The sequence below is a fragment of the Ammodytes marinus genome (assembly GCF_949987685.1).
Source record: "Ammodytes marinus genome assembly, chromosome: 23".
NCBI lineage: Eukaryota > Metazoa > Chordata > Actinopteri > Uranoscopiformes > Ammodytidae > Ammodytes > Ammodytes marinus.
The window spans coordinates 13,841,283-13,985,100 of NC_137227.1; the positions used below are offsets into that span (position 1 = coordinate 13,841,283).

At 39.9% G+C, this 143,818-nt stretch overlaps 13 protein-coding genes across 14 annotated transcripts in view; 5 read left to right on the forward strand and 8 right to left on the reverse strand.

The window, feature by feature from the left end:
• Positions 1 to 3,373: 3,373 nt before the first annotated feature.
• slc7a7 (solute carrier family 7 member 7) lies at positions 3,374 to 15,516 on the forward strand. 2 transcript variants are annotated; one of them, XM_080051892.1, is made up of 11 exons: positions 3,374 to 3,450; positions 4,255 to 4,301; positions 5,626 to 6,291; positions 9,402 to 9,527; positions 9,665 to 9,809; positions 10,710 to 10,833; positions 11,399 to 11,502; positions 11,630 to 11,726; positions 11,825 to 11,974; positions 14,294 to 14,477; positions 14,867 to 15,516. In XM_080051892.1, the coding sequence occupies exons 3-11, from the start codon at positions 5,799 to 5,801 to the stop codon at positions 14,935 to 14,937; spliced, it is 1,494 nt and encodes a 497-aa protein (XP_079908018.1). In that variant the 5' UTR covers positions 3,374 to 3,450; positions 4,255 to 4,301; positions 5,626 to 5,798; the 3' UTR covers positions 14,938 to 15,516. The 2 variants fall into 2 exon arrangements, with proteins under 2 accessions (XP_079908018.1, XP_079908019.1); XM_080051893.1 differs by lacking the exon at positions 4,255 to 4,301 and having other exon boundaries at positions 3,385 to 3,450.
• Positions 15,517 to 15,704: 188 nt separating this feature from the next.
• Positions 15,705 to 21,180, reverse strand: oxa1l (OXA1L mitochondrial inner membrane protein; the record flags this gene model as incomplete). Its single annotated transcript, XM_080052289.1, has 11 exons — positions 15,705 to 15,921; positions 17,027 to 17,107; positions 17,253 to 17,415; positions 17,550 to 17,654; positions 17,837 to 18,001; positions 18,385 to 18,470; positions 18,617 to 18,760; positions 19,216 to 19,498; positions 19,592 to 19,690; positions 19,958 to 20,092; positions 21,070 to 21,180. 11 exons carry the CDS (start codon positions 21,178 to 21,180, stop codon positions 15,806 to 15,808), a joined length of 1,488 nt encoding a protein of 495 aa, XP_079908415.1. The 3' UTR covers positions 15,705 to 15,805.
• Positions 21,181 to 26,532: 5,352 nt separating this feature from the next.
• Positions 26,533 to 29,310, reverse strand: LOC307269506 (transmembrane 4 L6 family member 5-like; the record flags this gene model as incomplete). Its single annotated transcript, XM_080052481.1, has 4 exons — positions 26,533 to 26,731; positions 27,433 to 27,575; positions 27,765 to 27,830; positions 29,137 to 29,310. 4 exons carry the CDS (start codon positions 29,308 to 29,310, stop codon positions 26,533 to 26,535), a joined length of 582 nt encoding a protein of 193 aa, XP_079908607.1.
• Positions 29,311 to 31,979: 2,669 nt separating this feature from the next.
• On the reverse strand, positions 31,980 to 42,394 carry LOC307269507 (transmembrane 4 L6 family member 5-like; the record flags this gene model as incomplete). Its single annotated transcript, XM_080052482.1, has 6 exons — positions 31,980 to 32,083; positions 36,806 to 37,030; positions 38,079 to 38,269; positions 38,404 to 38,546; positions 39,237 to 39,317; positions 42,221 to 42,394. The coding sequence occupies 6 exons, from the start codon at positions 42,392 to 42,394 to the stop codon at positions 31,980 to 31,982; spliced, it is 918 nt and encodes a 305-aa protein (XP_079908608.1).
• Positions 42,395 to 43,081: 687 nt separating this feature from the next.
• Positions 43,082 to 44,190, forward strand: LOC307269508 (uncharacterized protein; the record flags this gene model as incomplete). The annotated part of the gene is made up of 3 exons (XM_080052483.1): positions 43,082 to 43,154; positions 43,307 to 43,407; positions 43,744 to 44,190. The coding sequence occupies 3 exons, from the start codon at positions 43,082 to 43,084 to the stop codon at positions 44,188 to 44,190; spliced, it is 621 nt and encodes a 206-aa protein (XP_079908609.1).
• A 2,901-nt stretch (positions 44,191 to 47,091) lies between these two features.
• LOC307269301 (uncharacterized protein) lies at positions 47,092 to 61,580 on the reverse strand. The gene is made up of 12 exons (XM_080052233.1): positions 61,449 to 61,580; positions 61,279 to 61,356; positions 61,074 to 61,176; positions 60,833 to 60,954; positions 53,978 to 54,048; positions 53,768 to 53,893; positions 53,255 to 53,350; positions 53,012 to 53,143; positions 49,880 to 50,008; positions 49,742 to 49,779; positions 49,288 to 49,328; positions 47,092 to 49,190 (listed from the first exon to the last, which is right to left on the reverse strand). The coding sequence occupies exons 2-12, from the start codon at positions 61,301 to 61,303 to the stop codon at positions 47,776 to 47,778; spliced, it is 2,298 nt and encodes a 765-aa protein (XP_079908359.1). The 5' UTR covers positions 61,304 to 61,356; positions 61,449 to 61,580; the 3' UTR covers positions 47,092 to 47,775.
• A 215-nt stretch (positions 61,581 to 61,795) lies between these two features.
• Positions 61,796 to 63,435, reverse strand: LOC307269306 (uncharacterized protein). The gene is made up of 2 exons (XM_080052238.1): positions 63,185 to 63,435; positions 61,796 to 62,563 (listed from the first exon to the last, which is right to left on the reverse strand). Exons 1-2 carry the CDS (start codon positions 63,327 to 63,329, stop codon positions 62,430 to 62,432), a joined length of 279 nt encoding a protein of 92 aa, XP_079908364.1. The 5' UTR covers positions 63,330 to 63,435; the 3' UTR covers positions 61,796 to 62,429.
• Positions 63,436 to 63,998: 563 nt separating this feature from the next.
• On the forward strand, positions 63,999 to 66,253 carry LOC307269305 (E3 ubiquitin-protein ligase RNF19A-like). Its single transcript, XM_080052237.1, has 4 exons — positions 63,999 to 64,234; positions 64,513 to 64,610; positions 64,967 to 65,140; positions 65,590 to 66,253. Exons 1-4 carry the CDS (start codon positions 64,144 to 64,146, stop codon positions 66,043 to 66,045), a joined length of 819 nt encoding a protein of 272 aa, XP_079908363.1. The 5' UTR covers positions 63,999 to 64,143; the 3' UTR covers positions 66,046 to 66,253.
• A 9,635-nt stretch (positions 66,254 to 75,888) lies between these two features.
• LOC307269303 (ubiquitin carboxyl-terminal hydrolase 47-like) lies at positions 75,889 to 81,429 on the reverse strand. The gene is made up of 11 exons (XM_080052235.1): positions 81,377 to 81,429; positions 80,467 to 80,577; positions 80,278 to 80,374; positions 79,503 to 79,618; positions 79,332 to 79,402; positions 78,602 to 78,727; positions 78,419 to 78,514; positions 77,865 to 77,993; positions 77,646 to 77,774; positions 77,488 to 77,563; positions 75,889 to 77,157 (listed from the first exon to the last, which is right to left on the reverse strand). The coding sequence occupies exons 2-11, from the start codon at positions 80,516 to 80,518 to the stop codon at positions 76,322 to 76,324; spliced, it is 1,728 nt and encodes a 575-aa protein (XP_079908361.1). The 5' UTR covers positions 80,519 to 80,577; positions 81,377 to 81,429; the 3' UTR covers positions 75,889 to 76,321.
• LOC307269304 (E3 ubiquitin-protein ligase RNF19A-like) lies at positions 81,425 to 85,222 on the forward strand. Its single transcript, XM_080052236.1, has 5 exons — positions 81,425 to 81,631; positions 82,537 to 82,643; positions 82,893 to 82,999; positions 83,938 to 84,105; positions 84,235 to 85,222. The coding sequence occupies exons 2-5, from the start codon at positions 82,547 to 82,549 to the stop codon at positions 84,688 to 84,690; spliced, it is 828 nt and encodes a 275-aa protein (XP_079908362.1). The 5' UTR covers positions 81,425 to 81,631; positions 82,537 to 82,546; the 3' UTR covers positions 84,691 to 85,222.
• A 5,626-nt stretch (positions 85,223 to 90,848) lies between these two features.
• On the reverse strand, positions 90,849 to 92,753 carry LOC307269509 (E3 ubiquitin-protein ligase ARIH2-like; the record flags this gene model as incomplete). Its single annotated transcript, XM_080052484.1, has 4 exons — positions 90,849 to 91,304; positions 91,407 to 91,559; positions 91,742 to 91,842; positions 92,618 to 92,753. The coding sequence occupies 4 exons, from the start codon at positions 92,751 to 92,753 to the stop codon at positions 90,849 to 90,851; spliced, it is 846 nt and encodes a 281-aa protein (XP_079908610.1).
• Positions 92,754 to 111,075: 18,322 nt separating this feature from the next.
• LOC307269510 (uncharacterized protein) lies at positions 111,076 to 132,301 on the reverse strand (the record flags this gene model as incomplete). Its single annotated transcript, XM_080052485.1, has 4 exons — positions 111,076 to 114,601; positions 114,701 to 114,856; positions 123,222 to 123,322; positions 132,136 to 132,301. The coding sequence occupies 4 exons, from the start codon at positions 132,299 to 132,301 to the stop codon at positions 114,140 to 114,142; spliced, it is 885 nt and encodes a 294-aa protein (XP_079908611.1). The 3' UTR covers positions 111,076 to 114,139.
• A 3,527-nt stretch (positions 132,302 to 135,828) lies between these two features.
• The window catches only part of LOC307268848 (uncharacterized protein), a 21,139-nt gene continuing 13,149 nt past the window's right edge, over positions 135,829 to 143,818 (forward strand). The window contains exon 1 of the mRNA XM_080051618.1: positions 135,829 to 135,855. The gene's annotated coding sequence lies outside the window, so the exon portion shown is untranslated. The remainder of the gene's footprint in view (positions 135,856 to 143,818) is intronic.

Here is a 143,818-nt window from a genome sequence, read left to right on the forward strand (position 1 = left end):
AGCCGGTTAGCTGCTAAAATAGTAGAACAATGACTAAGCCGACAGGCAGACCATTAAAAAGTTAGTTAAGCATATAAGTTAACATACCCCAAGGCTCCACGTCCATGAATTGTCTCATCAGATGAGCACCGAAACAATCCCCCAGTCGAAGTGTGTCGTCCAGAAGTCCTGTTAATGCCTAGTTCCTCTGAATTCAAAATGTACTGAACTCATCCACTGAGCATGCGCAAGATTGCAAGCTTACATACTATATTTGTATACTATCTATGCCTATTATCTAAGTAAAGTTTACTTGCTTATGTCAGGCTGTACGGTCAATACAGTTGTTATGTTAATATTACTTGGAAGGATGGATAATATTTACATATAAAAATGAGGATACATAATTACAAATAAAAATCAAGTAACACATTAAATAAAGGGTGACATTTTGAAGTAGAAGCACTGAAATCATATTTCCTTGTAAAATGTAATCAAATAATCAAGTAATAATTACAAGCCCAAAAAATCATTTTTTTCAGTGTAGTTACTCCATTGTAGTGGGTTTACAACTCCTCACATTTAATTCATACCCGACCTCATTAATTTTTGTAGTCTTTTATTTATTATATCATATCATATATCATAATAGTAGGGGAGACCCGGTACAGTTGTAACACGGGACGGTTGTAACACCTTGAATTCCTCCAATCATAAACAAGCTAGAGTGATGACACTCACTGTGCTCGTGCTCCATCAGTTTCCCTCCTTTCTTTCAAAAGGAGAGCCACATCTGATACTTCAAGAAGAAGTTATCAACAAAAGTCTGTTTTTGAGGTAAAAAATCTACTTTTCTTTCAGACGTACTTTTTTGGATTCTGTGTTCTTATATCAAATGTCTATGAATCCAAACAAGTATTATTGGAATCACTGTTTTGTAAAAGTAAAAATGGCTAACAAGTGTCAAACTAATATTCAAGCTAGCTCACATGAGATGAAAACATGGTTGGTGATACTGGGACAGTTGTAACACTCTATTACAATTAACACACACAATTAAATAATTTCATCATATACCTGTTTGAGGTAGTGAGTCTTGGCCTTGATCTCATGTTTGAGGTTGTGTGTTATAATCATTAAATCAATCTCATGTTTGAGGATGTATGAGATCTATACTTATTAAAACATTTCTTACATTGTAATTTGATGGCTTCTTTTTTGTCATGCAGTATGAAAAAAGGTAATGATTACTTAAAAACAAGAAATTAATAGTCACAATAATATGACTGATCAATAATATATTTCATTTTGAGTATATGATTGATTAATTCTGAATATTTTAGACATGTTACAACTGTCCCTGACATGCGTTACAACTGTCCCTGCATACTGGGACAGTTGTAACAGTAGAGAGTCTGTATTATAATTCATTTAGCAACCTTTACACATTTCATAAAACCACTTAAATAGCCTACATTGTTTCAGTGGCTAACAGATTGAAGTTTATAATATAACAAATTGGTTACTCTAGTTTAAATAGTTTTGGATTTATCGCCAAAATTGCAAAAAGTTTTACAACTGTACCTGGTCTCCCCTAGGCTATAGCTTAATATCATCATCATACGAATAAATGTAATAGTATTATTAGTAGTAGTAGGCCTAGTAGTAGTATTATCATAATATTACAACTCATCACATTTAATCATTACAATATAGGCTAGCACAATACAAATTCCCAGAATTCGTTGCTTGATTATTAGCCTATTAGTTAGGCTATGTCACATTTATCGAACGGCTTACGGTAATAGTTCAGGGGCCTCATTTATCAAACTTTGCGTAGGATTTGCGTTAGAAGGTTGCTTTCGTAGGATTTAGGGCAGTGCGTGCGAAAGATATTTTCCGATTTATGAAGCAGTGCGCACTCACGTCCTACGCCTATTTCCCTTTATAAATCACAATCAACTCTAAATGTGGCGCAGCCTTTGCGGGCTTCACGTACCGCCCATATTTACCCATACATAGTCATCGACACGCCCGAATGAATATCATTTACTGAGTGCATGAAGGCGGTAGTGGCAATCGCCGACTGAAAGGGAAATGGAAAAATAAACTCCACACGGTGTGGATCACTGCGGTCACCCCGAAGTAGCCGTTGGAGAAGTGGCGAACAGGGAAAATATAGTTTGGTGGCAGTGTGAGCGTAAAGGCGATAGAGTGCAGCCTGTGGCGATCTCTGTGAACGCTGTGGCCGAAATAAAAATAAGTGATCCGACATAAAAGTGGACGCAAACAAGTGCATATCCTCACTCACACAACAGTGTTTGTGCCACGAGCGGGGGGCACTGAGACCCCCCATGAGATACAGATTCGGAGAATTCATCCAGGGGCAGTGACGGGCGGCGGAGGGTTAATAATAAACTTCACAGTCCCTTTCAAAACACAATTGCGACGTGCTTAAACACAAAGAAAAACACATAAATAAAACGGACTAAAAGCCGTGAAAAAAATCACAGTAGCCTATGTGATGTACAGTAGGCTTATCATTAGTGTATGAAAAGGTGCACTCCTGTCTGCCTGACTGAGGCATCGAGAACAGCGTCAGTGTAAAAGTAATAGGCTGTATTCCACCTCAATATTATCAGAATTAATTCCACAACATGCAGATAGGTTATTCTTTAATAACTGCAGAGTTTATTCGAACGTTGCTATTTTGTTTTTATTTGCACTCATATGTCTCCGTTTGTAGGCTATTTAAGATCCTAATTCGTTTTGTTTTTGTTGGTATCACTCCATGGAAAAATCGGTCGAGGCATATTAATTGTAAGAATGGCTTTATCCGTTTTGCAAAGGAACTCCCGATGTATGACATGCATGCATGGCTTAATACGATTAATTTTACACAGACACATTCGTTCTCGTACTTCATTCATCTGCCGACTGGAGTCGCCAGTTCTCCTTTCTCCACTTTTTGTCCGTACGCATGGGTTATATTGTGCGTGGAACACCGCACTTCTTCCCGTCAAGTATACTTTTGATAAATCGCAAATGTTGCTTAGTGAGCCACGTACGCACTCTATTGTGCGTACGCACCGTTGATAAATGAGGCCCCTGGTCCCCTACGCTACAGATGATGGTTGGTCACACACCTGTTTGATTTTCGCCGTAATTGAATTAAAACCGCTCCATCTCACAGCGAAGCTCACTCAGGAGGAAACACACTAGCCCGCCCCAATCGTGTGACTCATTTCCTCGGTAGTAAATCGTTAGAAACCCCAAGTATAAAAGCGACAAGAACCGTGGAGGAGCGCAGAGGTGCGTGAAGTGCAACGCCAAAAACGAAGAGGCAGTCAGCAGCCATTAGGAAGCAAGTCTGTGATAGTTACGTGAAGACAGAGAAAACCATGAGAGGGCGAGCAAGATAAAAAAAAATCCACATTTATTCGTTGGGTACATACAGAAGGAACTGAGAAGGTGAGTCTCTTTAATCCACTGGGATATTTGTTTTATTATTATTTTTTACAGCTGCTTCCACCACTCAACACGACTTTTGCTAATAATTCATGTAGATGTGTGAACCCCTCAAACACACACACACACACACACACACACACACACACACACACACACACACACACACACACACACACACACACACACACACACACACACACACACACACACACACACACATACACACACACACACACACACACACGATAATCACCTTTACAACACATTTATCAATGATTAACCTGTAATGGATGGGTGCCTTTTTTGTCAGTCAGCACTGTGTGTAAATGCTGCATCCTTGTAGTCAAATCAAGTGAGTGCACTGTAAAACCAGTGATGTGACCATAATAGTTTTTTTTTCTTTTTTTGAGTGTGGTCTGTGAGTTTAAGCCAGTTTATCATTTAAATTGTAAGATGTCCACTATCTATAGCATAGGTCTATAGACAGGGGATGGACATGCAAACTCCCATAAACAAAACTGGGCCCCGTGTTGACAGCAGTATGTGGGTTTCAGTGAACAACACTTTAAAGAGAAGACGCTGAATCGTTTCATTGACGCCACACAATCGAGTAGAGGGGATTGTTTTGATCTAGGATGTAACCTTGAGTAACTCAAGAAAGGATACTTATCAGTGGCTCCTGGACTTTGCTCTCGCGTTCTTTATTTTTTTCTGTTATGGGGCCTCGCCTCTCAGTGTCTTGGGCACGCGGCGTTTGATCACATGCAGGAAGCCTCAATCTACTGTCCTTCCTCCCACATACAGTCACTCTTTCGTGATCCCGCCTGCTACTGATCTGCTGCTGCCTGAAGGTATCTGAACCTCTTCTCCTTATGAGCCTCAAGCTGTCATATTGGATTTGTCTCAAATACTCCTTCTTCATTTCTGCTTAGCTCTACGGTCAAAGGCTGTCCTTTGTGTTTTCTTGAAATCAGGTTTTTATCTTATCGCTTACTTTAATGACCTTTTCTATGCCTCACTCTCTTCCATATCTCCCCCTCTGAGCTACATATCCAGCCTGTTCTTTTTACTATATGGGATCAATTTTCTAAATCAATGCACCTCTTTGTTCTTCCTATCTAAATCTTAGGTTCAGTGTTTTTCTGAGGTTCATTTTTCCCTGCTGCGGTCACAGTCGCTCTACTGTGGTTGTTTGCTCAATCTATCTGGCTGTGCTCAGCAAGAAATGCCTTAACAGACATTTTTGATGACTTGAAGGTGATATGTCACCTGGGTTGTTGAAAAGTGACAGATTTCAGTTTTCAGGAAAAACATAGAAGAAAGGGAAAACGTACAGATATACCTTGAAGTCACCTTGAAAACAAGGGTTAAATACTAAATTAAAATTTTCAACCGAATACCTTCTATGCTTTTACCCTTAAATTACCCCTGAAAATGTGTGTTTTTAAAATTAAAACACATTTAAATTCATCCACATTTTTTGAAAATCCTAATGCAATATTGGCCTTGATGCAGCACTTGTATTATTCAAAACTCCATTCAATTGATTTAATCACCCTTAAAGGTGGTTAATGCAATTTTGGATATAAACGCAGATTGACTTAAACTTATTAAAGCCAGCTGTGTGCAAAAAAAAAGGTGGATGGAAATGCTGCTGTGTCCGTCTCACAGTCAAGGTCTATACAGGCCGAACGTGTTGAACTTTGGTACTCGACACGTGAGCAGCCGCTGAACTCACACCCTCACACTCTACGTGTCCGTGGGTGGATCGGTTGGCAGATTTAGGGGAAATGTGTACGTTTCAGTGGGTCAATTTTTTTTCCTCAGCTGACATTTGGTAACTAATGAAGAGCCGGTGTTTTCAGGCATGTGGCATGTTTGCTTGTCTCCCTCTCTCTCTCTCTCTGTCAATACACTCAACCTTAAAAGGCCATTTGCTTTGTGGCCTAATGGCTCCCCAATCCAGAAAAGGGCTCCCAAATCCAACACTGTGTAGACTAGTGTGCTATTACGTGATTTATTTTTTTGGTTCCCGCAGTAGCTCCTGTGGCATGTAAAATGTGTTTTTGTTTGACTAGATTCGGACAGGATTGAAACAACACAATTATTTGCTATGACAAAGCAGTCTCCATGGTAACAGCATCCCTGACATGACCTCGTGTGTTGCTTCCACAGATGGCAGGAGTTGATCAAAGATAACCCGGAGGATACCATTCTAGTCTTCAGTCTCTCGTCGGGGTGAAGGAATCCCCAAAACACATTTGTGACTGAAAACGTGTTAAAAAAAATAAAAAAATCTAATTTTCTTAATTTACCAATAAACTAACAAACCCCCAAAAACACGAACAATGGCATCGTACAGCCCCACTCCAACGCAAGAGGAGACCAATGGCGGGCCCCAGTCTGTCAAGTCCAAACCCGCCAATGAGTCCATGAAGCTGAAACAGGAGATCTCCCTGCTGAACGGGGTGTGCCTGATAGTGGGTAACATGATCGGTTCGGGGATCTTCGTGTCTCCCAAGGGCGTGCTGATCCACAGCGCCTCCTATGGCCTCTCCCTGGTGGTGTGGACCGTGGGGGGGATCTTCTCCGTCTTCGGGGCCCTGTGCTACGCCGAGCTGGGCACCACCATCACCAAGTCGGGCGCCTCCTACGCCTATATCCTGGAGGCCTTCGGGCCCTTCATGGCCTTCATCCGCCTGTGGACGTCACTGCTCATCATCGAGCCCACCAGCCAGGCCATCATAGCTATCACCTTCTCCAACTACATGGTGCAGCCCGTCTTCCCCACCTGCATAGCGCCGTACCTGGCCAACAGAATGTTGGCTGCTACCTGTATATGTAAGTACACACATTTGGAGTGTGAGTGTGAGTGTGTGACATTGAGAGAATGGGAGTCGAACAGAGATGAGTCAGTGTACAGGTGAGTAAGTGCTGTAAAGAGACAATAGTGATGTCCGTCCGTCCCAGCCAAAGCTAACTTCCTATCCAAGCATGTGAGCTTTATAGACTAGAGAAGTGAAAAATGATGACACCACTGCTGCAGTCAGCAGGTCAGAAGCAGAAAATCCACTGACGAAAGAGGAACTGAGCGGCAAAAAAGTCGGGCGTCATTTACAGACATTTTTACTCAATCCCAGTCAGGGCACTGATTTAGAAATCCCTGCGTGGTGTCTTTTCCTGGAATAACACTTTCTTTTTTTTTGTGGGAACATCAGCAGGAAACTATTCATAAATGTAGAGGTTACCTTTGTGTAAGGACACTAGTAACTACAACACAACAAAGGGTAAAGGGGCGCTGTAAAAGAGCAAAGCTTGACAAATTGAATTAATCAAACTCACAAGAGATCCACTAAAGTCTTCACCGGGGTAACGGCTTCAGGGGCGAAGAAATACCAGCGCTCAGGCAACCGGAAAGCGGCACAACAAGCCAAAGATAGAGAGCCTGTTGAGGTAATATTTAACAGATAAGCCACGGTTTTCCAGATTAATACTGTACATATTGTGCTCGTTTGCAATAAATATTACTCTGTCATCCACCCGCCTACCTGAAAGGAATGCACTAATACACACTTGTGCCATGCACCGATAAGCAGTGCTCGGAGGAGGAGGAGGGCTGGGAGTGCTGATAGCCTCTATCATAGTGAGTTAAAGTCCTGTAGTGAGACTCTGACCTGAGAGGGTAACAGGCTGCTGACAGCTCAGCAAAGGAGAAAAGCTTAAAAACAAAGTTTGTGAAGGGAACCAAGTGCCATTGCTTGCTTAGAAATGATGATTTAAAACCTGGTGTGTCAATCCCTCTTGTGTTAGTTTTGATCAGGATTAGCTTTTTGTCCATACATTTTATTGTTAAAAGTTTGTTTTTGTTTCCTATCTTTTCCATAGCTCTTGGTATGAAAACGTTTGTTAGCTCTTGCAGAAGTTGGTCGAGAATCTAAAATAAATATGTGAAGTTATGTATGAAAGTTTAAATACTCTTGGTAAATCCAAATGATCACGGCAAGTCAAAGTTACAAGACAGTGTTTGAAACTTTAACTAAATAAGTCTAATTTATTTAGTGAAAAATTAGTCAAAATTCAGAGTTCGTCTCTCCTAGTATTGACTTAAGTAAACTAAAATGTCTTATTTTTAATATCAAAGTAAAAATCTTGACTAAATGGGCTTCATTTAATCTTTATTATGACCTGCCCTAGCTTCTCCCCATGTACATGGAAGGAATAATTTACCCTCTGCTGATCCCATCAGATAATATGTGGATGCCTCACGTGAATGACATGCGCAGTCAAATGAAAGTCAAGGAAAGTTTTGCTCTTCAGGATTCTGAGTCATATGATCAAAATGCCCCACAAAACAAAAGTCTTCATGTGTATCATTAAGAAGTAAGAAGAGACCTCTCATATAAAAACCATCAGAAACCATAATCCCTATTATGATCTCCTTAACTGTTTTAAACACCGGTTCACCAGTAAAACAACATGTGAAATAAACACATTTTAAGCCATGGACATCTGGAGTCCTGGATGTCAAAGCTCCCCAACCGCACGTGAGTTCACAGCTAGTGATCTGAACTGAATTAGTTATTGAATATCTCCATTTCACCTCACATCTGGAGCATATTTGACCTTCACTACTTGTCTGCCTGGCTCCCTAAACCCGATCTCACACCTCCCACCCTTCTAAATTTTCACTGTCAACACAGCGAGGCCTCTACTTCTGTGTGGCACGGTCTACTTCTCCGTCGATCATCGCTGGCCGCCTCCGTCCGGGGCATTACGTTGTGTTGTGTTTGACCGGCCCTCCTGTTGAGAACCGACTCGTTATGATCCTCTAGCCGTCAATGCGATGGAAGATGATAATGTTATGATTCGTCCCCTCTCTGCGTTTTGAAGGTGTTTGTCCGTCAATGTGTCTGTGAGGGTGGGGAAGTAACCCTGATGTGGAGTGTAGTCTCGGATTGGGAGCTCTTTGACAAGGTGAACTTGACGCTATTGTAGATTTTAAAATATGTCCACTCAGCTGGTCTGCAGTTCAGTTTGTTTGATCAGTGCTTGTGAGACTTGTAGAGTCAAGAGGAATATTATCACAAGAACAAGAAATGCTCGTATCTCGAGGAAGAGAGAAATGAGAGATAGTAACCAACATGATTACAGGAAGTGAGTAAAACTCACTGTTGCTCCTTCAAGGTGCAGTCAGTGATTCTGGAGAATGCTTGTTGTCAAAATCACTCTTTGACAAAATCAGTGAACATCTCCAGAATGTGTGAACACTGAAAAAAATCCAGTGTTAATACACAGCCTAGGCTCTGTAAACGGCATATAGCTCGCTATGGTTGGCCACCTTTGTTAAGTTAAGTTACTTCATTAGTCAATGGTTACATTGAAATTTGTTTACTTACCTTTTGATTAAATACCAGTTTACAGAGCCTTTTAATGACTTGATCCTTCTTGACTTGACATCCCTCCTGTGCCTTACTATATCCATTTTTATTATTTTTTTTACAAACTGGGAGGGATCCAGGGCAGATAAGACTCCAGGAAGAGATAAGTGTTTCCCAAGACCATCGATGGTGCATAGAGTGAACGAGGGCAGCGAGGCAAAAGTAGCCTTCGAGACGGCTTCTCCTATCACTCTGGCTGTGGGTCATATAGTTACAAATCAGCAAACTCGAGCCAAAAAAATACAAGGTCGTCGGGTCTGTGGGTTTTAAAGAACACAAGTAGTATGTGCTTCACTCAGCTGTTTCCTCGTCTGAAAAACAACAGGCCGGTTTGCTGGAGTCAGCAGCAGCGTTTCCTTCAATCCGTCACAGAAACACGCTGTTTACAGGGCAAATGTCACCCACTGACACGGTTCAAAAATCTGTTACTGTGGTTGTGTGTGTGTGTGTGTTTGTGTGTGTGTGTAATATATCCCCTATTTATGCATGTGCTGTGGTTGCTTCCCCCCTTAGGTTTGCTGACCTTTGTGAACTGTGCCTACGTGAAGTGGGGAACCAGGGTCCAGGACTTCTTCACCTACGCCAAAGTCATCGCTCTCATCGCCGTCATCATCACTGGCCTGGTGAAGATCGGAGAAGGTATCTTCAGACTTTACCTAAGCCAATGCTTGGATGCTAAAATGTCATGACATCTGCTGTGTTTAGCACAATGTAAACGATGAGTTTAAGTTTGGTAAGTACATGATAACTAAATCATTGTGTTGTTTTTTTAACAGGTCGTACACAGAACTTTGATGGCATGTTTGAAGGCTCCTCTCAGGATCCCGGACACATTGCTCTGGCTCTGTACTCGGCTTTGTTCTCCTACTCTGGCTGGGACACCCTCAACTTTGTCACAGAGGAGATCAAGGACCCAGAGAGGTGAGGAGATAAAGCTGATATGCGTGTGGTGTGATAATGACAGTTGCTTCTTGAACTTGTGTTTAACTTGAGTGTTTAGGAATCTTTAACCACCACATCATCCAATTGAAAACTCCTCAGCTTTATTCTTCCAGATTCTAATTATGATTATCTTTTAACTAATTATGTTGAAGGAAAGCTGGGGTAAGGCTAGTCTAGTGCACACCTTCTTTTTACCGTCTTTTTGTCTTAATTTCCCTCCTTATGTAACTATCCCTCTCCTGCAGCTCAGTAGGGAAAGAAAACAAGACTGATTATTTTTCTTCTAAGAAGCCTATCTTTTGAAAATACCCCCCTTGACTTGTATAACTTTTCTTAGCTTCAGATAAACTTTGGAAAATGTGTCGCTGTTTGTCTTTTACTGTGTCCAAAGTGTTTCGTTGACCCAGGTGTGTTCTGTTTGTCCTTTTAAACATTTGTGTCTTTCGCCAGGCAATCTTTGGCATGCCTGGTGAAATAATAAATATTAATAAATAATAGGATGACACTGTCCTGTGAGAACTGAAAGGTCAAACTGAAGCTTTGAGAAGAATGTAGTGTAGTGAAAAGTGCAATATTTGCTTCTGACATAAAGCGGAGTATTGCAAAATCTCAAGTTAAGTACAAGTACCTTGACTATGTACTTGAGTCAATATATACCTAATCACATTCCACGACTGAAGACTTCACATGTGATTTGATCACAAGCCTCTCTCTCCACGAGTTCCCAGGCAGATTAAGTGACAAACACCCCCACCTCATCCCAATCCGCATCCTCCCCTCACCCACTACATTTCGGAGACTCCCTGAACCCTTCATGTTCTTTGACCCTGTGTCTCAACTCTTTTGCTTCCCTCTGCTGTCTGTTTGTGTGAACTACAGGAATCTGCCGCTGGCCATCGCCATCTCCATGCCCATAGTGACAGTGATCTACATCCTGACCAACGTGGCCTACTACACCGTCCTCCCAATGAACGCAATCCTGGACAGTGACGCTGTAGCTGTGGTAAGTGTCTGCAGGCCTTGGATAACTCATTCCTATTGGGCAGTGCAGCTATACACAGTTTCAAGGTGTATTGTGTAAAGGGACTAGGCCTTTTCTGAACAGACTTGGTAGAAATGGAATATAGTGTATGTCTAAGTATAATTTAATCATTGAAAATAAAAAAGTTGTCATTTTTTATAACTTTATAATGAACCTTTTAAATCTGCATAGGAGTGCCATGTTTCTATCGAAGTACAGAACGTACAAACTCAACGGTCTTACACGTTTTAGTATATGGTGGGTGTCTGCAAGAAATGCAACTGTTGGAAGAAGTAGTACTATAGAATAAATAACTAAGTACACCTCCACCTCATCCCTTGATATTGTGGAAAGACTTGAGGCAGTGGAGCATGATGCCATCTTTAGTAACTAGCTTCTTGTCCTTGAAGGCCACCGTAGCTTATGTACATACATTTTCCTAACAGGAGGTGTAAACAGGGAGAGTTGCTCTTGCATAGTAGATTTTTCACCACTATCATGATGCCAAAATACACTTTTAATATACACTGTAATCTCCTCTTTCCAGACGTTTGCAGACCAGGTGTTTGGTGTTATGAACTGGACCATTCCCCTGGCTGTGGCCCTCTCCTGCTTCGGGGGACTGAACGCTTCCATCCTGGCTTCCTCCAGGTCAGTATTAACCCCCTTCTGCATTACTCTCCCCTACTAATGGTCACATTGTCACAATGTCTCCATCAACATCACTCATTATCACTCATTACCGCTCTGTTACATAGCGTTTGTGTCTTTTTTAAAGGCTGTTCTTCGTGGGCTCCAGAGAGGGCCACCTGCCCGACTCGCTGTGCATGATCCATGTCCACCGCTACACCCCCGTCCCCGCACTGCTCTTCAACGTCAGTCATTTTACGAATGGTTTTATTCAGCTGTCGTGGATTCTGTTGCACCTTGAGGATAAATCCTAACTAACTTTGGCTCTTGTGCGTCTCCACAGGGCATCATGGCACTGATATATCTGTGTGTGGAGGACGTCTTCAGGCTCATCAACTACTACAGCTTCAGCTACTGGTTCTTTGTGGGTCTGTCCATTCTGGGGCAACTGTATCTGCGCTGGAAGGAGCCCAACAGAAAGAGACCGCTGAAGGTAACACAGCCACACCATTTACTGCAGTCGCTTGTTGGGGTTACAACAATGCTCAAAAGTACTAAAAAGAGTTCTGCATCGATTTAGCATCAGAATACTATAAAATAGTAGGGCAATTTAACTGAAAAAGATTTTAAAAAATCGGTCCAGCAGAATAAGAGATTCAATCTGTACACCAAATATCATGCTACACATACAGTTGTGTTCAAAATAATTGCCGTGTGTTTAAAAAATTGAGTAAAGATCAAAATCCTAATAATAGCTTTTATTTCCAAACACGCAAATGCATTGGGGACATTGCACATTCAATTCCAACTCCAAATATGAAGAAACTTTTGTCAAATGTTTCTTCATCTTTACAGAAAGTGAAGAAAAAGGAATATTAGACTGTTCAAAAAAATAGCAGTGTCTGCATTTTTCTTTACAACTCAAACATTTACTGTATCAACTGAAAAATGCATGAAGATTTAGCTTTCCTATGAATCACTGAACTAATATTTAGTTGTATAACCTCTGTTTCTGAGAACTGCTTCACATCTGTGTTGCATGGAGCCGACCAACTTATGGCACCTGTGAACAGGTGTTTCAGCCCAGGACGATTGGACTACAGTCTACAATTCCTCTGCATTTCTTGGTTTTGCCTCAAAAACAGCATTTTTGATGTCACCACATAGGTTTTCTATTGGATTAAGGTCCAAGGATTGGGCTGGCCACTCCATAACGTTAATCTTGTCGGTCTGAAACCAAGATCTTGTTCGCTTACTGGTGTGTTTGGGGTCGTTGACTTGTTGGAACACCCATTTCAAGGGCATTTCCTCTTCAGCATAAGGCAACATGACCTCTTCAAGTATTCTAATGTATCCAAACTGATCCATGATCCATGGTATGCGATAAATAGACCTGACACCATAGTATGAGAAACATCCCCATAATATGATGTCTGTGCCACCATGCTTTAATGTCTTCAAAGTGTACTGTGGCTTGAATAGGGGCCGCAGACAGTTTGTCAGACGACCCCCAAACACTGAATTCAAGCCACGGTACACTTTGAAGACAGTGAAGCATGGTGGCCCAAGCATCATGATATGGGGATGTTTCTCATACTATGGTGTCGGGTCTATTTATCGCATACCATGGATCATGGATCAGTTTGGTTACATTAGAATACTTGAAGAGGTCATGTTGCCTTATGCTGAAGAGGAAATGCCCTTGAAATGGGTGTTCCAACAAGTCAACGACCCCAAACACACCAGTAAGCGAACAAGATCTTGTTTCCAGACCAACAAGATTAACGTTATGGAGTGGCCAGGCCAATCCCTGGACCTTAATCCAATAGAAAACCTATGTGGTGACATCAAAAATGCTGTTTTTAAGGCAAAACCAAGAAATGCAGAGGAATTGTGGAATGTAGTCCAATCATCCTGGGCTGAAACACCTGTTCACAGGTGCCATAAGTTGGTCGGCTCCCTGCAACACAGATGTGAAGCAGTTCTCAGAAACAGAGGTTATATAACTTAATATTAGTTCAGTGATTCATAGGAAAGCTGAATCTTCATGCATTTTTCAGTTGATACAGTAAATGTTTGAGTTGTAAAGAAAAATGCAGACACTGCTATTTTTTTGAACATTCTAATATTCATTTTTCTTCACTTTCTGTAAAGATGAAGAAACATTTGACAAAAGTTTCTTTTGTGGAGTTGGAATTGAATGTGCAATGTCCCCAATGCATTTGCGTGTTTGGAAATAAAAGCTATGATAAGGATTTTGATCTTGCCTCACTTTTTTAAACACACTGCAATTATTTTGAACACAACTGTACTGCAGCTGTCCATCAAGAGTACATAGTTTGTATCCAGTGCAGTATTCATACCCTTGGGACAAACTTATTCTTGTATTTTCCGTCATAACATAACACTGCTCCTTGAAATTGACCCTTTTGCTTAAATATCTATGGCATTGCCGATTGTTATCACTTGGATGTTCCATAGAAGCGTTGGAACTGTAGCTGTACAGTGGATTGTGGGTCAAAAATGCAAAAAAAGCATGCTGGTTTGCACACTTAAAATTGCAACTGAATAAGACTTTTTTTGAAATTAATTTTTTTACGGCATACTGCATTTGACATCAGGTATTTCAAACCCCCTAAATGTTTTTTCTACCAGACTAAATAGCGGGGGAAGTTTGGGTTGTTGAATTGTCCTATAGTCTTTTTTCTATTCAACTCATTCTTCTACATTAGTCTACATTACCCACAATGCAACTCAACTTGGCATCTTTGACGGTGTGATCTCACCTCGTTTTTGCCTGTCCCTCTCTCAGCTCAGCCTCTTCTACCCCATCATCTTCTGCTTCCTGTCGCTCTTCCTGGTGGTGGTACCGCTCTACAGTGACACCATCAACTCCCTGATCGGCATCGGCATCGCCCTGTCCGGTGTGCCCGTCTACTTCCTCTGCTGCAAAACTCCAGCCAGCAAGAGGCCTATGTGGCTACAGAGACACATCGGTAAGAGAGCTGCCCGGATTCTCTCAACATTTCCATTCAACTGTCATTGTAAAAAAAACAATAAATTAACAGTGTATCGGTGTAATACTGTTCGAGTTAGTAGTATTATCAAAAAAATATCACTTACTTCTCCTTTAATTTTAAAAGTCTTTAAAACTACTGATACACTTCTTTCTCCATAAATCTACACTTCTAATTAAATGGTTGAGCATGATTTGAAGTTGGTAGATGAATACTTACTACGCATCGTGTATATTTGCATCACCGGTTTGATCCGAGTTGTCATAGTACGTCGAACAAAAGCTTTGCTGTTGGTTTTCTCCATTTCTTCAGGCTCCTTATAGACAAGCAGGTGGCGGTAACCTTTTTCTTGTCTCTGCCTTTTTCAGCTAAATTCGGCTTGCTGATTCAGAAGGTGTGCTACTCTGTTCTTACTGAAATGGACGACAAAGAAGAGTAATGTTTTGTTTTTTTAACACCTGCCGGAGACTGACGACGCACAAACAGCGGCTCAAGCAGGACTCATCCCGGCCAGTCGCTGCCGCCGCCACTATGCCTCAACGGAAGAAAAAAAATTGGGCTTGAGCTGGACATCAGCTCTCTGATGGACTGCCAATCATCACCCAGTGATAATGTTAATGAATGGTGGCGCCTGGGTGCATGTTGGCAAGATCTTACTAACTGACTGAGACTTCAAAGAGCACATATTTAATGCACAAACACCTGTTTCTATTGAACTGTATGTATTAGAGAATTATTTAATTAATGTCAAGTATTTTGTGTGAAATTATATACATTTAATACCGTTTTTGATCTGACAGCAAGGTGGCAAATTATAACAATTAAATTGTTTAAAGTGAAGGGGAAAACATCTTTGATACTAAAAACACTGCTTCTATAGAAGCAGCCATGAAATTAATACCATAAGAAAGAAAATCAAGCAGTAAAAAGAGATTAGAATGTTTCCACATTCACTAATGTGGAGGAAAAAGTTCATAAAAGGTTTTATACTGTAAGGTTTAGTGAAGGGCTATTTTTAAACATAAACTCCGGCTGTGAAATTTGAGCCAGTTGACCTGCAAAAAACATATTTATAATAAAATGACTTATTGACAACATATTGACTAATGTTTTTCATTCTCTGAAGATGTTTCAAAGGAAGTGGATTAACGTGTTGTGTAGCCAAAAACCACAACATTCACATCAAAATGTTTTTTTAAAGCAGATTTTATATTTTAGTTAGAATACATAATGACAACACTCTCCCCGCCCCCTCTCTTCCATTCATAAATATATACATAAATCATGATTCTGTCACATTGTCCGATCTATCCAATAGTGTCCTTCCAAGGCCTCGCCTTCTCAGCAGCTGGCTTGCTTTTAGTCGACACTGCCGGTGGGTTCTGCTGCAGGGGGTTGTGGGTAAAAGTCTGTCTCAGTGGACCTGCAGAGAGAAATGAAGAGGCACACAATTGAAGATACTGAAGTCAAAGTCCTGAAAACTAGAGACAATCATGCAAACAGCACCATTTAGTGTCCAGGATGTGTATTTAAAACTTGTTTAGTGACGGTGTGCTCTCCATCTCGAGAGTGAGGTTTCATGGGATCATTTGCAGGGATGCAAACAGGTGAGGGTCCAAAAAAGTTAGTAGATACCGGCGACTCGTTGGGCGTGCGCGTCACCGCGACGTATGTATCGTAACGTCTAGTGTCTTCACTGTAAAGACTAGTGCAGGGTGTCAAACTCATTTTCACAAAGGGCCACTCTTCGACATGAGAATCAAACTAAGGGAATCAAACTGGCATACCTTCTTTTTAAAAACAACATATCTAGGTATATAACCTGCGTACATAAAGGGCAGGGGCAAAGGCTAGGTTTTTTTCAACATTTTGGTGGAAAAATTATAGGCGGGGGGTATGGGGGTGCTCCCCCAGAAATTTTTGAGCATCAAACACTTAATTTCCTGCATTCTGGTAGACTTTTATCCACCAATCTGTGCCTTTTCTGAATAAATTTATGGTGGAAATGTCTATTTTTTCTGTGAAGGAAAAGGCAACATTCAGGTTCCTGGTGCAAACCTATCACATGTTACTGGTATTTTTTTGTTTTAGTCTCTGACCCCCCCCCCCCCCCCCACCCCTTTCCAAAAACAAAAAACTCTTTGGATTTGCATGAATCACCCAAGTGACCCATTTGGCCATCAAAAAAGTGAGTCTCACTCAAAAAGTGAGCTGTTTGCATCCCTGCATTGATGGTTAACAAAAGTCTGTTTCACACAGTGCTAATCTCATATGGTGACTTGGTGAGAGCCATTATCTTTCCAAGTGTTATTATTGCAGTAACTGACTGTGGCCACAAGGGAGGGCAACTTCCCCATCAACATCACAAAACTCTATATCAACAGGTTGTTTTGAAATTCAAGACTTTTTTCTTTCTTTCTGAAGTCATGGAGTTATTGTGTACTTTTTAATGTGATGCTAGGAGTGAAAAGCTATTGAGATACAACATCCTTAGTGATTACTTTAGCTAGTATAGTGGTGACACTGACCTTTAGCAGCGAGGTCCAAATGATTCTTGATTCTTTTTTCCCGCTCTTCCAGCTGATTGGCCAGCTGAGCGTTTTTCCAGCCTGGAGACCAAACCAGAGTCACGACATGGACAAAGCAAAATATTTATTGATGGAAACAAACAATGACTGTCACTATAACTACAAAAAAACACCAATGAAATGTCCTTCAATCCTAATCTATTGAGATGTGTGTTAAGACACTGACCCTTCTTCATGCTTTCGATGAAGCCCTCATTTTGGGGCATGTCAGCGGCCGCGTGTTTGATCCTCTCTGGGATGTTCAACTTATCTCTGACCAAGGGGTGTCTGAGCAGCGCCACTTGACCCAGGGAGAAGCAGTTGGAGGTCAGCCAGTAGGTGAACACCGCCTGAGGTTTGTGGAGAAGAGAAGGATTTTAGAAACTGAATGTGCAAAATCCGCAGCAGCAGTGGGTTTAAGATGCATTTGCTAGTACTTGTAATAGTGGTCCACCAATATGGGTTCAGTGAATGACAGACTGACCGTGGGGAAGTTGATAGTCATGGGGAGGATGACAAAGGGCATGATCCTGAACACGGTCTTCATGGTTCGCAGGTTGGGGTTGTCGACACCGGACTCAGCACCCAGCTAAAAAGAGAAAGAAATGCACAATTACAATCCACATTTAAGTTTTTTTATGCTCATAATAATTGTGCTCAATATTTGTTTGGGTAGCAATGAAAATATACAGTTAAATAGGGTTAAAATCAGTTTATAAGGTACTATGACTTTTCTTTTCAGTTTAGTTAGTTAGGTGAAAGCTAGCTGACCTCCAGAATGAAGAACATGGTTCCAGTTACACACAATGGCAGGATGTAAAAAGGATCGGCTGCGCTCAGATCTGTGAACCAGAGCATGCCTCCTGTCTGCAGGCTGGGAACGGGCAGGTAGGCCATCTTCCTCAGTGCAATGAAGAAAGAGATGAAGACCGGGGCCTGGGGGGAACATACAGATACATTGATTAGTAAAACCATGAAAGTTTGATCAATGCTAGGTCAGATTCAAAGAATGTGTGTACAAAAAGTACAAAAGTTTACATGGTTGCAATTAAAAAGGCAATGTCAAACAGATGTTCATATACAAAAGGAAATGGTAGAAATGTTAAAAGTGTTGCACAGAATAACTACAATCACAGCAAAAGGACAATTTATAGAAACATGGCCATGAAAGTTAATCCTGTTTAAGTAAATTTGACACATTCACCCTAACTTTTGGAAAGTTTAGATTGGTGATTAGTTTACAGCCATTAGTTTACAGCCAATGCTGTCATAGCACATTACAATATAACAGGGAAACAAGTATAAAGAGATCAACTGACCTGCACTACAGGAATCAGGAAGCCACGGAGAGGATTCACATCATGCTTCTTCTGGAACAAGTTGAGGTCAGAGTAGGCTTTGGCAACTGTAACAAGAAAAACAACAGCTCATGACAAGTTGATGAGGCTTAAATGATAGAAACACACACACACACACACACACACACACACACAAACACACTTTAGTGACTGAAAAGACAAACGCAATGAAGACAGAAGAGCAAACTCTTACAGTCAAATTTGTTCCCACTCTGTTTGGCCTCGTTCATCTTGTTGGTGAGTTTGGTCATCTCTGGCAGCACGTTGTTGAGCTTGGCTGCCTCCCTCTGGCCCTTCACTATGAAGGGAAACACCGCCATACGAGCCATCACCGTTCCTACATGACGGCCAGGGGTCAACACAAACAGGAAAGACGAAGAAAAGGATAAGAGAGAATCTTACCTAGTAGACACTAGCAATCTTTTTTTGATATGCTTGATAAATTGAAACAACAAAACATAATTCACACAACTAAAATAATAATACGGTTATTGTTGTTTTCACATCTTTATTAAATTTCCTTAGAATTATTTTGAGGCACCTGGAATCAAATGTAAGGCGGCAGTATGTTTAAACCAAACTGTGGGCCCTGCTGCTGTGAACAGTGAAACGGTTACTTTTAAAAGGTAGCTTTCAATCTTCAAACGGTGTTCCTGTGATCCAATTTTTCCCGCGAGAAAAGTTTGTTTATTCAGTTATGAGACTATACCTTCTATGTAATGCTCAATTCTCTGACACACCCAAATTTACATAGTACACCTTTAAGTTAACTTTTGCCATACATGCTCTTACCTATAACAATGGCCCCCCACCAGGGCAAACCCAGATCCACGTGCATGAACTCTAACAAGTTCTGGACGAGCCCCACTGGAGTGTAGCCGGCCAACCCTAGCTCTGCTAAACTGGTTTCTGTTGTGGCAGCCTGCAGGACCTCCACGGCCGTCGGTGCAAAGTCTGCAAACTGCTCCAGTCCCGGCTGTGATAAACCAGGGGTGGACACGAGCTCGAGGGACGATTCCAAGACTTGAGGAGGAGAGATGTCCACTACTGGTGCTGCCACGGTTTCAACTGGGCTCTAAAGAATATCAATAAATATGGAATCAAGTCATCCAAGTTAGAAGGTAAACAAACACCTTATACATTTTATTTCTATTGTAGTCTGAGCCACCTGTTCAGTGATTGGCTGTGCGATGATGGGAGCAGGGCCAGTGGGCAGAGACACTGGGAGGACGTTAGAAGCCGCCATGCTTCCATCATCAGGTGGCATCTGGCAACATCAAAACTAATATCAATATCAATAACACACAAACAGCAACGATTCAGTGAATCACAAAATCTGACGTAATTTTCAAATCATATCAGAACCTGGTGCATCCCCTCTTTCCTATAGGGCCTAGGTCATCCTACCACCCAATAGAAACATCCCAAAGCAAGTGGACTCAAGCCGAAACTGTTGGCAGTATATTCAATGTGTCACACTCACTACAGAGAATAGCTCATCCATTCTACGAGAGATTTCTGATGTCAAACTCACCTGTGAGCTGTTGTGTCTGACTGCCACAGCCTTCACCCAGAGGAACTTGCCTTGCTGTCTGCGGCCCAGCAGAGTCCTGGTGGCATGGCTGTGACATTCCAACACCGTGTGCAGATGGGACTTCTGGAGCAACCGCTGTTTGGGAATCGAAGGGAAAAGCAGTGTCAAGTAGGTCAGGACTTTACACAAGAAAATACTTCATCCTAATGGCGAGACTGTGGAGACTGCTGCTCAGTCAAAAACATTCGCTTAGATGCAGTAAAGAATGGGTTGAGGCAAAATGGGGTTTATGTTGAAGCTAGGTTTTAAATTGAACAAGAAACAATGACGCAATTTAGATAAATGATTGACAGAAAAATAGAACACTATTTTCCAAATGAACTCATGATTTATCAAGCAAAAAGGACACATTATTTGGTCAGTTTCTCAAATGAGTACATTGAATGCAAATTTGAATAATACAGTAGAACATTTTGCTCCAATACCTATAACCGATGCCTTAAAATGTGTTGCAGTATTATAACTCACTGCAGTTGCATCAGGAATCTGTCCTACAGTCGATCTGTGTTTATTATGTTTAAGGTGACTTATAACCTCAGGTATCAGTCACAGTATATGGGCCTGCCTACATTTATGACAGACCTAACTTGAAGTGGTGCAGTAGTTGAAACAATGTTTTTGCTTTTCAGTTTTAAAGATGGGTCTTTTAGGTGTGAAAAATGAATTAAATCATGTAATGCCTTCAAGGGATAAATACATGTCATGTTCGGTTTGTTTTCAAATGTATTTATTATGTTTACCCAGCCCTGGCTTATGCACAGATGAAAGGACACTTCAATAATGTAGAAAACTAATTCCTGATGGTGTTAAACATGCATTTCACTGTCTCGAACTAAACGATCCCGCGTGGTCCTCGTTTAGACACCTGTGGGATTAAATATCTTCGGACTGTTGTGGTTATGAGAGGCTGTGGCTGTCAAAGTCACACAGAAGGCATGTGTGGAGGATGCTATGTGGCTAGCTAGTTAGCAGCTGGAGCAAAGCTATTACTCTGTCCGCGTGTACTTTAGGAGCAAAGGGACACAACGAAGCACCGTAAACAAAACACCTACGTGGCTCCAGACGTCTGGGAGCGAGAGGCTGCCTCGGCTCGGTTTTCCACCCCGTCTCAGGAAACATCTCGCCAGGCAAACCGGAGTCACCCCGCTCCTGATAGCAGCCATGTTGGTAGAAATAACCTGCTACTACGGAAAGCGCGAGGAGACACACTTTTTCCTCCTCATACGTTGGCTACTTCGCCAAATTGGTGTTCGCGTTTGTTTTGGTTTGTTATTATGGCAAACAGTTTAGTGTCATTCTGTTTAAAAATAGATAGATAGATAGATAGATAGATAGATAGATAGATAGATAGATAGATAGATAGATAGATAGATAGATAGATAGATAGATAGATAGATAGATAGATAGATAGATAGATAGATAGATAGATAGATAGATAGATAGATAGATAGATAGATAGATAGATAGATAGATATATAGATAGATAGATACATGCTCTTTCAATAACAACACACTCAAAATCTATTTATTCTTAATGTAATGTTTTATTCCAGCAAATTGTACTTGTGTCACACAGTTTGCGTCTCATTCTCCTCTTGTGCATTTCCAATGACCTCTGCATCTGTTTTGGGATCATTTCCTTCATTATATTTTACCCAAATCTTAATGCAGTTTTGTTGGCTTCATTCTGCAGTTATTTGTATGTGTTTATTTGTCACACTGCTATTTTTAATACCAAGAGAGATTCACTTTATTTCTTCTTCAGTCATCTTCACAACATGTTCCTGTCTGCCTTCCACTATATCTTCCTTAAACCCAGCGTGTTGCATCACAATCCATCTTTGACCTGTCTGACATCATCTGTGTGTTTACTTTCACCCACATTTCACTTGTAGAGATCATATTTTGTCAAGAGCTATTCACTCCTGGATTCCATATCGCTTTGATGATCAATCACAGTTCTTCCATCTTTTCCTACTTTCACATCAACCTCCATCCACTCCTCACCTCCCTGTTCCCTGTCCCTGAGATGTTCACAGCTCTTCCTCTCTTTTCTGACTCTCCGTCACCTTCTGTCTTTACATCCTTGCTTCTATTTGCATTAAATTACCTCTCTTTCCTTATCTGTCTGTGTGTCCGAAGAAACATTACCTTGTCTTCCATTGTCATTGTCCTGGTTGTCAACAAACACTACAGGCTGTGTTTCTTTTGGATCACCCGTGATTATTTTCCCTTCACACACTACATCACAGCAGTGTTCAGTTAATAGCCCCACTCCACTAGCCCCAACACTGACTATGTCTTTAATTGTCTGTTTTTCCCTCGGAACAGCCTCCTCAGTGTCATTACCCGCTTCTTCTGCCTCCTGAACCTCCTCTCTCTCTCTCATCTTTACATCTTCACTCTGCTCATTGATAACACTGGTAGAGGTTGGGACGCCTCCAGGAGTTGACACCTCCTTGCAGTCCTGAGTAAAAATAGCTGAAGCATCCACTGGAAAGAAGTACAAGAATAAATTCAGACAAAGTATGATTTGATGCAGTTGTTCCCAGTAAATCTGGAAGCATAATGTCAATATTTGTTATTATTATTTTGACGATATTTCCACCTTACCATTCTTTTTCCTGTAAAAAAGTAGATATGCACTGTCGGATCTAGTGAGATAAATGTGAAAAAGGAATCAAATCATTTTCAAATTCAGGGAAATATATGGCTTGTGTTTAATGCAGGGGATTTGAGTTGTGCATGCAAAAGTTATTAGTTATTATCACGTAAAACCTTTATTGTTAAACTTTATGTTTCTGCAGACATGATAAATACTTAGAAAGGTAACTTGGTGGATGCATGTTTGTATTTATAAAGATACTATATAGAGTTTAGAAAATATGTAGGTATCAATTTATATATCTGTAAATTACAACTATTTACAGTTTGTTCAAGTGAACAGCTAAGAAATAATCATATTGTATGAATAAAACTTACGCCTCAAAGTCATCCACCTGCAACGGCTGCAAACCAAGCTGTTGATGAAAGGAATAATCAAATATAACTTAATTAATCATTATTTAGCTCAGTAATATCTACATCCAATAACATGGCGTTAAAGTGATCAGTCTTACCAATGTGACGCTGGAATCATTGAAGTTATACCATTTCTCATCACCCTGGGACTTGATTGTTGCGGTGTAATGTCCACCTCTAAGACCTCCGTAATGATCCACGATCCCATACAGTTCATAGGTCTGATTCTGAGCACCAATGTAAAAAAAATTACAGACATTAAGAATGAAAAAGGATTGTTATAATAAATCACTAAACAATACTGCATCGAGCATACCTCTGGTATCTTCAATGTGCTGGGAACAACCACAGTGCGGTTGTTTTTGACATGTGTCATGTAACGGTAGTCAAACTCAAATCTCTTCAGCAGCAGCATCAAAACCTCTGGATGATGCTTCATCACACGTTTCTGAATGAAAAACAGAGACCAGGTCCCATCATGTATGATTGTGTTGTTTCAATGCACCTCTGACATCATGAAGTATAAATATTGTCACTGCAAAGTTCGTAAACACATTTCGTCATTACTCACAATAGTAGCATCGGATTTTGCAAAACACCCGCGGCAGTACATCTGGTTTTCTCCGCTGAAAACTGAGGCTGTGAAATGCTCCTCAATGCCATCCACCTTATAAAAACCAAGTGAGAATAAAACAAGTTTTTGTTGAGCGATAGGGATACAATTTCAAAAATTTATGACAGTAAAGTGAGGGACATGGTACTGGACTGTAAACCTTTAGAAAACCACCGCATCTCTCTAACTATATATATATATATATATATATATATATATATATATATATATATATATATATATATACACGCATATATAGCTATATATTTTTTTTTATTTAACCAGAATAAAAACCTATTGAGATTAAAAAATCTCTTTTTCAAAGGTGACCTGGCCAAGACAGGCAGCAGCACAATGAACCACAGTTACAGACAAACAGTCACAGGCAAACAGTTACAGACAAACACATAGGGACCAAATGTGTGAGTGTCCAAGCTGTGTAGATGTTGAGCACCTATTGGGTCAAATAAAGAAAACTGACTTGAGTAAAGGATTAGATGGATTAGAGTCTGAGTTAAAGTGGAGCCAAGGGAATTTACAATTGTTGCATTAGAAAGTTCTTATTTGGAAGGATAAGGTTTTGTACGTATAATGTTAATAGTAATGACTGGACCAATGGACCTCATGGACCGCATGACTGAAAGCAAGAGCACTCAGCACCCACATCCTGTATTTCAGTTTTTAAAACTAATTTTATTGTTTGAGTTGACTGATGAAATCCTTGACCAAATTGCTAGTTTGCAAATTGCATATTTAGTTTCCTAGATATCTTGTGGGAACATATATGCTCCGAAGTTTGCAGGTTGTTCGGTCCTTACCACGCTATAGTTTGGATTGCCAGAATCCACCAAGACAAGAGGAAGATTCCAAAATGCCGCATCGGTGTCAGTCTCTTCACCACACGTAGAACATATGGTCTTGTGCGTCAGCTTTCCTTGGAATATCTGAAAGCACAAAAAACAGAGACTGGAAAACTTTGTATTTTTTCTTCCATTTTAACAGTTCTCCATTCTCTTCGATATTGATGAGGTTTTTACCTGTGATGCGTTAGGATTGGTCATATTTAAAATCTTCTCAAAGCACTCAGCTGCATCACGCTGTTCGTACACTGAGGTGCAGAGCAGAAATCAATGAGTATCTCTTCACAAAATAAGTGGCAAAATTACCATTATGACTTGTTTAGGTCTTATTTGACTTTTCTTCAAATCTAAACTCTAAAAGGAAAATGGTGTCTATTGTTGGGTCTTAAATCACTGTCTGTTTCCCTAGTAGACATAATGCAGATCCTGATTTTAAGATATTACTCCAAACTGATCAAATCTCCAAACCGGTAGCCATTTTCAAAGGCTCTGTTGTTCTGATACTGTACCTCTGTCGATGCCCAGCTTCCTTGTGATGTTACAGGTGGATGCTATACGTCCTTTTAAGTCTTTAAACAAGGCTCTAAGTTGACCATCAATAAACTTGTCAGGATTGCGTCTGGTGTTCCTAAACAGAGTTCATGATACATTAAAAAAAACAAAAAGGTGCACTGTATCCTCTTACTTAAATGAATCATAAGACATGAAGTTAACATTGTAACAAACCTCTCCACTGCTTCTCTGAAGTCTTCCGTCATGAACAGCACCTGCAGGACGCTGTTCAGGTAACATGTTGCCCCTTGGTTGTACAAACCATACTTCCTGGCTGTTGGGAGGAGATTTGAAGTAATGCATTTAAATTGCACAAGTATCTTCATGCCGTGACTTTGTATGATAAACAGATTTAACAGTGGTTTCATTTTGTGCAATTTTATATTTCTTATTTCTGACAATTTTACACACAAAACATATTATTAGTTTATAAGATATGTTAAATTTTAGTTATATGAGTCATCGGGTCTTTTGAATCTCTAAACTTCAGACAAACTCACGAGTCACGACAACAATTCCTGGCCTTTGTCCGAAAGACATCAGTACAGATGAGGCTCTGCCACTGGCTTTTCTTCTTTACGTGCAGTTTAACAACATAATAACAAGTAGTTTGATGGAGCCAGCTGTCTTAAAGTATGCCAGATGGCTGTGAGTTCAGTAATGGTCCCTACCTGCAGTCTTGGGTAGCCCTACAGTTGCCTCCTCCAGTTCTCCTCTGTCTTCAGCAGCAGACAGGCTTCTTCTCTCCTCCACAGCAACAGATTGGTCGCTTACTGACAGCTCATGGTCTCCTTCGGCTGCCTGCTCCGGTTCTCCTCTTGCTACAATCAGTGGTCCATCCTCACCAGAAGTAACATTAAAGACGTTGTCATCTCCTTGCAGCTGCTGATCGACATTGCTAGTACTAGTCTTACTTGTTAAAAAGTGTGTGACTTTGGCAAGGTTTTATATGCACTTCATTCTGTTTAATTTCAAAAATATATATTTTAGTTTTTGAGCACTGCTAGGATGTGAATGCTTCGCCTTTGCAATAGAACCTAAAAGGCTGAATGAATAGGCAGCTATCCTGAAATGTCTGATTTGACATTAAAAATGTTTATTATATTGAGCTCTACACTCTACCGTGCGGATCATAGCTAATATGCGAGCCCTCATACCCCGTCATGCTTATTGCTGGACTGAGTAATGTGCTAAATTAGTTATTTTATGTTCCAAAATCCAAGCGTTTCTCTTTCCTGTTTTCCACCAGTGGCAGACCTGATACTGTATCAATCCAGATTTCCAATACACAATGTAGGAAACTAGAAGGCCAAGTCATTCAATAAGCTGCTATGCATACCTGGCTCACCTCCAGCCATAAACAGTTTAAAAACATTGTTTTAAAATTGTATGACTTCACCCTTTCGGAACTCAGTTGGTCATTTCATTCAAGTTTTACATGCATCATTTCCTCCTCTCCTAAATATGTATTAGGATTTGTCACGTACATCTTTGCTGTCGCGACAGTCCCCGCAGATGCAGCCTATGCAGCCGTTGACCACCTGGATGCCGCAGAGCACCAGCTGTATCACGCCCATGGCCAGCAGTATGGAGAACAGAACCACGTGCCACATCACGGCGTTCTCAGGGAACTTGCAGACATCCCACAAAGTCTGGTTTACGAGGTAACTGGTTTTCCCCATGCAAGAAAGGATAAACGAGGAGTTATTGACTGATGTTGACAAAAAGTGATTTTGACAGCAAGTGTTCGCCACAAAAGTATTATTCACAGGTTACATGTCACAGTGGAAAATAAAATTAGTGGTTTGACTTTCACTTCCACCTTCTTGCCAAGAGTTACTGTAGATGAGATGATTGATGTCACTCAGATGTCTGTAGAGTCATTGTGTAGCTGAGGCAGAGGCTGGTTTATTGCTTAGATAAGCACTACGTCTGAAAATGGGGAAACTGCCTTTCTCTAAAGCGACAAGTTAAACGCTTGATGGTGTTTGGTCCTCCTAACTGAGCCTTGGAGGCAGCGTTGCCTGGAGCTGCCTGGTAGGCAGCAACTCTAACCATAACCAGAACCTTTACCCTAACCATAGCTGTTGTCCTCCCAATGCTGCCTTCCAGACAGCTGCCCCGGAGGCACCGTTGGGAGGACAAAACACCGAAGACCAAGTTAAACAGTTATTTTATCATTAAAGATATAAACATAATGTTTTTCATGTCTTTTTAGTATTCAAGCTGTGCATAGATACACAGCAGTCTACCTCAAGTAATGAGGAGGGGTTGAGCGACTGGAGATATTCTACAGCTTTACCAACATGCCTAGAAAAAATAGAATAAATCATTTGTATATGTGTCAGTGACTTGGGAGAAACACTCACGTGTCAAGGTTTTTAAAGGGGTATTTCCAATTCACATCGTCCACCCGACACTTTGGTCCAATAGCCAGACCAGCTGAGGCCACACTGGTGCAGTAGATCGCTCCGACCAGGCCGAAAGCAGAGGAGAACACTGAGTTCAGCATCTAGAGGAGAGATGGGAAATTCATTATTACACTATCTGACATGATTTGAGACAAACCAAACACACTCCCATGCAGCTTGGCAAGCTGGTGAGAAATGTTTTCGATAAATCACTGAGCTTTTACTGTGTGCTCCTGTCTAGTAGTTGCAAATGTAACCATAAAGTAAGTCTTTCAAGTGACCTCACTCACCCAGTTACAGTTTCTATAGCGATCCTCTCCTACAACCCTGATGGCCAAGAGGATTGGGCACAGCATCTGAAAAGTTGAAAATAGGAATGTTTTTTTCTCATTTATCAAGAGAGACTTATCCTGCAAAAGATAACTTACTTGAAGGATTTTTATCTTACTTGAAGTCTTAATGTGTCCCTGTAAATCAGCATGAAAGCGGGTTGATTAACCGTTATTCGCACACAGTCTGGCTTCGTAAAGGCTCGATATGCTTCAGATAATATTCTGAGGCTTCTGAATCTCATAATCATCCAGCCCTGGTAATATCACTGGATGCAGGTAAAGCATTTGAAAGGGTTGAGTGGTCATATCTGTTTTCTGTTTTGAAGAAGTTTAATTTTGGCAACAGGGTCAGTCCATGTATAACAACCCACAGCCTCCAATCTGCAGAAATGGTTCTCTTTCTGAAAGGCTGGTCTCTGAGGCTGTCCCCCGGGATGCCCATTAACTCCGTTTCTATTCAACTTGGGGATCGAACCCCGTATAGAAGTAAAAGCAAGAGGACTATATGGTGATGATATCACCTTAAAAGGTCTAGTACCTAGTAGTACCTGTTTCAGTACCTGCCCCGCCTGTCGCTCTCCTGTCCTCTAACCCAGGCCTTCCATCTTCAATTGCAATATCACTTGAAATGTGGAAAGAATTTTGTGCTCATCAGTTTCAGCACCTGTTCACTGAGGGCTCGCTTAAAACTTTATTGGATTCAAGATCAGAGTCTGGAATTCCAAAACAGGATTTTTACAAGAACCTGTTAATTTTCAGTTTGATTAATGCTCTGAGAAAAGAGAGATGGCTATTCGTAGGACTGTCTGAGTTAGAGGAAATCCTGCAGAGCTCTATACAACTGACATTTGTGTACACAAACTGAAGATTAAGAAAACTTATTTGGACATTAAACCAGCACCGTAACTCTTTGGCACAGAACTGGACAAGACTATGGACTACATATCGGTGAAAATGACTGGTATAATATCCCATGTGGCAGAGAAATGTATCTTGTTGAATTGGAACCACCAAAGGCAGCCAACATTAACTTTGTTTACACTTTTTCAAGATCATGAGATAGCTTAATCCTTTTTGTGACGAAATCGGCGTTAAAAATGTAATTGCAAGCACGACCCGTTTTGGCCACCATAAAAAAAAGTAAGGCAATATTGAAAAAGGAGAATACAGTTATTGTAAACGAAACCAAAACTACATTTTATTTAATCATTGGACAAAAAAATGTCATACTTATTTTGTACAAGTTTACACTAAGTTAAAAACAGGAAAAACACAAGAAAAACATAAAACCAGACTTTCTAGATGAAATAGATCATAATGCTTCACTCACAAAGAGGCCTCCTCCGATGAGCCCCCCCATGAGCCAGACCTGGAGGGAGATCTGATCATTATCCAACTGCTGCCCATCGGGGAAGAACAGCAGCAGGTTGGCGATCATGCAGATGAACACTGAAGGCAGTAGGATCAAGCCCACCAGACGGGCACACTTCCTTGTATGAAACATGGTTTAAATACTTTTTTTTTCACTCTTATTTGCTATTGCCTCTCCTTTTCTACACTCCCTCCATGTATTTTTACCTCTCTCAAAGTCAGAGAAAACAAGGTGTATTACGGCTCGCCAATGATAACACATACTGCGAGATTGAAACAAAGCCAGTCACAGTTTACAGCAGGAAGGAGAGAGGGGACAAAGGTCAAGTTAAAGCTTCCTGAAATCTGAGTTCATACCTGTGTGCTGGACATTTCTGTATTAAACTCAAATCTTACAAAGAAACGGATAGTGTTTCTGAGGTTTTATTACACAAGTTACAACAGGACACAAACTCTTGGGATGAATGAACAATTCTCCTTCAAGGCAGTATTTGAGGAGGAGAACAGATCTGTTGGAGCTTTTTCTATAATTTCTGACTTTTTGTCACCTTGCATCTTTCCATCTTTGTCTTTATTTACTTCCAATAAATGTATTTCCTCATCGTTCTGAACTTGTTGAGGATTGTCACATCCTGCATGCGTGCTGGTGTCTTCCTGTTTAAACTTCTGATCATAATATGATATGATGTAACCCTGTGAACTCATATGTCTTTATGCACTTTTCTGTCTGAACATTTCCATATAAAACTCTTTGGTATGATTTATCTTCTTGCACATTTAAAATAGGTATTTATAGAAGTATGTAAAATCCGAGAAAATACTCCTAGACCTCAGAGAACGATTTTCCACATGGGATAACTTATGTTTCTTATTTTATTGTAGACTGCTAGAGGGTGGACCCTGTTCATAACTGAACAAACCTGACACTCTAGAATCGACATTTTGAGTGTTATGGTCTGAACCAAGAGTATGTGTCACTTAGACTGATTACAGGAAAGAATCACTAGGAGTTGATACCTCTCTGATGTCATTAATAAAATGATCTGCTCCATGCGCAGGAAAGTAGTTCAAAACATATTGAAACACATTACGCCTAACTAATAATGAAAATGTTTCTCCTCTTAACATTGTTATTCCTGTAACAAAAGAGGCATTTAGGAACTGTGGGATCTAGTGAGAGAAATGTAAAAACAAACAAGGTATTTTTATTTTTTTTTACAAAATTGCTATATTGTGATTTTTCTGAAAAGTGTTGCATTTCGTCCAAAAATATGTGGACAAGACGATCAGTCCCACCTCAGCCCCCCTCCCTATCAATTTGTGCATAAATGTCTGTCGTCTTTGCTTTGGGAAGTGACTTTGAGTTTTTGAAAAGCGATATATGTTGAATCTATTTTTATTATTATGATTACGAAACTATTTGAAAAATAAAGTGGGCTTTTACTTTAAAGTTTTGGTATGTATAATTACTGTTTCTGGCTGACTACAGTCAGATTTAAGTCCAGTGTGAGAAAGATAGGTGTCAGGATTAACATGCTCGCAGATATTATACTATCTATGGTTCCAACACACACACACACACACACACACACACACACACACACACACACACACACACACACACACACACAGTAGGGGGCACAATAGGCGGCTGCATATATGGAAAAAAAACACCTAACCCTAAAAAAATTCTAACAAAAGGTTTTTCAGCTGTTTTATGTAGTACTAGGTGTCCTTAATAACATACTAAAAGTCTACCAAAATTTGACCACTAGAAAGGGGTAATTTTCAAGATGGGCAGTAAGAGGTAAGGTAATACACAATGCATCCTCTAAAGATGTTTTTGAGTATAAAAGTGGAATTATACTAAACCCAACAAACTAAATTCACAATTATTAGCAATTCAGAAGATGGTGGAAGATAATATTGACCTTTGATATTGCTTTTGGCTAAAGGGCCATCGCCAATTTTTCCTATGGCACCAGTTACGGCCATTTTAAAAATGGCCGCCGACAATCGTTATTTTATATGTAGCTTGGGTTCCAGACCACCTAGGATCTTGGTTCTGGTGGCTAATCCTACATTTTCAAGGATGAGGAAGACAGTGGCACTATTTAAAACATGCTGGAAACTACTTATGTACATATACCTGGCATTCAGGGAACAAAATTAAGGCAAAACCATTGAATATTAGCAGAATTTTACATATTTTCCAGTACCAGGCAAGGTAAATTGCCAACAGTAACTTTTACTCACATAAAGTTGTATGAAACACCCTAAATACATTTGCATAAACATCAATTGAAAATAAAAAATGGACCTAATCCTACTTTGACAGGAATGAGAAATGCAGAGGTACTATTGACAACATGCTACTAACTACATACGAACATATATCTGGCATTCAGGGAATTCAATAACTATACAATAATTAACACAAAAAACAGCCCACGACAGTGGTAGAGGGCATTGCACTGTCCACTGCACCCCTTTTGCATCCACAGCAGAGGAGTTCACAACAGGCCTTGATCGATCCTGGTATTGTAGCCCAGTGAACTTCCCATCCACCTGTGGTCTTCCACTTCCATCCCCGTTCACCTGATGACATGAGTTGAGGGGCTGCAAGCATCATCTGTCCCAAGCATTGGCCAGCTTGGTATGGCAGCCCCCTTCTGTGTTGCATCAGTGCTGCTTTTGTTGGGGGGGTCCCTTAATGGTTGTACCTTTCTGGGTGAAGAGCTGATTGTCCGCCTGATTAACTGATTCCTGGCTGCTAGTGCAGTGATACAGCAATAACACAAATCACTCTAGAGGCTCCATCCAGTTGTCTATGGAGTAAGCCAAGACACAGAAGGGTCTCTTGATGTCATCAAAGCTCCTCCATGTATCCCATGCTGTCTTAGTCCCTACCACCAAAAGATGACAGTGTCACAGCCAGTGAATGCTTTGAACACTGGTCAGGCTACACATTGATCTGGATCAAGTGCCCTCACCATCTCATGAGCATCTAAATACCAAAAACTCTTCCCAGAACACAGAACTAATTTATGTTAAGGGATTTGGCTGCTGTCACTGCCAGTAATGGCACATCCGTTTCAACTGTGCTTATTGACACCTTGGTATAAGGGTATACCAAGGTGTCCTTCTCATCATCTCCCACGTGCAGTAGGGTGTTTAGTGTTGAGGGCTGTCACACCAGTTGCAAGGAAGTTAACAGTTCAGTGCAAAACTTTGGCCAGTTTTCAAGAATGGAACAGGATGGCTCATCGCATTTACTAACTCCCTTCCCTCTCTTGCAAGCATTGCTGCAGGGTTGAGGCAATAATCTGCTTGTGGGCCTAGTAAATGGCATTGGCTGAGAAGAAGAGATTTAACATAGTTCATCAACTATTTCCAGCTGCAGTGTGATGGATCAGAAGTGAAACTTGGGACATCACACAGCTCTTTCAGTGCACCTGTCTAGGGATGTACGATGGTTCCCTCCTCCAGGTCATTGATGTACACAGTGTAGTTCTTCAGCAGGAGAATATATAGGAGGCTGGCTGTGACCTGATGAGCATGTCAGGTACGTGTCACTTTGGAGGCTTTCAGAAAGGGATCTATTGTCTCAGCAGTAGCAACTCCAGCTTGTACATGTGCTTCTGTCCCCCAGCTATCCTCAAAGGGGGCGCCAATTACCTTTAGTGCTGACATCTCAATGTCAAATCCCACAAACATCACAAGTAAGTGATCTGCACCTTGAATTACTGGCAAGCTCCACATTCACAAGTTCTGTAGAGATGTCTAGCACCGGATCATATGAAATGCACACAGTACCAGGTCAAAAAGGATGTCCACAAGGGCTCGTTTGCGGGTCTTCGAATTGGATCATGATGCCCAGGTATATGGGCTATGGTGTCTCCCGGTCTTGGCTGTGCCTGATGGAAGACCAACATGTGTTGGAAATCTCCCTCTGGCGTACCAAACTGTTGTACATGATAGGGTGAGAGGGTGAGGGGCTGGTTGAGGCATAAACATAGAGCTGTTTTGGGCTGTGATGTGTGTGCCATACAACACCATGGAAACTAGTGTTGAGAGTGAAACTGGCTCTGATTCATCCTAGCATCCTCCTCATTGTCAGCATCATGCTCACATGCTTTCCCCAATGCACCAAAATCCTAATTGCACATAAGGGCAACATCACAACCTTGCTTGTGAGCATTCATGTCTGGGATGTAACTCAGTATTCTATTTTTAAGGAGTGGACAGGCCCCTTCACATGCATTTCTAGTTATTCCAGCATGGTACTGTATAGATTCACCAGCTTGGTTACCCTGCACATTGGTGCTACAGGGGATTCTCAATGCACACCTAATTATAGGAGACAAGTACAGCGAATGCAATGGTTAACATTGTCTATGTTATATTTTGTGCTTTCTTGGATCTTACTCTATTGTACAGAGAGAGAAGACACCGAGTTTGGTACTTGGCCTCTCGGACAAAGAGGTCTACAAAGTTTGTTGAGTAGGGGTTTGTGCCAAAGCAAAATTAGATGAACATTTCGGCATAAAATGTGTGTCTTCCTGACACCGAACACATTTTTTCCAGGTCATTGGCAAGGCACTCTGATCTTTCTGGCTCATTAGGATCCACCACCTTGAATAGTTTGGCCATGGTCCCTCAATGCACTATGCTACTTGAGGACAATATGTACTAGTTCTAGCACCACCACTAGTTCTAGCAACACCACTCCACTATACGCTGAACCAGAAAAGTATGACAGATGTCACTACAGTCACATGGGAGAGCAGAGGTCACTGCATCAGGCAAGTCAATTCCTGTTTATGCAAATTTATTTTGGGTGTTATATATAACTTTATGTGAGTAAAAGTTTCTGCTTGAAACTTACCTTGCCTAGTACTTACTTTGTGGTTACAGTTTATACCACTAAGCTCTTTAGGAACCTAGAGCCGTTTACTCAGAGTGGGTTACCTGGTTACAATAGCAATTACACCGCTCAAACAGGTAAAACCAATGTACTGGTCAGGCTCTTGAATAGACATGTTAACATAAGAGGTCTATAAACAAATCATGGAATAATTCTGTAATTCAGGAAAATATGTAATATTCCGCTAATATTCAATGGTTTTACTATAATTTTGCTCCCTGAGTGCCAGGTATATGTACTTTAGTAGTTTCCAGCATGTTTTAAATAGTGCCACTGTCTTCCTCATCCTTGAAAATGTAGGATTAGCCACCAGAACCAAGATCCTAGGTGGTCTAGAAACTAAGCTACATGAAAAATAACGACCGTCGGCGGTCATTTTAAAAATGGCCGCCGACGGTGCCATAGGAAAAATTGGCGATGGCCTTTTAGCCAACAATTTTCCTTGGGGCATGCTCTAACAGTGTGCATCATCAAAACCACAATTCCTTCATATATTGCACCTATCTGCTGGACTTAAAGGAGTAATGGTCACTTTAAGGACCTAACGGCGGCCATTTTGAAAATGGGGCCTTTCTAGTGGTCAGATTTTGGTAGACTTTTAGTATGTTTTTAAGTACATCTGATACTACTGTAATCCACTGAAAAACCTTTTGTTAGAATTTTTTTGGGGTCAAGTCATATCTGCAGCTGACTAGAAAGCTAAATTCATTACATATGGTGAAACCGGAAGTGTCATCTGATTTTACTTTGTAATTTTTCGCTTCACTTCCTGTCTGACCGTGGAGGATGACTGATGGTGCGTTCCTTTGTACTCGGAACTCGGAAATTTCCGACTTCCGACATGGAAAAGTGCAATAAAACGGTTGTTCAACTGGGAATTCCGAGTCGGAACTCGGGCAGCGTCTGCCTCTCCCGACTTCACTGAGATGACGCAGATTACGTCACAACAACAATCTGAACTGTTAAACTGGCTAAAAAGAGTGATTTTGAAGTCCATATGTTGAGTCACGGCTGAATTGTAGTCTATTGGATCTACCAGTACCTGGCAACGGTTACTTGATGTAGCCTAACGTTTAATTATTTGGATGAGAAAGGAGGTCCATACTTTCCCGAGCAGATGCACTGGAACACCGACAGGTCGGAACTCGGAACTACCAAATCGGAAATTTCCGAGTTCCGAGTACAAAGGAACGCAGCATGAGCTCTGCTCTCTTGATTGGCTTTCCTCGTGACAACGAAAATATAAAACGTTCATAACTGTCACGGGAGCTGTAAGCAGGCGACTCTGTAGACGTCATCCCTCCTCTGTAATAAACATGTGTTTTTTAAATGAGAGAACAACAAATTAAGCATTTACAGCAAAGAAATAATAATAATTCAAACGCTTCCTGTTTCCGGTTTAAGGCAGCGCCAGGAGCGACAGCATAGCAACCAGTATATCGACCTGAAAGAAATGTTGTATTTCTACCTTTTCTTGGCGATGTCCAGAATAATATTCGTGATAACCATCAAACTACATCGTATACATTCACTGAGTGAAGATTGTGAGATAAGACACACATTTCTCACTAACAATGTTATCAAAAACCCATTTAATAGCTTATACATCTTAAAAATCTGCAGAATTAAAACTGGGGCAATGGCGGTCACAGCTTGGGTTTCGTTTCGGCCGAGAGGACTTGAAAGTCACGTGACATGTACGCTGTCCATTAGAAATGAATGGGGGAACAAATGTAGGTAATTCACAATTTCAAGGCCTGTATTGTGAAATCTCTACATTTTGCGCTGTGGACCAATGTAGGCCTACCTATTTTACATTTCACTGTGAGACTGGGTTGGTATTTGATGTCCTGCAGGCTTTAGTGTAGGCCTCCTTATATCTGCAAACTTAACCAAAGATGAAGCATTACAGAAAACATGTCTTTATGTGTTCAGAAGCAACAACAACATAATATCCCAAACATCTTCAGAGGCAACACGTGAATGTAAAATGATTAATGCAACAAAATACGGTGTCAGGAGTCCCTATGAGAAACGGTCGGTCCTCCATCAACCATCATCACCACCTGGATGACCGACATGTGCTGGATCCTATATGAAGAAAGCAGCTGCAAGTCTTCATCCAGTCGCCTTTGATTGAAGATCAGTCCCAGAGTATCCTCTCCTACACACACACACACACACACACACACACACACACACACACACACACACACACACACACACACACACACACACACACACCACACACACACACACACACACACACACACACACACACACACACACACACACACCACACACACACACACACACACACACACACACACACACACACACACACACACACACACACACACACACACACACACACACACACACACACACACACATTTCAAACAATTAATATAACTCTGTAAAGAAGCAATTCTGAATAATTGGTATTTTATTTTTGTTTCTTTCAGTAGTTTAGTCTCGATGCTTCTGTACTTTGTCTTGAGCCATTATTAATGCTTATTTATATAAAAGTATCCCAACGCCACCCTTGTTTCATGGAAGACATATTGGGATTGTGCTGCAAAACATGACGAGGAATTATTTTAAAGCTGTGCTCTTTGGTCGGGTATACATTATATAATCTCACTGGCTAGTGGCTACCTTAAATAAACCAGGTTGTTACAAGCTCAATTCTGTCTCCTACCTTCGCTCTCGGGAATCCTCTGCAGTATCTTTTTCTTCAGCTGCCGCACAGTCATGCTCTGCAACTGATACTCCGTGTTGCACAGGTCAATCATTATCCTCTCTCCTCTAGGTCCGTACACCACGACCTGGTAGGTTTCGGTGGTCGGGAAAGATTGTGATACAATGGTGCTACGGGCAGTCTGAGTGTCATAAATGGAAGATGCAGGTGTTTCCAACAATGGCCCTAAGGCAAGAACATGGAAAACAAATTACATAGCAAGAAAGTCATTATAGTACATTGCTTGAGAAAACAGTAGGACCTTTGGTTTATATTTGGCTTCAGAGCAAGATAATAAGATGGCAAAAAAGTTAGCTCTAAAACTTTGCATTGTGAGTCAGGTTTTGTATTCATAAATCTTGTTTTGGTAAGTAGTAAGCATCATAATTTTATCCACTTACCATGTTCATCTGGTCCCTCTTCTACATCTCTGTCTTCTTGCTCCTGGTGAACAGAAAGGTATGTCTGTTTCATTGTTGTGAGTATGATAGTAACAGGTAGCTAACTGACTGTCCTATAGTGGGATAAAGTTTCAGGGGGTTAATATTTTCGATAGGGTCTGTACACTGATGTGCCCCTTCAAACGCTACTGCTGAATTGAAAGGAGAGACAACTATATATGCTACCACTAGCCGATTTGTGATTCGATGAATAACTAAATTTGAAAATTGTTTTTTTTCTAAACTCCGCAGTGTTTCTAAACGGTATGCACTTCCCTGGCCAATATAATATATTGTATTATAATGTATTGACATTGCTCAGCTCAAAAACTGGGGGGAATGGCTAGCATGATTTTAAAGAGAGATTTTAAAAAGCCAGCAGCCAATAAATACAGCCAAGAGAAAGTATTGGAAACAGAAAGAAACAGAAAGCCTGTGTTTTCCCACCCTAACCCGTTTTTGATCAGTGGCCGCCTAATAGAAACCCAGGCAGGAATGCCATCAAAACCGTATTAAGGCAAACCAGTAGGAAACTGCGTTTGGGACGAGTTTTTCAATCAAGAATAGCGGTCTCACTTACAACAAACAGCTAGTAAGTATAGAAAAACGATGCTTAAGCTGGTTTGGTATTGCTTCTCGTATTAACCTGTTCAACTCATTGCGGCATTTCAAATATTTTTATGCTTCATCATCTTCTAACTCAGTTTTACTTTTTTAGGGTTTCAGAATTTGTTCACCTACTTCATTACAGCAGCACAAACAGCAACACAGACAGCATGCACAGATGCACCCACAGAGGTCGCAGAGCCAATCGCAGAGTCTTTCGCAAATCTTCATGAGTATCTTGCAGCCAATGCAGACCAACAGCTGTAGCAGCCCCATGGTCAGCAGTATGTAAAACAGAACCATGTGCCACGTCACTGCGTTCTTAGGGAACTCACAGACATCCCAGGCAGTCTGGTTTGAGGGGTAGCTGATATTACCCCTGCAAGTGAGAAGAGTGTTAGCATTGTCCCAGACACAGACAGCTTTAATAAACATGACAGAGGCTGAGTGAGTTGAGGAATGTTAATTGAACTAGAAAAAGAACATTTGATTGATTTTGGGGAAAACACTCACGTGTTGTGGTGTAAAAAGGGGTATTCCCAAATGCCACCGGCCACCCGACACTTTGGTCCAATAGCCAGACCGGCTGTGGCCACAATGATGCAGTAGATCGGTCCGAACTGTCCGAAAGCAGAGGAGAATACAAAGTTCAGCATCTGGAGGCGAAATGATGTAGGGGAGGCCTGGGAACGCCTCAGGATTCCCAAGTCAGAGTTGGCTAAAGTGGCTCGGTAAAGAGAAGTTTGGAGTCCCCTTCTGGAACAGTTGCCTCCTCGACCGAGCTCGTATAAGTGGATGACGATGGATGGATAGATAGATGGATTAAAGTACAATTATGATGCTTCTCTTTAAACTGTAAATGTTAACACAACTGATCAATTAGCAGTTTAGTTCCTGATCATTAAAAGTAAGTACTGTGTATTTTGTAATGGAGGAGATTCATTGCTGTACTTGAAAAAATATCGACTTTGAATAATAATTTAAAGTACAATAAAAAAAAGAATCCAAGTTACTGTAGATTTACAGTGAAATGAAGATCAGAAGGATTTTAAGATGTGTGTCAGTTTCTGATATGACATCAGTCGTGGGTTCGATTCCCCATCTCTCTGACACATAGAAGTGTCCCTGGGCAAGACACTGAGCCTCAAATTGCTCCCGATGGTGAGCTTGCACCCTGGGCGGTAGCTACTGCCATTGGTGTATGAATGTCTGAGTGAATGAGTGAAATAGGCAAAACAATGTAAAGCGCTTTTGTTCTGTGAAAAATCAGGGAACAGTGCTAAATAAATGGAGTCAGTTTACCATTTACAGCGGCACGTGTAAATCTTACAAGTGGCTTCACTCACCCAGCAAAGGTTGCAAAAATGACCTGTTCCATAGAAATCCTCTCCTTCAGCGCTGATAGCTGAGCAGCTGGGGCACAGCATCTGAAAAAGTTGAAAACAAGGAATATGAATCAAAATATTTGAATTACAGTTTTTGCCTAATGCTTACACACTAATAGTGGTTGCTAGGCCCAAAGCATCACAACCTCTAACTTTGGTGACCATGCCCTAAACACAAGCACTAACCCCACAAACACAAAATATGCTTTGCACTGTGTTTGAAATTCTCCAAAACACTTCTTGCAAAATACTACACACTGTTTTGCACATAAGACACATAGTTCAAAAATTAAATCTCCTCCAATCATTGGGAAAACACATCTATGTAAAATACAAAACACAACCAAACTTGGAAAATCACACAGACTCACACACATAAAATATACAAAATAAAACTAATTGAAAACCAATCAGTGTGCACTACAAATAGACCTCAGGTGAGCTCAGCTGCTTTGTGAGACAGTAAAAGTCAGGGGAAGAGGACAAGAGAGAGCGGTAGGAGGACGAAGACAAACAAGGCAACAGACGGAGACAGGGTCACTATGGTGGACCATGTTATAGATCATGGCCTATCAATATAGGAGCCTGGGCAGAAAGTCCAGCCCAACTACACAATGGCTCCATAATTAGGTAATTTAGATTGCATATCAGGAATATTTTTTGCTGTTGGTTCTCAAAGGATGACATTGCATGTGATGTCGATGAGGCGATGTGGCCAGACGCAAACAGGAGGCGGTATCCAAAGGGTTCATAATCCACCTGCCCCATTCCTTACAACACTGTTTTTTTTATTTTCTCGTAATTGTTTCAGAGTTTACAGTATAGTAGTGACACACTGAATTGCTTTTTGAACTGCATCCTACCTTTTGTTTTTTTTGTTTGCCAAAACCATGAGATAGCAAAATACACTTTTTTTTCAGACGCTTTTTTATTTTTATTTTCATTATGTCTAGATGAACTGTAGTGAATCAATCTTTCACAAAAAAAAATCTGTATGAGACTTTTACAGTTTTTGCCTAATGCTTACACACTAATAGTGGTTGCTAGGCCCAAAGCATCACAACCTCTAACTTTGGTGACCATGCCCTAAACACAAGCACCAACCCTACAAACACAATAAGTGCTTTGCACTGTGTTTGAAATTCTCCAACACACTTTTTGCAAAACACTACACACAGTGTTTTACATAAGACACATTGGTCAAAAAGGAAATCACCTGCAATCCTTTGGAAAACACATCTATTTAAAATACAAAACACAACTAAAATTGGAAAAGCAAACAGATTCACACACATGAAAAATAAAAAATAAAGCTAATATAATACCAATCAGTGTGAGCCTTAGCATTACAAATATACCTCAGGTGAGCTCAGCTGCTTTGTGAGACAGTAAGAGTCAGGGGAAGAGGACAAGAGAGAGCGGCAGGAGGACGATGACAAAGGAGACAACAGACGGAGACAGGGTCACTATAGTGGACCATGTTATAGATCATGGCCTAACAATATAGGAGGCTGGTCTGAGATTCCAGCCCAACAACACAATAGCTCCATAATTAGGACATTTAGACTGGATATCAGGAATATTTTTGCTGTTGCTTCTGAAAGGATGACATTGCATGTGATGTCGATGAGGCAATGTAGCCAGACACAAACGGGAGGCGGTATCCAAAGGATTCATAATCCACTCGCCCCATTCCTTACAACACATCTTTTTTTTACTGTAATTGTTTCAGAGTTCATAGTGACACACTGAATTGCTTGTTGAACTGCGATCCTACCTATTCGTTGTGTTTTTTTCTTTTGTTGGCCAAAACCATGCAATTGCAATATAAACTTGTTTTCTTTTCTAATTGAAAATATAGTGGATCAATCTTTCCAAAAAATTCTGCAAAAGGTTGGATACGGCACGCAAGGCGATATTTCCCCCGTTGCTTGGCAAGGGAGGACATTGCCTGTGACTTGGATGAGGTGATGTGGCCAGATGCCAACAGGAGGCAGGATTCATAGCCTAAATGTCTTCCAATCATTCCCTTAGAACACTATGTTTTGTAGAATATTCTAGTTGTACCATTTATTTTTTTACTTTTGCAAAAACCTGAAATGGCAAAATAAAAATAAAAATCTGAAGCGTTTACATTTTGTTTTCATGTGTCTAGATCAACTGTAGTGGATCAATCTTTCACAAAAAAAAATCTGTATGAGACTTTTGAAGTCAAAAACCATCCAAAGTACTGAATACAGATGTGTTTTGCATAAAGCACATCTGTGTGTTGTTGCTGCTAGGAAAGAGTAATTCAAAGGTGCATGTGTGTATTGTTTTGATGCTAAAAACAGTTTTGAAATGGGATTGTTAGGTTTTGTTTCAAGAGTTTCATTTTGTCGTATATGTTAGAAGTTTATCTCCATGTGCTTTGTCCTATTCGGCCTGTGTGTTAAGTTTTGACACAGTGGGCCAAAGTCTGCAACATGTGTGTAAGCATTCGGCAAAAACTGTAAAGTCAAAAACCATCCAAAGTAATGAATACAGCTGTGTTTTGCATAAAGCACATCTGTGTGTTGTTGCTGCTAGGAAAGAGTAATTCAAAAGTGGATGTGTGTATTGTTTTGATGCTAAAAACAGTTTTGAAATGGGATTGTTAGGTTTTGTTTCAAGAGATTCATTTTGCCGTATAAGTTAGAAGATTATCTCCCTGTGCTTTGTCTCATTCGGCCTGTGTGTTAAGTTTTGACTCATTGGGCCAAAGTCTGCAACATGTGTGTAAGCATTCGGCAAAAACTGTAAACCGAAATTAAAATAATTTAGTTAAAATTATGTTGTGCTTAGAAGGTGGTCATTATTACCCCCAAAACACCAGGCTACTAAAAAAACAAGAATTTAGATTTCGAAAGTTTACACTAAGATAGGTAAAAAACTGTCACAGTTCACTGTCACAATGTTATACTCACAAAGAGGCCCCCTCCAATGAGCCCCCCCATGAACCAGACCTGGAGGGAGATCTGATCATTTTCCAACTTGTGCCCATCGGGGAAGAACAGCAGCAGGTTGGCGATCATGCAGATAAAGGCTGAAGTCAGCAGGATCTGGCCCACCCGACGTGCACACTTTCCCGTAGAACACATGTTTTTTATATATTGTTTTTTCTTCTCAAATATTCTCTTTTCTACCCTCGCTCAGAGTTCATTCCTATCTCAGTGTCAGTGGGAAGTCAGTGAATAGATGGTGAAATAAGAACAAAACTGAAAGTCAAACACAAGTGGATAAGGTTTACTGCAGGAAGGAGAGTGGAACAAAGGCCAAGTATTTGTGAAATCACATGCAATTTGATTCTAGACCTGATCATTTCTAACATAAAGATAAATGTCCCTTTCGAAAGGACACAGGTGTGTGTGTGCGTGTGTGTGTGTGTGTGTGTTTGATACCAGCTCATAATTATGGCCTATTGTAAACACCAATGAGAGGGCTTGGTCCATGCTCAGCTTAAAGAAAATATTTCTTATTTTCAAAGCAACAGTTACAGTCCGAAGTGTAATTTACTGTAAGAACCTGGCTAGTGTTTGTCACTAGTTCACTTAAAGCACCACAAGGAATATACATACAGTTAAACCAAAACATTTTAAACTGCTATATAGTCTAATAGTCCACACACTTCTGTTTCTCTGTCAGAGCTTTACTTGTAAATCAATAACATCTGATAAGAGCCGCGTCACGTACAGTGCCCCATGCCTTCATGGAAATGTACCCAACCAGAAAACGCCTCAGAGCCTGGGTGTTCCGTTAGACTGAGCAACATATCACATTTCGTCAAGATGTCAAGAGAGAAGTGTTACAACCGGCGGGACACATCACTGACATTTGTCAATGGAGATGATGTTTTAGACTGTAAGTATTCAAATGTATCATTAACAACTATTAATCATAAAATAAATATGATAACAAACGGATATAATTTTCTGCTACCTATGATTTGTTTTTAAGTCTGTAGTTTATAATTACAGTTGGAATCTCTTGTATTTCTCGTGTCTGTCTCGTAGTTTTGTGCAGCGACTTCAAGTCTCTCAGAGCGAAGATGTCCTGTGGTCACGCGGTCACTCCGATGTCTCTCACTCACTGGTGTCGCAGGTTGTTGGACAAGGTACATTACCTTCACCATGAAACACAAAGTAGCGATTAAACTTTACAGTAAATAGTTGTGTAGTAGCAAAAAGTATAGTTTGAATAGTATGGAAAGATAAATATAATCAACTGAAACAAGTTTCATTTGGCAGTGTAAATCTTTTTTTTTGGTTGAGTTAAATCAGAAAACTTTATTCCTTAGGGAACATAATCTTAATTAGAATTTGATGTAAGTTTATAGAAGTGAACTGTACATGCAGATTGGCATATTCAAAATCTAAAATTTCCTCCATAATTGATTATTATCGTATTATAATTTAATGTTTTTCTTTTGGTTTTCTTTATGATACCAAAGGGTGAGTGCAGGTTTGTGTGTGGCCAAACTGGCTGTGATGTCGAATGGCCCTTTAAGGAGGTTTGCAAAATGGCTCTTCTGACACCCGAAGAAATCAAGTACTTTGAAAAGAAGATGTTCGACAATGCTACTAAGAATGATTTCAGAGTAAGTATCTCAGTTCCACTGGAAACACTGAGAAACTGTCCAGATATCGTGTTTGAGGACGTGAAGGGGGTCACCGGCTGTCCTTCTGTGCGAGCCTGTCCCACCTGTGGTGTGCTGCTGGGGCACAAGAAAAACCTATGTAAAAACACTGTATGTCCCCGATGTAAGAAGGAGTTCTGTTTTGTGTGTCTGAAGCTCACTGCAGAGTGCCAGAAGCTAAACCCATCCTCTTATTACAATGAGTGCTCCACCGGTGTAGCCCCCAGACAGACCTCCATACCTGTGTGGCGGAGGAAATAATTCTGTTGATTTAACACTGTAGTCGATGTCACTCATCCCATGAAAATATATGTATTTTCTTCACAATTCACAATATTCTGTCTGTGTAAGAGTAATGTCGCCGTATCTTGTTATAGAATGTAGTAATTTTGATCTCTATAATACTTTAGCTCTATTGGCTGAAATTAAAGATGTATAATGAATACATGTACAATGGTCACAAACTGTTTAAAACCTGCATAAAGTGTCACTACTCTGTGATGTATTCAATAAAAGTATCTGCACCATGCACTGCAAAGTATGTAGGCTAGGCTATAGGATAAATTAATTAGCCTACTAAATATATTGAAACCGTAATTACGCCTGACTGATAATGAAAATCTTTGTGCCTAATCATTGTTTTGTCTGGATCTAGTGAGTGAAATGTAAAAAAAAATAAACAAAGTTTTTTTTCAAAAAAGAAGCAGTGTCACTTTCCTGAAAAGTTTTGCATTTTGCAGACTATGTGTGGTCAAGACGGCCTACAAAGCTATATTGAAATAAAGTGTTTTTTTTACTTTAAACTTTTAATATTGTTTTTTTTTCTGGCTGACTACATTCAGATTACAGTTTTTCACAATTGTTTAAACACATTTTTTGGAACATCAGACACAATGTGCACAATCTGAAACTAATTTACCAACTGCTTAACCAATTCTGCTGAACTCCAAACACATTTCCTGCCTTAGACTCATATTATCATTCCAAAACACACATTTTTCACAACACTACACACAATTCTCTATATATTGCACACTCTTCCTGAATTCTCTCTCATGGTATTCACACAGAACACACTGCCAATCAAATTTCTAAACTCAAAAGGCTTTTGTGCAGTTAGCTATAGAAGGGTCAGAGATGAGCTCCTGTTTGCTGTGATTTACAGTAGACTGCACATTTTAGTACAAATACAGTTTTTGCCGAATACTGTAAACACTAAAAGTGACTGCTATGACCCCAGCATCACAACCTCTAACTTTTGTAAATATGCCCCAAAGCACCAACCCTACAAACACGATTTATGCTTTGCACTGTGTTTGAAATTCTCCAACACACTTCTTGAAAAAAATAAAAATAATTGAATACCAATCAGTCTAAACCTTAGCACTACAAATAGACCCCAGGTGAGCTCAGCTCCTTTCTGAGACGGTAAGAGTCAAGGAAAGAGGAGGAGAGAGAGCGGTAGGAGGACGAGGACAAAGAAGGCAACAGACAGAGACACATACAACAGGGACACTATAGTGGACCATGTTATAGATCATGGCCTATCAATGAGGGAGCCTGGACAGAGAGTGCAGCCCAACCTGAGTCGCTCCATAATTAGGAGATTTAGACTGGATATCAGGTGATCATTTCCCTGTTGCTTCTCAAAAGATGACATTGAGTGTGATGTTGATGAGGCGATGTGGCCAGACGCAAACAGGAGGCGGAATCCATAAAAGGATTCATAATCCAACCACCCAATTCCTTACAATGCTGTTTTTTTTTACCATTGTTCCCTAATTTTACTGTAATTGTTTTTTAATGTACAGTACAGTAGTTTATACTGACACACTGAAATGCTTGAACTGCAGTCCTACCTATTCATTGTGTTTGTTTGAAATGGCAAAATAAACTATTCTGCATAATGTGTGTTAGCATTTGGTAAAAACCGTAAAGTATTTGTTGTTACTGTAGGTGAAAGTGTATGAACATGCAAAGGCATAATTCTACTGATAAAGCATTCATATAGTGGTTTGCATTTATACTATAGTGTTTTCTATTCCGCACACCAGTGTTCAATGAGTGCTAGAAATGTCTAGTCATATGATGTATGTGTTTGTCATTTGAAAAGAAAACACCATTTAGTGAAGAGTTAACATTGTTTTGAGGGTAAAGTGTGCTTTTGCAAGAGAAGTGAAGGATTTTGCATTTTGTGTTTGAGTTTTGAAATTTGTGTTTAGGGTTTTGAAAAAGTGAGGTAGTCTATCAGGAAATGTGTTTAAGCAATTGTGAAAAACTGTAAAGTCCAGTGTGAAAAATATGGGTATCAGGAGCATCATGCTTGCAAGTTCCAACACACACAGTAGGGGACAGCACAGCAGCATTACTCTGGCGTGTGTGTGTGTGTGTGTGTGTGTGTGTGTGTGTGTGTGTGTGTGTGTGTGTGTGTGTGTGTGTGTGTGTGTGTGTGTGTGTGTGTGTGACCATTAAAGCTGTCTCTTGCACACAACACATGTCCTACTTAGATGGCAGACATCAAGAAGCATTTGGTGCTCAGCAAACTCAAGGGATAATAATGTTTTTTGCAGATTCATTGTGAAATGATACTATTCAGGTGATGTTTATTTCACGAGCCCTCAAGCTGTTGTTGTCAGAATTGTTGCATGTGCACATTGTCTATGTGTGGAAAGATTATAACAGTAAACGGGGAGAGGCAAACATGTCTGTATAGAAGTCATGTGAATTCCCGTAAATGTGTGTGAGATTGAAAGTGAAAATGATTCTTCACAGTCCATCAGTTTTATATTCATTGCTGCTTTGTTTATGGCAGGGTGAAGGCTTGATGCTCCAGATAATCTCACTCTCTCTCTGACTCAAAGGTGGCTGGGTTAAAGGCAGAGTGTATTGCTCAAAGATATGCAGAATGTTTTTCCTAAGCGTACATGATGTTATGTCAGACGAGGTGAAACCAATAGAACAAGGAAATGAATATACAAGAAAAAAAGCAGATTGTTTACTTATGAAACTCTTCCCCCAAAAGCAACATTTCCAGTGATTATTAAAGTGACATTCAACTGATCATACAATGACACAGTATTAAAATATACCATAAAGACTTCTGTTTTCCTTCCTGAAGTTTATTTCTAAACCTGTGATTTTGGGCAATTTAAGCAAGTGACATGACTAAAAACTTTAAAAAGTTTATAAATGATCTCTAATGACTTCCCACAAAAACAGTGTATCCAAGAATGTATGTTATTCTATTTTACCACCGTTGCACAAATTACACAAAAGTAAATGACAATACCTTAGTTTGGTTACTTAAACATACAATCTAAAGCATCCATGATATTACTCATGAACAAATAGTGTTCCTTTCTGTTAAACAACGCTGAGACCAAAAGCCCTAATTCATTCAAAATAATAAGTCGCAGAAAATGAAGAAAACACATTGAAATTTCAAATAGAATCGTATATTTACAAAGATTCAAGTTATCTTATCTGGCATCATGTGAGATGTTACATTTAGGATCATCTATTTATTATAGGCAAAATTCAACAAGAAAGTGATTTATATTGTTTAAATAAAATGTAATAGGTCTATGAGTCTTTTTGACTGAATGAATTGTACACAATAAAGAAAGCAAGAAGAGCAACAAAAGACAAAGACATAGTATGATCCTATAATTGTAATATATACAGTATGCCTGTGAATGGGATTTTAAATCAACAGAACATAAAGGTGATGTGACCCAGCCTAACTGTTCACTGAGCTTTGTAGCATCAACAAGGATGAATTCACAACTGGGATTACCACAATGACATTCACTACTTGTATTTGCCTGCACAAAGTATGTGTTCTGCTTAGTCTGAATCTCTAGTTTTCCCAAAAATACAAAAACAATTGCGATTTTTCTTCTGTTTCCCTTTTCTCTCTTTTTGTTTCTTGAGTGGGGAAGTGCGACGCCACCATCTCCTTTTCTTCACAGATTTACCTTTTTTACTTGCACGTTGCAGACTAGCTTGTTGTTGTGCATCGGGTTCTTTACTGCTTCTTGCCTGTGGCTTTGACATAGTTGACTCACCCAGTGTCAAACTGCAAACATTATGTGACAAAGTGACTTCATCGTCTCCTTTTGGGTCATTTCCTTCATTGTATTCTACCCAACTCTTAATTTTGCCTCTTGAGCTTCCTTCTGCAATGACTTTTCCTATGTTCTTGGTCTTACTGCTTCTCTTAATACCACTAGTGGTTTCTATTTCATCCTCAGTTAACTTCACTTGATATGTTTTTTTCGGCTGCTTTGGACCCTGTCTCCCTTCACCCTTGCAAAGGTCGTATTCTGGGTAGTGCTTTCCAGTTCCTGATGCCATTCCCCTTTCACCAAACTTGTCTTCCTTCACATCTACGTCCATCTTCTCCTCACCTCCCTGTCTGTCTACACTAACATCTTCATATGTTTTCATCTGTCCAACATTTACACCTTTACTAATGTAAGGGTTAGGGTTAGGTTTTTTCATGGACGTTTCTCTCTGCTCTCTTTGTTCATTTTTACCTGTTTTCTTTTGTTCCTTTTCTCTCTGAAAGTCCCTCTTCTCCTCCCTCTGTTGATCATGCTTTTCATACCTGCTACTGCTTCTCTGTTCACACCTCTGATCATCTTGTGACAGGTTATGTTCACTATCACCAACTCTTCCTTTGTAAAGGTCATATTTTGTCAAATACTTTTCATTCCCTGATGCCATCCCCCTTTCATGAGCTCCAGTCTTTCCATCCTTGTCTTTCTTAACATCTTCGGTCCTCTCCTCACCTCCCTGATTGTCGACAACAAAAGGCATACGGCCAACATCAACATCCCTGTCCATAAGGTATTCTGTTTGAGCTTTTTCTATCATTTCTGACTTTTTGTCACCTTGCATCATTACATCTTTGTCTTTATCTACCTCCAATAAAATTATTTCCTCATCTTTCTGAGCTTGTTGAGGATTGTCACATCCTGCATGTGTGCTGCTGTCTTCCTGTTTAAACTTCTGATCATAATATGATGTGTTGATGTGACCCTGTGAACTCAAATGTCTTGAATCATCTAGTCTTCCAGTGAAATTGTTCAGATCGTCAACACTCTTCTCACGTGGGGTGCCCACTTCTTCTCCTGGTCTCTGTCCATCCATCTTAACATTATCTTCACACTGGTCATTGATAACACTGGTAGCGGGTGGTAGGACTTCGGGGGATGACACCTCCCTGTTGTCTTGAGTACAAGTATCTGCAGCATGCACTGGAAAGAAGTTATAAAAATGTCAGGCAAAGTATAACTGACGTAGATATTCCGAGTAAACCTCAGTAACCCATAATGACAATGTTTTTCATCTTACCATTCTTTTTCCTGTAGAAGAGAAGATATGCACTGTCGGATCTAGTGAGAGAAATGTAAAAATTAGATAAGGTAATTTTTAAATTCATGTGGTTCATGAAATGTATTATAAGTGTTTAATGCTGTATTTGAGAATTATTCAAAAATGGTGTATAAAAAGAATAACTAAGCCCCACCCCACCCCCCCTTTTATTTTATTTAATTTTATTTAATTTTTGTGTGCTAATTGTTTTATTTGTACATGTTATTGTATTTTAAATATTATTATTATTATTATGATGATGATGATGTTTATTACAGCTTGATAATCCCTTCCTGTAATGTTTGTGAAAAAAGAAAAATCAGAAATATGGCATTTGTTTTGACTCGTCAAGTTTACATGTCTATGTATGCACTGTGCCATATTTTCAATAAAAATATTGAAAAAAAAAAAAAAGAGAATAACTAAAACTTACGTCTCAAACTCATCCACCTGGAACGGCTGGTAATTAGACTGTTGATAAGAATAATAACCAAACATAATGCATTAATCAGCATTTTGTCCTGTCATATCTAACCTCCAACAACAATTAAGTAAAAATTATCAGTCTTACCAATTGGACTCGGGAATCATCAAAATGATACCATTTCTCATCCTCCTGGGACTTGATTGTTGCAGTGTAATGTCCACCTCTAAGACCTCCGGAATGATTCACGACAGCGTACAGTTCATAGGTCTGATTCTGAGCACCAACAGAAAAAATGACAGGTCTACATTAAGGGTGTATTCACACATGCCGTCAGTGTTTCCCCCAGCGCTTTATAGCTAAGCGGCCGCCTTAGCAACGCCAGCCCCCCGCCTTGACTACCAACCACCCCTCCCCAAAAAGAAATATATATTTTTTATTTTTTATTTTTTTTTAGTGCTGCACAATTAATGTACTAGCAAGCACGATGTGTACTTAAAGCCACTACGAGTAACATGGCACGTTGGCGTCCCCTTTGGACAAAAGCGGTAGTATTTTTACGACGCCCGCTGTCGCAAAGCTGTTTCCTAGCGCGTGCCAGGCGCGCGAGTGTGAACTGAGAAGGGAGCAATATAGTGCATGTCCGTGTGTTGAAAGTGTGAGGACTCTTTTCGGCTCCGTGAGAGTGGTTTTGACACTGCATCAACTAATGCCAGTCACTGCCACACACACCTGATTGCAATGAGTTGATGGAGCAGTGTCACCTAACTACTCTCTCTCTCACGGAGCTGAAAGATTACGTGTCCGACTCCTCACAGAAAGCGAATGAACGAGAGACGGCAGTTAGTATGGATCACGATGAGGTAATGTGTTTATGTTGTTGTAAATAATGACTATTTCAGATAATGGTTATCTGATGATGATGAAGCAAAGCAAACTTTGTGTTAGTACCAACCGCTCATTCATTTAGGAGTAAACACTGCAGTCTAGTTTCGCTCTCGTGAAATTGTATACACGTTGCTTGGCAACGCCCTGGTCCCGCCGCCCGTAGCCTATATCACTCATATCACTCTCCCTTTTTTTCTTCATTGCATTTTTTCTTTGATGGTTCAGCCCCGTTATCAGTCATTATGACGACAAATAACTGTCTCAAACAAGGCTCCCGCTCCCCTTCCCTCACCTGGAGGGATAGGCTTCTCAATTCACGTTGGTGCGCCACACTGAAATCTGCGACCAATACGGATATGTGACCATAGAGCCTGCACGAGCGAACCGAAAATCGGACTGGGTGTGCGACCAGACCAAAAGCAGTAATAAAAACTATTTGAAAACGTCTTTCTTTGCACTGATGGTCTCGTTTGCTGTTAAAGGTAATTTATGATTATCAGAGGAAACATGAGGCTGTTTAAAAGATATTTAAATGTTACTCGTAGCCGCTTTAAACATGGTCATGACTGCGCGAAAGGCCGCGATTTGCGGTAAAAAGCATGTGTCTCCAAGCGTTTCTCTATCAGCTGCTCTGAGAGTGATGGCCCAGGCAAGTTTCAGTAAGTGTTTACAGAAGTGTCACACTGTTACTGTCTTTGACCTTTGGAGAAATGTATTTAGTCATTTTAAGGGGAAAACACATTGTATTTATTATTTCAACTATTGAGTTATTTTTCAAACAGCATGCTAGTGTAGGCCAAGATTTATTTTCTGAATTTTCAATGCTGCTTTATTTTTATGTTTTAAATTGGGAAATACATATTAGAAAATGACCAATAAACTCTGTATTTAAAAAGAAATCAAGCAAGTAGGCACAAAATAACCATTAATGAATTATGGGCTATCGCATCACAATAGGCCTATTGTCCACAATAATCGCACAACAGCCCCCCATCCAAAAAGGAACTTTAAAGTTGAATTTTCACTTTGATGTGCATACACATGTTGAGTGTATGGTCCATTATTTGTATTTAGTGTGTCTGTATAGTATTGCACCAAAACAGTACAATTTTTCTTTAATTGTGCTTTGTACTGCATGTTTGCACATCATTTGTACCTGCACATAGCAAACAAAATTGCACAACTGTAAGGTCAGTGTCTGTTGTATTTTTGTGTTCAAATTAACAGTTTATTTCTTTACTGCGCATTGGCATCTTTGAGCATAATACCCCCAAAATTTTCGTCGCGGCGCGCCTCCCATGACCCGGGGCAGTGACCACCTTGACTAAGGGTGTATTCACACATGCCGTGTTTAGTTCGGTTGAAACGAACTCAGATGCACTTCTGCCTTCGGTGCGCATCTTTCAGGCAGGTGTGAATACAGCAATCGCACTCGGGTGCGGACCAAACAAACGCTCCGAGACCCAGCTGAAGAGGTAGTCTCGATGGGTTTCCAAACGCACTCTGCTGCAGTTCGTTTGTGGTGTGAATTTGTTCGGACTCGATCCGACCCAAATGCAGGAGGCACTGTGCCTTTTCTTTCTTTTCTTTTTTAATAAATAGCCGTCAGCTTCACATTATGGGAAAGTGTTGTTGTCGCCATTGTTAGGAAGATTAGTTGTGGTTTGACCGGGAGCCCAGAACAATATAAATGCTGAATGTGTTCAGCGATCAGATGAAGGAGAGGGGAGCGTCTCTCGCACAGTGCCAACAGGTTCACGCTGCGCAAGAAGTGTGTGTTTTTATTTTGCTTCCCATGTACGGGACCGTCAATACTATCCCCGTGTCAGTTTGGAGCTGAACTGCGCCGACCCAGCTGATACACAGCTTAATCAGCTGAGTGTCAGCTTGAGCATATTCTTCTCGCGTGACGCGCATCCAGCACCAAAAATACAGTAAAAATGATGTTTCACATCGTAGGCTACAAGCCACATAACGTGGCATTGACATAAGGCTACACATTATGACCATATGAAACAACAATAATTTGATGTTTTTCCTCTTTATTTATAGGTTAGATGTAGGCCCTTTTATTATTTTTAGCCCTATATTATATCAATGATATATATTTCGCAGTTTAAACTTCGTGCTTCCTGTTTCTCTCCACCCCAGAATGTCTGTCCAATGAATGAATGACCTCAGATCACGTGTGGTTTTGCTTCGTAATGCTGGTTCACTTGCAAAAGGGGCAATATGAAAGTGGACCACACCAAACAAAAAAAATCTAAATTCTATTTGGTCTGGACCAAAGCAAGTGAACTAACGGACTTTCCATGTGTGAATACACCCTAAGAATGAAAAATAACTGTGAAATGATTATACTAAACTATGCTGCATATATACTGTACATACCTTTGGTATCTGTAGTGTGTAGGGAACAACCACAGCACGGCTGTTTTTTACATTTGTCATGTAATTGTAGTCAAACTGAAACCTCTTCAGCAGCAGCATCAAAACCTCTGGATGATGCTTCATCACACATTCCTGAATGAGAAAACGCAGGTCCCATCATGTAATATCCGGTCACCATGAACTCTTAATACCACCACTGCAAAATGAATAGACACAAATCAGACACATTTACTCATTACTCACAATAGTAGCATCAGATTTGGCATCACACCGTTCACAGTACATCTGGTTTTCTCCGCTGAAATATGTATCTCTGAAATGCTCCTCAATGCCATCCACCTTATGAAACCAAGTGACACAGAAACAAACATGTTGAATGATATGAGAATCGTTTAAAAATAACAATGGAAGGATAGTGAGGGACACAGGTGGACATGGAGAACACCATGTTCTCGGCATTACCTTCATTTCAAACAACATATTTGCAAAAAATAATTGCAATTGTCGATTTTAACTTGATATTCATCAAAATATTCCCAATTATCTTCAAATATATACAGTCTATATATATATTTAAGATTTTTAGCATTATTCATGCTTCTATTGACAGTTCAAAAAGACAGAGATGACATAGAATGGAATGACATGCAAAGAACGATGGGGCCGGATTAGAACCTGCGTCCACTGCGAAGAGGACTGAGCCTCTGGTATAGCTAGATATATTGTTGCGTACTATGCAGGTTGTTCGGTCCTTACCACCCTGTAGTTTTGACTGTAGGAATCCACCAACTCCAGAGGAAGATGCCAAAATGCCCCATCGGTGTCAGTCTCTTCACCACATGTAGAACATATGGTCTTGCGTGTCAACGATCCATGGAATATCTGAAACCACAAAATACAGAGTGGAAAACAAGTATTTTTTATTAAAAAATTCTCCATTCTCTTTGATATTGATGAAGTCTTTACCTCTGATGCTTCAGGACTGGTAATATTTAAAATATTCTCGAAGCACTCAGCTGCATCACGCTGTTCGTACACTGAGGGGCAGAGCAGAAATCAATGAGTATTTATTAGACAAAGAAATTGGTAAAATGACTCCTATGACTTTTGGTCAAACGTATCCCTTACTCTCAAATATTAAAGGGGTTACTAAAATGCTCTATCAATGGGGCTTGAAGACTGTATGTTAACACTAACACTTAATTCAAGATGCGACTAAGTCTTAATGCAAACTTTGCCAAAAAGCAGGTGTGATCCACACCAACCCTTTCTCATCAAAATTACGTTCCCAGAGGACTATTCGGCATTCTCAATTACGTTTGACCATTTACGTATTTTGTCCGTAATTACGTTTTTATGAACATATTTTGCATTCTCAATTACGTTTGACTGAAAAACGTATTTTGTCCGAAATTACGTTTTTATGAACATATCGCAAACAAGTTCGTTCTCAGCCTAGAGCTGTTCAGGATGCTCAATTACGTTTGGCTGCAAAACGTATTGATTACGTTTTAATAAACATATCGCATACATTCGTTCTCAGCCTATTTTTTGCCATTTATTTACCTCTAGGATTATGTTTGGTTGAAGTGTGCATTGTCTGGGCGGCTGCCTGAACTACAGCGCTGCAGGAAATTAATATGTTCCATAGATATGTTCACATGTTTCTTCATTCATTCATTCATTCATTCATTCATTCAAACAAACTGGTGAAGGCAATCGACGTTCCGACATGGCCACGCCCCCTTTGGGTGGAAAACAAAGCGATGTTGACTATAATGCAAAATTGCGGTCCAAAACAGCACAAAAAGAAAACGATCAGAGATAAATAAGTTACAATTTGACCGACAGACACAATGTTAAGATCCTTTATAACAACTCTGCCAGCTAGATAACGTTAAAGACACTTATAAATGATTAATTTGATCAATCTAAAACCATGTGTGTAGTCTCTCAGCATCAAGCTGGCGAAATGATCCGACCCATTGGCCAGAGATATCATGCCCTGATGTATATATTCACCTCACTGAGTCTCTATGTAAGCTGATTACACGTGAACTAATTGTTTGTTACGATAGCAAACTCCCACTGAATGCAGAGCGCAGCCGGGAGCTTCCTGCTGTCATACAGCCCTTCTTTAGGGGAATTTTTGGGGGCATGGCAAAGGAATAAAACCATGATGTTTGTTTTTTACTTTGTAAACCACAAAACAGCTCAGGACATTGCAGATTTGAGCTATAACGCTTATTTAGAATGATCGCGCTGTCTTTGAGTAGCCTACTGCCACGAGAGTTCCGTCTAGATGACGTATTGCCGACCTGAGGAAGGGTGACGTCAGACGCACGCCCCTCTACAAACCAATCAATGGCGAGGAATGTCACGTGACGCGAAACGAGCCTATAGCGGCAGCCCTGAGCTACGAAGAGCATAAATCGTTGTGAGATGATCATTGTTGTTTGTGAGAAATGCAACACAATCGTCACTCAGTAAATGTGCACGATGTAGTTTGATGGTTATCACGAATAAGGAGTTGTAGGCGGCCTTTACAGTTAAATAAGCAGGACAACTACAACCATATACCCACTTTGCTTGTCTTTTTACCTCTGCATAACCTTGTGGATTAAATTACTTCTATTTTCTTCAGTATTTTACATTAAATGATCTTTGAAGTAAGATATCATTCACAACTTTTATATATATATGTATATATATATATATATATATACATATATATATATATATATATATATATATACATATATATATATATATATATATATATATATATATATATATATATATATATATATATATATATATATATATATATATATATATATCTCACCTGCAAAATATGTTGCCTTTAAAAAAATGTTTTATATTTTATATTTCTGTGGCCAATGTTCTTTGTTGTTTTTATTGTGCAAATAAATTAAATCTAATCAAAAGCATGGTGGTGAATTGTAGGTGTGTTTAAAGGTAAAATTGTACAATCTTCACACTCTCAACATTAGCACCTTTCCAGCAATGTATTCAGTTGGTGTTCTTTACCGCAAGGTTGATTTTCTGATAAATTTGAAGGCCCAATATGGAAAATTAAGCTTTTTGTTTGCTCATTTGTTTTCTTGTGGAAATAGTACACCAAAAGGTGTGTCCTTCAGAGATTATAATACAGAACCCATATGCATAGGCGTTGTTTAAATATACCTGCATGGATGGATGGACTTATAGATGGATAATGTACTTTATTTATTGCCATAGGGAAAGTGTGGCATTGTAGCAGCAGTTATTGTGGATTGTATCAGGAATGACTTTCTGTAGTGGTCAAATAGCTGAAGGTGATGCTGTCCATCATCTTCAGCAGCTTGTGCATTATCATTCTCTCCACAACCAACTGGGCTTAAACAGGTTAACAAGGATTTGCTCATGAAGTAGAGTCTGCTCTGTCCCTCCATGCAGTTTGTTGTTTAATTAAATGCCCAGGTTTCTGTAGCCCTCCATCAACTCAACCTCTTCTCCCAGAATGGAGATTTAGCCTATCCTCCTGGTCCTCCCAAAATCCATATCAATCTCTCAACCTTGGTTACATTTAAGAGGTGTGTAGCTCCTACCATGCCCGAACACTACTGTCCACCTGTTCCCTGTCCCTGTAAACTGTCCTGTGAACTGCACACAGAACTGACACACCTTGCATCTGCTGAATCATCTGAATATTTAATTAAAATAGGCCCATGTGAAAGTGACAGGTGCTAATTGAGGGATGTGAAATACAAAGGCAGTTTGAACAAAATAGGCTAGAGTCATTGGAAAAACTGTTATAGAGAGATCTTAACCTTGCAGATTAAATCAGGGCGCTGTCAAGGCTTCCTCGCCCAATGCTACACCACAGGTCCAGCGCGATACACACGTGGAATGTCGCTGCCCGTATGAAAAGAACAAGAATAAATCTCTTATCAATACAGGTGAAACTCGAAAAATTAGAATATCGTGCAAAAGTTCATTTATTTCAGTAATTCAACCTAAATGGTGAAACTAATATATTATATAGACTCATTACATCCAAAGTGAGATATTTCAAGCCTTTATTTGTTATAATTGTGATTATTATGGCTTACAGCTTATGAAAACCCCAAATTCAAAATCTCAGAACATTTGAATATTACATAAAATCAATAAAAAAAGGATTTTAAATACAAAAATGTCGGCCCTCTATAAAGTATAATCATGCATATGTACTAAGTACTTGGTTTGGGCCCCCTTTGCACACATTATTGCCTAAATGCGGTGTGGCATGGATGTAAGTAAGTAAGTAAGTAAGCTTTTATTTATATAGCGCCCTTCACAGACCAGGGTCACAAGGCGCTTCACAATGCGCTTCCAAAGGATGCTATCTGTCTGTGGCACTGCTGAGGTGTTATGGAAGCCCAGGTTGCTTTGATAGTGGCCTTCAGCTCCTCTGTATTGTTGGGTCTGGTGTGTATCATCTTCCTCTTGACAATAGTCCATAGTTTCTCTATTGGGTTCAGGTCAGGAGAGTTGTCTGGCCAATCAACACAGTAATACCATGGTCAGTCAACCAGTTACGTGTGGTTTTGGCACTGTGGACAGGTGTCAAGTCTTGCTGGAAAAAGTAATTCAGCATCTCCATAAAGCTTGTCAACAGACAGAAGCATGAAGTGCTCTAAAATCTCCTGGTAGACAGCTGTGGTGACTTTGGACTTGATAACACAGTGGACCAACACCATCAGATGACATGGTGCCTCAAATCATCACTGACTGTTGAAACTTGACAGTGGTCTTCAAGCCCCTTGGATTTTGTGCCCCTCCACTCTTCCTCTAGACTGTGGAACCTTGATTTCCAAATGAAACGCAACATTTAATTTGGATCAGTGATGATTTGAGGTATCATGTCATCTGCTGCTGTTGGTCCACTGTGTTATCAAGTCCAAAGTCACCACTGCCGTCTACCGGAAGATTTTGGAGCACTTCATGCTTCTGTCTGTTGACAAGCTTTATGGAGATGACAATTTCCATTTCCAGCTAGACTTGGCACCTGCCCATGGTACCATAAACCACTGGTAACTGGTTGACTGACCATGCTCTGCATGAATGGCCAGACAACTCTCCTGACCTGAACTCAGAAACTATGGACTATTGTCAAGAGGAAGATGATACACACCAGACCCAACAATACAGACGAGCTGAAGGCCACATCAAAGCAACCTGGGCTTCCATAACACCTCAGCAGTGCCACAGGCTGATAGCATCCATGCCACGCCGCATTTAGGCAATAATTCATGCAAAAGGGGCCCAAACCAAGTACTTAGTACATATGCATGATTATACTTTCTAGAGGGCCGACATTGCTGTATTTAAAATCCTTTTTTTATTGATTTTATGTAATATTCTAATTTTCTGAGATTTTGAATTTGGGGTTTTTATAAACTGTAAGCCATAATAATCACAATTATAAAAAATAAAGGCTTCACATATCTCACTTTGTATGTAATGAGTCTGTATAAGATATTATTTTCACCTATAAAGTTGAATTACTGAAATAAATGAACTTTTGCACGATATTCAAATTTCACCTGTATATCATGCCAAGTGTGTGGTGGACAAACCGCCGTCAAGACCACTTACCATTAAGACAGGGGACAATATACTGAGTCAACTGCATATGCAGAAAATAATAAACACTGCCACACCACACCGCAAACACTGATTAAGCACTGTTCATAAGACTGCCTAAAATTCTACCTTTTTAAGGTCAAAATCATGAATAAAGCAATCTTTAAACTACTCCCATTTGAGTAACTGGCCTACTCCTTCCAAATACTTTCAGTTGCAGGATTCACATTCAATATGCACCTAGTTTTATATTATGTGTAGGCTATGCACAATTTATAGCAACATTTGATATCATTAACTAAAAGAAAACAACCAAATCCCTGTCAGGGTAGGCTACAAGATGTGACACACGCACGCACGCACGCACGCACGCACACACACACACACACACACACACACACACACACACGCATTGTAGAGTACTGCTTTAGTAAGTTCAAGAAGCCTATTCAATGACATTTTAAACTGTACATTTAATTGTTTTATAATTTCATGTATAATCCGCCACATATTTGATCAGAAACTTTAAATTATACAACCACAAAGGCTATAAAACACATTTTTCTTACAGAAATAGTTTCCCTAGAATAGTGGGTAGGCTACAATGAGCCTACATGCTTTAAGGTTTAGGGTAGGCCTATAAAGAATGTGTTCAATTCAAGTTATTTTATTAATTTTTTGGTAGTGCAGCATGTTTCTGTAAGTGGTTCCATTATTCCTAAGGGCCCTTATGATGTTTCTGTGTGGAAACGGGGACGTTTCGGAGGAGGGGAATAATGTAACCTACTTCCTGTTAAGTTTTTTTTTATTATGATGGGGCAGAACGGAAGTGTCAGCCGTGTGAACATGTCTGACTTGTGGTTTTACGGCGGAGGCCCTGAATTGTAAATGGAATGCGCCCTGAATCGGCAGACACTCTGATAGGAGTCCAACGGGTCCACCCAGCCCTAAAAAGGATGATGGGAAATGTAGGATTACATAGCAACGGTGGTAAATACGTCAGCAAACTAACCAAATAGAGATCAGATACTCCCAATTACCGAATATAATGATATTCTGATGTATTTCTCGCTAGATATGTTTTCAAAACATATGTTTATGCACTTACTAGCTGAAGTGTGACGTATTTGTGTCACCATGATAACCCTTGACTTCAAAAATTTGCTCTGGGAAAAAAAACTCGGCGGAGGGTGGAGGGAGGGAGGGAGCGCTCTTGTCAGCTGTGTGTGTGTGTGCTATCTTTGATTGTGTCCAGTTGATCAACAGCTTGGCACGTAGCCTATTTGTGTACCGAACATTTCTTGAGAATTAGCCTATCAGACTTCAGACAGATCATATGAATTCGCAATATCAAGATTATGAAAATAAAGTACATAGGTCTCGCTAGAAATCTTTTTAGCTCAGGGCTGCCGATAGGCTCGTTTAGCATTCCTCGATACTGATTGGTTTGTAGAGGGGCGTGCGTCTGACGTCACCCTATTTTCCCTGCAGCCCTGTGTAGTTCCGTAGTCTAGTTTAACGTTATCTAGCTGGCAGAGAAGTTGTAAAGGATCTTAACATTGTGTCTGTCGGTCAAATTGTAACTTATTTACCTCTGATCGTTTTCTTTTTGTGCTGTTTTGGACCGCAATTTTTTGCATTATAGTCAAAATCGCTTTGTTTTCCACCCAAAGGGGGCGTGGCCATGTCGGAACGTCAATTGCCTTCACCAGTTTGTTTGAATGAATGAATGAAGAAACATGTGAACATATCTATGGAACATATTAATTTCCTGCAGCGCTGTAGTTCAGGCAGCCGCCCAGACAATGCACACTTCAACCAAACATAATCCTAGAGGTAAATAAATGGCAAAAAATAGGCTGAGAACGAATGTATGCGATATGTTTATTAAAACGTAATCAATACGTTTTGTAGCCAAACGTAATTGAGCATCCTGAACAGCTCTAGGCTGAGAACGAACTTGTTTGCGATATGTTCATAAAAACGTAATTTCGGACAAAATACGTTTTTCAGTCAAACGTAATTGAGAATGCCGAATATGTTCATAAAAACGTAATCATGGACAAAATACGTAAATGGTCAAACGTAATTGAGAATGCCGAATAGTCCTCTGGGAACGTAATTTGATGAGACAGGGTTGTCCACACGTATTACCATTTTAAAAAGGCTCTGTTGTTCTGATACTTGTACCTTTATCGATGCCCAGCTTCCTTGTGATGTTATAGGTGTATGCCTCATGTCCTTTTAAGTCTTCAAACAAGTTTCTAAGTGGACCATCAATAACCTTGGGGTCAGGATTTCCACTGGTGTTCCTAAACAGAGTTAGGAAGTTGTGGTCATGATAGATAAAAACACGAAAAGCTGTACTGTATCCTCAATTAGATTTATATGCATTAGTCCTATAAGACATGAAGTTAACATTGTAACAAACCTCTCCACTGCTTCTCTGAAGTCTTCCGTCATGAACAGCACCTGCAGGACACTGTTCAGGTAACATGTTGCCCCTTGGTTTAACAAGCCATGGTACTCATTGGCTGTTGGGAGGATATTGTATAATGCATTTAAATTGAACAAATATCTTCATGCCATTACTGTGGATTAACCTAATAACCGATTTCACAACACAAATTACTTACCAGGGCCATATTTGTTGTAATTCATTTTAATTCTTGTTTGACGATTTAACAGTCCACATCAATACTGTTTGTTGCCAGCTGCAAAGGATTAGCAGTTGACAACTTGCAGATAACTATTCAAACATAAATGTTGTGAAAACGAACACAAATGGATAAAAATACGAGCTTACCTGAATGGTGTTAAATTAACACTCTCAAGACATTCCCGCAGATTGTTGGAAACAACTTCTCTCTGTGTATTAGTGACGCTTAAAGAACAATATCTCTTTCTCCCGTAATACACAACCCTCTGAACACTTTCTCTTTCATTTATGGCCGCACTTGCTGGAAGGCTGCATTCAGGGCGTATCGAAAACCGAATTTTACAGTCAAGATAACACAAGACATGACAGAGGAATGGAACAGGCTTTTGATGCACAAACGTCTTGACGGAGAGAGAGAAAATAATCCCAAACCGCAAAAAAAATTGTATCTGTATTTTAATTTTATTTATTTTTTACCGTTTTTTACAGTGGGTATTTGAACGCAGCATATGGATGAAACGAATGATCTCATAAGGTCTCTTTATCTGGATCATATAAAAGCATAAACCATAACTTATTATAACTCTTCACTTCATCCATGTGACAAAATACCAAAAAACATTTGTATGTAGTTAGACACCCTCATGTGGAAAGCTTTGTAGTCTGTGGCTTATGTAGAATTAACTAAACAACATTATACAATTGTAATAATTAGAAAGTTCTAGAGAACGATTTTCTACATGGGATAATTTATGTTTCTTATGTTATCGTAGACTGATAGAGCCCATACAGGGGCCCATGGTGGACTCTGTTCATCACTCAACGAACCTGACACTCTAGAATCAACATTTTGAGTGTTATAAATGGGACCTGCTGCCTGTATTTGATGCCCTGTTTCCGTGGCTTCAATGCAGGCCTTTGTTTCATGTTTGAAAACTTAACCAAAGATAAGGCATTAGAGAAAACGTGTCTTTATTATGTGCGACAACAGCATATTTTCCCCCAAAAAATTCAGAGACAGCATGGGTATTTCAAAGGATTATTGCAACAAATCACAGTGTTAGGAGTCTGTATGATTTTTAGTATGATGATGGTGGCAGTGGCAGCAGAAGGGGAGATGGGTGTTCATCAAATGGTCAATCCTCCAGGAACCTTCACCACCAACTGGATGACGGACATGTGCTGGATCCCATATGAAGAAAGCAACTTCAAGTCTTCATCCAGAGCCCTGTCTGTGAAGATCAGCCGCAAGGCATCCTCTCCTACACACACACACACACACACACACACACACACACACACACACACACACACACACACACACACACACACACACACACAATTATTATAATTTTTGAATATCTATATTGTAACAGCTGTTTAAGCACTAATACATTAATTTGGATTCAATTTAAAGTATGGAGAAAGGACATAACAGCACAGAACTACAGAGTATAGTATGTGTGAATGAGGCTTCAGAAATAGCCTACTCACACCGCCTAACATTCATTTGCAGTGACAGTACATTCTAGTAAAAAAACAACAAAACAACATTCCCATCCATGAAAATAATTGACCCAACTTTTCAGAGACTAATAGGCCTCTCCTGAGTACACACACCACAAGCAAAGCTACCTACCTACATTTTAAAATACTTTTGTACTTTTACAAAATGTAAATGTTTTATAGTAGGCTATAGATAAGTTACCTATATAATTCAAAGTATTACAAGGGCCACCTCGTTCGATGGAAGACAATTGGTGATATTCTGCTTGTAGAAAAATAAACAACAACTGTAACCGTAGCACTAATCGGCTCTTTGGTCGCGTAAACACATATAATCAACACAATGGCTAATTAACCAGACGACTTATGGCACGTACCTGCGCTCTCAGGAAGCCTCTGCGCTATTTTTTCTTTCAGCTGCTGCACCGTCATTTCTTTCATCTGTTCCTCCGTGTTGCACAGGTCGATGATCATCTTCTCCCCCCGCAGACCGTGCACTACGACCTGGTAGATTTTGCCCATTTTTCCGCTTCTTTCTCTGTGGGCGAGTCTCTCTGCGCTGCTTTCGCCTCTGGCTGAGTGTTAGCCTCTTCAGTGTTCAGCTGTTGTTCAGAATAAATCAACTGATTCTGACGCAAGGGACGGACTGAGAATACTTTCACTTTCATTTATTGTTATCGGTAGGCTATTATTATAACTGCTATAACTTCTATGCACATTTAACAGCTTAAAATGAAAATAAATGATTTCGTGTGCATGACTTTTGAACCCTTAATTTGTATTAGGCCTATTTGTGTTTTTACTGATTGCACTCAAACGCTTCATAAGCATCCACCTCTGCCAGCTTCACCACCACTTACACAAACCCAGACTGCTGATGTTTGTCAAGTATTATGCATCATAACTGCGGGGAAATCTCCTTACTGTAGGCTACAGTGTACACAACCCTTGCGTGACTGCATTTATATATTCGACTTCCTATTGTGCTGATATGATCGCTGGAAATCACCTTATCCTCCAGTAGAGTTTGGCATCTGACCAGAAGCATGTTTGACAAACATTGTTTGTGAACCAGCTGGTCCACTTTTCAAGGTGTTGTTTTATAAGAAGCGTCTGAACATATCTATCAAAAGTGCATCCTGCAGTCATGTGACTTCTTGTAAATCAGAGGTAAAACTGAAAGTAGTGGAAGAAAAATAATTCTTGGGAGAGACTCAGCTGCGTGGCTGTTGGGAGGAGATTGTAAATAATAGCCTACAGCGAGCAGTGTGTGTTCCTGAGAGCGGAGACAGAGACGGAGTTTGTCCACGGAGCTGAACAGAGGAGCTGAAACGAAATGACGACGCAGGGCCAGGACGAGAAGAGATACGACCCTAAGGACACGACTCTGAAGTTTGTCAACAGACCAGATGCTCTGGATCCGCTACGTAAGCGCCCTAAAGACATGGTTAAATAGGAAGTATATTGTGTTGGCGTTATTACTTCGATGCGCGCATTGGCAATCATGATTATGCAATTTAAGGGAATTGCATGCGTAACATGTAATCTCTGGACAGATGGAGTTGTGAGACTTTTTTTTTTTTTTGCTTTCTTTCTTTGAGTTCCATATAGTTTCTGTGGACGGCACTGCAGTAGCATACGACTTAAGTGATATACTGTGATGCTGAGTTCAATGTCATGCTCTTCTTCTTGTTGTGCACTGCAGCTGAGGAGGGAGACACACGTCTCCGAGCTGAGATGTCCTGCGGGCACGCTGTCACTCCAGAGTCTCTCACTGGGTGGTGTCGCAGTCTGCTGGACCAGGTACTTTCCATCACTTCATTTACAGGGTCTAAAGCTTGTGTTTCCATGTCAGTAGAGTTGTGCTCCAAAATGTCTTGCAGCTCCACTTCAACTTTCAGCTTGTTGTTCAGCGGTCCTTCTGTGAAATGTACTGTTTACTGTCTCATAGCTTTGTTTTCAGTTGAAGATCTGAAATCCCTTAATAAACTAACTGGTGAACAAAGTGGAGCATAGTATGGCTGGTTAAAGTTATGGCAGGTTTAAGGCTACATGATGGGGATGCTCAACTCACTCCAAGTCAACCTCAATTACACGCTCCCTGATTCACAGCTATATTGACTGGCAATGTAACATATTCTGTCCTTTTTTTATTTCAGGGCCACTACAAATTTAAGTGCCCTGCTTTAAAGAAAGGCACCGTGCAAAAGTGTGATGCCGTGTGGTCATATGAAGAGGTGCGCAGGCTGGCAGTGCTGACAGCTGAAGAGATGGAGTACTTTGAAGAGAACCTCGCCCGGCTTGCTGCCACAGAACACTGTGAATTCAAAACGGTAATTGTCCCGGTTGTTGCTTGTACCTTCAAAAAATCACAACCTGGTTGACTTATTAGTTCAGCAGAGATTGTATGCACCATCCAGCAATCATGCATGCCCCTTTTAAGCTGCTTTAAACAAGTTGTTAGGCAAATAAATAGTCTGTCATCTAAAATGGCAGAAAAAACAAAGCATTTTAGAACATAATGAGAAATATGACAGGGTTATTAAAAGTACGGTGTGTAATAAAGGTGTATTATGGCATTATTTCCAGCACTATTCAATAATTCAAACATTATGACTATTCTACTTAGTCTGTTCTGAAAAACTCCAATTCCCTTTACACACTGTACCTTTAATCCTCTGCAAGGTTGTCAATCTTCTCATGTAACTCTCGACCAGAAAGTCATAGAGAGCACCTTTACAAGAATTTTCTTTTATTGTTTCTCACTTTCTTTTCCCAACAGTGTCCTGGGTGCAAAACCTACGTGGAGAGAGAGGACCTGACAAACCTCGCCGTGTCTTGCACAATCTGCACAGCGGACAAGGGCAATGCTTCCGACTTTTGCTGGCAGTGTCTGAATCCGTGGAAGGGTCCGGCTCCACGCTCTGACCGCTGCGAAAACGACGGCTGCACCAACCACGACCTGGAGCTATTGAAGAACTGCAAGACCACCGCCCTCCCTCAGGTAGAGGGGGTCGACGCGTGCCCCTCCATCCGGGCCTGTCCCACATGCGGACAGAGGGTGGAGCACGACAAAACAGGCTGTAAGAACATCATCTGTCCTCGCTGCCAGGTGGAGTTCTGCTTTGTGTGTCTGAAGCTCACTCCACAGTGTCTGAAGACCAGCTCCTACTTCATCGCCTGCAGCGCTGGAGTCGCTCCCAGACAAACCTCCATACCTGTGTGGCGCAGGAACTAACAGGGCCATTCGCACACACATTCATTACACATGAAGTAGCTTTTAGCCTTCCTCTGTCACCCTAGAAGTTTCTTTCTCATTGCAACTTGATGCCAAACTGCTGATGCTTTATGAGTGTTATAGAGTATCGATAGTATTTTCTCATTATCTTGTACAATTCACTGTTTCTAAAAAATGCTACTGAAGGTTGCTGCCTTACAATTAATCTCTGCTCAATAATAGTTCATCATTAATCATGTAATAAAGTTTCCTTTCAAATTAATTTTATTGTCGATTTGATGCCTAATCAAACATGTCAATACATTTACTGATAAGATAGGAAGGAACTTTATCCCAGGGAAGTTGTTTATGCAGGCGTTGCAGTACAAAGTACAAGAGTGCAAATTTATGGAGTGAAAATATTAGTACAGATACAGAAAAGATATCCACATGCAATTATAAAATTCTAGGCATCAAATAGATATTTCAGCTGAAAAATGGTGATTTTGCATATCTGTCTTTTCATGCCAAAAAAAACACCTCAGAGTTAATTTTGCCCAGGAGGAGCTGTGGCACCCTCTATAGGTCAATCCTCAAATAACACGTTGAAGACAGTGATGAGGAATGGAAAATTGTTTATTTTTCAACAAATTCACACAAATACATGTTTTTTTATATTAAACAATATCTTTTTAGAATTTAACACTAGACCCTTTTTTATATACAATTCTTTAGGTCTTTCTGAGTCTGATGGTATTCTATGAGCCAATAGAAAATGCTTCAGGTTCATACTAAAGCCCACAAAGTCCAGTAAAGTTTGTTCACACACATTTCTCAACCTATACATCTTTTCAACACAGTTCTTTTTTCAACAATATTAATGATACACAATGGAAGGACTTGTGTTGATTATAGACACTTAATAGAACATTTTCAGGTTGTGAAACATTTTGATACCCACGCCCATCTTCAGTCTACTCCAATGAATAGATGGCCTACTGGGTAGCACTGCCAGATTAGGGGAGACCCAAGTTGAAACTCCCGATTGGAGCCCCATGCTATCTGCCAAACTCAATTTGGAAGATGCTTTGTCGTCAGCTAAATGGCATGTTGTGTCAACTCCTGCCTATAGCTGTCTTTTATTCACCCATATTAAGTTATGTTAAACAGGTTTAAGCAAACAGCCAGGGGCAAGAGGGGAGACAAGCCCAAAATCAAAGAGAAGTTGATTAAGTTCATAAAGAATGAAATGGAAATGTTTCATAATGAGGATGTCAGGCAACAGATGGCACACAGACAGCAGAGTTGGGGGCAGAGACAGGGAGTCACAGGTAAGAGCATTGAGATTTTGTTAAGGTACATCATGAAAGGGTGTTTCTTTTTAAACTTGTAAAATAGGTACAAAATCAGACATAACAGCAAAGATTTGTTTATGGCAATGGAATTGCTGTTGTGATTAATTGTGGAATTGAGTACCGGTAGATAGGAGTAAGGCAAACACAGTTTATTATATCTTGAAAAGAGACTGTGTCCCTACCAGGAATTGCTCTTGAGAACATTTCATGTAATTGTCTGTCCTCCCAAGGTTAATATCAGATTGTGGCCCCTGACTTGGGGTAGCCTACGAGATAAAAGACCGACATGTTTTTGACTCCGTAGTCAGCCAAGAGCACAGAGTCATCGAGCAAAGTGGCAGTGAAGATCAGCAGCAGGTCAACCTCTCCTACACGAAAACACACACACACACACACACACACACACACACACACACACACACATACACAGGGATCATTGTTGATAAAAAATAATTAAAGTATGATTTAAGAATTAGAACCATTCTTAATTGGGAAGTTATGGAAAGCCAAAAGCGCTTTGCTTTAACTAACTTTTATTTCAAATGTTAATACTATAGGATATTATGAGTATAGACAAATAAACAACCTGGGAATAAAGTGTTTTAAGTATACTCAGCTATTTGTGCATTAACACATCATATAATCTCACTGGCTAAATTCAATAAACCAGGTGCAAGTTCAATTCTGTTTTACCTATGCTCTCAGGAAGCTTCTGCGCTATCTTTTCCTTCAGCTGCAGCACTGTGGTGTTTTTAAACTGCTCCTCCGTGTCACCCAGACCAACGACCATCTCTTTCCTCGAGAGGCGACCATGGAGGCTACGCACCTTGACCTGGTAGACCTCGCGGGACGGCTGACTTGACTGCTGTCCCATTTTGCTGCTGATTTCTCTGTGTAAAAGTTTTAGTTATGATGTAATTACTATTATTGCTATTTCTCTTGAGTGCATTTAGTAGGCTGTAGGAGTCAGTGATTTCTGTTGTGGTGACGAGTGCATGGTACATAGCAGAGATGGGGGTAAGTCACTAATGTGCAAGTCACAAGCAAGTCTCAAGTCATAACCATCAAGTCTCAAGCAAGTCCAAGTCACTGTGGTGAGAATCAAGCAAGTCACAAGTCAAGTCATTGCTCAGGTCAAGCAAGTCACAAGTCAAGTCATACAAAAATCATATTATCTAACCCAGTTTCTACATTTAAAAGACCTGCATTTCACAGTTCTCTTCTTCATACCGTCATCGACAACATCATCCTTGAACTACAATTGAATTATTCTTGGTCTGACCGAGGGGTCTTCAACTAAAATTGAAATGGGTCCAGTTGACAACATTTTCTTACAGCAAAGGTCCGAATCTCATAATGTCTGCATCCAATAGCGACCCCTTATCTATCACATATGATCAACACCGCACATTTCCTTTTCTTTCAACCACATTTAGGCTACTTTCAATTTTCAAGTAGCTTACTTTTAACATGGAAAACAAGAAAGGCAAATAGTAACAGATAGCCTACTACTTAGGCTACACAAAACAGACACTTAAACCTGCAGTGTGTAGAATTTTGGGTTTTATTTCCTAGCAGATTTTGTAGAAAGTAATTATAATATCCATAAGTACATTTAATTTAGTGCATAATAGCTGAAAAAAATGTTTTGAATTATTTATTTTTCTCTTAGAAAGGGTCTCATATGTCCATATTTCTGCATATTTTGGACCAAGGCCTAGTGCCGCCATCTTGAAAGTGTCATAGTTGGAATGTCATCAGGTGCATTGTTTAAAATTTAGAATTGTTCTTGTCCTTGAAGGCCACTGTAGCTTCTGTTATTATTCGAAAGGGTTGGGGTTACCCAGGGAGCGTTGCATTCTAGAACTTTCTAGAACTTTCTTGATGATGTCATATTACACACTGCACCTTTAATCCCCATAATGCATTTAGAATAAAACAGGGCAAGGATCTGCGCTATGGCAAAAATATCATATCACCTTTTATTTTATGGCAGGATCACATTTTGATTTATCCCGATTAATTAATTTTTCATAGGGTGAATACTGGCATCTTGGGACAATGGGCATCTTGGGACAGTTAAGCTTAATCTTGTTCTTTTAATGAATAATATTTTATTTCTAAAATTCTACACTGAGCCAATCATGAGAAAGTTTGGAATGAAAAAATATTGGTTATGTGGTCATGACATCACTTTTGGTGGCATGGTCTAGCCATATTCAACAGCATTGCAGTGAATTTAGATGAAAAGTCAAATGACATAGCGTTTTCTTGTAAATGATGTTAAGATCATAAAAATCTAACAAATGTATGGATGTTTGTAATGTGTATATATTATGTTAGGTAATAGAGTGGTCAATCAGAATTTTAAAAAATCATGTTCAGATCAATCTTATTTTCTGTAAAAAATGTGATTTTGTCACTGTCCCAAGATGCCAATTGCCAATTGGCATCTTGGGACAGTGTATTACTGGCATCATGGGACACAGTGATTCAAGTCATTTTAATGGGGAATTTTGTCCTCATACATTTAGATGGTAAAATTTGCAAATCGATTATTCCAAATAGCTTTTATTATAAAAAAAATCGGTTTATAATAGCTAGCAAGCAATTAGCATCACATTTATCATTAGCACTGCCAGCTAGCTCAATGGTAGTTTTAGTGAATATTTGTTGAGTTAATTTTTTTTATTTTCCTAGGCATTGTAGCTCAACAATGATTAAGATAATCTGTTGCACCCTTCCTTTGAGATTAAAGTGCTTTTTATTTGAATTGCTACTGTTTTATTACTTCAATTTGATGTGTTTTAATTGTCCCAAGATGCCAATAACAGGTGTCCCAAGATGACAGTAATGCCTTGAAAAATGTTTTTTGGGTCAATGTGTGTTTGCTGAAGAGTCATTCATCCTGTGTTTAATTTTGACTTATTTTTTCTTCTCTGTTGTTTAGTAGAGATCTCAAGCTGTTTAGAATGGTATCATGTGATGGGAAAAGACCTTTGAATCATACTTAAAACTTCCACAAGACATATATTTTCGGAAAGTGTCCCAAGATGCCTGTATTCACCCTACTGGGGGGCGAACTGTCATAACGGGCAGTTTGCTGTGCTGTCTGTGCGGGTGCGGCGGCTGTGAGCTGTCGGAAGGAGCCGGTGAACGTGGAAGGTTGAACTGCATCATATTAATAACCGCTGTTTTGTCTCACAGAGATGCTTATACAAAGCCTACAGTCCATGGAGGTAGGGCGCTCGATAAGGAAGCGTGCGTTATCAAGGCAGCAGCGCTGCAGGAAACGCTCGTTATTTTCGTTTTCTTTTACAAGACTTCCCGGGGCCGTTACAACGTGAAAAGGGAAGGGAAGAAGGCGCTACATATTTACTGTGATAAGCGTGTGGGAGGCTCACGTGAATTACTCTTGGTCTAGCCCATGGACATATAAAGAAAGGTCTAGCCGCCTCCATGACTGCTGCTCCTGTGTTGACCTGCTGACGCTGTTTGTCCGTGCAGCGCGCTGCGTGCATTGCACTGTAAAATCACCCGATCATGTTTCAAAATAAAACATAATTTCTAACGTAATCTAACTTTTAAAAATTCAAGTCATTTCGAGTCATCTGTCTCAAGTCTAAGTCAAGTCTCAAGTCATGAAGACCAAGTCAAAGTCAAGTCGAGTCTTTTATCAGTGTTAGTCAAGCAAGTCTCAAGTCCTCAAATTTGCGACTCGAGTCTGACTCGAGTCAAGTCATGTGACTCGAGTCCCCCATGTCTGGTACATAGTGCAACACAGAAGGTTAATGTTTACACAAGTTGCTTTTTTATTTTTTTATATTTATTAAGGCCAAATCCTTTATCAACAAAGTGCTGCTTTACAGCGTGAAAACCACCAATGAATAAACAGCAGACAGCTCTTTGGGCGCATTAACACATCATATAATCTCACTGGCTGCGTTCAATAAACCAGGTGGCTGCAAGTTCAATTCTCTCTCTTACCTTACCTCCTATGTACTCAGGATGCTCCTGCACTATCTACTGTCATGCTCTGCATCTCCATCACTGTGTCGCACAGGTCGAAGTCACATGTTAAATTATAAAAAAGTTTTTAATGGATTTCTTATTTTGAGGAATTAAATATAAAGGAAATGTAGGCTACTGTTTGACTTCATCCTCAAACACAAATAGGCAATAGGCTAAACAGGACCAAAATAAATGAGAAAAAAAACTTACTTTGTAAATATTACTGTGATGTCACAGTAAAAGACATCACAGTAATATTTACAAAGTAAGTTTTTTTTTAACCCTATATTTCTCTTTCTGTGATGTCACGAGAAAGAGAAATATAGGGTTAAAAAAAACACTCTTTCTGCCTTTTCTCAGGCTAGGATGAACCGATTTCAATTTTTTTCGCACATTTATACTACATAGGATCTCAGAATTCAATACACCTTCATATTCAAACAGGTGAAGTAGGCCTTTAAATACTGACTGATGTTTAGGCAATCCACCTTTAATATTTGTTCGCTCTTCTTTTTTTGTAGTTGCTGTTAGTGTTAGTATTTATTGGCCTTCCTTACAGACGGGGCATTGTGGATATAAGTGATATTGTGGATATTATACCCTGTCAATTTCTTTATGTTTTGTGAAAAGCTATGGGTTCTTCCTGTCTATTTTGTGTAAAAAAGCTAATCAAAAAATAAACAAAATACGACTGGAAAAGTGGTTTATTCTTCTACAAAGTCACACAATTACATTATTATATATTCTTTTTCTTAGAATTCATAGACACTTTTACCTACAATTGACCAATTATGACACATTTTATTGATTCTTTAGGTATTTCTGAGTCTGATGATGAATGTAATTTTCATTTTTTCATTTAACTTTTATTTATCCTCGAGAGACCAATTGAGGGGTGACCCTCATTTTCAATGACGTCGAGTCAAAACAAATTCAAAACAACAATACATACAAAATATTCAATGCAAATACATCAAATACACAACAAGTGAAGAGAAGAGAAAAATGACCAATTGAAACATTTACAAAGTGGTGAGGAGTGGCAGCAATTAAAAGGAATAAAGTACAATATAGCCTAATTAAAACAGTTACAAGTAGAGTTTGGCAGATCCAAGATAGTCTGTTTAAATTGGCCAAAGGATATGAATGTATTTAGTTTAATTTGTTGCTGTAAGTTGTTCCAGGAGTCGGGGGCACTGAAGCTAAAAGCTGTCTTTCCCAGCTCAGACCGGGCTTGTGGGACATAAAGCATAAGCATGTCAGTGGAGCGGGTTTGATAAAGCCCATCTGAAATGTGCAGCATTTCTGTTAAATAACAAGGAAGCTTTCCAGTCAAGGCTTTGTAAATAAAAATGTGCCAATGTGCGTCACGTCTCTCTTTAAGGGAGGACCACCCAACCTTTTCATATAAGAGACAATGGTGTATAATGGTAATAGCCAACAACAATAAAATAAAAAACAAATGTAACAAAACATGGAGGCCCTTCTGTAACACCTAAATCCTGATCCGATTTAAAAAAATAAAAATAAAAATAAAAAAATGCTTAAAAGAACTGAGTTATTTAGTCCCTTTCGCCCGTCCTGGAGCTGCATGGTTTGATTGTAAGACCGGCGTTAGACAAGTGTTGATTTTGTGTTAGCATATTATCTCAGATATATCCAGAGTAAATTTTAAAAGTCGCAGAGCTCTTCCTTACTTCGGTTTTTGCCACCCTTGTCACCCATTCCAGCATCTCCCTGCTCTGGTAGCCCTCCTCCTCTAAGATTGTGCATATGGAAGACTGACATGTGTTCCACTCCATAATCAACCAATAGTCTGTCATCATCGCCCAGGTAACGGTCTTGGAAGAGCAGCGGTGGGAGGAAGCCTACACACACACACACACACACACACACACACACACACACACACACACACACACACAGGGATCATTGTCAATACAAAGCTTGATCGTTCACATGATTTAATCATTCTAACCAGTAGCCTTATTGCTATAAGTTTGGAAAGCCAAAATTGCTTTACTTTTACTAGGCTAACTTTAAGTCAAGTGTTGATTCTGGTAGGCTATATTCTGTGTAGGCCTATGGACAAATAAACAACTTGGAAAGAAAGTGGTGTATGTAAAATCAGCTCTTTAGGCGCCTTAACACATCATATCCCACTGTCTAGGCCAGGGGTGTCCAAACTTTTTTTCACTGAGGGCCACATACAGAAAAATCTATGAAGGGCCGGGCCACTTTGCAAAAATAACACATTTATCAGGACATAGCTGCTCTGATGTTTAGTTTCATAGTGTCTTCGTAAATTGTAATCCTTCTTCACGGCAACACTTTACTTGCACATTAAACAGATACACCCCCCTCTTGTTAAATGCCATTGATACACCCAGTGTTTTCTGCTTTTGCGTCCAATGTCCAGTTGGGGGAAAATAGTAGCCAGCCGAGATCCCGGCCCTCCAAGGGAGGTCCAGGGGTATGCCCCCCCGGGAGATTTTTTTAAGTTTTTAAAGTGAAATGCATGAATCTGGTGCACTTTGAGAGGAAAATTAAGAGGCTAAAGCTGAAGAATTTTATATGAAAAAAATGGAGACACTGTGTCAGATGAATTGGAAGCTATTGGAGAAGGACACATGGATTTTCCATAATAATATTAATTTAAGGCAAGGCAAGGCAAGGCAAGGCAAGGCAAGGCAAGGCAAGGCAAGGCAAGTTTATTTATATAGCACAATTCAGACACAAGGCCACTCAAAGTGCTTTACAGGGGCAAGATTAGAATACATGAAACACATTATAAAACATTTAAAAGCGATTAAAAGAAGCAAATAAAAAAAAAATAAAAAAAATAAAAAAATAAAAACATGAAAACTGGATTTAATAAAAGAAGCAAATAGAATGAAAATTGCAGGTTAAAATGGAAACAAAAAAGTCTTCAGACTCGATTTAAAAGAACTGAGAGTTGCAGCACACCTCAAGTTCTCTGGGAGTTTGTTCCAGATTGTTGGTGCATAAAAACTAAAAGCTGCTTCTCCTTTAAAATAAAATATTATGCAGGTTCCTCTGGGATGGGCTTGGTGCTCTTTTGCTTTTATGGGACATATTTCTCTGTAATATAATGAGTGCATTTAAATTATTTAAAAATTAAAAGGGCCATATTACATTATATTTTTAAAATGTGCCACAGGCCAATCAATCAATTTTGACACCCCTGCACTAGTGGGTTAAAGGAGCTGTAAGCGAATTGGTTCTTTTAGCTAACTTCCTGTCAGTTACTGCAGTTAGCAGTCCCCTCGCTCGTCCCTACGTCACCACATTAATGCATTGCGGTCTTCAGGCAGCACGTTATCTAGCATCATCTTGGAAGTGTGATAAAACCGGATAAAACATGATAAAAACCATCAAAACAGACATTGGGAAGGACTTTTACCTGCTCTGCCATTGTAGGCGCATACACATTCACCCATCTGTTGCTCAGGCGTGCACCGGCAGTGAGACCATGGAGTGTATATAGTATATATACTAGTAAGACGAGTGACGGTTTGTAGCGTTCTCTCTCCTGATTGGATAAAAAATCGGGATACTACAACATTTTAATTGGGCTATTACTACAAATTAGAATGACTTGGAGACCTGTGATATGACGTCCGCACTCTGTTGAAGTGATTGCTGTAGGAATATGGAGTGATATAACACATATATTAACACAAGTAAACCGCTTACTCTATCTTTAACTAAGAAATGCAAAAAAAAATAAAAAAATAAAACGGCCATATTACATTATATTTTTAAAATCGGCCGCGGGCCAATAAAAAGCGGGCCCGCGGGCCGTAGTTTGGACACCCCTGGTCTAGGCCTACGTTCAATAAACCATGTGGCCGCAAGTTCAATTTCGTCTCTTACATTTATAGACCTTCGTCTGACTCAACTTTTCCTTCAGCTGCCCCACCGTGGTCTTCTTAAACTGCTCCTCGGTGTCGCCCAGACCGACGACCATCTCACCCCCATAGGGTCCGCACACCACGACCTTGAAGTTATCGCCCATGTTGCTGCTGTTTTCACGCGCGTGTGTGTCTGTGTACAAGTCTTTCCCGCGCTGCTTTCAAGAAGTAAAGCCTCTTCAGTGGTGGCTATATCATCTAAGATAGGAGGCGGACTGGTGATACTTTCACTTTCATCTAAAATATTATTATGATATAATTACTATGGCATACAGCAGTAGACCTACTACTTCTCTGAGTGCATTGCTGAAAGAATGATGGCGGCGCAACGGCATGGAAGAAGTGAAAAGAGTCAAAGTTCTAATATGAGGTGACGAGTGACACATGTGGCACACAGCCTGGAGCGCCCCTAACCACAGGAAGTCACTGTTTACACCTTCTTTTGTCCTTTTTGATAATGCTTTATTAACAAAATGCTGCTATACAGCATGGAATCAACATGAATAACAGCAAACCGAATTAACACTAATACATTAACACAATTAGTATAATACCAGCCAGGGGACAACATGGAGAAGTCACAGATTCATTGATAAATAAATGGTGAAATGTAGGCTACTGTTTGACTTAATGCTCAAACACAAATAGGCTAAACAGGACCAAAATAAATAAGATTGTTCTTCAAGCTGACAATATTTCCTTTTTATATCTTTGTAGAAACACTATGTTCGAACAATTATTTTGAGGGTAAACACCAGGTTTTCTTCTAATCAAATCAAACTCAGTGTATCCTTTCTCACAACCAATAGCAGCACATGGTCAAGGTTTAAATAATTGGGTTTGCCTGAACCCAACATTAATTAAAATGTGAGTAGGCCTACTATTTTAAAATTCATAAAAACTACAGAAAATTTGGGTATTCACAGTCACAAATACACATTTATTTATTTTTATTATCAGCTGAAGATGCAGATTATCCGTGGGCCTATTATTCCATCACCTCCATGGCTCTTTGTGGACACTGTCCTTGCTCTCCGCACCCTTTCTCTTCCCTCTGGGACTCGCAGTGTGTCCTCCCCTTGTCATTGTGTGCTTGGTGTCGTCTGCCAGAACTACATGCTTTGTTTTCTCCTGGACTGTCTCTGAATCGTTGGATTTCTTTCGGTTTACGTTCGGTGAAAAACGACGCCCAATCTGTTTATTCGCTCTCATCTGATTCTGCGTGCGTGGAACTAAAGAAAAAGAGCATCCACTGGACGAAACGTGACATGACTTTGCATCGAGTAGACACACATTTGAACTCACTCCGGCTTTTCTCATGTGTTTGTATTGTTCTTCTATTCTTACCTCTGCTGCTGCGGCCTCCATCTCAGTTGTCGCAACTTTAGTTCCTGCAGGTTTGTTATGAAGGTGGCTATAAAGAACATTGTTCTGTGTTTCCAACTCAATCTCTTTGGCCTTCGGTCTCTTCTTTACATACATATAGTCTACCTGGTATGTTGACAAACGTTCTGTGGGGTTTCCTCGGTTGTCAAAAGGACACAGGGGCTCCACTGAGTTTGTATCAAGCTGCGGTCCTTTGGGCTCCTGACTTTTTTGTCCGTAACCTTTTTGTGCCTTTGTAGAAAGTGTCTTTTGTGTTGGCAAATGTTTCTCTAAAAAATCCCCATTCAAATGCTTAAAGATTTCCCCTCCGCTGCAGTGTTCATCTTTCAGTTGATGGCGAGATCCTCCCTCTGCCTCGCCATGTCTTCCTTTGGCCTCGAGGTCTGAATGTGTGAAGACTTGAGCCTCGTGGTCACCTTCATCTGTTATCTCAGGCTCTCTGCTCACTATGAACAGAGGGGAAAAGGAGGTTGATACGGAAAAACGCTAACAGCAGAAGGAGGGTACAAACATAGCTCATTCTTTTAAACAAGTTCAATTATTTTACACGTTTGCTGGATGGGATTTTCAATTACGATTTTGAGACACCTCTTAAGCTAAAGCTTCATTTTACAGGGAAACAAGTCCTTCCTCTGTTGGTCAACTTGATTTTGGAGGGGGTGATGGCAAAGCAGTGTTTGCCTTTGCTGGGTTTACGAAGACCAAAATAATTCATTTGAACAGATCAAAATGGAAATCGCTTGATTCATGCAGTAAATATACATCTGCAAACGTACCCTTTCTGTACATGAGGAGGTAAGCAGTAGAAGACCTCAAAGGTGCGTCTCCAGCCCCAAACAATGGCTGTCTGGCCTGAAAGTGATCTCATAGTTAGATGTTTTACTTCATGTTGTCAAACCATGTGATGATGTTTTTAAAGAATCCACCTCCTTACCCCGGTAACAATGTCGTCGTTGAAGCGATACCACACCTGAGTTTCAAAAGAGTTGATCAATGCAGTGTAATGACCCCCTGTTAGATTACCAAAGTGGTCCACTACAGCGTAGAGGGCGTATTTGCAATCCTGAAGACAGGGCAAAGGGTAGAATGATTACCGTACGGTACGGCAAATCAAAACAAGTATCTTATGAAATATAAATATATTAAATCATACCTCCACGTTTAAAGTTTGGGGGACGTCGATTTTGCAGCGAAGTTTGACGTAACACCGGCGCTTATAGTCGAAGCAGAATCTCTTCAGCAGCAGCGTCAGAATCTCCGGCTGTAGCGTCATCTCACAACCCTAAAAAGCACATCATGAAAACCACTGCATGAACGAGGGACAGTCACAGCGGTGCTCAACAAAATGAAGACATCTAACAACTAAATCAGGGGTCAGAAAATAAGATTGAACGCATTGTTCAAAGGCAGCATCATTTTACATGGGCAGTGGAGATTCATTTCGTAATGTTGCATTTGTTAAGAGTATTTTATTTTATCGTGTCTTAATGCGTCTCCATCTCTCTAAATAGGAGCAATAATTATTAGCATGACTTACATCATACATATGTTCTTTTAATGATGTCGCTTTAGAAACATGATTGAGAGAAGTACATTTCTGACGGTTTTTCTAGGTTACAAAGTCATATTTACATGGATTTATATGAGTCTTATCAACTGTAGACTGATGAGAAGTTATGATAAAGTTTTGTGAATATCAATACTCACAAAGTCTGCTTCACGCTTTTTCTCGCACCGGTTGCAGTACATCTTGTTGTCCCCGCAGAATGTTTCTCCCTTGAAGAATGTCTTCAACCCTTTCTCCTGTAAATGTGTTATATTTAGTCTCCCTGCATGTTCTTCATAGGAAAAATACATAACTGTTGTTCTGGTCAATGGAAAGCACAATACCACACTGTAGGTTTTACGACAAGACTCTTCCACCGCAAGTGGCAGAATCCAAAAAAAGCTCCTGGAATCGGTTGTCTCGTCGCAGCAGAGGCACGTGGTCCTGTGATTCAGCTCTCCCCTGAACATCTGCACACAAGAAGGTACAGCACAGCTTCAACTCTGACTTAAAGGAATATTGCACTGAGAGAGAATGTTTTGTTTTCGGTATGAAATACTCTCCTCAATCATGTTTGCTTGATAGCCAAACTCCTGTTGCATAATCCAAACCTCTAATCTGTTGATTCTTGTAATGTAACTAGGGACGTTTACACAAGTCCTGAATTTATGTACAAATTCGGGCATCACTTGGATATTTCCTTTTATACTTTTACTTTACTTCAAAAAAGATTATACCTACAGTATATAATATAATGTGCAGCTAAATAAGTACCATACAGTATATTCCATTTAATTTAAACAATTAGTCCAATAGTTGCATGGTAGATTTTATTGTTTCAGCTTTTCAAATGATTCTCTGATGATTTGTGGCTTTTTATTGTGAAAAAATATATATAAAATAAATGTTATTAATAATTGTATACTTGATTGGGTTGTTTCTATGCATTGAGTACTTTTACTTTTGACACTTTATGTACATTCTCCTCAATACTCTTTTGAAAAGTGTTCATTACTGATACAGCACTGAATCTCCTCACTACACTTATTAATAAATAAATGAATGTGTCCTTACCTTGGCAGCATTTGAACTGGTCAGACACAGGATCTTCTCAAAGTACTCAGCAGCATCACGTTGTTCATACACTGAAAGTCAGATGATGTGGATGAAGAAAAAATGACACTTTAAGATAATAGAATCATTAAATAACATGCAGCGCACCCTAAGTCTGTGCCAGGATCTTACCGTTAGTTATCCCCAGTTTTTCTGTGATGATGTGAGTTTTGGCCGTATTTCTCTGAAGCTCAGCAAACAGTCGGCTCAGATGGGGGTCAATGCTTGTTGTATTATTACCCCAACATCTGTGAAACAGCGACAAATATTTGTGACTTCATGACAAGTCTAACCAGCGACACACTGATTTCATATCCTATCCTAGAGTTCTTCTTGGACGAATGTGTCTTGAAGGGATAGCTCGAAATGTTTGGAAATTACCATATGAAATGTGACGCATTAGCTGGTTAGCTTACCTCAGCCTACCTTTCTAAACGCAAACCAAAGTGGAAAAGTTACAATAGTTTATTATAGGGGGTCTCATCATGCCAGACTAGCCTATTTCTTGATTAGGACCAGTAACCTCCTAGCCTGGAAATCCAGAGCTGCAGCTGGCAAATTTAGATTTGCTCAGCCCGTTGGTCTGACTGGACACGATCCATTGGAGCTCATTAACTATGTTGGAATATTCGGAGCTGCCAATCAAATCGTTCTATTTAATATGGGCGGGCCAGAGCCCTATGTATGGGGCTTTGGGGCGGGCGTAGCCAGATGACGACAGTGCTGGGCTCCAGCTTCACATACAGACATTAAAATGTATCAATCTTCCCAGATCACAAGAAAGCGAATACGTTTATTTTCCCCAAAAAATATTAGACTCTTAGTTAAGCGAAGAAAAACAGGTGATTTGATCCAACTTTTAAAAAACAATATTGTGACAACCAAAATAAAGGCAGATGTTACTAACTTTTGCACAGCCTCCCGGAAGCCTTCGGTCATGAAGAGCACCTGCAGCACGCTGTTCAGATAGCATGTAAGACCTGGACTGTTGAGGCCGTGGTAATCTAAAAGGACACAGCAGTGACATAAGACACACATTTGCAACATTATCTCACAACTTAGAAATGTATAATAAGCCTCACGCATCGTCACTTACCTGAGATGGAGAGGCCGTCTAATTTCTTGCTCAACTTTTCCACATGATTCATGCTGATGTATTTGGGTTGAGAGCGTTGACATGTTTAGATGCTTGAAGTATGGATTCAGACTGTTGAAGCACAGCAGAGCAAGTATAAACACATGTAGACTATCTTTAAAGGTGATACATCTTTATCACTGGCCTTATTTCACACTCACTGCTTCTAAACTAGACAGATAGCAATGTGATAATTTACAACAGTATTGCTGGACTACACCAAAGTGAATTTATAATTTAAAAAAAAATCTTTAGCTTGCCAACATGAGAAGTTTCATAGAGTTGTAGGCTACATGTATTTTGATACTGTTTTCCGTTTTGTTTACTAATGAGGATTGTAGAGAAGTTTATATACATTTAGTATAGGCTATTGTGTCTTTATCATTGTTGCTATTTTTCGCTGTGTGATGTGATCAGATCAACAGTGTTAAGTGTAAAGTGTTAGATAAATCTAATAAAGTTGAGATTGCAATCCTATACACTTAGAAATGGAGAGATTTCAAACTAACATAATAGGGTGGTATGGCAACTTCCACTTAAGTAAATATCTCTACTCGAGTAGGACTATTCTAGATCTCTAATACTTTAATGCATTGTATTGAAAGATAACCTATACAAATATCAAGCACAGCAGTCAGTTGATACACAAAACGTGACCAGTCGCATGCTGCTATGGAAACACATCCTCTCAACCCTCCATAACAAAGCATTGAAGTAGGAAACGGCGAGGGGAGACGTAAGCGACAATACGACAATAATAAACACAGTATAAAGTGCTAAGCTCACGTAAACTATTACCTAGAATATCCGTTAACACCAGGGAACTTTCTGTTTGTTGTCAAATGGGAGGGTAAAGCGCGACAACACTCACCGTGCAGCCCAGTCTGACGAGCCTTATCCTGCTGTCTCCTTTCACTTTCGATCCCGGACGGAGGAAGTCAACGCACACGCAGCTGAGATTACTGAGACTAAAAAACTTTAACCCAAAGTTACAGTTGAATTTGAGCAGAATAATCGTAGGCTACTGGGTTGTGTGCTTTCAGTTGCGGCTATAGCCCACTGTTTCCGGTTAAGAATAAAGGAAACGTCCTTAAAAAAAACAAGATAGACCAGCTGTGTCACAAAGGTAAGACAGCCTACTTCCTTATAGGCCTACATAAACTGTTATTTTTTTTTGCCAGTTTAAAAGACTGAGGAAACGTTTATTCCTCCTTAATTCCTCACTACAGAGCAACTTTGCATAGTTTGAGTGCGCCTGTTTGTGATGTCATAGATAGGCTTGTAAAGATGTATTTAAAGCTCACTGCATGCAGTATTAGGCTACTTTCCATTTAAGATGTATAATGTAGTCCTATTAGTTTTAATTATGTCTTTGTTTCAAGTGAACATCATATTTGGAATGAGAATGTTTTGAGCCTTAAAGTAAAATCCATAGAAGCAAGCAGTTTAAAAAGAAGGGTTTTAGTATTTAGTCTTAACACCTGGAAATCCCCCAGTGTGGCAGCTCAGCCATACAGGTTGTTATATTATATCAGCTCAGGTCACGCTGATAAAACATGTGTATGAATGTGTCTCCCCTTGTGAGGTCATAAGGGGAGATACATCTGACTGGGGTTTTTGCACACACGTTTCCAGAAAGGTGGAGAAAAAGGCAGATGTTTTTTTTGGATTGTTGTGTACACTCACTCTTTCTTTCTTTCTTTCTTTCTTTCTTTCTTTCTTTCTTTCTTTCTTTCTTTCTTTCTTTCTTTCTTTCTTTCTTTCTTTCTTTCTTTCTTTCTTTCTTTCTTTCTTTCTTTCTTTCTTTCTTTCTTTCTTTCTTTCTTTCTTTCTTTCTTTCTTTCTTTTTAAATACCTTTTAATGGGGCCACTTTTCCAAAAGTGTACACAGATCTAGGCAAAAGAAAGCAGGCTCTATCGAACATAACTTTCTGTGTACATCCCTCAAAGCCCCACAATTCTGAGAACTGTTGCTCAAATAGTTCAATCATGATTATGCTCAAATGAATAGTTGAACTTTCTTCAACTTAGGGCGATCAAAATGAGCCTCCAGGGGCAGGAACAGGAGGGGAAGAAATACGACCCGCTAGACAAGACTCTGAAGTTCGTCAAAAGGAGGGACGACTTGGATCCAATGTGTAAGATTGATTGAAGGACACTTGCTTTGGTTTCCATCTTATTTCTACCAGTCACATCTCTATCTATCTATCTATCTATCTATCTATCTATCTATCTATCTATCTATCTATCTATCTATCTATCTATCTATCTATCTATCTATCTATCTATCTATCTATCTATCTATCTATCTATCTATCTATCTATCTATCTATCTATCTATCTATCTATCTATCTATCTATCATTTACTCACTGTTGTTCACTTCAGGCTCAGATGATGATGAAGAAGACGGCTGCCTCCGAGCTGAGATGTCCTGCGGCCACGCTGTCACTCCAGATTCCCTCACACAATGGTGTCGCAGCCAGCTGGATGAGGTATCTCAATTATCTTCAAAACACCACATTTCTTATATGTATTTCTTATTTTAGCAATTTACAGTTTTTCTCAGTTGCTTTGGTGCTTTTCTCACATCACTATTAACATTTGCACAGCATTTGCAGTGCATTTCTCAGTGCAATTAGTGCAAACTGCAAAACCTAGTGGATAACCTGCAAAAGTACGTCACTTGCTCAAAATGGATAGTCTATTCCTCAAAAGCAAGTATTCATGTCAATGAAACTGCCAGTGTCATCAAAATGAGAAGTCTTGACACCATCGTTTATGAACAAGATAGTCAAATGGCTTTATCATGTTTTCATCATTTATTCTCTCAGTGTTTTCCAATGCAAAAAAAGGTCAGAACTCAGTGACACTACCTGAAAATGCTCAAGACAGCACTACACTACTTGTACAGCCATTTGAAAACTACAGTAAAGTTACACATTGCTGAAGTTAGGGGAGTAAGTGAGTACAAGACACTGAATACGTATGTTTCACATTTTTGCAATTCTACAGCATTGTGCAAAAGAAAAATACACTTCAGTCACTTATTTAGAACAAACATAAAAAAACACTGCTTGTGTTACACTGGACTGTGATCATAATAGTGCTGTGAAATCATGTTTACTTTTTTTATTTCACTGGCAAAACTTAGAGGAAACGCCATGATTCAGATGAACTGAAAGTAGTGTTCGCTTACTCTGCCACCTACTGGCGACTGCAAGATATGTCACTCAGACGCAAAGAACTAAACAATTTAAATGTAGTATTACAGTTAACAAGAAATAACTTTAAAAAAGCTTTGAGTACTTGCAAAACTTGAAAATTGTTTTGGAGGTGGGCACCTGTCCTTTTTCCCTTTCTACCCACAGGACACAAGTCTCTACCTGTTTTGTATCACCCTTAACTGATTCTTCTCTTTGTTGTTTTTAAGGGTAACTACAAATTCAGATGCCCTGCGTTGGTGGAAGGTACCAAACTGTGCAACAAACTGTGGTCCTACCAAGAGGTGCGCAGACTGGCCGACTTGTCTGTTGAGGAAATTAATTACTTTGAAGAGAACATGTCCCGCCTGGCTGCTGATGAATACTGTGTCCAGTCGGTAAGTGCCCCAGTGATAATTAGTTCTTTTGAAAAGTTGCCTTTTCTGTGGAATATTTCAAAAATATTCAGATTTTCAAATATTGTGTGTCTACAATACAATATTTCCCTGTTCTCATGTCATCATCAGTGCCCAAAGTGCAAGACGAGCGTGGAGAGGAAGAATCTCTCCAACCTGTGCGTGAAGTGCACCATATGCACAGCCGATCAGAAGAGGTCCTACCAGTTCTGCTGGCAGTGTCTGAGGGAGTGGAAAGGCCCAGGCCCTCGGTCCGACCGCTGCGACAATGACGGCTGCCTGAACAGGGAGCTGCAGCTGCTGCAGACGTGTAAGGCCGTCAGTCTGCCCCAGGTGAAGGGGGTCACCCACTGCCCCTCCGTAAGGGCCTGCCCCACATGCGGCATGAAGGTGGAGCACAGCCAGCAATACTGCAAGAACATCAACTGCCCTCGTTGCCGCGTGGAGTTCTGTTTCGTCTGCCTGAAAGTAAAGCGTGAGTGTAGTAAAACCAGCACCCCGTTCCAAATCTGCCCCAGCGGCGTGGCTCCTAGACAGATCTCTATCCCTGTGTGGAAGAAAAAATGAAGACAAAAAAAATGTCTTTATGTTCAACATTAATAATTTGACAAAAGATATTTAAGAGAAACTCTACATTTAGACAAAAATCACAACACAAATCATCAGCAACCAAATTAAACTGATACTTTTCCAGCGAAACCTAAAAGGTTTTATCTTTAAACATTGTTTAAAAAACCTGTTTGATAGTTTAGAGTTAGACCGTCTTAAGCTCTTTTAGCTGATATTTCAAGAGTCGAGTCGAGTGCAATAGCCTTTCTGATGGAATGCTGGAATGTTTATTGTTTGTTTAATGTTTATTCCCATTCTAAATTAATTCGACACACAGCTCACCATTTTTAATCCTTAACACTGTTGTGGTATATATTATGTTCCCACTCAAACTGCACTTTAACTTCTACTAATTGTACAAAAAGTACACTCCACTCGATTTTCTTCATACATTATGTAAAGTATTGTTTGATTGAGCCTGAAACGTTGCCAGCGATTGCATTACTTATTGTTGTGCATATGTCCAATAAAAGATCTTTGAGCTTTGAACAATACCTCATTCAAACGTATCTGCTCCTTTATTACCTGTTTGTGTATCACTTTATACTGAAAGGCTAAGTGTCATTATTTATATCTTTCCAGTTGCAACTGCAGTCTTCCCATAATGTTTGCTATGTGAAAGTAAAAAGTAAATTACAAATGGGGATTTCTGAGAGCTGTATAAACTGTTAAACTTTCTCTTTCTCTCTTGTGCGTTTAAAATCCCGGGACTTACCCACAGCAACCTTTCTGTTTCGAGGTTGGCATGAGGTCATGTCTGTTGGGAAAGCACAGTGGATCTGCGATCTCAAGAAACACAAACAAGCAGATTTTTTGAATTTTTACTTGAAAAAGTTTTGCATGATCATTTTAACAGATTTTCAATAGCAGCAGTTATTAACAATATCACACTTTTATAACATGTACATATATGAATTCTTAATCAAAAACAAAATGTGTAGTTATTGACATCTTGAGGCTTGTGATGTCTGATTTTTTTTTATTGCTGTTTGTGTATATGGATGATGTTGTTCTTGGTCCCAACGTGTTGTGTTCAGGGTGTGTGGGACTTTTCTCCATCAGCTCCCTCCGGGCAGCCTCAGCAGTGTGTGGACCGTGGACAGGTGCCGGATCATCAGGGTAAACAGAAGGGCCTCTTCCTCCAGGATGTGGGACCCGTGGACAAGCCTCACGTCGCCATCTTAAAGCAGAAGTAAATGATTTAATCATTATAAAATGTTTAGTTTCTTATTACACAGTTAGGCTAAAACCTCTTTTTGTTCTTTTTGGGGGAAAGATGTCTTCTTGACTATAGGGAGATTATTTGACATATAGCCCATTTCTAAATAAAAATGTTTTGATTAAATATAAACCTTTAAATGATTTGCACGCAGACTTCATTGCATTTTTAAATAACCCCCCAAAAAATGAATGACTCAAACAACTCAATTTACTAATACCTACATGTTGTGTAGCCTATTTACTAATTAGGCCTACATAAACAATTTAATCTGAGATATAGATGGATAATCACCTGGCAATGTTTTAGATTAGCGGGTTCAACAGTTCATGAGGAATTCTGCCTACCAAATGTAATTTAGCCCAATTGCTTAAGGACATGTTAAAATACGAATACATTACAAAAACGTCCTATATCAAAGTAATTTCTAGTTAGGCCTAAAAATGCGTAAAAAAATAAAAATAAAATCAATTAAAACAAAAACAAAGGTAAAATTCACCTACCTAAGCTCATCTCTTTAGTGATTTTCTGCTTCAGTTGCAGCACAGTGATCTTCTTCAGCTGTTCCTCGTTGTCGCACACATCGATGATCTTTCCTATTCCTCCTCTCGGGCCACTCACGTTCACCTGGATGCACATTTCAGTTCAGTTTGTGATGGTGCTGTGACGAGAGCCTCTGATTTATTGACTCGGCTACCGAAACTAAAAATATAATAATAAAAAAAAATCAGTTATGAATCACGTCACATAGGCATACAGGGTCACGTGACTTCATAGAAACCACCTGTCATTGCCGTCAAAGTTTTAAAACCTTAAACAGAAAACCCCTGACAGCCCTGTTGATTTGCTTAGTGAGCAGAACATGGGCTGCTGCAAGATGTCAACTTTACAGAGAAATAACTCCGGGCACCTGAACGGGAATGTAACGACCGATCAGGAGAAGTGTTACGACCCTCAGGACACATCGCTTACATTTGTCGATGGAGAGGACGATTTAGACTGTAAGTAGGCTACCGATAGCCACATGTCTCATTAACACTCGTTAAAAATAATAGCCTAATATTATAACAAATGGATATAAAGTGCTGATATTGGCCTATATAACTTGTTTTCTTTCTTAAGTTTCTCAGTTGCCTTATACAAAATTCATTCAATCAAATATCAAGATCAGGCGTTGTTTTTTGCATTTTGAGGATCTGAAAAAAAAAAGAAAAAATATAGCCTATATTTGTCATATAAAGATTACGTTATTTGTTTTGGTTTAGATGAAAATACAAATTTAGAGATCATTGTTTTGAAAATGTAACAGTAGTCCTCATTGTTCTTAATTTATTGTGTTCTGTTAGGGTCCTTGTATTGGCTACATGGCGTGCAGTACTAGGTTACGCCTGTAGAGGCTCCCCCTGCATTTTGTCGCTACCATGCACTATGGCCAGAATAAATTTAAGATTGTCTCTGATACAGTTCCTCTTTGTCGGGCATTAGTTGCTTTTAAATTCTGACATTACAGAATGCATTGATTTAAATGTCAAATGTTATTTTTTTTAGGTTTTTAGATGTGGATCAAAACAAAATTACAAATTACAAAAAGCTAAACTGTCTTGTGTTGGCAACCATAAGCTTAAACCTTTTTCTCCTTATTGTCTCTGTCTCGTAGTTTTGTGCAGCGACTTCAAGTCTCTCAGAGCGAAGATGTCCTGTGGTCACGCGGTCACTCCGATGTCTCTCACTGACTGGTGCCGCAGGTTGTTGGACAAGGTACATTACCTTCACTAAGAAACTCAAATTAGTGACTAAACTACACTGTAATACAATAGTAATATTGTAGTAAAAAAGTAGCCTATAGTTTTGATTGTAAGAAAATATAAATACCATCAACTAAAACAAGTTGTATTAAGCAGTGAAAAGTTTCTTCATAGGCTATTAAATTGAAATCGATGTTAGTTTATAGAAGTGAACTGTATGGGGATTCAAGGTAAAAAATGTCCTCCATATTGTTTCCTTCTCTATTAAAGGATTTCCTTTTTTTTATATCTAAGGGTGAGTGCAGGTTTGTGTGTGGCCAACCTGACTGTGATGTTGAGTGGCCCTTCCAGGAGGTTTGTAAAATGGCTCTTCTGACCCCCGAAGAAAAGAAGAACTTTGAGGAGAAAATGTTCAGCAATGCTGCCGATGACTTGGATATCAAAGTAGTAAGTATCTCAGTTACACTATTCACAAACACTCTTCTCAGAAAAAATGTTGATCATGTAAGTACAACTGTGAATTTTCAAACCATACTCTCTTTTTACTTTACAGTGTCCTGGCTGTAAGTCTCATGTGTCTAGACCTGATCTCAACGACCTGTGTGTCCTATGCACGGTGTGCAAAGCTGCCAGAAGAAGGTATTATAGATTCTGCTGGCAGTGTGTGAGGGAATGGAAAGGTCCGGCTCCACGTTCAGATCGCTGTGGCAACGACGGCTGTGTTAATCAGCCACTAGAATTACTGAAGACCTGTCCAGATATCGTGTTTGAGGACGTGGAGGGGGTCAACGGCTGTCCCTCTATCCGTGCCTGTCCCACCTGTGGATTGCTGCTGGAGCACAACAAAACGCAATGTAAAAACATTGTCTGCCCCAGATGTAAGGTGGAGTTCTGTTTCGTGTGTCTGAAGCTCACTGAAGAGTGTGTGGAGCTGGCTGCAGACTTGGAGGAGCTAAGCGAAGATAGTGAAATCGAAGATAGTGAAATCGAAGATAGTGAAAGCGATATTAAAGAAAGCCTGGAGCTTCAAGAGAGCGTAACTGAAGAGAGTGAGACCAAAGACAGCCAGGAGCTCCATGGAGAGAACACTGAAGAGAAGGTGGAGGTAGGACAAGAGAGCACGGAATGCCAAGAGAGCATAACCGAAGAGGACATGGAACTCAGTGAACTGTTGATAAGGCTCAGGGAAGATTTGAAGGAGCTCCAGGAAACGTTCAACGACTTGGAAGACAGCGACTCTGAAGACAGCGAGGAGGAGGAAGAAGAAGAATTATCCCCACATTACATTCTTTGCTCCGGTGGTGTAGCCCCCAGACAGACCTCCATACCTGTGTGGCACAGGAAGTAATACTGTCGATTTAACACTGTAGTTTAGACAATTTCATCCACTACATGAGAAAGACTTCCTCCTCCTCTCCCAAAATTGACAGACAATTTCTTATTCTTACTTCAAACTTTTCCTATGTCATTTTGATTATTTGAAACTCTCTTTCTTCTGTGTTCATGTATTGATTTACTTCTGGACAAACCAAATGCATTATAATGTTAAACCTGATCTGATGGAATAGAGTAGAATAGAATAGAACAGAATAGAATAGAGTCAAATAGAATGACTTTATTGTAATCGCACAGTGTACAATGAAATTCAGCAGTTGTGTGTAAAAAAAAAGATACAATAGATACTGTATATCAAAATTAGGACAAAAATGAAAAATAAGTCAATTTTAAATATATGGTGGAGTAAAAATTACAATATTTACCTCTGAAATGCACTTTAAAAATATATTATAGCAGAAAATTAAAATCATGTTTGAACCTGAGTAAATGGGTTGAGGGTTATGGTTGTACTTTTCACCACTTACAAATCATAAACGGTGGAGAAAAAAAAGTGTTTGATTCTTCTCAGTCCCACTGGTTCTAGATGTGCAATGAAGATGTTCTAATGTATGAATAAATGTATTATGGACAAAAACTTTGTGAAACCTGAATTATCACAGTTACTAGACACACTTATTTTGTGAAACCACATGCTGGGGTCATAGAGGTGAAGGTGATGTTGTTTACCCGTAGGATATTAAGGACGTATAATTAACTTTCATATCCATTTAATCGCCACATTCATTTCAAGATCATACCTTTATGCTACTAAACAATGGAACCCTCTGCTTATTGCTCATTTTGCCAGTCCATCCAAGCCAAACCCATCTTTCAGTCCTTCTCTTTGGTGATTTTAGCGTTTCACGTTTCCTACAAGAAGTGTTTGTGTGTGTGTGTGTGTGTGTGTGTGTGTGTGTGTGTGTGTGTTTGTGTTTGCTGGGAAAGGCTGCAGCGCTGCGAGACCCTGTGGTAAGTCAATTTACAGTGGATTCGATAGATAATATAATCTTCATGATTTATGCATGCGCGGATAGTGATATTGTGGACAGAAGACAGTCATTTTGTTAAAACAAGTATAGTTTTAATAGTAAGAAAATATAAAACAAGTATAGTTTTAATAGTAAGAAAATATAAATATTAAAACCTGAATAAAGTTCCATTTGACAGTGTGAAAATAATTGTTGAGTTTATGTAAATCATAAAGTTTATTGCCAAGAAAATACACTCTTAACTTCAAATGATGTTAAAGTGATTCTTAAAACAACAACATAAACATTTCAAATAATCAAAATGTCATAAGACATGATGATTAGTGCATTTGGAGTTTGAAGAAGAACATTTATGTAATAGGTTGGGTAAGTGATTCTGGAGAATGTTTGTTGACAAAATCGCTGTTTGTCAAATCACTGATTAAATACTGAACTGTACTGTGTGTGTGCTGCAAAAAAAATCAAGGGCGTATACACAGCCTAGGCTCTGTAAACAGGTATGTAGAAAAAGGGAACGTAAAACAAAGGGGGCCCGCCGTAGCAAGCAAAATACACATTTACAGAGCGTAGGCTTTGTATGAACACCAGATTTTTATGAAGCGCACACAGAGTATGGACAGGTAACAGATTGTGAGGAGATATTCTCTGATTTTGACAAAAGGTGATTTTGTCAACAAACATTGTGCAGAATGGCTGAACCCAACTTTAATGTTTCCATAACTGAGACAAGGAAGTCATTTTTATGTAGCGAGTGACATTCGACAGCACAGTGTGACATCAACAGAATTATTTCCTCCGCCACACAGGTATAGAGGTCTGTCTTGGGGCTACACCAGTGGAGCAAGCATTGTAAGCTGAGCCTGGCGTTATCTTCTGGCACTCTATAAAGAGCTTCAGACACACAAAACAGAACTTCACCTTACATCTGGGGCAGACCATACTTTTACAAGCTCTCTTGTGCTCCAGCAGCAAACCACAGGTGGGACAGGCACGCACAGAAGGACAGCCGGTGACCCCCTTCACAGAGTCAAACATGATATCTGGACAGTTTCTCAGTGTTTCCACTCGCAGATTAACACAGCCGTCGTTGTTACAGCGATCTGAACGAGCCGGACCTTTCCATTCCCTCAAACACTGCCAGCAGAATCTATAAGTCCTCTTTTTGGCAGCTGTGCACTCTGTGCATTGGACACACAGATTGCTGGGATCAGCTCTCACCGCACGCGACTTACAACCCGGACACTGTTGAGTGACATTATATGATAAACAGAAGAGAGGTTATATATTGACACTTGTATTTTCTTTCTAAGAACAGTTTGTGAATAGTGTAACTGAGATACTTACCACTTTGATATCCAAGTCATCGGCAGCATTGCTGAACATTTTCTCCTCAAAGTTCTTCTTTTCTTCGGGGGTCAGGAGAGCCATTTTACAAACCTCCAGGAAGGGCCACTCAACATTACATTTGGGTTGGCCACACACAAACCTGCACTCACCCTTAGATACAAAAAAGAAACATAAATTTCAAGTTCAAACTTTATTTACTATATTTTATGAATACAGCTTTTGATTGAAATAAACCTTATTCATAATTGAAACTATACATTTTACGACAACATTACTACTGTATTACAGTGAAGTTTAGTCACTACTAGAGTTTCTTAGTGAAGGTAATGCACCTTGTCCAACAACTTGCTGCACCATTCGTAGAGAGACGTCGGAGTGACCGCGTGACCACAGGACATCTTCGCTCTGAGAGACTTGAAGTCGCTGCACAAAACTACAAGACAGAGACAAGAAGGAGAAAGAGGTTTAAGCTTATGGTAGCCAACACATGACAGTTTAGCTATTATACACTAAAGACCTAAAGAACAAAAAGTCATAGAATAGCACAAGCGTATATACACTCAATGGCATAGGTTTGATTTTTGACATTGGTGGTGACATAAAGGTGTTGCAGAGGCCGGCTTTTTGCATTTATGATAGATTTCTGAACACAGTTTCATGTGATCTTTACTGGTAGACAAAACATCACAGTTTACATTTTTATACATCATGATAGTACAATTTAAGATATTTAAATATTTTTTAATGTCCACATATTTAATGAAAAAAGTTAGTTTAAAGACAACGAATGGCCAACAAAGTGTTAGTGACTTCTTAAATGCATTCTGGCCATAAAGCATATAGTCCAGCTCTCATACATCAACACAAATAGCACATAGTAAATGCAAAACGCAAGGGGGGCACCTACAGGCCTATCCTAGTACTGCATGTGATCAAGCCAATAAACAAGGACCTGAAATGAAGAACTACTATCTATGTAGGCTGCTGTTACTTTTTCAAACCAAAGATCTCTCAATTTGTAGGTGCATCTAAACCTAAATAAAAAAATGGTATGCCATTTTAATTAATTAATTAATTAATGTTATAAGTTAGAGGTAACTAATAAACAGACTTAAAAAAAACAAGTCATAACATAACAGCGGCTTATAATTGACTTATCATATTTAACGTGTGTTAATGAGACATGTGGCTATCGGTAGCCTACTTACAGTCTAAATCGTCCTCTCCATCGACAAATGTAAGCGATGTGTCCTGAGGGTCGTAACACTTCTCCTGATCGGTCGTTGCATTCCCGCTCAGTTGTCTGGAAATATTTCTCTGTTCAGTTGACATCTTGCTGCCCATGTTGTACTCACACTCTAAATCAACAGGGCTGTTAGGGGTTTTCTGGATAAGGTTGACAATCGGGGATTTCCATGATGTCACGTGACATGAAACATCAGATACTCTTTATTTATCTGCCAGCGTCTTTCAACGTGAAACAAAGCTCTTCACAGGACAGCACCATCACAACACTTTAGACGCTTAACTGAAATGTGCATCCAGGTGAACGTGAGCTACCCGAGAGGAGGAAGAGGAGAGATTATCGATGTGTGTGACAACGAGGAACAGCTGAAGAAGATCACTGTGCTGCAACTGAAGCAGAAAATCACTGAAGAGATGAGCATAGGTAGGTGACATTTTTTTTTTTTTTTTTTTTAGAAAGGACCTTTTTATTGGAAATGTTTCAATTACTTTGTGTTCAACATGATCTTATCAATGTATATAAAAGGATACATTTAGTTTTAGGGGAGCAGCAGCAACTGTTCAATGCCATTTATTAGACAGGTGATCTGTTGCACCCACTGACTTAAAAAAATTACAATTAATAATTATCCGTTTTTTTTCTCAGATTAAAAACGTTTTTATAATTAAAGTAAAAAAAGAAAACATGGCGTTATAGGAGTTATTTGAGTCCTTCATTTTGGGTGATTTGATAATGCAAAGACATCTGGTTATCAAAATATTTTTAACGACTAGTCAAGACAACTTTCTCCAAAACAACTCTGGAGGTTTATCCTGTAGCCTACCTGTAGCTAATTATTGCGTAAGTCATAAAACATTTTATAACGATTGAATTATTTACTTCTGCTTTAAGATGGTGACGTGAGGCTTGTCCACGGGTCCCAGATCCTGGAGGAAGAGGCCCTTCTGCCGTCCGTTAAGATCCGGCACCTGTCTACGATTCAAACACTGCTGAGACTGCCCGGAGGGACCTGATGGAGAAAAGTCCCACATACCCTGAACACAACCACGATGGGAACTTCATAGACCTACACAAATAGCAATAAAAAAATATCAGACATAATAAGCCAAAAATAACTACACTTGTGTTTTTGTAGAATAAATCTTCTTTGTAAATGTTTTAAGTGTTTCATAAGTTTATATTAAAAATATGTATTATCGAGAAAATCATCCAAACTGTTTCTGTTTATTTGCTTGTAGGCCTATGCATTCCGTTGTGTTGTTGTATTATCAATTTCAATACTTCACTCACACCCTGAAGATATATGATGCCAAAATACAACTTATTTACTCAAACCTCAATTAAACTTTACACACACACACACACACACACACACACACACAGTTTTATTTTACTTCAGGATAATGAAAGCCTTTGATCCATTCCTTACAGTAAGAAAAAATCTAACGACAAAATAAATTAGATTCTTTGTAAAAAATAACCTGTGCAAGATAATAGGCCTAAACAAATCAAAATATACGTGCTACTGTAATAAGGAGATAGGCCTAATACAATTCCCGTTTAAAGGTGGTGTCTAACATTTACTTTAATGGCTGTTCACCTGAATTGAGACCTGAGGACAAGGCAGGCCGAGACGTTTGATTCGATTATTTAATACTCATCATTAAATAATTCCCTGCCTTCGCGCAGGATTCCCCCCTTCACGTGTCCAACAATAAAATACTGTAAAAACAACGAGTCAGCGCAGCACTGGTAAGTCAGGGGATTTTCAATAAGCAAAGAGAAAGAGAAAGTTTAACATGTAGCCTACAAATAAGTGCGTACAGAAACTCCCCCTTTTGGATATATTTTTGCTTTCACTCTGTACAAAAGTGAGGACATTCCAGGTTTCGGGTCAATGTGAAAATGACATCATGTACAAATTTAAAAAAAATCTGAACTTTATTGTCTTAACTGTAATTACATCATCATGTCGCTAAACGGGAGGATGGCAGCCGCTTGTTACACGAACGAAAGTAAACATCTATTCCTTATTACTGGATCACAGATCACAGGCTACATGATCGTCAGACCCAGGTAGGATAAAAAAAACTCTCTATCCTAAATTGTTGCTCTAACTGAAAAAAACAACAACTGAAAAGCAACAACCAAACAAACTAAATTAGGCTGTTCACCTGTTTGTGCCGGTACACTATTTGTTTCTGCTTTGGAAGACGCGCGTTGCATTAATCATGGCTCAGTAAGCTTTCTATCGCGAATTCGTGAAGAAACGTTTCATGTCGTTATTACAGGTTGATTTATTGTTTCTCCTTTATAAGCTGCTGAATCATAATCATATTTTCTTGTTGGTTATTGTTGTTGTTGTTGTTATTGTTGTTGCAAGTTCAATATTAATCTGAATGTGTGAGCAGCTGAGTTTACTGATTAAAACATTTTTAATATTTATTATTAGATATTTATTTTTTGCATTAATTAATATCTTTAAAGCCAGAAAAGCCAGTTTCGGGAAAGCAGCTTTATAACCTGCTCCTCCAATACTTCACCACTAGGTGGAACACAAGGCCTATAATGAAATTGTGTGGAGTTCAATGATTGTATGTTTAGTTGGATAGGGTGAGAAGTAAGGGGTGATAGATTGTGTTTTGAGGATAAAAAAGATCACATAAAACTGAACAATAGCAAACATAGTGGTGCAGAGTGTGATATGATTAAAGGAGATGTGAAGGCGCAGGAAGAAATGTGTAAAAAAAAAAAAAAAAAAAACTGCTTCACATTTCAGAAATGTACATGATGGAAGAACGTGTTCCTCCTAAACCAATCAGAGGAGGACGAGATGAGAACACAAAGGCAGAAGAGAAGGAACATAAAGGTAATAAAGAAAAAATAAGGCTGAATGAGGTGTTGCAGATCATTGTATAGATATTAACCAAATTCACATATGGTAGAACTAGTATGCGTCTACAAGAAATAACATTGACGAGCCATAAATATAAATTATATTTCTCTTAATAATACCCTACCAATTGAATAGTTATTTTGCTCTTTTTTCTCCTTCCTTTTCAAGTTACTTGGACACACAGCCTTCATGGTCTGTATAATCAGGGAGCCATGTGTTACCTCAACAGTGTCCTGCAAGTTCTCTCCATGACAACGGAGATACACGACAGGTTTGTCATCAGCTGTTTTCATCTGTAAAACATATAAGAAATGTAATTGGGTCTCCATCAGTGGGTATATAAGGACGCGCGGTAAACAGTCAGTATATTCACTGAGAAACTACATTCTCCTCAAAAGGTTGGATCCCCAATTTCAAACGGATCAAGCTTTGATGAACATCTTTGAAGGACTGAAGGAGAATGTGTGTGGAACAAAACCTATCAGAACAGCATTTGGGATCGACAATGGTGAGTTGGGCTGTAATAAATAGGAATAAACATTGAAAATGCAGCAGGTAATCGATTAGGTAAGATGATTGGATGAAAATAATAGATTGAATTGAGTGTACTCTTTTGCAGATTATGTGCAACGTGATGCCGCTGAATACCTGGAGTTGATTTTAAGTAGCATCAGCCCAGAGGCCTCAAAGGTGAACTGAACACTTCTGTCATATATATAATGTGATTTACAGGTAAACAAGTCACTATATACTGTGTCGTGATTGCTATTTTTACACTCAGGTTTTCCAAGGGGAGCTGACATACACAACGGAGTGCTCCAAAGGCCACAGCATCATCGAAGAGACAAATTCGTTTTGGACTCTTCCACTGTCTTTCGAAAATGCCCACGATTCAAACAACGGCGTGGTGAGCAGCGGAAGCCCAGAGTCTTAGTTTAATATTTGTATATGATGTGAGTGCGCTGCTCTGATTTCTGAACCTAAAGTATAACCACTATTGTGTTTCCTCAGGAGCTCCTTCCCTCCTTTGAAAGGATCTTCGAGACAGAGTTGTACAATGTGGGCAACAAGATGTTTTGCAACGAGTGCAAGAACAAAACCGAGGCTTCACGCGTGAGTTCTGGACCATTAAAAAGGAAACAGCACATTTAGGAAGGCCAACTCTTATACTGGAATCAAATGACAAGGGTTTCTTAAAAGTTTGCCATGTTTATTGTGTTGTTCAGGGATGCGAGATGGCGACATTTCCTCAGGTTTTGACCCTACTGCTCAAGAGATTTGATTTTGACTACACCGAGTCACATGTCAAATCACACTGCTGTGTGGAAGTGCCACGTGCATTACAGAGAGAGGTATGGAGAGGTATTTATTTGCCTGTCTATGTTTGTTCCATTTATATACTTTTCAATCTTGTTTTATACCTGCCTGTGTTCTTCATTGTAGAACAAGACATACAAACTGTATGGGATGGTGAATCACATGGGCGGTCTAGGAGGTGGTCATTACACAGCCACCATCTTGTCGAACGAGGACCAAACCTGGTATGAGTTCAATGACACTCATGTCAACAAGGTAAAGGGGATTTGATGTTTCATCTATTCTTTAAGGATGGTACAAGTTACAACATTAGATTGAACTTTGTTGAAATGGTTTATTGGTTCTGTTTCGCAGGTTAAAGAACAACCATTTGCAGGAAAATCCAAGACCTACAGGTATTTTTTTTTATTGAATTGTATCAAAAATAATAATATGAGGTAAATATAACAGAATCCATCAGCCTTGATGTAAGTTGTCTTCTCCTTGTTATGCGATGCAAACAATAACTTCTAACATGTTTTCCACCAGCTCCAGGACTGTATATCTTCTCATGTACAGAGGTAAGATATAATGTAAAGTATGATAATAATGTTAACAGATCTTTGCTAATTTAAATGTTTTGCTTGACTCCAAAGAGAGACCAATTCAGAGTTGTGCCACAACTCGTTCCAGGGTGTGAAGAAAAATCTTTGGTTCTTACTGGTATTAATTCTGATACAGGAAATGACTGATACTATTACTTTTCATCCACTTTAAATCCATAGAGTGCAAGGAGCCTTTGAAGAACAATGCACAAGCTGTGACAAACACAATTGAAGAAGAGAAGGGTGGTGATTTTGGTCTCGGAGAAATGGAAGGGGATGAAGTGGGACATGAAGGAATGTTCAGCGAAAGAGACACAGATATTAAGGAAAACACTTCCCCCATAAATAATGAAGAAAAGTGGAAATACTCCAGGGAACAATGTCTGGATGAGGAGACAGAGACGGAGAAGCAAAGACAAACAGGTGAGAAGAATTACTTGGGAGTAGATGTTTGTTGATATGTGAAGTCATACACAACATTTAGTTCTTCTTAATGAAATTGATACTGATACAGACTATTCCTTCTCAACTTAAAATCCAAAGATTTTCTGGAACCTCTTCAGACCAATTCAGGGTATATGGCCGAAACAATGAAGGAACAGACGGGTGAAGATTTTGGCCTCGAAGAAATGAAAGAACACAAAGTCAGAGAAAGACACACTGATCCTGAAGAAAACCCACATATGGAACATAGAGGAGAGGAGGAAGATCAAGAACATGTAGAGAATGGTGAATCAGTCAGAGAAAGAATTGGTGAGGACTGTGGAACGCAGAGTCAACTGATAAACAGTGCAGAGACACAGGAAGAACTGTCTATGAGCGGAGACAGAACATTCTCCAGCATCACACCAGAAAACTCAAACATCAAGTCTGAAGAGTTGGATGGTGTTACCGTAAATGTTGGAGAAGACTGGAAACACTCCTGTGAACAACGTCTGGATGAGGAGACAGAGAAGCAAAGAGGTGAGAAGAACAGGTGGCCGAATGTCAGCACCATTTATTAAGGGAATCAGTGTGTGTCTATATGGTAGTGGTGGTAACGTGCGAAAATGCCCACTTTCATAGATTGAATTAGATTAGATTAGCTTAGTTGTAGACTATATCAGGGTTAAAGAAATAAAATATAAAAAAAAATCTGATATTGATACTAATTCGGTTAATTTCTAAATATATTACTCTTGTTCCACTGTAAATCCACAGAGTGTCAGGAGCCTGTTGAGACCAATTCAAGATACCAAGACTTGTCGGACAGAATGAAAGAACAGATGGGTGAAGATGCTATTCCAGAAGAAATTAAAGAAAACGAAGACATCTATGATGAGGAAAACTCACAGATGGGACATGGTGAAGAGGATGAGGGAGAGAAATTGATAGACAGTGAACACGGACAGACACAGGAAAATGCCAGAGAAAGACACGCTGTTCCTGAGGAAAACCCACAGATGGAACATAAAGGAGGGGAGGAAGATAAAGAGCATGTAGAGAATGGTGAATCAGTTGGAAGTAGTGAGGACTGTGGAACGCAGAGTCAACTGATCAACAGTGAAGAGACACAGGAAGAACTGTCTTTAAATGGAGACAGTACATTCTCCAGCATCACACCAGAAAACTCAAACTCTAGTCTGAAGTCTGAAGAGTTGAAGGAAAGTGACGTAAATGTTGGAGAAGACTGGAAACAGTCCTGTGAACAACGTCTGGAGGAAGAGACGGAGAAGCAAAGAGGTGAGAAGAACAGGTGGCCGAATGTCAATACCATTTATTAAGGGAATCTGTGTGTGTCTATAGTAGCATAGTAGTAACATGTAAAAATGCCCACTTTCCTCAGATTTATTTATAGGTAGACTATATCATGGTTAAAGTCATAAAAATATTTAGTTTTTACTGATAATGATACTAATACAGACCATTTCTAAATATATTACTCTTGTTCCACTGTAAATCCACAGAGTGTCAGGAGCCTGTTGAGACCAATTCAGGAGACTTGTTGTCATTGGACACAATGAAAGGACAGCAGTGTGAAGATGTCATTCCAGAAGAAATGAAAGAAAATAAAGACATTGATGATGAGGAAAACATGCAGATGGGACATGGTGAAGAGGATGAGGGAGATAAATTGATAGACAGTGCACATGGACAGACACAAGAAGATCTGTCCATAAATGGAGATGGCACATTGTCCAGCATCACACAAGAAAAGGAGGATGAGGAGACAGAGAAGCAGAACCAAAGAGGTGAGAAAGACATATGTAGCCTAATGTCAGCACCATGTATGCAGGGCATCAGTGTGTGTCTATGCTAGTAACATGCAAACATGTCTGCTTTCATTGGCTTTCGTTGTGATTTATTTGATACATTTAGAAACATTATTAAAATGCATTCATTAGCCATTTACAATATAAAAATAATACAAATGTAGTTTTTACCGTCAGAATTACGTTAGATAAGATGTTGATGCGTAGATTTTTTTCAGGATTCTTATTGATATTGATAAAGATACAGATAATTACTGAATTTATGACTTTTATTTTACCTTCAAGACACAAAGGGTTACGAGCTCGTTGAGACCAATTCAGGTGATATGACAAACGAAGTTCGCAAAGATAACCAGGGTGAGTCCAGTAATCCAAATGATTTTGAATAAAATGAACACTATGAACAACTATTTAATGTATGTATGTATTCAACCAAATGTATCTTTCGAAATGTTTGACTTTTTTTTTTTCAATAATCAGATGCTGCACAAAAGAGTTGGTGGTTTCTTTGTTGTCCTTATTTGCAGTGCCCACGCAGTAAGTAATGCTCACTCTTCTGAAATGTAATGTACCATTTAATTTTTTTTTTTGCTGATTGGATTACTGAATGAATTACTTTTCCTTCATAGCCAAAGCATCTGAGGAGCCCAGTGTGACCTATTCACCAAGTCCGACAGACGATGAAGACAAAGCAGGAGAAAAGAACACTGGTGAAGAAGAGAAGAGACCAATGACACAGTGACGTTGTGATGTTGGAGAATTGAATGATACAATAAATAAATACTCTCTCAAAAGACTGAGAAACATAAAATAGCAAATCAAGTTTTCTAAGATGATTAATTTTGATTTTGGGAATAGCTTAACAATAAGGGGCAAGATATTCTTTTTTCATTATTTTTCTGTCAACCATTTTTTAAATATCTACTCCTGTATGTATCTAAATCTGTATAAGATCAATGAGCAGAAGGTGGCGCCATTGTGTAGGAGTTTAAAGGTGTATGTTCAAATGTCTGTGGAAATGGTCGGTAATTATTGGATGTCAATGTCCTGCCAGTGAACAACTCCACGGGCCGCAAGATGTGATTTCACAAAGTAAGTGTGTCCAGTAACTGTGGTCAGTCTGAGTGACACATGATCCAGGTTTTTACAAAGTTTTAAGTCCATAATACATTTATTCAGAATATAAAACCTTACAGTTGTTTTATATAAATGCACCCAGAGCAACATACTGTATATAACCAGCGGTGCTGAAAGGATCAAACATGATTTTTTACTGCTGAAAAGTAACAACAGTACATTAACTTCTTAAGTTAATAATTAAGAACTTAAGTTCTGCAATTAATACTGCTTAACTACATTTCAGAGGAAAATATTGTACTTTTCACACCACTACATTTATCTAATGGAAATAGATACTGGTTTCTTTAAGATTAAAGTTCACTAGAAAAAAAATTTTGGTCAGTTTAAGGAAAACAAATATCAACAGTCAGATAAAATTACCCGCAGATAAAGCAGTCCATTTCACCACATATCACTTGATACATTTTGATGTTTTTTTTTATTCCCGATAAATAATATGATACAACAATTAAATAATTTTACTTTTGATAACTGAAGTAAATTTAGCTGAAAACAATTCTGTAGTATTTTGGCAGTATTTTAACTTATTGCAAAGTATTTGAAATTTCTGCTATTGCCACTTAAGGTGAGAACACACCGGGCGCGTTGGGTGTGGTGGGCGTGTTGAAAAATCCTATTTTTGCATAGGGAACCATTGGTTGGGGCGCGAGGATCCGTTGGCCGCGGCAAAGCGTTGCTTTGGGCACTTTGGGTGCGTTGCCAAAGCGTCACCGCGCCGGCAAAGCGTCAAAAAGCGTCACCGCGCCGGCAAAGCTTCAAAAAAAAGATGAAAATATTGAACTTTCAACGCTCCGGCGCGTGACGTTTAGCCGCGTTGGCCAATCAGCGGTGAGCTTGACCCTACGTCACTGGCAGAGAGCCGGAGGACAGAAAAATCTGAGACATATTTGGAATTTCATTCCTAACTTTATCTTCTCCAAATTAGGGGGCCTGCATTTTGTTTTATTTTGTAATTATAATATTGAGAAAATCCCTACAAAATTGTCCAACTTTCACAAGCAGATGCTTCTCTCATGGTCTATGATTTATAAACATAATTTCTCTCCTCAAAGATGTTATATATGGAATAACAGAGACATATTGTACAAGAACAAATCTTTATTTTTTGAGAACTGGTTTGCACATGGTTTACACCTGGTCAGCCAACTGCTCGACTGTAATGGTTTTTTAATGTCATATCAGGAATTTTTGATGGAGTATGGTATTCCAATTCCTCCAAGGGAATTCGCTATTGTCATGGATGCAATCCCTACAGGAGTTTTGATGCTACTAAGAAGTACAGCAGGGGTTAAGCCAACCTTACTACCTCTTGACCCTACCGAGTCTGCAGTTGGTAAGGTTTGTTTCTCCCCTGGAACACGTAACAATAATTGTGGAATACGATCATTGTTCCAAAATGATATAGTCTCTGTCCCGTATGTAGTTGCCTACTGGAATAATTGTGTATCTGACCTTAATTGGAAAAAAATCTGGACTTTACCATCAAAATTCTTGATCACTAACAAAATGAAAGAGGTATCTTTTAAAATTATACACCGTTACTATCCCTCTAAAATATTTTTGCAAAGATTTAAATTAGATATAGATGTCAATTGCTCATTTTGTAATATGTACCCTGAAGATGTAACTCATTTATTTTGGAACTGTTCCCACTCAAATCTTTTATGGAAAAATATTTGCACTTTTATCATTCGTTTCATTGATCCCAATTTTTCCCTTTGTGTTGAACATATATTGTTTGGTTTCTTTAATCACACCCCTAGTCAAACAAACCAATTTTTTATTATAAACCTTATTATTTTATTAGCTAAATGGCATATTCATAAATGTAAGTACTCTAATCAGAAACCTCTATTTATTGTGTTTGAAAAAGAAACCAGGCAATATATGAAAAATATTATATACTCTAAAAATAAGAAAGCTATCAAAACACTTTATGTATGTCATTTATATAATGTTTTTATTTAATGTAATGCTGTTTTTTATTTTTGTATCTGTTTTTTTATATAGGCCTATCGGCCAGTTCTGTAAGCTACCCCCTGGCGGCTGTTGTATTGCTTATTGTCAATAAAAAAAAAAAAAAAAAAAAAAAAAAAAAAAAAAAAAAAAAAAAAAAAATCTGAGACATAATGGAGGCGCAAATAATCACCGCTGTGTGTGCGAGACCGTGACAACACAGAGGCAAACACCGAGTAGGAAATGTATTTACGGCTGGCTGCCTGGTGCTGTATGAAGCCGCTCGGGGTTACAAGACGTGGGGAAAGTGAACCAGGAGCAAATAATCACCGCTGTGTGTGCGAGACCGTGACAACACAGAGGCAAACACCGATCGTAGGAAATGTATTTACGGCTGGCTGCCTGGTGCTGTATGAAGCCGCTCGGGGTTACAAGACGTGGGGAAAGTGAACCAGGAGCAAATAATCACCGCTGTGTGTGCGAGACTGTATAAACACCGTGGAGTTAATGCGGCTGGCTGGTGATATGAAGCCGCTCGGGTGGGGAAAGTGAGCCAGGAGAATGGGCTTCCTGGTTAATTCAGTGAATATGTGTGGCTGTGCTTAAGCCGATAAACCAAGTTAGCACCGGTCGGATAGCGTTAGCTAACTCACCCGGCTGTGTGCGGCCACCACCTCCATATAATGAACCCAAACACAACGGCTAAATCCGGGGAACTTTCACAACGAGTACAGCGAAGCACCGGTGTTTATGCCTGCCCTATAGGCTATCTACGCCAGCCACGGTCCCGTCACAGCCAGGTAATGTAGGCTACTTGCCTTTATTTTCTACTGCCCTGTGCACAATGCTGCTGTAAATGTGTTTGGTATGGTGCTGCCTTGCTGTTTGTGTTCATTTCCGAGTGGCGTGAATCTGCAATGCTGTTTTAAGGCTATTTGTTCCGTTCACTTGCTGTTTATTTGTTTTTTGGCACAATTGTTGGCCGTGTAGGTGTTGTTTTTGTGTGGACATGAACGCTGTTGTGTCGGGTCGGATCTGATCGCAGCCATGGTTGATTAGGGGAATAAATATATCGGGGGAGACTAGCTGCGTAGCTCCGTTCCTCGGACTCCCACAAAAGATAGAGCGCAGCGATGGGGATTATCTCAGCCATGGTTGATCAGCAATAGAAAAAGCGGGGGGAAATAAGTTTCGTGCGGGCTCATCTACGTAGGCCATGACGTAGGCGCGTTGCTTTTGGGCGCGTTGGACCATTTTTTGACACAAAATGACCACGCGCCAGATCGGGCGCGTTGGTCGCTTTGGCCCAAAGCGCCAACGCGCCCGGTGTGTTCTCAGCTTTACATAAGTAGTGTAGGGATTTGCAACATATTTATGTTATCATTTTAAAAGAAGTTAATACAGAACTCTCTGAGTTGACCAGTAAGCAAGCAACCTTAGGGTTAACCTTGTTGACACACAAGCTGCACAACAACACATGTTGCAAGAGACAGCAGAAAGATAGGGACACGTGTTGCAATATCTTGCTACAAATAGCCCAGATCTGACATTAGAGATGTTACACACAAACATACACACTCTCACACACACATGCACGCTCTCACTCACAGACAGACAGACACACGCACACAGACACACACACCCAGCTTGGCTGATAAAAAAGGCCCAGTGAGTACCTCTCGGGGCGCTTTTACGCCCGAGGAAAAGAAGGCTGCTGTTGGGGACTCCCGTACCCCCAAGTTGAGAATAAGCTAGGATAGGATGAGATAAGATCTGAATGATTGTCATGACTAAGTACATCTGTGTTGAATAGTAGAGACTGTCTACTCGCTGAAACCCTGATGTCAACCTTTAATAAAGTAACCTGTTCAGACCTGATCTTCTACTTCTCCGCGTCTACCTTGAAGTCTGTTGAGATGTCTCCTTCCTAGTAGTAATCTTATGTTAGTGGGAACCATTATCCCACTCGGCCACGAGAACATATACAGGTCCTTCTCATATAATTAGCATATTGGGATAAAGTTGATTATTTTCCATAATGTAATGATAATAATTGAACTTTCATATATTTTAGATTCATTGCACACCAACTGAAATATTTCAGGTCTTTTGTTGTTTTAATACTGATGATTTTGGCATACAGCTCATGAAAACCCCAAATTCCTATCTCAAAAAATTAGCATATCATGAAAAGGTACTCTAAACGAGCTCTTAACCTAATCATCTGAATCAACTAATTAACTCTAAACACCTGCAAAAGATTCCTGAGGCTTTTAAAAACTCCCAGCTTGGTTCATTACTCAAAACCGCAATCATGGGTAAGACTGCCGACCTGACTGCTGTCCAGAAGGCCATCATTGACACCCTCAAGCAAGAGGGTAAGACACAGAAAGACATTTCTGAGCGAATAGGCTGTTCCCAGAGTGCTGTATCAAGGCACCTCAGTGGGAAGTCTGTGGGAAGGAAAAAGTGTGGCAGAAAACGCTGCACAACCAGAAGAGGTGACCGGACCCTGAGGAGGATTGTGGGGAAGGGCCGATTCCAGACCTTAGGGGACCTGCGGAAGCAGTGGACTGAGTCTCGAGTAGAAACATCCAGAGCCACCGTGCACAGGCGTGTGCAGGAAATGGGCTACAGGTGCCGCATTCCCCAGGTCAAGCCACTTTTGAACCAGAAACAGCGGCAGAAGCGCCTGACCTGGGCTACAGAGAAGCAGCACTGGACTGTTGCTCAGTGGTCCAAAGTACTTTTTTCGGATGAAAGCAAATGTTGCATGTCATTCGGAAATCAAGGTGCCAGAGTCTGGAGGAAGACTGGGGAGAAGGAAATGCCAAAATGCCTGAAGTCCAGTGTCAAGTACCCACAGTCAGTGATGGTCTGGGGTGCTATGTCAGCTGCTGGTGTTGGTCCACTGTGTTTTATCAAAGGCAGGGTCAATGCAGCTAGCTATCAGGAGATTTTGGAGCACTTCATGCTTCCATCTGCTGAAAAGCTTTATGGAGATGAAGACCTGGCACCTGCTCACAGTGCCAAAACCACTGGTAAATGGTTTACTGACCATGGTATTACTGTGCTCAATTGGCCTGCCAACTCTCCTGACCTGAACCCCATAGAGAATCTGTGGGATATTGTGAAGAGGAAGTTGAGAGACACCAGACCCAACATTGTGGATGAGCTTAAGGCCGCTATCGAAGCATCCTGGGCCTCCATAACACCTCAGCAGTGCCACAGGCTGATTGCCTTCATGCCACGCCGCATTGAAGCAGTCATTTCTGCGAAAGGATTCCCGACCAAGTATTGAGGGCATAACTGAACATAATTATTTGAAGGTTGACTTTTTTGTATTAAAAACAGTTTTCTTTTATTGGTCGGATGAAATATGCTAATTTTTTGAGATAGGGATTTTTGGTTTTTCTTGACTTTTTTGCCAAAATCATCAATATTAAAACAATAAAAGGCTTGAACTACTTCAGTTGTGTGTAATGAATCTAAAATATATGAAAGTCTAATGTTTATCAGTACATTACAGAAAATATTGAACTTTATCACAATATGCTAATTATATGAGAAGGACCTGTATGTAGGTTTCCACTACATAATTTGGCGTTGTCGAAACGGAAGACTTCAAGCTGAAAGCAGCGGACAGACGGCGGCTGGGTAATGTATTTTTTGCCCATAAGCACTGAACCTGTCTCTGTTGTTTTCCTTGAAGTCTGTTAAAACCTTGCGTGCTTTGTTTTAAGTAAATCATTCCTGTGTTGCGTGAACGGGCAGTTCACGACGGAAAGCAGAATCATAGACTGTCAGGTTTAAACTATCTGCCAGTCGTTATAACTGAAATTGTCTTTCCATGAATTGTTAAGGAACTTGTTTTGTGGGAAAAAATGGTTGTGTTGTTTTAATTGGTTGGCCACACTCTTGCTGTTTTTTTTACTGTTTTGGCATGCCATATGATAAGATAAGAAAAGAAAATTCGCTGCAGCGTGGATAATGAGTTTTCCCTGTCGATGATTTGTTGGGCCCGGGTTCTTAAGAAAAAGCACGCGCACACATTTTTTGTCTGTAAACAAAATAATGTTCTCACGGTGCACCCAGAAAACGTCAGAGAGTTATTTACAGCTGGACTGAGATAATTAAAGATTTAGGGGTGACATTCATTGTTCAAAATGACGGCGTTATACGAAAAGAGGCTCCAACTTTGGGAGAAATTTTTGTATAAACAATGAAAACCTGCTCTGTCTGAAAAAAGCATTTTACCTGATCAATATTATGCTTATCAAAGTACGACAGAACTGCAGGGTCTAGAGATGACGTTGTTTTCCGACAGGATGAGGGTTTAAAAAAAAAAAAAAAAAAAAAAAAGCAAAAGTATGAGATGACAAAACCCGAAAGAAAGAGATAATAAGTAAATCTAATGTAATGCTGTTTTTGCGCTGATTTTTGTATTATTGTACAGCTGTTTGTGTTGTTGCATTGAGCAAAGAGTGGCTCTGTGTTGTGAGGAGGCCTGTTCATTTCTGTGGCTGGTCGCCAGGTTAAAGGAAGAAGCAGTTGTTCACGTCTAGTTTGTTGTGGGGGACCGAGCCCGCCAGGCAGTCTTCTCCCTCGTTAAAAAATCCCCCCTCCCCCCTCCCTCTTGCTCGCGCCTGCCAAGCTAAAATTGGTGGAGTGCCACTGTTGCAGGCAGTGCTATTAATAGAGCCTGCAGCAGCTGAAAAAGAGTAGAGAAGTTGCTCTGATTTTCATTTTAAACTCAGTAATAGAGCATTAGCAGTAAATAAATATATTTGGGAATAAAATCTAATGGTACATTCTGTTGATTTGGCTTAACATCTGCTAGTTTTATTATAAAAAAAGGGTATAAGAATTGGGTTTTACTGAAATTAACATCTAAGTTACAGTAGATTGCCTGTGCCCTTAAGACACTGAAGATATGATGAAAATAAAATATCTAAGTTAAATTGCCTGTGCCCTTAAGACACTGAAGATATGATAAAATAAAAAGGAGGAGGTGACATGTGTTTAGTAAGAATTAAACTAAGTAAAGATATGGGTTTATTAAACTGTGAGTACATGTATTAATTAAAAACTAAGTAAGCATAAGTATCATTTAAACTGTGTAAAAATACCTTACAGGGGTTTCAGTTTTATACAAAAGAAGCAACAGTGAAGTTTCACTGATCTGTAACCATTGTTCCTCAAATGTAATTGGAAGCTATACAGAAGCGTTAAATTGCATTGTCACCTGAAATTTGTAACATAGTCCCAGGAGTGTGTGAAGGACGTGTGTTGTACGTTGTTCATGTGGGTTTGAAAAAGGATAAAAACGTCTGTCTTGTTTGTGAAAATGTTCAGTGTTTAATTGAGAATATCTCTTAATTCTAGTAAGAGTCATTGAAGTGTGATTTGCCACATTTATTTCCAAAAGGAACCAAAACAGAATCATTGATTTTGAAGGTTTAAAAAAGTGCTATAGGTTGAATTGTTAGGTAAGGGTTACTAACCTTTTGAAATTAAGTAAAAAATAAGTTTAACTAAAAAATGCATTTCCTGCTGAAAATGTGTGTGAATGCTGAAACAGCTTATGCTAAACTGGGTAGCTGAGTATGAAGATTTGAAAAAGTTTATAAAGGACATAATTGTGTAAAATAAGTTTAAAAGGAGTTGAAGAGTTGAAAATATAGAGGTTTGAACAATATTTATTTCTGAAATTATGAATACATTGAAAGACATGGATAAAAATCTAAAACTATGAAATAGTAATTGAATGGACTTGGAGATAAACTACCTAGAAAGAGAAGGTAATGAATCAGCTAAAGGAGTATGAAGAGGTGGAAAAGTAATAAATAGTCTAAAGTATGAACGGTAGTGAATTGTTGAACTCTAATTGAAACAATGTGGAATATTTAAACATTCTAGATAAAATTATTATTGAAAGACATGAAAAATGTATTCATGTGTGAAATATGCCTTCAAAGAGCACAGTGTTTACCCCATTTCAACTTTGTCTCTCCAAACTGTCTAATAAAGCGAAAAAAAGAGGAAAAAATCTAGAAAAAAGAAAAGTGAAATTGCCCTTAAATGGGCAGAGTGAGTCACCCAGCTGAGTGTATGTCTCATTGAGGGTCTTTGATCAGGCATAAATCCCACCTTTTAGAGGCCTCAGAGAGGTCATTTCATCCAAAACTTCACCTAAAACCACTGTCTCTAACTGACGGACCATGAGTCTAACTGAAAAAATTATTTTATCGTTAGAACCGGAAGAATCTGATGAAGACACAGTATGAAGATTGTGCCTGTAATGTAAAGAATATGAGAACCAGAGCATTTTGAATGTGTGGTACAGTCTGCCTTTCTCCAAAAATGTCATGTCTCAGTTATCGAGGCGGCAGTTGGATGGACACCATTTAACTTGAAAGCCCAGGCCTCCCATTGGGTAGGTCCGATTGCTCAGTAGTCACATCTATGCGATCGGCAGAATCTGTCCTACATTTTGATGTAAAAATTATCCATGTAGTGTTTCATTTGTGGGAGTGAGAGGCAGTTATGTCATAGGTTGTGGTGTATTTTTACACCAATTCTACACTGTAAGAGTTGGTTCCCCCACTCTGCCTCTGAACATTCCGTCCCATCCGGATCCCATTATAAATTTAGAAAGAGTTTGAAAAAAAAGAGCTTAAAACTAAAACTGTATTTGTTCAAAGGCAGTTGAAGATATTAAAAAGTTGTCAAAAATGTAATAGCTGTAATTAATGTGAATTGTTCAACGTTTGAATAGAGTCTCTAGCTGAAAAAAATGCAGGAGGAAATAGGTTTCAAAGCGGAGGAAGTTTTAGCGGTTTGGAATGCTGCTCCTATCCGCTACAATGTTAAAATAATTTGGTAAAAAGCTGCATATTGGAAATATTTGAAAAGGTAGAAACATTTTAAAAAAGGTCCATACATGTCCTTAGAAAGCTGAACATTTTGGTATTTGTATGGTTAAAATAGCTGAAGGTTTGAAGAAGTCAAAGAGAGCCAAAAAACGTACGGAAGCAGAAAAATAAGTTAAGTGATTTTAATTGAGTTTTACATCTGAGTAGGCTGAAAAGTATGCTCTAAAAATTGCAGTAAAAAACAGTAAATCCTGTGGTTTTTGGGTAAGTAATAAAATCTTTTGAGTAACATCGTGATTAGTTTAAAAGTAAGAGATTTTTGTGAACAACATTTTGAAAGTTTGAGAATTCTTTGGTTCTATTTAAATGTGTGACATTTCCTTTTTCTCTTCCAGAAGCTGTTTAACTGAGACAGTGCACTGAAAGAAACAATTACAGTGCACTGAAAGAAAAGATTTAGCATTTGGTTTGAAGAGTTAGATGAACAAATAAATCCCCTTTTCATGATAGTAAGAGTTACTATTGATAAAAGACGATCTAAAGACGATTCTAAATAAAGGATTATGCTTGCAATTGGGTCATGGGGCACTAAAAATTGAATGTTGTCACAGGTTTTAAAGTACTCTTTCTCTGCCCAAAGAAGAAAATAAAATAAAAATGTATATAATATCAAGAAAAAAGAAAAAAAGTATAAAAAAGAAAACAAGTTGCCTGGCATCACCGATACCGCAAAGAGACAATTTACAAAAAGATATATAAAAACAAATGGACTGAGATTCAAGAAGTCACTTGCTCTGCTCAGAGCAGTATCCAGTTTCAGTATGGTCTGGAGCCATCGAGTCAGACGGAGCCAACGCATACCGGCAGAGAACGCTCTGCCAATGCCCAGTGAACTACAAAAATGGAGGCTTATATGCACGTGGCAAAGTAATACCATGCCAAAAGTGACACTCAATGCCCTGTGTGGACTACAGGATGAAAGAACTACAAAGATGGCAAGTAACATGTGCCATAATGACATTCCTGACATCTGACTTGTGTTTTAGGATGAAAAAGACACTGAAGCAGCGGATGTGATGGGTTCCTTTGCAACTAAACTGAAAAAGTGGACATTCCGTCTGTCAAAGGAGGGTGGAATCACCAGCTCCACTTAAAAAAGTGCAAGTACTCTAATGTGACAATTTTCTGATTATGGTGTTTTCCCCTAAATTTAGGAATTGTGTGCAAGCAAGCAAGTGGAATAGGTCTGTTTTGGACATAAACTAATCTAGTTATGCCTTTAAAACGACATAATGTTTTGATAAAAGTAGATACGTAGGATTTAAAAGTATAAAGGACCGGGTTGATAACTAATAGGTTTCCCCTTTTTTATGCATTGAAGAAAAACAGGTTTAGGGTTATTTAAAAAAAATAAAAATAAAAATACAACTAGTGTCTTACCAGTTTCAAATCAATAAAAGATTGTGTTGTTTTTTTCTCAGTCAAAAAGAAAGCATGACGTGAGGGTTATAATATTATTTCAGAAAGAGAGTAGTGTTTTAAATATTCCCAAGTAAAGAGGTATTAAAGATTATGAAGAATACATTTTCCCACGTAAAGAAGTTTTAAAGATAATAAAGAATAATTGTTGTTTTAGTAGGATTTTGAACCAACCTTATTCTCACACTTTCAGAATACCTGATTTTTTTTTTAAGGGTTGCTTCTTTACGCCATACCGATTCAAGGAATTGGATTTTTTGAAAAAGGGTTACTATTCTAAATTTATAAACCGTTGTGAGTTTATTGTTAAGGGGCCATGGGAGAAAGCCACATGTTTGTTGGTTCCTGTTTGAATACAATTGCTCACTACTCAGTGAAAATCTTATTTTTAGCTGAATTTTTAACTAAATATGCTCCTCTTTGTGTTTCAAAAATAAATTTGAAAAGGAGGGGAGTTTGAGGAAGCACATTAATTAAAAATAATATAAGTACATGTTAAAGAAAGGTAATAAGTACATTATTAATGATAAGGCCACATAAGAAAACACTACAAGCAAAGTAAGGTTAAAAAGAGATAATGATCGAAATACTTAATATCCGTTTAAGAAGAGAATGAGTTATAAGTGATTTATTTAGGGTTCAGGATCAATCTTATTAAATAGAGTAAGAACAAAACCTATTGTTTGTTGTTAATGTTACAGTTAGTTTTTCCAAAAAGCTTTATATCAAGTGTGAGTAGGTTACAGTTATGTGCATTAATACAGTAAACCTAGGTTACAAAATTAAGTGAGGCAGACAAAACTTCCCATAACAAAGACAAGATCAGTTATCTAATAAGGAGTAGAGAGTTATTTAGAAGTTTTTGTCAGATAGGATTATTTTCCCTATCTATCTCTTCTCTTTCTATCACTGTCTCTCTGGATGGCCTCGATAAAAAACAGGTGCAGAATCCTGTTTCTGTCTGTGAACAATTGGGGGAATATCGTGCTGTGATCTAAGATGCTAAGCTACGCTCTCAACCCGTGCTATCAGCGTGATGTCACTGGCAAGGCCAAGTCGTGATGTCACAGGCCAGCTGACAGCCAAAATCGAGGGTCGTCTTCCGTCCTCCACACAGCTCAACTCATCCCAGCCAGCTCTACACAGCCAGCAAGAGGGGTGCCACCTGTCAGGAGGAAGCAACTCGACACCGGTCGAAACCGGTCAACGAGAAGTTCCTTCTACCGCCGGCAGCGTCGCCAACATCAGAGGATCAGAGGGGTTCCAGTCGTCAACGTCATCATCTGAAATCGAGAGGTCTTCGCTCTCGTCTCCCTTCTCAACGGATCCAGTTGCACAAGTCATCAATGCCCAGCCACGCACCAATGCATGGGTGCACCACTGGGGGTCCTCCAGCCCCCAAAATAGTTGAAATAGGGGGGGCTGTTGCGTTTGTGCCTTTCCGCACTGGGAAAAAATTGCCTGTTGAAGCAATTCCAAGATATGCTCGTGTCGTTTCTCGCAAGTGCGCGGGTATTCGCGGGACTGGACAATGGTCCGAAGAACAAAGAATGAAAGACAATTGTTTGAGTTTTTGTCATAATATGCTGTTCATTATTGTTATTGTTGTTGAATTTTAAAAAGGGTCTAACAGGTTTTATTAAGGTTCATACTATTAAGTTAACAGTGGCCACTGTAGTTTTATTTTGCCAAAGTTTATCATTATTGATTTTTGTTGAGTTTAAAGGTTTTGCATTTTCCATGCTCTAAGGTTAAATGTTGAAATTCTCTTGTGCGCCACAGAAGCGGCGCAAGGAGGGGTATGTAGGGATTTGCAACATATTTATGTTATCATTTTAAAAGAAGTTAATACAGAACTCTCTGAGTTGACCAGTAAGCAAGCAACCTTAGGGTTAACCTTGTTGACACACAAGCTGCACAACAACACATGTCGCAAGAGACAGCAGAAAGATAGGGACACGTGTTGCAATATCTTGCTACAAATAGCCCAGATCTGACATTAGAGATGTTACACACAAACATACACACTCTCACACACACATGCACGCTCTCAGTCACACACAGACAGACACACACACCCAGCTTGGCTGATAAAAAAGGCCCAGTGAGTACCACTCGGGGCGCTTTTACGCCCGAGGAAAAGAAGGCTGCTGTTGGGGACTCCCGTACCCCCAAGTTGAGAATAAGCTAGGATAGGATGAGATAAGATCTGAATGATTGTCATGACTAAGTACATCTGTGTTGAATAGTAGAGACTGTCTACTCGCTGAAACCCTGATGTCAACCTTTAATAAAGTAACCTGTTCAGACCTGATCTTCTACTTCTCCGCGTCTACCTTGAAGTCTGTTGAGATGTCTCCTTCCTAGTAGTAATCTTATGTTAGTGGGAACCATTATTCCACTACAGTAGCCTACAACATTTAATTGTTTCTGCCACCAAGGTCATTTGTAGAAATACCTACTTCACTGGTGGAAATATGAAGGTGTATCGAACTCAAGGCAGAAAGAGTTTTTTATGGTCTCACTGTGTAACAGGAAAGATGGGCCATGGGAAGACTGAGGGAAGAAAAACCTTATTCATTATATTATAATAGCGATTTTATAATGATAGAATGCTGGTTCCGTATGGGTGAAGTATTCCTTTAAGTCTTTTAAACAATTTCCTGAAGTGAGACTGATCTAGATACAGCACCTATTAACAGAAAACAAAAACATTCTTATAAAACCAAAAACATTTGAATATTCATAAGACGTGTTTATAACTGTTTTGATTTGTGCAAGTATGGAGGAAAGGAAGTATTTGTATTTCTTGAGATCACAGTGTGAAATCAACAGAATTATTACCTCCGCCACACAGGTACAGAGGTTAAGACGAGGTTTAGATGCTTAATAAGCATTAACTATGCATTAACTAACCATTAATAGCATAAAGTAAGCATTAACTATCAGTTAATTTATGTGCCCTTATTGTAAAATGTTACTGAATTATTTGTTCTGCCACACAGGTATAGAGGTCTGTCTGGGGGCTACACCAGTGGAGCACTGCTTGTAATGCGAGCCTGGGCTTAGCTTCTGGCACTCTGCAGTGAGCTTCAGACACACAAAACAGAACTCCACCTTACATCTGAGGCAGACAAGGTTTTTACAATTGGTTTTGTTGTGCTCAAGAAGCAAACCACAGGTGGGACAGGCACGGATAGAGGGACAGCCGGTGACCCCCTTCACCTGATCAAAGACCATAGCTGGACAGTTTCTCAGTGTTTCTAAAGCCTGATTGAAGCAGCCGTTGTTGTCACAGAGATCTGAACGTGGAGCCGGACCTTTCCATTCCCTCAAACACTGCCAGCAGAATGTATAAGTCCTCCTTCCGGCAGCTTTGCACACTGTGCATTCGACACACAGATCGTTGAGATCAGCTCTCATGGCACGAGAATTGCAACCAGGACACTGTTAAATAAAAGTAAAAAAAATTGTTTTACTTTTTTATTCAACATTTTACTTGAAGGTACAGCATTTTTTGTGTATTAGTTAAACCAAGATACTTACTTGTTTGACATCCAGGTAATTCTTGGCAGCATATCTGAATATTTTCTTTTCAAAGCTCTCAATTTCTTCAGGGGTCAGAAGAGCCATTTTACAAACCTCCTTGAAGGGCCATTCCACATTACATCCAGGTAGGCCACACACAAACCTGCAGTCATCCTTTAACAAATAAGACCAAAAGAAAACATTTCAAGTGAATAAAAACTGAGAAGATTTTCGAGCAATTTATTGTGGGTTCACAGCTATAAACCAACATTTATTTGTTAATTTGGTTATTTTCTTCTATCCGCCGCTGTCACCAAGAAAGCAGTAATCCAGAGTTGAATAAGACGCAGGCAGTTTAACACTTTTTTTTCACAAAAAAAAACTCTTCCTTGTTGTCCAACAACAGACAAAATGGTATATAGCTAATTTCAAAGACAAAATATAGAGACAAAAATACATCTTACTGGATATATAGGCCTAGTGTGTACCACGTGAATGCTCAATGTATAGCTCAACATGCAAAGGTTGTTACTTTAAAAAGGCCTGAACATACCTGTACCTTTATAATTTACGTGTATGTTGATTTATTAAGTTACATGTGGCTTGGCTTTACCTTATTTTATAAACATCCTGACATAACAAGAAGAGACGTAACCACTTTAGCTGCTGGATTAGTCATCACTCAATATTTTAATGGATTCGGATTTGAGTTGGGTTTAATTTATAAAGAGAACAGAATTTTTAAATAAAGCCTAATGTTACAACATGTGGGACATAAAAAGGTTTAGAGCAGGGGTGTCAAACTCATTTTGGTTCGAGGGCCACATACACTCTGATCTCAAGTGGGCCGGACCAGTAAAATAATGGCAAAATAACGTACATACAGTATCTCACAAAAGTGAGTACACCCCTAACATTTCTTCAAATATTTCATTATATCTTTCCATGCGACAACACTGAATAAATGACACTTTGATACAATGTCAAGTAGTCAGTGTACAGCTTGTATAACAGTGTAAATTTACTGTCCCCTCAAAATAACTCGACACACAGCCATTAATGTCTAAACTGTTGGCAACAAAAGTGAGTACACCCCTAAGAAAAAATGTCCAAATTGGGCCCAAAGTGTCAATATTTTGTTTTGCCATCATTATTTTCTAGCACTGCCTTAACCCTCTTGGGCATGTAGTTCACTAGAGCTTCACAGGTTGCAACTGGAACCCTCTTCTACCCATTCATGACGACATCAAGGAGCTGGTGGATATTAGAGTCCTTGCGCTCCTCCATCTCCCGTTTGAGGATGCCCCAAAGATGCTCAATAGGGTTTAAGACTGGAGATATGCTTGGCCAGTCCATAACCTTTACCCTCAGCTTCTTTAGCAAGCCAGTGGTCGTTCGGAGGGGTGTTTGGGGTCGTTATCATGTTGCAGTACTGCCCTGCGGCCCAGTTTATGAAGGGAGGGGATCATGCTCTGCTTCAGTATGTCACAGTACATGTTAGAATTCAATGAACTGTAGATCCCCAGTGCTGGCAGCACTCATGCAGCCCCAGACCATGACACTCCAACCACCATGCTTGACTCTAGGCAAGACACACTTGTCTTTGTACTCCTCACCTGGTTGCCGCTCCACACTCTTAACATCATCTGAACCAAATAAATGTATTTTGGTCTCATCAGACCACAGGACATGGTTGCAGTAATCCATGTCCGTAGTCTGTTTGTCTTCAGCAAACTTTTTGTGGGGTTTCTTGTGCATCATCTTTAGAATAGGCTTCCTTCTGGGATGACAGCCATGCAGACCATTATGATGCAGAGTGTGGCGTATGGTCTGAGCACTGACATGTTGACCCCCCACCCCTTCAAGCCCTTCAGCAATGCTGGCAGCACTCATACGTCTATTTTCCAAAGCCAACCTCTGTGTATGACGCTGACCACGTGCACTCAACCTTCGTAAACTGGGCCGCAGGGTGGTATTGCAACATGATAACGACCCCAAACACACCTCCAAGACGACCAGTGGCTTGCTAAAAAAGCTGAGGGTAAAGGTTATGGCCTGGCCAAGCATGTCTTCAGACCTAAACCCTATTGAGCATCTTTGGGGCATCCTCAAACAGAAGGTGGAGGAGCGCAAGGTCTTTAATATCCACCAGCTCTGTGATGCTGTCATAAATGGGTGGAAGAGGGTTCCAGTTGCAACCTGTGAAGCTCTAGTGAACTACATGCCCAAGAGGGTTAAGGCAGTGCTGGAAAATAATGGTGGCCAGTGGCCACACAAAATATTTACACTTTGGGCCCAATTTGTAAATTTTTTCTAAGGGGTGTACTCACTTTTGTTGCCAGCAGTTTAGACATTAATGGCTGTGTGTCGAGTTATTTTAAGGGGACAGTACATTTACACTGTTATACAAGCTGTACACTGACTACTTTACATTGTATCAAAGTGTCATTTATTCAGTGTTGTCCCATGGAAAGATATAAAGAAAAATGTGAAGAAATGTGAGGGGTGTACTCACTTTTGTGAGATACTGTATGTCAACTCCAAATCCCTAGCTTTGTTTTTCAGTAATATGCTTTATCACTCAGCCTACATTTGTAACCTACATTATCACGGATCACAAGGGATCTCTGTACCCCCCAGGAAATGTCTTAGTAAAGGTTGCTGCTGGCCATGGGAATAGGAGATGTATTTTGCTTGCTCAAAGATGCCAATACGCACAAATGAAATAAACAACTGTTTATTTGAATACACAAATACAACAGGCACTGACCTTACAGTTGTCCAATTTTGTTTACTATATGTACAGGGACACATTGTGTGCAAACATGCAGACAGTACAAACTACAATTAAATAAAAGTGCAACTTCTATTGTTTTGATTTATTTTTAAATACAGAGGTTATTGGTTGTTTTGGAATTAGTTTTTCCCAATTTAAAACATAAAAATAAAGCAGCATGGAAAATTAGGAAATAAATCTTGTAGGCCAACACTAGCATGCTCCTGCTCGTTTAGCGCGCACAGAGCCGCAGACACACCACGCTTGCTAGTAGCCTACATTAATTGTTCAGCACTAAAAATAAAAATAGTTTTATTTTTATTTTTTGGTTTTACTTCGCCATAAAGCACTGGAGGAAACAGTAATAGCGGTGAAGCAAGATTGCCATTTACCATTTCCCACGTTGCTAAAATGTGCTTTTTCTTATTTTGGCTGCCCCCTAAATCCGTGTACCTTCCGTTCAATCCATATCCGTTTGGAAATCAAAACACGAAAAACGAAAAGTGACCTGTTTTTTTAATAATCATCCTCTCATCTACATTATATATTATACTAAAAACACGTTTTTATCCATTTTTAATCACAATTCATGACCAGGATATCAAATATGAGAATAATGGCCTAAATGTTGATTTTGAAAAATACATGTTTCAATTTAGTGAAAGAAGTGCGTGCGCACGCGTGTGTGCGTGTGTGTGCGCGCGCGCCCAGAGGCGAACTTAACCATTGCGCAAAGGTAGGCAATTGCCTTGGGTCTCATAATCATCTAATAAATGTTTGTTTAACTCTGCATTCATTAATCACCGATTACGTGCGGACGTCAGCATCGCACTGGGAACTGAGGGACACACCCTACATTATTGATAATGTTATTGATACTCGTGATCAGCTGAGGCATGAGCCCCGGTGCAGACAGCTGCATATGAAAGCATTTTTATTGGTTAGGTCCACGAGTGAAAATTGCGTCTGAGGCGATCGTCCTCTCTGTCTCTCTTTTTTCCCTGTCTTCACTTCACCTGCCGAGTCAAAGTGGGCAATCGCCCAGTGTAAGGGTCGCGCGCGCGCGCGTGTGTGTGTGTGTGCGCGCGCGTGTGTGTGTGTGTCGAGGAAAGAAGAAACTTGTCTAGGCTATATGTTGTCCACGTTTAGGCTATATAGGCCATTTGAATTGAGCTTTTTGTAAAATAAGGCACTTGATGGTAGCCTATGACAGACTATGACATAGCAGCCTTTGGCAGTCAGCCAAAATATGTTTCCCCCTCAATAAAGATTATACATTTGGTGGTTTGTCCCGTTTTGATCTGGATCAACAGCTGTATGTCTGTCGCTGTTTAGATCATGCCTGGTTTCCTCTGAGCAGTACAGTTCGGCACGGTTCGGCAGGGTTACCCTACTAGATCTGCCATGCGTTTCCACTACCGACAAGAGGCTTTAGCCTTCTTAAAAGACGGAGATAGCCACGGTCTATGGGTCAGAGCCATCACGGCGCTAGCCGCGCATAGCTCGTGGCATTGTGGCAGCGGGATACAGTTTAACCCGCTGATTAATATAAATTATTATTTGGAACTTAAAAAATGAAAATGCACATGTTTTACATTTACTTTCCCATTTTTGTATGTAAAGGGCAACATGGAAAATAAACAATAAGAAATGGCAATCAATTCATGTTTTACAGGCATATTTTGAATAAAAGTCAGTTTTAATTTTTTTTTAAACGAAACAAATAATAAAAAAATGAAATCAAACAGTTTTTTTAGTTTTTCGTGTTTTAATTTCCAAACGGATATGGATTGAACGGAAGGTACACGGATTCCCCTAGCGGCTGGAGTGAGCATTTGGTTATTTCTTTAAAAATTCATAACTCCTCACAGGAATGGGTTAGAGACTTACTTTTTTTTAATGCTCAGAAATGTGTGCTTTTTCTGCTATTCTCTCCAGAATAGGAGAGAATAGCAGATGGCGCTCCCCTGTGTGCGACATAGCGTAGCTCCCCGAGTCAAGTTTTTCGTAGTTTTTGTGCTATTGTTTTCTTTTCTTTCTTTTAATGTGCGGTACGCTAAGGCTAGTGTCAAGTATGAACGGGCGACACTGATACAGCTTGGTGAGATGACTCACAAAGGACATTTTAATGTAAAACTGCTCGACTCCTTCCCGGAGCTACACTTTCATGCCATAACAACGCAGGCCCAGGCCACAGCCGGGGGTTTGCCTGGCACCCGGAGACCGACACGGAGGCGAGGCAGACGGGGCGGCGCAGAGCGGAGACTCCGCTACCTTGTTAGCAAGGGTAGGCTAACCCTCCCGGCTATACTTCTCGCCAACGTCCAGTCGCTGGGAAATAAAATGGACGATCTTCTCAGTAGGATGACTACGCAGAGGTACACCCAGGACTGCTCTGCGCTATGTTTCTGTGAAACGTGGCTCGGAGACAGGACTCCCGATGAAGCCATAACACCGGCAGGCTATTCGCTCTTCAGAGCCGACCGCAAGGCTGCGGATTGCGGCAAGACCCGTGGGGGTGGGACAGCGATTCTTGTCAAAAAGTCCTGGAGCACCAACAATACGGTAATATCCCAGTTATGTACAGAAGACGTGGAGTTTATCACCATAAAGTGCAGACCATTTTACCTACCTAGAGAACTACAGTGCATTATACTGAGCACAGTTTATATCCCCCCCTCTGCTAACGAGGACAACGCACTCAAAGTACTGCACGACATGATCTCTAGACATGAGAACTCATACCCAGATGCTGCTTTTATTATCACAGGGGACTTTAATCACTGTAACCTCCGCAAACGTATGCCCAAACTCCACCAGTTCATTAACTTCCCCACCAGGGGTAACAACACATTGGATCACTGCTACAGTAACATCAAAAATGCTTATGCTGCTGTCCCCAAACCTCACTTTGGAAAGTCTGACCACATAGCAGTCCTGCTACGACCCACCTACATCACAAAGCTGAAAGCAAACCCAGTCACAATCAGAACTGTTACGATGTGGACTGACAGTGCACTGGCTGAACTGCAGGGCTGCTTAGAGGCCACTGACATGAACATTTTTAAGGAAGCCACAACAAACATTGATGAATACACAGACACTGTAAGCAGCTATATAGACTGGTGCACCTCTGTCTGTATTCCCTCCCGCACCATTCGTGTGTTTCCCAATCAAAAGCCCTGGTTCAATGCAGATGTACGCATGAAGATCAGGAGACGGTGTGCAGCCTTCAAGTCAGGGGACACCATGGAGTATAAGCATGCTCGGTACGAGCTACAAAAGTCCATCAGAGCGGCCAAAAGAACATACTCCCAAAAACTTGAACGCTGCTACATGGACAACAACACAAGGAGCATGTGGCAGGGAATACAATCCATCTCCAACTACAAAAATAACACAAACAGAGTCGAAGTTTGTGACTCCACCCTACCAGACACACTAAACAGCTTCTATGGCAGATTCGACAGACAGAACATCGATACCCCTACAAAGTACCCCCACAACCCAGAGGAGACCACACTACAGGTAACACACACACAAGTCCTTCGGGCTCTGAAGCAGGTGAACCCCCACAAGGCTGCAGGCCCTGATCAGGTGGCACCCAGAGTCCTTAAAGCCTGCGCTGAACAGCTGGCAGAGGTGTACACAGACATCTTCAACACCTCTCTCAGGCAGGAAACCGTCCCACGCAGCTTTAAAGCATCAGTCATAGTCCCAGTGCCTAAGAAGCCACATACAACCGCACTGAATGACTTCAGGCCAGTGGCACTCACGTCGGTGGCCATGAAGTGTCTGGAGAAGCTGGTCCTACACTCCATCAACTCTGTGATTCCAGACACCGTAGACCCTCTACAGTTTGCTTACCGCACCAATAGATCAGTGGACGACGCGGTGGCCCTTGCACTCCATTCCACACTACAACATCTGGACACAAATAACACATATGCACGCCTCCTCTTTTTGGATTACAGCTCTGCTTTTAATACAATTCGACCAATGAAGCTGATTGGAAAGCTGGCAGGCCTTGGAGTAGCGACACCCACCTGCAACTGGGTGTTGGACTTCCTTACAGATAGACCACAGGTGGTGAGGATGGGTACCAAGGTCTCTGCCGAGCTCACAGTCAGCACAGGAACCCCCCAGGGCTGCTGCCTCAGCCCAAAACTCTTTACACTGTACACACATGACTGCGTCTCCCCCCAGGACAATAACAACGTAATCATTAAATACGCGGACGACACGACCATCCTTGGCCTCATCAGAGGGAGGGATGAGTCTTCTTACAGGGAGCTAGTCCACAAAGTCACCATCTATGGAGAGGTCAACGACCTAGTTCTAAATATTGACAAAACAAGGGAGGTAATTGTGGATTTCCGGAGGAAAGCCCCTCCTCTGCAGCCTCTCACCATCAAGGGGACAACGGTGGAGCGGGCTGACAGCTACAAGTTCCTTGGTCTCCACATCACTGATAGCCTGAGCTGGGCCCAAAACACTGCTAAAACAGTGAAGAAAGCACAGCAGCGGCTATATTTCATCAGGCTGCTGAAAAAGACTGGAATTAAAGGTCAGCCCCTCACACAGGCCTACAGAGGACTCGTTGAAAGCCTCCTCTCCAATGCCATCACAGTGTGGTTTGGAAATACCACACTGTCCGAGAGGAAGTCGCTTCAACGGGTCATAAAGACTGCAGAGAGAATCACTGGCTCTAACCTCCCCTCCATGGACACACTGTACACACAGCGCTGCAGGGGGAAAGCACAGTGCATCCTCAGGGACAAACATCACCCAGCTCATGCTCTGTTCGGATGGAGGAACTCTGGCTATAACCTGCGACATCGCCGGCCAGAGAGCATCTCCACCCACAAGGCCCGCTACCACAACAGCTTTTACCCTGCTGCTGTGAGACTGGTAGCACAGGACATTAAGATGGGAGGGAAGTATTTCACCCCACATCTCAGTCTAAATGGACAGTAGTCAATCTCATAATATCTGTGTGCATTATTAACCTTAAAATAATGCAATTATATAACATAATGTGAGCATTTTGAGTGCAATAACCTTGTGTGTCTCTTTTCATCTCAGTGTTCAGTGCTCTACACCTTGTAGTACAATTTAAATTTAAGTGTGCAATATTAACCTTAAACATTTCAATAATATAATGTCAACATTTCAAGTGCAATAATAACTTCATGTGTGTATACAATCAGTGTAGTCTACTGTTTTACAGTGCAGTAAAAGTGTGCAATATTAATATTAACCTTAAATGCAATCAGGGAAAAATGTGTCTCATCTTATTGTACAGTGCTCCCCTTTGTTATTTATTTTTATTCTATTGTATTATATCTTGTTTTAAGATAGAATAGCCTCTGTACAGGGTACTTAGCTGTTACTTATTCTTATTTTCTACTTTTCTACGATTCTTCTTATTTTCATTTTTTGAATTTTCCTGTTATAATGCTATTTATACATTGTTTGTATTGAAGCTGACTCAGGGAGATTCGCACAAGAATCCCAATGCACTTGTACTTGTACCTATGCAAATGGCAATAAATATATTCTATTCTATTCTTCAGAAGAAACCTAGGAAGAGGACTATGGCTACACAAAAGAGAATAAATTGAATTCTGACTTTAATCTCAGAACTCCAACTTTTTCTTCTGTGATTTCCGTAAAAACCATATAGTGATTTAATTTTCTGTTTGTTTGTTTTTTAAGTATGGAAATATTCAAATGTTTCATGTTAAAAGAGAAGTGATGCACCTTGTCCAACAACCTGCTGCACCATTCGTGGAGAGACGTCGGAGTGACCGTGTGACCACAGGACATCTTCGCTCTGAGAGACTTGAAGTCGCTGCACAAAACTATGTGACAGACGAAAGCAAGAAAAAGATGAAACAGACTGTGGGCTAATGAAGATAATGGGTAAAACACTAGTATATGATTATCACCAGTGTTAGAATTACAATTTTGATGATGATTGTTTATTTACTTCCGCCTATTTTCCCTTATCTTTTTACTTTTGTTATTATTATTATTATTATTATTATTATTATTATTAGTAGTAGTAGTAGTAGTAGTAGTATTATTATTATTATTATTATTATTAATGTCATGGTGTAAAAATTTTATTGGTGGACATGGCTTATTTATCTCATTTTCTGTGTTTATCTATTTTTTCATTCAAAAATGTTTGTCCTCTTATGCTGGGCTTACACTACACGACTTTTCACGCGATTTGACAGTCGCAGACAATCTTCCAATGTCGGACTGAAATCACAGAAGTCTTGCTGGAGTTGTGGCGCGCGCACGTAATCTCAGTCGTTTGGTGTATGGTGGTCATTTGACCCGATTTCAGCCAGTCTTCTTCCCGTCTCGACGTTCCGACATTATCAAACATGTTGGTATCACTTTACAATAAAGGCCAGGACACACCAGTCCGACTACCAGAAAATGGTGACTGCCGATTCATGGAGCTCCAGTCTTCCCGTCGCGGCCGAAAAAGTGCAAAGAACACACAAAACCGACTGTTGCCTTTCCGTACGCTCTGCGCTTGCGCGGGACGTAATGTCTCCATAACAGCAGGCGGTGCTAATCTGTATTGTGGCCCGAAAAAATACGGAAGCCGGAAATGATGGGACGGCTCTCTAGTCCATAAACATAGATAGAAATACGTATTTATATTTATGGACCATAAAGAGCACCATTTTTAGCAAAGAGTGTCGAGCATGGTGTCGAGCAGTCAACAAGGGTTGATGCATGTGAGTAGGCCTACTCGCTGAACGAAACAAACTAACACATTAAAACGATGGCTAACTGTTGTTAGCTGTTTGTGCTACCCGCCTCACTTCCGGGCTTCACTGATTCGCTAGCCCTCCACAAATCAAATTGCTCAAACTGAAAGACTGCTCAAAAGAAGCACGACGACATCAAGTACGACCGATTTCACGGCACACACCAAACAGATTCGTGCCTCCGTCCCCTCGAAACTCTACGACGGCGATTATCGGGCCGGTGTGTCCTGGCCTTAAGGTAGGCCTACACAAAAACAGAGTAGTTACCCTTTTATAAAGGGTAGTTTACCTTTTAAAAAGGTTAGTTTACCTTTTAAAAAGGGTAGTTTACCTTTCAAAAAAGAGTAGTTACTCTTCCAAAAAAGAGTAGTTTACCTTTTAAAAGGAGTAGTTAACCTTAAAAGGTAAACTAAGCTTTTTAAAAGGTAAACTACCCTTTTTTGGAAGAGTAACTACTCTTTTTTGAAAGGTAAACTACCCTTTTTAAAAGGTAAACTACTCTTTTTAAAAGGGTAACTACTCTTTTTTTGTGTACCTTATTGTAAAGTGTTACCAACATGTTTGATATTATCAAGGGGTTGGCTCAAGCGAAATGACGTAAACACTGTCACACTCTCGCATGCACCAAGCACGATGCAGGAGGAGCGGCATTAGTCGTTATTATACTATTTATGGTCGTGACCTGTGTCCGCCTGTGCAGGGACTTATTTCGGAAACTTTTTCCTTGAAGCCTCGGCGGGAGAACCAGGCTGACAGCCGCGCAACCTTAAAGGGGTAGTTCAGGATTTTAGACATAGGGCCTTATTCCCAAGTTAGCCTTGGTGTTCTTTATCAGTGGAGACAGTTTTCAACACATTTAATTCAGTCCTTCTAGTTGCAGAGTGCGCTCGTGCTAAGCTAGCGCACGGCATCGGGGGGATACCTAGCCTGCTACTAAAACAGTCTTACCCACTCCACAGTACACCCGAGGCCAATCAATTATAACGCCAGACTATCGATGTAAATGTCTGTGTTGATAGAATCATTTTAGAAATAAAACCAACCTCGCATATTGCATTTTGAGGGACTTTATTCCTTGTAGGCTGCGGCAGCGGCGGACTAATACCTAGGTTACAGGCTCTATAATAGTTTGTTTACCTGCTGCTGCCCGTACCTGTACGAGCCGGAATACACTGATGAAGAATTGAGAGGGATGCTCAAAGGGCAGAAAGAGAAAGAGCGTCTGTAGAGACAGCCCCCGCTGGAGCTGCAGCAGAGAACCGGGACAGAATGACGGTAGACTGGTGGCAGTGCAGTTTCAGTTTCTGTCCCACGCTGCTCTGTTTACTTTCTGCTGTAGTGATTCGGTTACACAGCAAAGTAAAAGTCCGCTGCTGCTAAGAAAGAAGTCCCTCAAAATGCCATAATTCATGCGATGCGAGGTTGGTTTTATTTCTAAAATTATTCTATCAACACAGACATTTACATCGATAGTCTGGCGTTATAATTGATTGGCCTCGGGTGTACTGTGGAGTGGGTAAGACTGTTTTAGTAGCAGGCTGGTATCCCCCCGATGCCGTGCGCTAGCTTAGCACGAGCGCACTCTGCAACTAGAAGGACTGAATTAAATGTGTTGAAAACGGTCTCCACTGATAAAGAACACCAAGGCTAACTTGGGAATAAGGCCCTATGTCTAAAATCCTGAACTACCCCTTTAACACTTTACCGTCAAATACAGGGTTAGGAGTTAAAGTTATTGGGGGACGAGATCAGGAAATAAATATGGTCAAATAGCCTAATTAAAAGAAGTCCCCTGCTCGGAATATTGAATTAACATTTTTTTAATTAAATAATCACCAGTGTTGCCACAATTACTTTGAAAAAGTAATGCGATTACTGATTACTAGTTACTCCTTAAAATAGTAATTTAGCTACTTTACTGATTACTTGATGTTAAAAGTAACTAAATTAGATTACAAGTTACTTTACACGTTACTTTACAGGTTTTGAAACCCATAGCCTATATCTCAATTTAAAACATGCACATATTAAGAATAATTGAAAATATATAAAATAAAGCTTGTAGGCTTGTAGCCTATTGGCACACTGTTTTCAAAATAATAAAAAATATGGTTTAAAAAATGTAATAAAAAAACGTTTTTCCCCCCATGAAAATAAATGCATTCCTCCAAAGTGCAAAGACAGTAGCAGTGTCTTTAAACTTAACGTGCTTGTGTAATAGATTGATTTTTATTGTTATCATTAGGTAATCTATTACTATAAAATCTCCGTGAAAATGTGTAGGCCTAAAGGCCAGGACACACCAGTCCGACTCGTTCCGACTACCCAAAAAATGGAGTCGCCGTTTCAGGAAGCTCCAGTTTTCCCGTCGCGGCCAAAAAACACACCGAGACGACTGCTTATTTTCCGTACGCTCTGCGCTTGCGCGGGACGTAATGTCTCCACAACAGCAGGCGGCGCTAATCTGTATTGTGGCCCGAAAAAATACGAAAGCCGGAAATGATGGGACAGCTCTCTAGAGCATAAACATAGATAGAAATACGTATTTATATTTATGGACCATAAGAGCACAATTTTTAGCAGAGAGTGTCGAGCATGGTGTCGAGCAGTCAACAAGGGTTGATGCATGTGAGTACTCTCAAAACGAAACGAACAAACACATTAAAACGATGGCTAGCTGCTGTTAGCTGTTTGTGCTACCCGCCTCACTTCCGGGCTTCACTGATTCGCTAGCCCTCCACCAATCAAATTGCTCCAAATGAAAGACAGTCGGCTCAAAACAAGCCCGACGACCTCTACGTCGGCCGACGTCACGGCACACACCAAACAGATTCGTGTCCCGACCCTCTACCGACACTACGACGGCGATTATCTGGCCGGTGTGTCTTGGCCTTAATATAAGAGATCTCTATGATCGACTCACTAATCCATTAGTAAATCTGTTATCGATTAGTAATGCCTGCTGAGTCGAGTCCGGAAGGGGGAGCTCTTGGCCACATGCCTCATTCTTGTAAACTACCGCTGTGTCTTGATTCAGGGGTTACAGCCTTGGTAGGACGCAGTCTCGCGGTCTTTGAAGGCTATAGCCTATGAAGGCCGATTTTAAGGCCGGTTTTAAGGCCAACGAGCCTTGTTAAATGAGACGGTCTCCGCAGGTCTCGGTTTACGAGCATTTCCGGTTTACGTAACAAGTCGTTACCTTGCGTGACGACTCGCCGCTCCTGTGCTGCCTAGCAACCCTGATTGCTGCCAACGGAGACAGCCCTGTCAACGGAGGAAAAACTAAAATAAGTTAGCTGTATCCCATTACAGAGACCACGCACTTGGTAGGACGCGGTCTCGCGGTCTATGAAGGCTATAGCCTATGAAGGCCGATTTTAAGGCCGGTTTTAAGGCCAACGAGCCTTGTTAAACGAGATGGTCTCCGCAGGTCTCCGTTTACGAGTATTTCCGGTTCACGTAACCGTTACCTTGCGTGACGACTCGCCGCTCCTGTGCTGCCTAGCAACCCTGATTGCTGCCAACAGAGACAGCCCTGTCAATGGAGGAAAAAAGAAAAAGAAGTTGCTTACCAGATGAGAAGAAAAAAAAGTACAAGAAAAAAAGAAAGGAAGATAAAAGTTAAGAAGATGGAGCAACACGTTGCTGTTTTGTTATTTCTTATTTTATTTTATGCCATCTCTGAAAAAAACGCAATGAATCTTGGGATATGTTGGGCTGCGAAGGATACATCTGATGCAGCCTTCAAAACCGTGAAACGAAGGCTGCATTTCACGACCTCATATGAGGAGCCTTGCAAGGAGCCTTGGGGCCTATCCGAAAACTTTTTTTTGCATAGGAAATTTCCTTTCCTATCGAGATGAACCGGAAGTACTCGGCGGATAGGTGATCCGAATTCTCCAAATGCTTAGGAAAGGCATAGGAAAGGAGCCTCGATTCATCCTTTAACCCTCCTTTAGCATAGGTTACTCCTGACCAACCTATGCTAAAGGAAAGGAGATAGTGGTATCCCATAATCCTTTACGGCGGCAAGATTTAAAGCAACAGGCCACCGCCGGAGTTTACCGACTCTACACGAATACGAACGAGAGGTAAAACAGAAGAGAGGAGAGGAGAAGAGAGGAAGATTTAACTCGGCTAAAACAAACTACCCCCCCCCCCCCACACACACACACACACACACACACACACACACACACACACACACACACAGGCTAAAGATAATAAAGAACTCATAAAAGACCAACATCATAATAGTTATTTTCGTAGCACATAATTTACACCATAAGAAAATAAAATACCAACTTCACATTTAATGAAGTTAATGGGGGCAGTTCATTTCAACATCAACACAAGTGTAGCCTCTTTTTATTCCACATGTGAATTGGGATATATGGCAGTGATTCTCACTCTGTTGGCGACAACCTGATTAAAATCAATATGAAAAGAACGCATGGATCAAACAAGCGCTTGTTGTGGTCAATTTTCGGAGAATAGGCTATAGTGTAGTTTCACGCTAGTGACTCACGTCAGCAATACTCGTCGTCGCGCAATGACGTCGGTTAGGAAAAGTGGAGTCGAATTCATTTGAAACAGCGCTGTCCTTTCCTATGTTCGATAGGCAGCACCTTTCATCTCTCCTTAACCCCGATGACGTTTAGGGGTTAAGGCATAGGAAAGGAGGCTTATAGGTTAGGAGATTGGACTTTTCGGATAGGCCCTTGCAAACGGGACAGCCTTTGCGCGCCGCTATGACGCAATCGGTCTTCAAATGCAGCCTTCGTAGGCTGCAATACCCATGCAATACCTGAATCAAGACACAGCCTACGACACGTGTCCAGAGTCATAATTTACTTTCCCCATTTCAGGTATGATGATGAATATGACTATTTATGGTCTTAAATGTTTAGAATAGGTTTATAATATGTTTAGTTACCGTTTCGTTTACATTGTGACTGAATTTATATGTTTAAAGCGTTGTTTAGTTTGTTTGCTAAAAGTTGTATTGACTAGCTTAAATAGTTCAACTGCTATTCCGCCACGGCCACTAGAGTGCGCCATGAGAGCACGTTTGAGTTTCGTTTATGCAAAATACATTGTACTTATATAGGAAATGTTAAAGTGTTTATTTAGGCTTGATTATTGATGTGTGTGTTATACTATGTAACTCTTTAGAGAGAAGAAAATTACACAGGAGTGGTACAAGTACTAGTGTAATATTTTCTTTCTTTCTGTGCATTTAATTTGAGTTCGTGTAGATTATTACAGTAGCCTACTTAGCTTGTGAAGAAGTTGTATATTTTCTGCATTTTATTATTTAGTATTTTGAGAACATTGTATGTGAAACTTTTTGAAATATGAATACATTCTTGTAAACTACGACAAAGAGAGCACCGTGTCCAGAGTCATAATTTACTTTCCCCTTTTCAGGGTACTACACTTGGCCCTTCACTCTCATGCATTAATTTGACTTTTCTCTGCGATGTCTCATGTGTTGATAGACTGGGTGTGTGCGGCCACCGGTCGCCACGTGACTATAAGTTTCCAAGTTTTAAATAGGCTACTTCTATCTCTTCAACGTCACCGTACCCGAATCCTAAATATCCCCATAGCAGACGCTATATTTCATGGGGGGGAAAAACGTTTGATTTGTGCCACAGTTCAGCTTAGGGCGCACTCACACTAGTGAGTACGACTATACGACTGTTTGTGAACATTTTCATCCGGCCAAATTTGCATCAAATATTCCACTTCCACATTAGAGCAACGAGAATCCTTAAGCTATTGTTTTTTTTTAAATGTAGTCTTGACGTAATAGGTCGCGGTGAACAGTCTCATATTTGTGCAGCACGCTGTTTATTATTAATATAACGGCCCGTCATCAGACCATATGTATCCGGATGGTTTTGTACACATCGATCGCTCCATCAAATCCAAGTCAGAACTTTTTGTATGGGCAGAGATCGTTTTTTTAAGTGTCTTTATAAAGTTTCTTGTTAAACCTTAGTGTAGGCTACTGTTTCCTTATCACCGGGCCGCGGTGTGTTGTTTTGGGTGCGTCTCCACCGCCATGCGTAAATGCAGTTATGACAGCTGACGGGAGGAAAAAGAAAAAAAATCATCTGACGAACGTGAGTAAACACGAAAACCTTTTTGCTGTGCTTTCTGAGCCGACCTAATTAGCTCTCTCCCTCTTTTATTAGCCCACACCTAGGCTTACACACACGTTAATTCTCACACATTATAGCTACAAGTCCAAGTGGTGGGCAATTCTGGTGCCGACTAGTAAGGCAGCGGACGTTAACGGACAATGCATCCTTAATAAATTCACGTCAGGAACGCCGCCTGTGCGCTTGCTTGTGCGCGTGTCATCTCATTAGCATCTGTACTTTGGCCACGGCACACCTCTCCCAGGTGTGCCGTGGCCAAGGGGCTGTTCCGTGCTGGAATACGGATGGCGTGGTCACACTAGCCAACCGTTCTAGACTTTAGTATGCTAATGAGCTTTGGCACGGGGCCGCGGCCCTAGTGTGAGTGGCCCCTTAGACTCGGCCGTAATGCTGCTGCACACACGCACACACACACACACACACACACACACACACACACACACACACACACACACACACACACACACACACACACACACACACACACACACTACATGTCAGAAACGAGGGGCGCTACCAAAAAGACGAGAGGAGCGGTTGGAGCAGAGACACATGCGTGCACATTTATTTACATTAAATCGCAATCGCAGTCATTTGTGCAGCTATGTAAAATGTTTTACTAAGGAAAATGACAGAAAAAGTAACGCACAGTGACTTTGATGAGTAATTTTAATCTGACTACTAGTTTGGACATAGTAACGTGTTAGATTACTCGTTACTGAAAATAGAGGTCCGATGCATCACCGGCATCACTGATAGTCACTATCGCGTTTGCGGAAATAATATTAATCTCATGAAGGAATCTAGTTGTAGTCTTGCAATATGAGACCCCCTGTCTTTTCAAAATCTCAGTCTGTGACTGAAAAGTAATGACTAGTTGTCTTCAGGTGTGAGTTGATTGTCTTTAGATGTAAGAGGGTTTCAGTCTTCAGTCTTTTCAAAGTATTTTAAAAGTCCTCTAGTGTAAGCCCAGCATTAGTCGCATCTAACCTGAAATTATTATTTTTCCTTTTTTTAATCACTTGTGCTATTGGAATTGTTATTGGCCTTGATGGTTATTACTTCTTTATTTTGTTCATCTTCCTTGTATATTGTTACATTATTATTATTATTATTATTATTATTATTATTATTATTATTATTATTATTATTATTATTATTATTATTATTATTATTATTATTATTATTGTTGTTATTATTGATACTAATATTATTATTGTTGTTGTTATTACTGATGCTACAACTATTTCCTTGATTTATTATGACGATGACGGTACTGCGTGTCTGTCACCTTCTCTCAGAGGAACAGCACCCTCCTTCTGGGAGCGGCTCAAAGCAAATAAATAATCGGTCAAAAAATGTAATGGGGAAGAAATAAATTACAAAGACGGCTATCCATCCTGCTTTACCACCCCACCTGTGCTACTGGAGCCCTGTCTAGCCCCCATTGCTGTAAACTAATTTTTAGATTATTACATCAATTATTATATTATTGATTAGGGCCTACTATTAAGTTTTATTTGGTATTACAATATTTTAGTTATATTTGTTTTGTTATATATTATTAACATTACAGTAGTCAATATATTCATTAAAACTAGTCTTATATGGTGTTTTCTTCTCTTTATTTAATCAATTGAACATTATTGTTATAAAGATATTTATCTTCTAGATGTCGAAGAAAAAAATTTAATTCGAATCGTAGTTACTCACAATCTAACTCGTCAGGTCCATCCACAAAAGTAAGCGTGGGATCATGAGGGTCATAACAACGTTCACCGCCTATAATGATCATCGTCAACCTGCTGCTTTCAGGTGTAGCACTTTTGTTCTTTTTGTCTGTGCGTCTCCTCTCCCTTCTTGACAGTTTCCCTCCCATGTTTCCTCACGCACTCCTGTTCGGTGAAGTGAGGCCGACTGGCGATTAAAGGCCTCTTTTACTTTCCCTGATGACATGTGGTTTGATGTTGCTTCTCTCTCTCTCTCTCTCTCTCTCTCTCTCTCTCTCTCTCTCTCTCTCTCTCTCTCTCTCTTTCTCTCTCTCTCTCTCTCTCTCTCTCTCTCTCTCTCTCGTTGACACAGTCCGATAACTATTATCACAGCGGGATCATTTGCACCTTAACGCACGCAGGAGAGGGCGCATTCATCGCTACCTGTGACAGAGGTCTCATAGTGAACAGGCTGAAGTAAAATGGGAATCCAGCTGAGAGTAAATGGACCAATGGGAGAAGACACTATCATCGATCTGTGCGACAGCGAAAAGCAAATGAAGAAGATCACTGTCGAGCAACTGAAACTGAAAATTAAAAAAATACTCAACATAGGTATGCTTAACGGCTTTCTCCTTTTTTAAAATTATGTATAATAGCCTATTTACAGTAGGCCTATGTGTGGGCATTTCTTGCAGCATTAAAAGATTTCTTTTTTAAAACACTTTTTATTTTTATTTGACCCCTAACAACAAACTCGGTCAGGGGTTCTTCCACTTATACTTGAATAAAATAGACTTCATTTTTGTAACTAGCATTTTTACACTAAATGTTTGCAGTAGGCCTAATATATTAATTCAATTCAATTCAATTCAATTCAATTCAATTAACTTTATTTATCCGTTAGGAACTTAATTTGTTTAACAAACCGATTAATATAATATGTGAAAACTATCAATACTAATACTGACTTACATTAACAATAATAATATAAAATCCACTGTGGTGGCAGATATGCAACTTTACTACCCAAAACCCCATATATGCATACAAGAACACAGCTACTAAATAGCTGAAAACGGTAGTGAAAACGATGTATAAAAGGGTAAAAATTAAATGATACAATCATAAATAAGAAGCTTTATATAGGCTTTGTAAGCATGCTTAACTCAACTCAAGTGTTTTTTATAAAGACAAAAACTTACAAAAACATTTAGTTTAGGATCATCCTGTTCATGATTCTCTGATACTTTTTATTTTGTGTTCAGATGAAAACATCCGGATTGTCTATAGAGACCAGCCACTGGAGGAGTCCACTGTGCTGTCTAAATACTCCATCCAGCACATGTCCACCATCCATACTCTGCTTATGCTGCCGGGAGGCTACTGAAGAAACATCTCTACACCACACCCGCACAATAATGTATCATTTGGTCTCATAAACAAATAAGATGCATTATCCTTGCAGATGTTCTCTTTGTTCTGTATTCGTTATATGTATAAAAAAATTATAACAATAATAAAAAAAATTACATTTTAACATTTAAAAAAATAATGTAAAAAGTTGATGATAAAATGCCTTCTGAGACTTCAAATCTGACTAAAATAAAACAACAGTTTTAATCGAACACCAGATATCATAATTTTCCATATGATTTATTCATTCTGCCCTGTATACTTTGAAACGTCCTTTGCTACAGAAAAAGTGCTTCCTAAAAGAACTTTTTTGAAAATGTTTACCTTTACAATCTTCACTAGAGTTATTTTTTTAAGGCTCTGCTCTTTCAATTTTTCTTTCTTTTCATTGAATTTGCTGAATACAAATGATCCTCTCAACCTTGTTTGCACTAAGGGAAGTTTTGTTTTTGAGACTCAATAAGCCTTGTTATAGTCCTGTCAATCAGGTGGTTTTTGGTTGGGGCATTCCACTGTTGCTTTTGGACACACCAAAGATTGTGCTTTTATAACTGGGTGTGTCAGTAACAGGCGTTTTCTCCGGCACTTGTGGTGATGGAGAAGAATCCGTGTACCTTCCGTTCAATCCATATCCGTTTGGAAATCAAAACACGAAAAACTAAAAGTGACCTGTTTTTTTAATAATCATCCTCTCATCTACATTATATATTATACTAAAACACGTTTTTATCCATTTTTAATCACAATTCATGACCAGGATATCAAATATGAGCATAATGGCCTAAATGTTGATTTTGAAAAATACATGTTTAAATTTAGCGCACGCGCCCAGAGGCGAACTTAACCATTGCGCAAAGGTAGGCAATTACCTTGGGTCTCATAGCCTAATCATCTAATAAATGTTTGTTTTACTCTTCATTCATTAATCACCGATTACGTGCGGACGTCAGCATCGCACCGGGAACTGAAGGACACATCCTATTGATAATGTTATTGATACTCGTGATCAGCTGAGGCATGAGCCCCAGTGCAGACAGCTGCATATGAAAACATTTTTATTGGTTAGGTCCACGAGTGAAGATTGCGTCTGAGACGATCGTCGTCTCTGTCTCTCTTTTTTCCCTGTCTTCACTTCACTTGCCGAGTCAAAGTGTGTGTGTGTGTGTGTGTGTGTGTGTGTGTGTGTGTGTGTGTGTGTGTGTGTGTGTGTGTGTGTGTGTGTGTGTGTGTGTGTGTCGAGGCTCTTGATGGTAGCCTATGACAGACAATGACATAGCAGCCTTTGGCAGCCAGCCAAAATATGTTTCCCCTCTCAATAAAGATTAAACATTTGGTGGTTTGTCCCGTTTTGATCTGGATCAACAGCTGTATGTCTGTCGCTGTTTAGATCATGCCTGGTTTCCTCTGAGCAGCACAGTTCGGTTCGGCACGGTTCGGCAGGGTTATCCTACTAGATCTGCCATGCGTTTCCACTACCGACAAGAGGCTTTAGCCTACTTAAAAGACGGAGATAGCCACGGTCAGAAAACACTCTATGGGTCAGAGCCATCACGGCGCTGGCCGCGCATAGCTCGTGGCATTGTGGCAGCGGGACACAGTTTAACCCGCTGATTAATATAAATTATTATTTGGAACTTCAAAAATGAAAATGCACATTTTCTACATTTTCTGTTTGTCTCCTTTCCCATTTTTGTATGTAAAGGGCGACATGGAAAATAAAAAATAAGAAATGGCAATCAATTCATGTTTTACAGGCATATTTTGAATAAAACAGTCGTTTTCGTTTTTCGTGTTTTGATTTCCAAACGGATATGGATTGAACGGAACGGATTGAGAAGCATCTTAAAATTGTTATTTCCCTGTCAGTGTGCCAGATTCACAGAGCACACAACCAATAAATTATCTGTCATTAACTGGAAACACAATTAAAAGAATGTAGTTGTGCTGATGGGAAAGAAAAAACAAGTTATGTAGCGTTACTTCATTCTTCTACCTGTGTTTTTCCAAACGAAACAAATAGGCAACAGTGCTGTTCATCTGACTTCAGGACTGTCTCACCTCAGTTCGTTGCTTTCTTTGTGAGCTGAAAAAGTCAGAGGAAAACAATTATTATTATTTTCGTCTTTGTCAAAATTACAAATATGCTTTTTAGGGGCTTCTCAAATGAAATTGAGGTATTATGAAATAATGGGTAATGACTGATCACTTAGCGTATAAGCTTTTGGTTAATGCCAATGAAATACAGTGAGACTAAGCCACACCCTCCCTCTAAACTGTTCTGATTTCATTCTGTGATGGCCAGCCGTCAGTGAGTATTAACAGATGTTTTGCTCTGATCTTCATTTGCAACTAACTATTTCCTGCTGTTTTGAAGGTAGTATTATCACTTTGTTTGGTGTACTGTTCTATTTTGAGATTTGACATATTTAGCCTCTTGCTACAGCGATTTTTTCAACACTCTTTGGACTGATGCTAAGAAGTTGAGGCTGAATCCGTGTACCTTCCGTTCAATCCATATCCGTTTGGAAATCAAAACACGAAAAACGAAAAAAACGGTTTGATTTCATTTTTTAATTATTTGTTTCATTTTAAAAAAATAAAAAACGGACTGTTTTATTAAAAATATGCCCATAAAACATGAATTGATTGCCATTTCTTATTTTTTATTTTCCATGTCGCCCTTTACATACGAAAATGGGAAAGGAGACAAACAGAAAATGTAAAAAATGTGCATTTTCATTTTTGAAGTTCCAAATAATAATTTATTTTAATCAGAGAGTTAAACTGTGCCCCGCTGCCACAATGCCACGAGCTATGCGCGGCCAGCGCCGTGATGGCTCTGACCCATAGAGTGTTTTCTGACCGTGGCTATCTCCGTCTTTTAAGTAGGCTATAGCCTCTTGTCGGTAGTGGAAACACATGGCAGATCTAGTAGGGTAACCCTGCCGAACTGCGCCGAACCGAACTGTGCTGCTCAGAGGAAACGAGGCATGATCTAAACAGCGACAGACATACAGCTGTTGATCCAGATCAAAACGGGACAAACCACCAAATGTTTAATCTTTATTGAGAGGGGAAACATATTTTGGCTGGCTGCCAAAGGCTGCTATGTCATTGTCTGTCATAGGCTACCATCAAGAGCCTTATTTTACAAAAAGCTCAATTCCTATAGCCTAAACGTGGACACAATCTAGCCTAGACAAGTTTCTTCTTTCCTCGACACACACACACACACGCGCGCGCGTGCCCCCTTAAACTGGACGATTTCCCACTTTGACTCGGCAAGTGAAGTGAAGACAGGGAAAAAAGAGAGACAGAGACGACGATCGTCTCAGACGCAATTTTCACTCGTGGACCTAATCAATACAAATGCTTTCATATGCAGCTGTCTGCACTGGGGCTCATGCCTCAGCTGATCACGAGTATCAATAACATTATCAATAATGTAGGATGTGTCCCTCAGTTCCCAGTGCGATGCTGACGTCCGCACGTAATCGGTGATTAATGAATGAAGAGTAAAACGAACATTTATTAGATGATTATTAGGCTATGAGACCCAAGGCAATTGCCTACCTTTGCGCAAAGGTTAAGTTCGCCTCTGGGCGCGCGTGCGCACACATACACGCACACGCGTGCGCACGCACTTCTTTCACTAAATTGAAACGTGTATTTTTCAAAATCAACATTTAGGCCATTATTCTCATATTTGATATCCTGGACATGAATTGTGATTAAAAATTGATAAAAACGTGTTTTTAGTATAATATATAATGTAGATGAGAGGATGATTATTTAAAAAACAGGTCACTTTTCGTTTTTCGTGTTTTGATTTCCAAACGGATATGGATTGAACGGAAGGTACACGGATTATGCAGACACAATCACTTTGATGTTTTTGCGAGACAGGAATATACCTGTTTGCCATGTGAGCTTAGAGAAGGTAAATGCAACATAGATAAATGAACAACCTATTCAGAAAGAGAATTGGTTGTTATTAACAAGCTGCATACAAATAAAATGCTCTAAAGACAAGTCAGACTTAATCCGTGTACTTTCCGTTCAATCCATATCCGTTTGGAAATTAAAACACGAAAAACGAAAAAAACTGTTTGATTTAATTTTTCATTATTTGTTTCGTTTAAAAAAAATAAAAAACGGACTGTTTTATTCAAAATATGCCTGTAAAACATGAATTAATTGCCATTTCTTATTGTTTATTTTCCATGTCGCCCTTTACATACAAAAATGGGAAAGGAGACAAACAGAAAATGTAAAACATGTGCATTTTAATTTTTGAAGTTCCAAATAATAATTTATATTAATCAGCGGGTTAAACTGTATCCCGCTGCCACAATGCCACGAGCTATGCGCGGCTAGCGCCGTGATGGCTCTGACCCATAGAGTGTTTTCTGACCGTGGCTATCTCCGTCTTTTAAGAAGGCTAAAGCCTCTTGTCGGTAGTGGAAACGCATGGCAGATCTAGTAGGGTAACCCTGCCGAACCGTGCCGAACTGTACTGCTCAGAGGAAACCAGGCATGATCTAAACAGCGACAGACAAACAGCTGTTGATCCAGATCAAAACGGGACAAACCACCAAATGTATAATCTTTATTGAGGGGAAAACATATTTTGGCTGACTGCCAAAGGCTGCTATGTCATAGTCTGTCATAGGCTACCATCAACTGCCTCATTTTACAAAAAGCTCAATTCAAATGGCCTATAGCCTAAACGTGGACAACATATAGCCTAGACAAGTTTCTTCTTTCCTCGACACATAAGCCCCTTTTACACAGAGATTGCGGCATATTGACGGAACAACATCACTCCAATATGCCGGCTTTGCTTGCTTCTGTGTTATTTACACAGAACCAAGCAACGCCGGCCTGCTGGCGCATCAGTAGTCCCTTTTACACAGCGCTCCGGAATGAAAGAGGTGCTTGTAAACAGCGTCAGGTGTGACGTAAACATTTAGCGCCGCGCCGGTCAGCTGCTTTACAACAACAACAATGGCCGGTGAATTGAGAGCAGAAGTGCTGGAGCTTGCAGTAAGAGGGCCGTATTTTACTGTCCCCACGATGTGCCAGTTGATCTCGCTACGCGCTGAGTCCAACATCACTGGGACAGTTAACCAAACTGACTAAATCAATCCGACCGCTTCACCTCTGTGTGTGTGTGTGTGTGACAGGTTGGTTGTGAGCGAGTCTCTTTGTGAGGGCAGCGATCTGCCAATCAGACATACACATACACACAGTGTGTGAAGTCACGTTACTGTAGACAGAAATAAAGTGTGGATATACGCTCAGACTTAGGATAATAATAGCGGCGGCGGAATGTGTTAGCAAAACAGTAGCTCTGTGGCTAACAGCTGAGCCGGAGCCTTCAGTCAGCTGAAGCAGACAGTCTAGCGGGGCGAGCAGACTATTCCCCCGTTACTAGGTCGACCTTCAAGCTGCGCGTCGGGCTCCTGCTTCAGCTTGTCGGTCTTTATTTCTAGCAAGTGACCCGTTCGCTATACTTTATCCCTTACTTAGCCTAGCCTAGCTTTCCATTGTACAACTTCTCCTGGGCAGAAGTAGACTCATACACTCTGCAAAATGAAGCGCGGGGGTTTGGATTGAGCAACGGACCTTATGATCAGCTAGATTATACACCGTTCCTTTTATTTGGTGATTTTTACGGGACATCAGGCCGCCGTGGTTAATGTTAAACACACGTCCTTCAACTGCTAACATGGTCGCATGTTTAGAACGTAGACTATGGAACGTCAAACGCCCCCCTGTTCCGCAACAACAAGCTGGAGCATTTAAACAGAGAGGCGGAACTGATCGTGTCGGGAATCTTACTACCCCCCGAGGTAGTAAAATTCCCGGAACGATCACTCGCACCTTTCTTCCCTCGTTCCGCAACTGTCGCATTTACACAGCTGGGGGGAGGGCCGAAAGGCCGGCATATTCCCGGCTTTCACTGGCTGTGTAAAAGGGGCTACACACACACACACACACACACACACACGCACGCACGCACGCACGCACGCACACACACACACGCGCGCGCGCCCCTTACACTGGGCGATTGCCCACTTTGACTCGGCAGGTGAAGTGAAGACAGGGAAAAAAGAGAGACAGAGAGGACGATCGCCTCAGACGCAATTTTCACTCGTGGACCTAACCAATAAAAATGCTTTCATATGCAGCTGTCTGCACTGGGGCTCATGCCTCAGCTGATCACGAGTATCAATAACATTATCAATAATGTAGGGTGTGTCCCTCAGTTCCCAGTGCGATGCTGACGTCCGCACGTAATCGGTGATTAATGAATGCAGAGTTAAACAAACATTTATTAGATGATTATGAGACCCAAGGCAATTGCCTACCTTTGCGCAATGGTTAAGTTCGCCTCTGGGCGCGCGCGCACACACACGCACTCACGCGTGCGCACGCACTTCTTTCACTAAATTGAAACATGCATTTTTCAAAATCAACATTTAGGCCATTATTCTCATATTTGATATCCTGGTCATGAATTGTGATTAAAAATTGATAAAAACGTGTTTTTAGTATAATATATAATGTGGATGAGAGGATGATTATTAAAAAAACAGGTCACTTTTCCTTTTTCGTGTTTTGATTTCCAAACGGATATGGATTGAACGGAAGGTACACGGATTAGACATGGATACGAAGGCTGACCACGCACAGCAGCAATAAGAATCAAATCTAAAAGTTTCAATTGACCAAACCACTACAATCCGTGTACCTTCCGTTCAATCCACATCCGTTTGGAAATCAAAACACGAAAAACGAAAAAAACTGTTTGATTTAATTTTTTAATTATTTGTTTCATTTAAAAAAATTAAAAACGGACTGTTTTATTCAAAATATGCCTGTAAAACATGAATTGATTGCCATTTCTTATTTTTTATTTTCCATGTCGCCCTTTACATACGAAAATGGGAAAGGAGACAAACAGAAAATGTAAGAAATGTGCATTTTCATTTTTGAAGTTCCAAATAATAATTTATATTAGTCAGCGGTTTAAACTGTGTCCCGCTGCCACAATGCCACGAGCTATGCGCGGCCATCACCGTGATGGCTCTGACCCATAGACTGTTTTCTGACCGTGCACTCAAAAAAATAAGTTGTTGAATTTACTTAATACAGTTATGTCAACGTTTTCCACACAACTGAGTTAAGTTAGATATATTTGAAAATTATGATTAAAATGGAATCAACTCACTTGTGTGCAACCAACTTAACTAGGTTAAGTACATTCAACATAACATGGCTACATTTGCCTTAATTAACTGTGTTGAGTAATACCAACAAAGATAATCATTCTACTGACTTAACCCACTTACGTTAATATGACTCAACTTTATTAAGCAAGACTAACTTAACCTCACATTGTAGTTCCAACTTAACTTACATACACTGTAAGAAATTTCCCTGGAAAAAAACATTAATCAACTGGCAGCAGGGTTGCCATTTTAATACTGTTAAATTAACATTATTTTACTGTCACTAAAATTGACAGGATTATAATGAAAAAAAGGGATGAACCTGGACTAAATGTTTGTTATGTTGCTGTTTGCACCGTGAGTGAAGGGGATGTTATATTTCATTGGGCAGATGTGTTTCATTCCATCTGTAAGTTTACTATGTCTCCTATTTGTTCAAATGCTAAACACAGAGATCAGCTTCTGTTTGTTACTTCAAGACACTTGTCACAATATATCAAGTTCAATGGAATGATTAATTTATATTGCAAATTGTCTCCTGAGTTGAACTAGGGATCTTGCTTAAGATTTCCACAAACCGTTTGTTATAACCAACAATAACGGTTAGTTCACACAGAAATGTTTTATTTAAACAAAATGCATAGTGACGTAATGGAGTGAAACATCCCCTTTACTGAGGGTGCAAATAGCAACATACCAAACGTTTAGTCCAGTGCAAGTCATTGTGGGAAAGGGGGCGTCTCTACAATACACTTTGTTGTGCTTACTTGATTTATCGAAGGCAATCCGTTTCCTTCATTCTACTGAGTAAACATAACTTCAGACTAACTTGGTTTAATTATGTTAACTGCACTTTTGATTTCCAAGTAAATATAACTCAACTTTAAGTAAACTTAACCAGAGGATATAAAGTAAACAACACTTATTAGTTAAGATGTGGATGGATGAGGATTAATGAAGAAAATTGCATAAGCTTCACATGTGCAGGCAGCTCATGTCAAGTTGTCCCTTCTAAGTTTGATGGTAAATTAACAGCAAAGTTCAGTATTTTTGAAAAACATTACCATTCCGTAACATAACAGCAAAGGACTGTCATTTAACAGACTGCCTTTTATATTAACAGTTAAATGCTGTTTTTATAAATAACAGGTTCATAGTGTTGAAATCCTGCTGTAAATTTACAGCAATTGTTTACAGTGTATGTAAGTGTGGGAACCACTTTGTTTTACTTAACTGGTTGACAAAACGTACTTCACCTGATTATATATTATCAACAACTTCTACATATATAATAATTATGTTAATTCAAATCACATTACTAAATAGTGCATAAGATATCGGTCCAAGAGTACACAAAACAAGTAGTATAGTTGAATTACAACGTTTAATGCAAATACAATAGGCATATCTTGCCGTCAAACGTTACGACCAAAACGTTTGAAATGGAAGAAAATGTCATACGATGCAATGTTTTTCACACTTTGGATAACAACACAGTGTATATATAAGATAACAGGCTAAGAGACACAACACATTGGAGATTATGGACCCAGCAATGAGAATTATTTACCAAAAAACAGAAAAGGTAAATCCTTTTTCACACTGCCTTGCTTCCCTAACTGCAGAAAGAAAACATGTTGCATTTAAAGGTAATTTCAAACTTATGAGGATTTTTAGATGGCTGTTCAGTACAACTCTCTTGGTGCTTGCCATGCGTCTGTAGTCAAGATGGCGACGTTTGAATTTCTTGCTCCCGATGTCCACGTTCACGAGCATGCGCAATGCTGGCCTACGGCAACACATCTAGGACAATTGTTGTGTGTTCAGTCTTGATTGTGCGATTTACTCAAAACTGTTACTTTGTATTTACTCAACTGGCGTTCTTTGGTTTTAAGAAGTCTTACATTTAAGTGAAACCAACTGAAGTGGGTTACGTTTTAAAAGCCAACACAGACATGTTAATTAAATTTGACATAAAAACATTAATTAAATTCAACAGCTCACTGAGTTCACTTTTTTGAGTGTGGCTATCTCCGTCTTTTAAGTAGGCTAAAGCCTCTTGTCGGTAGTGGAAACGCATGGCAGATCTAGTAGGGTAACCCTGCCGAACCGAACTGTGCTGCTCAGAGGAAACGAGGCATGATCTAAACAGCGACAGTCATACAGCTGTTGATCCAGATCGAAACGAGACAAACCACCAAATGTTTAATCTTTATTGAGAGGGGAAACACATTTTGGCTGGCTGCCATCAAGAGCCTTATTTTACAAAAAGCTCAATTCAGATAGCCTATAGCCTAAACGTGGACAAAATATAGCCTAGACAAGTTTCTTCTTTCCTCGACACACACACACACACACACACACACACACACACACACACACACACGCACGCACGCACGCACACGCACACACACACACACACACACAGACGCGCGCGCCCTTAAACTGGGTGATTGCCCACTTTGACTCGACAAGTGAAGTGAAGACAGGGAAAAAAGAGAGACAGAGACGACGATCGCCTCAGACGCAATTTTCACTCGAGGACCTAACCAATAAAAATGCTTTCATATGCAGCTGTCTGCACTGGGACTCATGCCTCAGCTGATCACGAGTATCAATAACATTATCAATAATGTAGGGTGTGTCCTTCAGTTCCCAGTGCGATGCTGACGTCCGCACGTAATCGGTGATTAATGAATGAAGAGTAAAACAAACATTTATCAGATGATTATGAGACCCAAGGCAATTGCCTACCTTTGCGCAAAGGTTAAGTTCGCCTCTGGGCGCGCGCACACACACACGCACACGCGTGCGCACGCACTTCTTTCACTAAATTGAAACATGTATTTTTCAAAATCGACATTTAGGCCATTATTCTCATATTTGATATCCTGGTCATGAATTGTGATTAAAAATGGATAAAAACGTGTTTTAGTGTAATATGTAATGTAGATGAGAGGATGATTATCAAAAAAACAGGTCACTTTTCGTTTTTCGTGTTTTGATTTCCAAACGGATATGGATTGAACGGAA

What these genes read in the sequence shown, in the direction of transcription:
- LOC307269306 (XM_080052238.1), bottom strand. Translation starts at nt 63,329, where the DNA reads ATGGGCAAAATCTACCAGGTCGTAGTGCACGGTCTGCGGGGGGAGAAG. An exon ending in GAGGCTTCCTGAGAGCGCAG is followed by an intron (nt 62,564 to 63,184) that starts GTACGTGCCATA and finishes GTGTGTGTGTAG; the next exon opens with GAGAGGATGCCTTGCGGCTG.
- LOC307269304 (XM_080052236.1), top strand. Translation starts at nt 82,547, where the DNA reads ATGAGCCTCCAGGGGCAGGAACAGGAGGGGAAGAAATACGACCCGCTA. An exon ending in GGACGACTTGGATCCAATGT is followed by an intron (nt 82,644 to 82,892) that starts GTAAGATTGATT and finishes TGTTCACTTCAG; the next exon opens with GCTCAGATGATGATGAAGAA. An exon ending in GTCGCAGCCAGCTGGATGAG is followed by an intron (nt 83,000 to 83,937) that starts GTATCTCAATTA and finishes GTTGTTTTTAAG; the next exon opens with GGTAACTACAAATTCAGATG.
- LOC307269303 (XM_080052235.1), bottom strand. Translation starts at nt 80,518, where the DNA reads ATGAATCATGTGGAAAAGTTGAGCAAGAAATTAGACGGCCTCTCCATC. An exon ending in AAAAGCGTGAAGCAGACTTT is followed by an intron (nt 77,994 to 78,418) that starts GTGAGTATTGAT and finishes TGTGCTTTTTAG; the next exon opens with GGTTGTGAGATGACGCTACA. An exon ending in ACGACGACATTGTTACCGGG is followed by an intron (nt 77,564 to 77,645) that starts GTAAGGAGGTGG and finishes GATCACTTTCAG; the next exon opens with GCCAGACAGCCATTGTTTGG.
- LOC307269305 (XM_080052237.1), top strand. Translation starts at nt 64,144, where the DNA reads ATGACGACGCAGGGCCAGGACGAGAAGAGATACGACCCTAAGGACACG. An exon ending in AGATGCTCTGGATCCGCTAC is followed by an intron (nt 64,235 to 64,512) that starts GTAAGCGCCCTA and finishes TGTGCACTGCAG; the next exon opens with CTGAGGAGGGAGACACACGT. An exon ending in GTCGCAGTCTGCTGGACCAG is followed by an intron (nt 64,611 to 64,966) that starts GTACTTTCCATC and finishes TTTTTATTTCAG; the next exon opens with GGCCACTACAAATTTAAGTG.
- slc7a7 (XM_080051892.1), top strand. Translation starts at nt 5,799, where the DNA reads ATGGCATCGTACAGCCCCACTCCAACGCAAGAGGAGACCAATGGCGGG. An exon ending in CCTGGTGAAGATCGGAGAAG is followed by an intron (nt 9,528 to 9,664) that starts GTATCTTCAGAC and finishes TTTTTTTAACAG; the next exon opens with GTCGTACACAGAACTTTGAT. An exon ending in TCCATCCTGGCTTCCTCCAG is followed by an intron (nt 11,503 to 11,629) that starts GTCAGTATTAAC and finishes TCTTTTTTAAAG; the next exon opens with GCTGTTCTTCGTGGGCTCCA.
- LOC307269301 (XM_080052233.1), bottom strand. Translation starts at nt 61,303, where the DNA reads ATGAATTACAACAAATATGGCCCTG. An exon ending in CCAGTCCTGAAGCATCAGAG is followed by an intron (nt 53,894 to 53,977) that starts GTAAAGACTTCA and finishes TTGTGGTTTCAG; the next exon opens with ATATTCCATGGATCGTTGAC. An exon ending in CAGGTGGATGAGTTTGAGAC is followed by an intron (nt 49,329 to 49,741) that starts GTAAGTTTTAGT and finishes TTCTCTCACTAG; the next exon opens with ATCCGACAGTGCATATCTTC.